Genomic DNA, 138363 nt, shown 5'->3' with positions numbered 1-138363 from the left:
GGTGGTCCCGGGGCAGTGGGAGGGACACCCAATGGTGGCTAAGTGACCAGCGCGCAGGGGACACCTGCAGTGCGGGGACACTGAGCCAGAGGCGGAGACCCTCGGGGACCGCACTGGACAGTGCGCGATGTCGGGCTGCCCAGCACGGTGCACGACGAAAACTGTTCCTTTCTGGAATTTTCCATCTAATGTGCTCAGGCTGAGGCTGACTGTGGGTAACTGAGAGGGGGGAAGCAAAAGCTGCAGATGGGGGGCGGGGGGCTAGTACCCATAAAGCTTTTCAGAAACATCCCTGCAAACAGCTTTAACGATGATTTAAAGTCATAACTGACATGAAGATTCCTCCAGCCGCAAAAACATAAGGAGAGCACCCAACATGCTCCCCGGACGGCGCTGTCACCATGTCTGGGTCCCTGAGGACACTCTCGCAACTGCATCACTGTCCCCGGGGCGGGGGTGGGGGCGGGGGTGCACCCACCACCCGGTGCTCTCCTGACACTGCAGACGTCGGGTGCATGCCTCGTGTCCGGGTGCCCTTAGCTACTCAGTCCTCCCTTTACCCAACCCTCACAAACCCTCACAGAAGAGTGGGCGAAGCACAGGGGGTTCCCAGCATTCCTGGGTGTGCCCCTGGGTGTGCCCCCGGGGACTTCCAGCAGCCTGATGCCTCCCGTTTGTCAACGACATTGCTATTCGGCTCTGACCACAGGCCAGGGTTCTAATTCTGGAGCCCAGTTTAAGAACTCCCCAGAGGAAGACACGGGTTAACTCGGAAAAAGCAAAGCACAGACACTTTTTGCCGAAATGCTCTATGCATGTCAAATTTTCCTCCTGTTAAAAATGAAATGTGTGATAACTTGCCAAGTTTAGGATGTCATACGGTCATGTAAAGTCGAAGTGACCTTTGAAGATTTCCTCTGGGGTTGCACAGGCTGTGTCCACTCCTTGCCCCTACTGTGTGTATCTACTGAGACCCAAAACCTTCTCACATCATCACCTCCGTGCAAAAGTGATAATAATACACTAACTTCACACGGGCGTCGTTCCTGGTTTCTAGCTGGCTCTGCGAAGATGGCAGACATTAGCCCACGCCTCCTCTCATCCAAGGGCTGCTGGGCCACACGAGGCTGCACTGACAGCCTCTCGGGCCCAGCGCGCCCAGCACACACCAGCCAGAATGCATGCGGACACAGCACGCCAGCTGCCGAGCTGCGGGCTGTCTCTCTGGGGTCTATAATTAAGAAACACCTTATAGTTAAAGCTGTCGGATAACAACACCTCCTGAGTATTTCAGTAACGACAGGTCTCTGTCGAACAGCTTCATCTGCCACTTTATAGATTTCCAACATAGTTCTGGAAAATTGCAGGGTGAAGGGGCGTCTTCCGCGGAAGGGTAGGTGAGTGAGTCCGAAACAGCCCTCTCAGGCAAAAGGACTCTGGTGTTGACTTTGAACTGTGTACGTCCCCTTAAAATAGATTGGGGTTTTCACAGTTCAAGTCTTTGTCCTGCTGACACAGACTTCTAAACCATATGGTTCCAAACTTGTATTTCCTGATGCTACACAGTTTAAAATAAACATTTGACACGAAGTAATAGAAAAGATCTCAAATCACCGTGCATACCAAAACTTATGAGTTTTGTGATTTTCTTTTATTTTTTTAAGGAAAAAAATAAACTAGGTGGAAAAGGGGGCTCCCCTCCCTTTAAAATATCTATCTTTCTAAAAACAACTTTTAATATCTTCTAGAGAAAGGAATATTAATGGAGTGCCTACTAGTACCAAGTTCCATAAACAATTTACCATCTCCATACATTTATAAAAGATTTTTCTCAAAAAGTAGTGAAGAAAAAGAAAGGTCTGTCCTTGGGCACTTATTTTTTTACACCATAGGAAAGAATACACATAGCCACCAGTGAGTTTAATTGGGGAACAAATTTAAATAAACCACTTCCATGGCTTATGAGCAGCAACCATGAGCCTGGTCAAATTGTCCAAACAGCCAGTTTTAAAATCCTCTAAAATGTAAAACAAAAATGTGTTTGTTTGTTTTTTTAGGCTACAATTAACTCCTACCAACAGTGAGTTAGTCTATTTGGAATTCTTATGACAATGGCAGATAAATCACATATTACTTTTGCAAAGTAAGTTGTGTGCATGTGTGTGTGGGTGTGTGTGTGATTTCTCTTTAACAGGAGGACCTCTGCCTAGACCATCATCATGGAACTTAAAAAAAAAAAAAAAAAAACAGGGGAAAAAGCTAACAAGTATCAACTTAGCCAAAAGTTCATTTCAATCCGAATGTTGTGTAAGATGACTACTCCTTTTAAATACTGAGAATTATTAGCAAAGCTTTTCTTTAGAAACCAGAACTAAAAGTGAATCAGAGCCTCATGACAAAGAACTTCCTAAGTTTACTGTTAAACATCCCTCAAAAAACAGCCTTGAAAATTCCTTAAAAAAAAAAAAAAAAGACCTGGGTTGGGTTTTTTTTCCCCCAGATAAAGCAACATTTGGCAAACCCTGCTGTGTGACACAGCGCCTTGCTCTGCGTTTTGCAAGCCTTAATCAGACTGCGCCGATAAAGAAAACTTGTAGCGGGACAACAAACGCTCCGACCGCGCGCGCGGGGCGCCGGCTCCGGGACCCTCCCTCCGGCACCTGCGCAGGTACTTCCTGTTCTGCCAGGACGCTTAAAACACTTGGGTAAACGTCCCGTGCGAGAAGGTTTCGGAGCTAAACATTAACTTTGTATGTGACTCCTACCACCCGGCCAGCGCCGGCCCAAAGCTTCTCAGGGACCCAGTCATCTGTGGTCTCCCCACGAGGGCCCCGGAGCCCGGCGGACCCCTCCGAGCGCCGCTGCTCCGGGCCGTGCCGGGGCGCCCGGCAGGCGCCCGCCTCCACCGCCCGCAGCGCCCCCGAGGGACTCGGTCCTCTCCCGCCACCCGCCGCGACCCCAGCAGCGCCACCGCCGCGACCCGGTCAGCGCGGCCCCCCGGGCCCGGCCAGAAGCGCGGGAGTGGGGGGCGCGCGGGGGCGCGGGGCTGCAGCCGGGGTGTCCCGGGCGGGCCCGCGGGCGGCGCAGGTCGCCGGGTCTCCATCCAGGGCGCAGTTCCGGAGACTTACCTGCGCTCGGCCCTGCCTGCCCCGCGGGGCTCCCTCCCGCCGGCCCGGCGCTGCTCCCTCCCGCCGACACCGGGCTGGCACGCCGACCGCCGCCAACACCGCCAACGCCGCCCCGGAGCGCGCGGGGCACTGGAGCTCGAGCAGCCGGACTCCGCCGCTCGGAGCGCGACCCCGCGCACGGAGCATGCGCACACGCCGACGCCCCCGGGCCTGTCCGGGCGCTGACACCTGCGATCCACAGGTCCCGCCAGCCCCGCCCCTCCGCGCCGCGCGCTCGCCCCGCCTCCCCGGCCTGGCCCCGCCCCCGCCCGCCCCTGCCGACCCCGCCCCGCCCCGAGTTCCTGGGTCTGGACCCAGGCCGGGCGGTATTCCCGCGGGGGTTGGATGGGCGCGAGATCCCGCGAGACCAGGGGCCGGAGCATCTCCCCGAGGGCGGGAGGGGCGGCCGGGTCTCGGGGCCGGGGCGGGGTGGCGGTAGGCAGGGCTCGCTGCGGGGCAGCCGCGGGCCGGGGCGCGCTCCTCCGCGCAGGTGGTCCTTCCGGGGCCCTCGGCCGTCCCCCGCCCCCCCTGGAATGGTCTAAGCTCCGGAAGGCGAGCCCGCCGAGCTCGGGCTGGAGGCTGGGCGGCGGCCCCTGGGGGCCCTGGGTCTCTGGCCGCAGACCCTTTAGTGTGGGCGGGTCCCGAGTACCTGCCCGCGGGGCCGTGTAGCCCCCAACCGGTGGCCCCGCGACTGTTAATAAAATGACAGCTCTCAGAAGCGTGCTGACCCGGTTCGCGGCTGCCTCCTTGCCGTGCGTCGGAGCAGGTTCCCAGCTGCACGCTGCCTGCCGCCTGGGAACTGGGCTGAACCTGGTTTCTTAGTAATAAACTGTTTCCCGGGAAGGGTACCAAGGAAAAACCCACGGTTGTCTGTAGTGTTCATGCTACCTCGGTAAGCAGTAATGAGGTTGCAGAACTCATTCCAAAGCGGGTCCAGGTAGGACCTACAGACTGTAACACTGATTGAAGTAATCTCATGGGTGACTGCGAGTCTGCTTGAAGAAACATCTTAGGCTGCTTTGAGCGAATAGTGCTTCCAACTGAATCAAGGACATTGTATGGAGCACTTACTATGTTCCTGTTACTGTCATTGGGCACTGAAGGAAATTCAGTGAAATTTGAGACATGGTTCCCGCCTTCAAGAGATTTAAAACTTTTGGAGGAGGAGGATAAAAAGGCTACACCTAAAAAATGGTAATAATGACACCGTGAACTCCCCTTAGTTTCCCCAGTGCCCCGTCTCCTGGTTCTCGGATGCCCTGCCTGCCCCATAGTACATGCTCCTCTCCCCGCTGTGCCCTGGGAGTCCCCACGGTCACCGGTTTAGTTGTTTAACATTCTCATGGTCTCCGTGAGCAGTCTCTTCCCCATCAGGGACCTGCCTTCCAGGTGCCCCATGCACCCCGGACTCCCAAATGCACAGTGCATCTTCAGGTTACGCCCTTCCAAGCAACTGCATCTGCGTTTGGACTTCCTGCGGTTACCTTCAACATAGCCTGCATGGACGCCATCCCCCCCCAACCTGGAACCCAGCCCATTTTCATCCCCTGTCTCTGAAACCCACAGGCACCCCGTATTTCATTTCCTTCCTTTCCTCGGTCCTGTTATCAACTCCTATCTGCTCTTACCTCTCCAAGTGTCTCACACCCACCGCTCTTAAATCTCCACTCTCACCCTTAGACCGTCAGGCCGTCATCCTCCCTCCTGACTCACGCCACCCGCCTGGAACTACTGCAACAGCCTCCGTTCGCTTCCCCTCCAGTGCAGCCTCCATTCTACGCCTGGTCTCTCCCTAACGTGAGAACAGGGCCGGGGGGTCCTGTGGACCCCAGGGTGTTGTCAGGGGCCCCCCTGCAGCGGGAGAGCCCCTTGGGTCCAGCCCCAGACGGCTAACCCTGTCTACGTTCTCGCCCACGTGCCCCGCACTAGCCGTGGGCGACTCCCAGCTGTCCTGAGACCCAGCGGGGTCCCCGCCAGACCCTGCAGGCCTCTCTGCCTGACACCCGTGTCCTCAGAGCGGCCTTTCATGACCGAGACGGACTTGCCCTTCCTTCGCCGTTTTTTGGCTTCTTTCTGTTATAACATTCACAGAGTCGCATAAGCATCCCCGTGCAGATACAAGGGACGGAGCAAGGCCCACCTCCACTCCTGAGAGAACGACTTGGACCCTTGGTCACGGACTCCCACTCGCCGCCTTCCTCATACGGAGGTTGCAGAAGAATGCCCACCGGCTCGCCCTGCTCGAGAGTTCGACTCGACCCCGGCTGTTCGCTTTTTAAACCGGACAGTTTCAGACTTCCTGCCAGTTTGTGGCACATCTAAGCACTGAGTTTTGAAATGCAGACGTGTCATAGGTCACAAGTGAGTGTCAGAAGGTCAGCCTGAGTCACGTACGGAGAGAAGGAAAGCCAGCACCGCCCTGCATGCTGGGACAGAAGGAGGCATTTGAAATACGTGTAAAACCCATGTCAGACATTCCTAACGGCGGGAGTCCCCAGGAAACTCTGTCGTGGGGACGGTCACGGCACAGGTTTTAAGCGCATCGCCTCCGAGAACCACTGTTTGTCCTTGAGGGGTGGGGTGGGGGGGGGCTCAGTAGTTCTGGATGGACCCGAACTCACGAAGAGGGGTCTCTGGCCCTCGGGGTGGCGTAGGGTCGTGCTCGAGGGTAGGTGTGGTGTGCACAGACCCCTCACCCTGATCAGCCGAGGCCCGGCCAGCACTGACACCACCCGTGCCCCACACTCACACACCGGCCACCATGATTCTGGAGTGGCCGTGACTCGGGCTTCGGGAAACATGCTGCCCTGTGGCCGGACCCACCCTGTCCCCCGTGAGGATCGGGGTGGCAGCCGGGACCTCACAGTGCCGGGAGGTGAGCACAGCTGGGTGCTCACAGGAGATGAGGCACGGGGCGCGGACTCCGAGCTGGGCGGGGGAGCCACCCGAGGCTGCAGCAGTGGCCTGACTCGGGGCTAGGCTGCAGGCACACGCCTGCTCTCCGGACTGCTCGGAGGAGATGGCGAGGCTGGGGGGTTTGCTTCCTCACTCACTGAGGGCCCCAGGAAGCAGGGACCCTGTCTGCGTTCCGTTGTATTTCCAGGGCGCAGCTCGGCGCCGGGGGCAGGGGCTTGCTAAGGGCGCGTTCCCTGGATGGAGTGAGGAGTGGGAAGTCCTATCCTTGTTTCTGGAGAACAGAGACGTCTGAGTGGACCGGAAGTGCGGGGGGGGGGAAGGTTCTGGGGGAGCACAGACAGCAGCCTCGCCTTTCAGGGCGCACGGCCGGGCCTGCTGGACAGTGTGGAGGAAGAGACGTGGTCACTCTGAGAGCAAATCTTTAGACACAGGAGTAAACAAGGCTGACGTGGGGCTCGAATGGGAAGCCTTTGCATGGCCCTGAACGAGGTGACTAATCGGGAATCATGCACAGAAGGGGTGTAGGGGGAACGGCAGCTGCAGAGGAAGAGGAGCCCAGCCAGGGCGGTTCCGGAGAAGTCTTCAGGCCGTGACTCGGCGACCAGGTCACCGGAACAACGTGGTCACCGCCCACCGCTCCCTCCTCCACACGCCCACGTGCCATGGTTGGGACGCCACCTCCCTGGCTCTGCCCCAACCTCCCTCTTCAGCCCCCTTTCCTGCTCGGGCGGCGCCGGACCCCAGCCCCGGGGCCCGCGATCCCGTCTGTCCTCCCGGGTTTGGGTCCTCTCCCGCACAGGAGCCCCGGGGGCCTGTTCCGAACAGAGACCCGCTATTCCCCAACTCTAAGTTGTTCGAAGAATCACCACTCGCGGAAAATCAAATCCCAGTTCCCGCCGAGGCCTGCAGGCCGCAGGCAGGCGATCCGTCCTGGCCCGCCGACGGCACCTCGCGCTGTCCGAAGCCCTGGTCCGCCACCCCCTCCGTCTGGCACAGCGGAGCTGTCCTCCGGGCCGTCTGGCAGAGGCCAGACACGCTGTCACACGGGGGGTGGAGCACGTCCCTACTGGTTTCCCGTGGGAGAGGCCAGGGCCGCCGCTCCCGGGCACAGGACCGTCCCCCACCACAGAAGTGACACAGGGCACAGTGCCGGTACTGCCGGGGTGGCCAACGATGCTCATCCCCTGCATTTCCAAGTGGCCGACCCCTTTTCAGCCTCCTCACCCCGGGTCGGACTTCACCGTCTCAGCCCCCGGGAGCCCCCGCTGCTCTCGGGCACAGGGAGTAGCTGACGCACCTCACGTGCACCACAGCCCCCGTGAGGGTCCTGCTTGTTCAGGTCCCTGCTTGCTCATCATCTTCCTCACGATCCACAAAGAACGTTCCATGAAGGCCACATCTCACCTGACTCTTGTTCTGTCCGTCCAGCTGACACGGTGGCACACAGTAGGGATCCACAGAGTCGTTCAACCCCGAATGAGTGTCTACAATAGGTCGCCGCGTGGACACGTAACAGGACGACCCTTTATTCTTTCCCTTTTTCCTGGAATGTTGAAACGTGCAGCTCCTCAGAGAGCAGAGTGAAGACACCCCGGGGAGAAGGGGCCATGACCAGCGGTGTCCCTGGAAGGCCTCGGCCTGCGGCCGGCGCTCAGACACGCTCCGTGCCCCACTGTCCTGAGCAGCTTCTCGCAGTCACAACTGGACGTGCAGTAATAACGTCACGGCCACGCTGACGGCTGCCCGTGGGTGATAAAACCCGGTCAGGAAGGAAAGATGGTAAAGGACCCCAGTGCCCGACAATGAGATAAAGCTGTAATATTTCTGATGATCTCTTACAAAGTGAGGAAACCTGATTTATGTGCATCCCTTTTAAAAAGCAGGTGAAAGTGTCCTGGGGAGTGTGGCTCATATATATTTCATTTCCTTCGGCTGAGAAGCTATCGATGGGGGCATGTTGTTCTCCGCTTTCAGGAGCAGATCCAGGCCACGCAGCCACGGCCTGGGCAAAACTGCCAGCGGGCTGCTCCCCCTTGTTCTGGCCTCAGTGACGGGTCCGAAGTGATGGGGCTAATTGGCACCCTCGCCCAGGAGTTTTCAAATTACACCTTGCAGGAAAGATCCCTGTTTCCTCCGATTGCAATGCTGTGAGGACATGTGCTCCGAGCAGGCTGTGGCGGTGTTCCTCCTCGCCGCTGGGCAGCTGGTCTGACAGAATAAGGTGGGTGTGGGGGTGGGGGGGCGAGAGAGAGGGGGGTCCCTGAGGGTCCTGTGTCCTCATATAAAACAGGGAGAGTTTGAGAGTCGTGTTCGCTGGGCTCCTCAAGGCTTGGCAGCACGGCATTCTGTGAAGCAGCAGAAGGTCAAGTTCAGTACCCGTGGCGTGTCACCAGTCACCACGCGTTAGGTAACCACAGTTGCCGGCCTCACCGGGGGACTGCCTGCTTCCCGCTGACGTGTGAGCGTGAGTGATTCCATCGCCCCTCATGTTATTTCGCTCTGGAACACTCTAATTTTCTTATCTGTAAAACTGGGACGAGAAACCATACTTATCCCGGGCGTCTTTGATTGGGCCCCAGATAAAAGGCACTGTAAAGGCCTGGGCTGTGTCATTATGGCCATTAGTGTTGTTGTTGTGGCCGCGGCCGGCTTCGGGGAGGACGCGAGGCCCCGCGAGCCTGTGCGTCGTCTTCCTCGCGTGGTACGTGTGCTACTGCGGCCTCAGCGATGCGGGAGGCTTGGGATGCCATCTGGTCCAGCCTCCCCTCCCCCGAAGAACTGTCCCCAACCTCTTTCAGTATGGTGACAGGAAGGATGGAAAACCTGGTGCTTGTGGGGTGGCCTTTAGCTATAAAAGGATTTTCTTGCTAGAAACCCTTAAGATTTCTTTAACTGTTAAGAAATTTTCATGACAATGTGTTAGATCTGCTTCCCAGTAATTGCCACACAGCAGTCCTACTTCTGTCCTTTGAACCCACGGAAATCTGCATTCTCTCTTCCATAAGACTATTTCACTTTGCAAACGTCTTGTGTTTGCCACCTAACAATACTCAGTTCTCTCAACAGTTTTTGAAGGCCTGGTAAATATTAGGCTAGCCAACCCAACTGCGCCTCATCCTACCAAGGATTATTTAAAGTACAGACCCCGAAAAGTAAAGGGACCGTGAAATCTCGCATATACCGTAAAGCGGTGGTCGGATATGGATGAGAGAGAGCCGCAGAGCTAGGGAGACCAAAGGACCGGCAGAACACTGAAAACGAGGTCAAAAGGACACACGTGTGCACACGCCCGTGGCCCGAGCCCCGCTGGGCTGCCATCGGAAACGCGGGGGCCCCCGTGAGGTCAGTGGTCGGCGACAGGAAGGCGTGTTTCTGTCAGCACCTGGACCGCGGTTTCCCCCGCGTGGGCCCTCATCCGAGGGCGCTGTCACCGGCTGTCACCTCCCAGCGGGCCCGTCCGCAGCGCCCCGAGTTCACGGTGCACTTCTGTTATCAGCTGCGGAAAAAACAACGTGGCTCCAAAAATAAAAACAGGCTTTCACACTCAGCCTGCTGCGTGGTCCGGGGCCATCATACCCTCTCCGGGTTCAGACGCTGCGTGGTGACCAGGACATGTGAGGTGGTTGTCGCTCACCTCGCGACCCCGTCACCCCGTGGGCCAGTGCAAGGTCACTCGGCCTGCACGTGGCCGGCCCACGGCCGCGGGGCGTCAGCAAGCAGGAATGGGCAGGAGGCACTCGCCTAAAACACCCAGACGTGAAGGCTGCGGGGGCCCGAACGGCTCCCTGGAGTATTTCACAGAGCACCGTCGGCAGCGGCGCGGCTCCCCGTGTCCGGTCCCGCGGAACCGCAGGGACGGAAAGGGCCTCCAAGGCTGGTCTGCGGCACACCCTCCCTGCTCAGAGCGGCGCCGCTCCGGGAGGCGAGGTCACTCGAGGCCACACCGGGCGGCTGAACCGGGCCCGTGGCCCCGTTCCAAGACACGCGCCACCGGCCTGCCGGGAAGCCCTGTCCCCGAAACACTCAGTCTTGTGTCTTAAAGTGCCGTGACACTTCTTCTGTACTCAAGTGCTGGCACCTCTGTGCCCTTCTGAAGGTCGAGGGACCATGGGGGGTTGGGGGGGACCTGAGGGACGGGGCGGGGGGTGACCTGAGGAGGACGTCCAGAGCGCTTCACAAGTGCAGGCTGGCCCCATCTGAGTCCTCCTGCCCGGGCTGGGCCTCAGACTCGATGGAACACCCCGAGGTGTTTGGGAATTCACCACCCTTGTCCTCCCACCCCTCGGGGACCTGGCAGACACAAGCCTCCTTGGCAGTACACCCATCCACACACACACACACACATACACACACACAACCTGACCTCTCTGACCGGCTTGTCTTTAAAGCAGCTCTTTGAGAACACAACAGGAAAATAACGCCGAGTCCTTTGCCCGAGGCGCGCTGGCTGCAGCCCAGAGCCCGGCCGGGGCAGTTGCCCTGGAGAGCCCACTGCTCCGTCAGAGCGCCCTGCCTTCCAGCCGACATTCCTTGTTGAAATGCACTCCGTGGTGGGAAGAGAGGAGGGAATCAGGCATTTTTTTGATAGCAATAAAGTTGTTGGAAAGTACTCAGTGAACTTGGGAGTTCACTCCCAAGAAAGAACTCCCAAGAAACACTCCCAAGAATGATTCCGATACATAAAGGCAGACGCTCCGAGTTTATTTCTCATTCTTAACAGCTTGTTTCTCCCCAGTCTTTCCCCCCTCTGTGAAGCAAGCGCTAAGCCTGGAAAGGTACTGGAAAAAAACACAATAACTCTTGGCAAACGATATCCCTGCAATGCCCGTGAAAGCCTGGTCGTGCATTTTAAAAATCAAAGCTTTCGGATTAGATTGTTTGGTCCGAGTTTTGTCCTCCTGTGTCAAATTCTTCAGCCTCCCAAGAACTCTCCTTACCGAATGCGTCAGTCGTTCTAATGCGACGGCAGCGGCTGCAAAGGAACCGAAGCGGACGGGTTCCTTGGAAACAGCGCCCCCCGCAGGCAGAACGGCGGCCGGCAGCCCGGAGGGAGCCGCGTGCCGACGAGGTCCCGCGCCCGAGGCGGCGGGCAGAGCCGATCAGCCGTCCGCGGACCAGCCCTGTCCCTGGGAGCCGCGGACTCGGGCGCTCCGTTCTGCCTCATTCTCTCTTGCGCGCGCGAGCAGGGGCGGAGCACGGCCACCCGAGCCGCTGCCTAGGCCCTTCCCAGGGAACACAGCTGCCGCGTGAGGCGGGGGCGCAGAGCGGGAGGCTTTTAGCCAACGAGGCAGTACAGTCCGGTGTTTAGTCCCTTCCCCTTGAGCAAGAGGGCCCCTTTCGGTTTGAGACAGTGTTTTACGGAGGAAGTAAAACTTCCAGCATCCCGGAAAAGGCCTTGGCCTTCTGGCTCCACATTTCCTGGCACCAGCCCTCTCCACTCAGCCTCGCTGCCCTGCGGTGAGTGAAGCCGGCCCACAGGTGACACACAGCCGTGTCCAGACGGGCGTCACCTACTGTGTGTCCCCGGAGGGGGTGTGGCCGTGCCCTGTGGCAGGCGGTGTGGGTGGGGGCAGGAGGCAGGAGGCAGGAGGAGCTAGTGCAGGGGAGGGTGGGACCAGAAGTGCATCGTGGGCCCGGGTTTTAGACGTGCGTGTGGGATCGGACTAGCGACTTCACTTTCCTGGGTTTCCGTTCTGTAAACGCGGGGGCTGGTCTAGGGTATTTTAAGAGAGTGTCTATTTCTAAAGTTCTTCCATTCTGAGCCCGGGGTGGTTTATTTCAGCCAAAGGAGGGTTTCACTGTTCTGCTAACATAGTATCAGCAGGTTGTATTTGGCAAAATAGTAACACGTTCTTCCCTTATTGTTACATCCAGAGCATTTACACCCTTTCGCTGTGCTAACCGGGGACACGGGCTCGACGGAGCCGCGCAGAGGGAAGTGAGGAGCGGTCTGACCATCGGGCACAGACATAACTGACTCACTTGCACACGCATGCATCTGACAGCGTGGGGAGCTCTCCGTGTGGTCTGCTCAGAGGCTGCCGCGAACAGCACACAGTTGCTCCTTCCAGCTACCTGAGCTGGGAGGTCCGAAACAACGGCCCCGGCAGAGTCGGCGTCTGCTGAGAGTTCGTGGCCAGGTCCCTAGAGGGCTGCCGCGTGGGGCCTCCTGTGGGGGAGGGGCGGGGGCTCTTCGGGGTCTCTCGTCCCGCTCCCCAGGACGGCACCCTCCTGACCTCTCACCTCGCATAGGCCCCACCCCTAATACCATCCTGTGGGAAGGTAGGGCCTCAGCATACCCATATTTGGGGAGCGCACCTTCAGCTCATGGCCTTGTAACTTTAACATGTTTTTGATGGATTTTGACGAGTTCGTGAGGGTGCTGGCTGTGACGAATCACATCCTGTGTTCACATCTCTCTCTGTGCGTCAGGAGAAAAGCAGGTGCCTCTTAGACGTGGTCCGCTTGACTCCACGGGGGTCCCTGAGCAGGTCCTGGGCCCGTCAGCCACACCGCGGGATCTTGGCCGGCCCCACGTGCTCAGAGGGAGAGAGGAAGCCAAGTGGGTGTTAGGAACCGAGCTTTCGAATTCAGCTTGAGCGTGGGAATCGGAGAGCAGTGCGGCCTGCTCCCTCCGGGTAAGGCGGGAAAGAAGAAACGGTTACTGTGCGCAGGTGAATTTTCCAGTGCTCTACGGAAGAACCCCCCACCTTCCTTGGACACGGCTTCCGGGTGCCGAATTCTGCAGGCAGGAAGGAAACCCCCAGAGAGCAAGGGGCTCGGGTGGCTGTTTTTGTCACTGCGCACTGGAGAGGGTCGCATCAGCGCGTCGCAACCCCAGTGCAATGGGTCCTTCACTGGAAGTGTTACCAACAGGTATTTAAATGGAAAAAAAAACCCCAGCTGTTTCAGTTTTAAAGAGTCAGTTCTGGGGAACTGTCTCCTGAGAGTGCGGTGTTTTCTGAAGAGGCAGGGCATTCCGACCGAGGAAAGTGTGCTGATTTTTTTTAACTCTCCAGTGACCTAGAAAATACACGAATGGCCACAAGAAATAACATTTCAGCAAGGTCCCGGGCAGGCTTTCTCCGTGGCAACCGGAGTCCGGAGAAGGGAGCCAAAGCTCAGGCGTACCCTAGATGGCAGTCAGGCCACCCTCGTTGTCCTGAGTTCATCTGCATTTAACGCTCTCACTGCTTCCATGCGGGTGCGTTGGAGGTCAGGGCCGAGCGTGTGCAGCCCAAAGCGACGCCAGTGTGACCTCTAACGTAGCTCCGAGTGCCTTTGCCTTCTTCCTGTGCGACGCCGATACTTTTTATTGTGTTAACAAGAGCGAGTAACTTTTATCAAGCCCTTACGGTGGACCGGGCAACGTGCTTTATTGTGCAGGGTGTTTAAGACAGATCCTAGTACTGTCCCCATCATTCAGATGCACCTGCTTATTTCACAGGTTTTTATCGTTCTTCGAGGGGCACGAGGCACAGGGGACGCAGCAGTCAAGGGCGAGGCCCAGGCTCTGCGCTCGGAGGGAGTGCACCTGGCGGGCGAGGCAGACAGTGAAGGAATAACCACGTGCTCGTGGGTCCTGAGCCGCAGCCACGACCCCCGCAGATCTTCAGCCACACGATCAGTGGGGGGGCGGGGGGGCCCAGCTCTGCGCTCCATGACTGCCAGCGGGACATTCTCGCCAAGGCCTGCATTCCCCGGCCTGCTTCCAGCCAGCGACTGACCAGGATGGCAGTGACATTAGGCCAGACCTGTTTCTGGAAAATGTAGGCCTCTCCTGCGGGTGACTTTAGCTCAAGGATCCTCCAACTGCCTTGACAAAATCTTCCCAGGACTGCACTTCCGCCTAGGACACGCCCACATGTAGGGCACACCCACATGTAGGACACGCCCAGGTCTGGGACACGCCCAGGTCTAGGAGAGGCCCACATCTGGGACACACTCACATGTACGACACGCCCATGTCTGGGACACGCCCAGGTCTAGGAAGCACCTGTGTCTAGGATGTGCTGTGTCTAGGACAGGCCCGTGTCCACACAAGCCTTTTCCTGGAAGGCATCTGTGTCTAGACCAGCCCACGTCTAGAACACGTCCGTGGACGGTCTCTTGACTCTCTCCCCACGTTCCTCTCACGTGCACAGTCTTCCCGACAACCCTTCTGCAGGTCGAGCCCCATCCCGGCGTCTGCTTCTCAGAGGACCCAGACCAGAAGGACACTAGGTCAGGGAGCCACAAGGGCTACAAAGGAAGATAAAATCGTGACGAGGGGTGAGCGGGATGGTCTCTGAAACCAGGGCGGTCAGAGAAGGTCCCGTGCAGAGTGGCCCCGGAGCCACAGAAGTGGAGCTGGAGGAAACTCTGACTGTGGGAGTGAAGGAAATTGCTTACGATTCCATCGCTGACCTTCGGCAGGTCAGCAGGTGGCTGGTCAGTGCGCTGCGTCCATGTGTGTTGCCGGGGGGTTGGGACGAGGTGCCATGGGGGTTCTCGGGGGACGGCTCGCGGCCCAGACGGCATCGGTGTGCGCAGGGCCCCTGCCTCGGGGCGCGAGCCCGGGGCCGCGGCGTCACACGGCCAGCTTGTGTTTCCCTCCAGCCGGCCTCTCCCGGCCTCCTCCCCCACCCTGTTCCTGTACGTCTGCTTTGCTGGTGTTGTAGCTTCTGTACCGACTCCCCGGTCAGCAGTCCGAAAACAGGGGCTGACACTGAGTTTATCTTTCTCTTCTGCCCTTCCCTGCCCTGCTCCCAGAAGTGTCTGTCTCCCACACCGAGCAGGCTGTCACTGAAATGTGCCTCCACGTGTCACCCAGGGCTGAACCACAAGCACGTCCAGTCTGGGTCTGAACTGGGATGTTTTAGAAACAACTTCTGCCCGCCTCTCTCTGCCCCTGTGCAGCAAATGCTCCTACGGGAACCACGTGACACGGAGAAGCCGGGAAAGTTCACGGCAGGGCTGAAATCCAGCTCTTCTGTTCAGGGAGTTGACCTGGGGACACACACCACTGGATCCACCTACACCATGGAAACGCTGAGACGATTTTATTCTCTTAGTTCTGAAAAGCGTCAACTTTCTCCAAGTCCTGGCCGATGCGTCTGCCAAGCGCTGGCACCCGTCAGCCTGGAACGGATCCCCCTTGTTCTTCTGGCCAAAGCCTGGCCCCGGCCACCTTCCACAGGAAGCGGGCGGCCGTCTTTCCGCAGCACGGACCGCGTGGGGGTTGCGAGCATTTTCCATACGGGAGAGTGTTCACGGCCCGAGTTCCCCGCACCTGGCAGAGCGCGGCTGTGGCGGAGACGGCGCCAACGTCACGGAAGGTGGATCTTGCCTCAGCGGCAGAGGGGAAATGCCAGAATTCACCAGTCTGCGGGCACGGCTGTGCCCGGGGTGGCAAGTTCGCCCCGTCCCCTTCACACTCGCCACTGGACGCTCTGCTCCGCGGGCGCCTCTGTGGCGGTGCTTGGCTCCCTCCCCGCCCGGGCTGCTAAAACGCTTATAAATGCATCCGTTTGGAAGAGGTGGAAGCCCCAAGGGGCGCAATAGCTGGTCATTTCGACTAAAAAGTATCACTCGTATTTGCACTTACTTTTGTGATAACCGGTAACTAGTGGTTTCTCATGACCAAGTCCTTGCAGGTAGATACTCGGGAATGGAGAATGCGGGCATTGACGGCCGTGGGCAAGGCACGAGGGGTCTGTTGGCAACCCTCGTTCCGGTCACCCGAGGGGCTCTAGTTGCGGAGGGGACAACCCGCCAGCCGGTCATCAAGAAATGGGCTCAATAAACCGGGACATTCGTTTCACGCCCCAGACGTCTGTCGGACGATCTGACGGACTCGGGAGAGGCCCCTCTGGAGCTCGGGAGCAGGCCATGCTTGCGTCTAGAGGACGTGTCCTCGGCGTGCTGTCCCTCCGCCCCGGGCCCCCGGCCCCCAGCGATCTCTGCGCAGAGGCCAGAGCGCGCGCCCAGAGCGCGCCCCCAGAGCGCGCCGCCGCGCCTCGGGAACTCCGTAAGGAAACGTGCGCGTGGCTGGCTCGGCCCGGGGCGCTCTGACCGCGGTCTGAGAGCTCAGCGCGCCGTGAGTGGGAGCGCCTGCGCCGCCTGGGAGGGTGGGTCTGAAATACGTCCGCTCAGGGCTGGCTTGGCCCCGTGAAGATAATGGAGGGGTCTGCTTGCTTGCTTGCTTGCTTGTGTGTCCAGATGTAATAAAATGGTTCAAGGCTGAATGTTGCTCTGAAAGGGAGGTCATGAACGCGAGTGCTCCTAGATGTGCGAGTCCGACTTGCCACGTTCTTCCCATTCTGAGCCCGAGTCAGGCAGACCACCTTAGTTGTCTGAGGCCCGGCTTTCTTATAAAGTGGAGGCTGTTTGTGTTTGTAATACCTTCCTCACAGAACAATTGTCAAAATAAAATAATATTAAAACACATGTCAATGGCAGGGAGCGGGGAGCGGGGGAAATGCCAGCCATCCTGCTGCCCTACACAGACGATTGCATTTCTCCAGACTCTGAAGGTGGGGCTGCTTTTCAGGTCAGTGGGAAACCCAGTCAAATCCGTTTTGAATTCTTAATTGCACAGCAACTGGAGTGTGAAACGTTGGCACTTCTGAAGGTGCCAGACAGCTGAGCTGGAATTACTAGACAGTTCCAGGACAGGAAGAAATACAATAGAGGGCTATGCCGTCATTTTCTACCCAATCCTAAAAAAAAAAATACTTAGCTTCTGCCTGTTGAAATCCCACTCTCTGGGCCTGAAGGTCCTCCCCTCCATGGCCGGCTCATCCACCTGCCACCCTGTCAGGGGCTGGCTCAACGGCAACCCCTTTGGAGGTAAAACCATGAAATAAAATGCCAGGTCAAAGAAAAAAGTAACTCGTTTCAAACTTCCAGTGAAAACTAAGCCATTTCAGTAAAACAGAATAGGTGTAACAGAATATGAGTAATTTTTATTTTTATAAGATGAAAATGAACAAAAAATGGCATGATGGGGGGGTCTCATATCTAGGGTTTATCAAAGGTGCCAACGTGATCATTGTAAAGCAGGTAAACACCATAACATAAATAAAGCAAGATAACGTAAAGGTCTATTTTAAATTATGCCAATTATCTTGTGATGATATGTATAGATACAAGACATCGATGTGATTACTTCTAGGGACTGCATTTTTTTAAAGATTTTATTTATGTATTTTTAGAGAGGGAAAGGAGGGAGAAAGAGAGAGAGAGAGAGAGAGAGAGAGAGAGAGAGAGAAACATCAATGTGCAGTTGCTGGGGGTCATGGCCTGCAACCCAGGCATGTGCCCTGACTGGGAATCGAACCTGGGACACTTTGATTCGCAGCCCGCGCTCAATCCGCTGAGCTACGCCAGCCAGGGGGATTGCATTTTTCACAAGAAAGTGGCTTAGTTTCTCTACGTCCAAGTCCAGGATGGTGAAACCGACCACGGACTCCAGCCCCGTGGGCAGATTCCCGAGAACCGGCAGCACCGCCCCATGGCACCTCCTGCCTCCACCGTCCACGCTCCGTCCCGCCCCCCGAACGCCGGTCTTTCTGCGGATGGGACACCCCTTCTCTGCTGAAACATCTGTCCCAGAACCCCGAAGTCAGAAGGGGAGACCTGACACTTACTGGGTGACCTGTTCCGTGTCACGTACTTCCTCAGTCACCTTTGTCTTTCCCGCCAGCACACGGACACCTGTCACGGGAGGTGTGTGAGACATCCCTCCCAGACGCCGTCCCTCCGTGGCTCCATTTGTGTGGCAGCACGTGCTCCCCGGCACGTCAGGGTTCGAGCAGACCTTAACGACCCAGCAAGGACGGCTGCCAGTTCACGTTTCCCTCCCCCTCTCTCATACACGTATGTTTGTGTATGTGCGTTCGTGTGTATCTTGTCTTTGCTCTTCTGGAAGTGTATGCAGAAAGTCGACCCTCAACAGCACACAGCGCTGGGGCGGGAGGAACTTGAACCTCCGTGACCTTGGCCTTTACAAGGAGGAGGCGGGGTGTCCGTTGAGTCATGGTCTCAGCCTCCCTGACCGAATGCTGAGTGAGGAGAGCCACGCAGCCGAGCCCTGGAGAGCGTCCGGGATGACTGCCCCGTGACTCACAGCGCGTGGAGGAGGGCGGAGCCCTCTGGAGCCTGTAAGGATGCCTAGTGAGAATTCCTGACCCAGCGTGCGGCTGCGTCCCGGCCGCCAGGAAGGGCCCGGCCCAACCAACCCTTCTCCACCGACAGACAGTGGCCGTGCGTCCTCGCCCGTAACTTTCATTCCTCAAGTAAAACGTGGGGTGCGTCTACGTCTCTCGGCTGTGTTTGGATCCCAGACTCCCTTTGAGAAGCTTATCTGGGACTGGGTGGGTGCAAGGGGAGGGGCCGGAACCCTCTGTCGCCCGCTCTCCTGGGCGTATCCCAGGTGAGAAGGCCGCGGCGCCAGGCCCGGTGACGGCCGAAGGGGCCGCCCCAAACGAGGGAGATCAACGCTCGCACAACAGAGTCACGGGCTGTTTATTAGTATTCGATCTGCGGTGGAAACAAAATGCTCCCAAAGGAAAACGGCTACACTCCTATCACATTGTCGCTGCTGATGAAGAGTGTGGGAAGCGGCACAAGGAAAGGGCACCGGCGGCACGCCGGGGGCGCAGGGGACGTCCCCCTGCTCACAGGTCGTCCGACTCCGGCACGGCGGCGGCGGCGGCGTCCTCCGCAGGCTCGGTGGTGATCACTATGGGGATGTTCTCTGACGCCCACCCCTTCGGAGTCCTGTTAAAGGACCGTCTGCCCAAAAGAGGGTTTCCAAAGGCCATGAACCTGGAATCTGTTAGAAGTAGCAGCTCGAAATCTGGAACCTTGAATTTAACCATTTTGGATGCTTTCTCAAAACCTCCAAACGGGGTGGCAACTCTGTGGGGAGTGGAAAGAAAAAGAATACGTTGATTTTCAGGTTTGTTTACTGGAAAACAGAAAACGGCCTAATGCATCCTCACTTGGTGGGCACTTAGGTGCTATGCTCCGTGGGACCTTCCGCTTTTGACCCCGAGACCAGCCTCTCCTCCATTCAAGGGCCGTGGCTTCACGACAGAAACTGGCAACTAACTGGTGTCAAGTCCCTTTGGGTGCACTCTTGGTCTGGAACGAAACCAGTCTGTCCCCTGTCCCTGGTGACCATCACAAACGTGTCCTGCCTTTGGGGCTTTGCTCGGGGAAGCTGCCCCTTCCCCGCCCGCCCTCCGCCCGCAGCCCCTAAGTTCCTGCCTCCCGCCCCTCTCCCAGCCCCCGCCCCTCCCTGCGCCAGATTCCTGCGGCCGCACCACTGTCCCCTGCCTCCCTCGGGACTCAGAGGGGGGCTTAGACCGTCATTCATCTGAGCAGTTAACCGCGCGCTGGGTTATCTATCACTCGGGTGCTCCGAGATCGTTGGGCTTCGGCGGGTGGGCGAAGAGAGGGAGGAGAGCGGACAGCCAGCCAAGGACTGGGTGCCAGGCACCACACGGTACTGGGACAGGAGGCACCCTGGGCCCAGGTGATGGTGCAGAGGCTGGCGGAGCCCAGGGCGTGTCGGGAAAGTCTGTGTCCCTGACCCGTTCCCGAGAGACACCCGAGCTGGTGTGTGGGGCCCGCAGGTTGAGTCCCAAGGCCCTACAGGGGCATCTCCCTAGATCCTCACGACCTCGAGAGTTGGTTCCTCTAACACCCCTACGTGACAGATGAAACCGAGGCGCCGAGCTGTTAAACGTCTTGCTGGAAATCACCCACCCGCTCAGCTGTAGAGCCAGGACTTGAACCCAGGCCCGCAAGCGCCCTGCAGGCCTGCTGTCCCGGGACGCCTGTGCCACAGCCTCGGGACACCCTTCCCCACGAGCGGTGGGCCTCCGAGGGCACTTCCTAATGCAGCGTGCTTAGGCCCGTCAGCTCCCAGGCCGAGTCTGAATGATGCCACACCACGCTGCTGTCACGTTCCCGAAGCCACTGCCTGATTCGCTGTCCCGCTCCTGCTCCTGTGATGTAATGAGTGTAAGAGTCTTTACGGCCTCAACCCGATTGCACAGACAAGTAGAACCCGGACTGACGCTCTACGTGTGGGCTGGCTCTGGTCCGTTCATTTCATGTCCGCGAGTTCCAGAAGTGAGTTTTACCCATCCGTGTCGTTTTGTTTTCCTGCCCTGAATCAAAGAAGAAATGTTCCTTAGCCACCGAAGTCCAGTGTTTGGGTTTGGAGTGAGGGCAGGGCTTTTTCCCTTTTTGTCCAGTTCTGTGGCGCTTCCCCTCCCCGGTGGTGGGTCGTTTTCTTCTCTGCAAATGAAAACATTCCCTTCCGGCCCGGCCGCGGCCTCCCGCCCGCCCGCCGCCCCCTCCGACCCGGCGAGAGCTCGCTCTCTGCTCTCTGAAAGGCCGGTGTTCTTTTCTTTGGCTCCGCGGGCGCTGTATCCTGTTTGTTTGGCTTTTTATTGCTGTCGGCACACAGGGCGAAGAAAGTCCGTTACCAGAGATGTTATTGAACGTTCAGAGTGAGCCTGCTTGTAGGGTGTTGACGGGCTCTGGAAACAGTGTCGAGTTTTGTTCAAAGATACCGAAGCAAAAACTTCCACGGAAAGACTTAGAACGGTCTACCAAAGGATAACGGAGTGTCCTTGTAACTCCCACAGAAATTCTTCAAACGTAGATCGGACTGAGCGTGATTTCACACTCGGTCGTCTGCGGAGTGGGCTAGAAGCCTATTTCACTGGGGTTCACCGTTAACAGATGCATCTTTTGTTTATGTAGATTGATCAGAAATGGGTTTGCCTCTGTACTAGTTAATGCTGCCGGACTTATGATACCCCCCCACCCAATAGTTACTGATTACTCTGTAAGGCACGGAATGCTGTAAATGATCATAGAAAATTAAAATAAGGTATTCAACTAAATACCTAAGGTATGCATATGTGTACAGGTGCTCAGTCACAAAATCATAGAATGCACTTGACCGGTGAGGAAATCGACACCGGGAGGGTTAAGTGGCAGCGTCACGCAGCTTTTTGAAACCGGAAACCGGGCCCCGGTTCACGGTTGCTCCCACGTTACCTGGGCTTCATGCGCTATTGTTTAAATATAGTATGATGTCTACACAGGGCATTCCAGATGGGCACAAGGCTACATAGTTGTATCAGCTCCGGGCTATTTTAAAAGCGTGATTAGACTTGGCAGTCATTTCTCCTCTGCTCGTCATCCCTGCCGAGGGCCGCCCCGCACCTCGCAGGCCTCGCCGGCAATATCTGATAACTATGTGTAGTCATGTGTGGCCACCAATAGTGATGTTTTACTCTTCGCAAAGGACTTTGGGAATATTTGGAAACTATTTATTTCTCTCTTTCTGTTGCTTTCATTTGTTTTTGCAAAAATGAAAAAAAACAAACCATGTACTAGAATAAAGTCCTAATATAATGATGTTGAATTATTGAAGAAAGACAAGGAAAAATTGTACTCCTTCTTACACTTTATTTTTAAAATGAATAATAGTTGGATAAAGAACTAAATTTCTGGTCAGATTACTTTCTCATAACCCTGAGTAGTTTGATAAAATAAAATCCTATTGAATAACCTATAGCAAGAAAGATATTAACCTACTTTGTCCCTGGGAATGATTTTAAACTTTTTAAATTATTGGAATGTGTTCTGAACTAATCCAAAGAATGACTTTTTATCACATCTAATTTATAAAGACCCAGATAACCATTGAAATTATGTTTCCTTTGTGAGTTTTTAAAATAAAAGCTTATTGAAGTGTAAGATGCATTTTAAAAAGTCTACGAATCATAAGGTAAACGTTGATGAACATTATTTATGCTCTAATTATTTGTTGCTGGTATGGGAACACACCATTGATTTTCGTTTTGACCTTGTACTCGATGACCTTGGGGCACCCACCACCCCCTGAACTTGTTGAGGACGTCACGTTGTTGGTGAACAAGGGCGGTGTGTTTTGCCTTCTCTGCACACACATACCTGTGTTCACTAAACAGCTTATTTGTCTGGAAACATGCGGCTGTGTTTTCCTTTCACCTTCCCCGCACACAATGTTTTCGCCGGTGGGAGACTCACAGGCCGGCGGTCATTTGTGTCCGGACTCCGAGAGCTGCCCCACGCGCTTCGGTGGTCAGTGGGTGGAGAGCCCTGCGCCTTGGCGTGGCTGACCCAGTCATGTGGCGCTCCTTGAATCCGAGGTTGGTGTCCTTTGTCAGTTTTGAAAAACTCTTGGCCATGCATTCCTGAGATATTGCTCCTGCCTTACTCGCGCTTAGGCCCTCCCGAGACGCGAACTGCCCCCACGCACTGGTGCTGTCATTGCTGGTCCTAGTGTGTCTTCCGTCCCCCCCACCCGTGAACCATTTATTCCCCCGTGGGGCAGTTGGAACAGCGTCTGCTCTTCATCTGTGTCACCTGCCATGAACTCCACTCACTTAGTTTTCAAAAGCGTCCCTACTATGGACTGTAACACAAGCACAGAAAACCTCCTGAGCATGTGTCATCGCTTATCCCGAAGCCAACAGTCCGAGCCCCCCTCCCCGCCCCGTGTGCTGGACCCCCGACCCCCGCCGCCCGGAGGCCCCCTGGCCCATCACCACCGGGTCCCACCAGGGCAGTGGTCCACATGTTGGTTCCTGAGGATATCCACTTACAAAATGTTTTTAAAAATCTTCTACCTATGTCAACGACCCAAGGGTGCATCGCTAAACACAACGGTTAGGTTTTGCCTGTCTTTCAAGACGATGTCTTTCAAACTTCTCACCCCTTCCTGCCTTCCTCGCGTTTGCTCACTGAAGACGCTGGACCTCTGGGCCCCGGGGTTGCCCCACAACTGACTGGTGCGGATTACATTCCCTTGGCGCATTTCAGCATTTCTCTGGTCTTGCGTTGCCGGTCAATGTTACAAGGACCCAGGGACTTCACACTTCAACGTCCTCATTTCAGCTGCTGTGTTTCTGCTGTGTGTAGAATCCCACTGGACTCTTTTGGAAACCCACCCCCAGTCTGCTGGAACTCTTCGTCCTGTCCCGTCTTCTCTCGAGCAGCCTTCTCACCGCCGATTTAAAGTCCGCACTTCCTATCCCAGTCGCTGGGTCCCCGCGTGCTGATTTCTTCTGCTTGTTACTGTTCTCTTCATCTCTAGTGGCTCGGCTCTGCCTCCTGGTGTGCCCGGTAATTGTGAATAAACGATCGACACGGTCGCGACGGCTCCGGTCTCTGAGCGTGCCATCTCTCCGGCAGAGAGGGTTTACTCCGGTGCTGCGGCTTCAAGGAGGGACCTGGGCCTGGCCTACAGCCGTGCTGACCGGCACAGGCATCCATTTTCACGACCCCTGACCTGTCACCTGTTTGCCTTGAATCCCGTGATAGAGCTGTAGAGCCCCCACCTAGCAGCTGGGGCTGATTGGACCCCACCCCCGCCCCAGCACACCCTTGGCTTTGGGGTTTCCTGTCGGGGGTTCCGCTCTCCGTACACCATGAGTTGAAAGCCGGGGCAGCCCCGGCAGCCCTGCCGCCCGGGATGCCCAAGTCACCTGTTGAAGCTCCGGTAATCGGGCAGCTCCGCCTTGCCTTCAGGCTTGAACAGTTTCGGGTACAAGGCCTCCAACAGCTCCGGGTCGCCGCCGATGGCCTGCTCCCAGGGCGACTGGTAGTACTTGGGGACGGCCGTGGTGTTGAACCTCTCCGGAGGGATTTCCTTCAGCGGCCCGGAATACCCTTCGGAAAAACACGGCAAGAATGAGTAAACACGGAGCAACCAAGCGTCACGGACCTCCGCCTGGCACTGCACCATGTTTAATTTTCACACAAAATAAAGTTACAAAGAATACATCCTTTTTCTGACTTCTCAGGAACGAGAAGTCTGAAAGTGTGAGACATGTTTAAGCCCCTTTAAGGGAATTTTCAGAAGAAACCTCTTATCTTAGTATGTATTTGCTCAGTGCAACCATTCATGTAATGTTAAATAGTCGGGCCCCTTACACTAATCGGCACAAGCATTCAGATGTCACAAGTAATGAACTAACTTGAACATCCACACTGAGGGTCTCCCGTGGGCTGGGCTCTCGGGGAACAGCAATGGAGACAAAGCCTCCCTCGTCTTGGAGCCGATTGTCAGCGGTGACATTCGGGCGTGTCCGGGAGCTGGCAAAGTGCGTGTCTCCACTTCCTGGGTCAGGCCCTGGCCTTCTCAGCGCCCGATGGCTGCGTCCCCTCTTTACTTAGTTCCCATTTCCCCCGGTCCCTTCTCTGCCCGGGAACCTCCACTCTGGGCAGCTCTTCGGGGCGGTGATTCCACTCCTCCCGAGTGCTGCCAGCGCACACCTTGGTCCCCCGTGCAAGGCCTGCCTCTGGGACACTGGTGTCACTCAGAGCTTTGTCAGACTGCAGCAATTCTGCCCAGAAAATTCCACTCCTGCTCCCGACTCCCATGGCGACCGGCCCATCGGTAGCTCCAGGTTCCGATTCCGGTCCCCGGGCCCTCGGACTCCAGCACCTGTGGTGACCCCATTGTCACTGTGACAGGGGATCGCCCACAAACGCAACGGGCCATCCGGAAGGACAGAGGGCCGCTGTGCGTGTTTGGCATGGCTGTTTGCGGTCTAAACATTAACATCGACTTCGTGTTTACCCACAAACACGGGGTGGGCAAAAATAGGTCTGCGGTTGTGCATAAGGAAATTGCAGTCATTAGTAAAGAACAATACAGAAATAAACCCTGTTTTCGTGTGCTCACCAGCATAAGCCTCCCCTTGCTCGCCCGCCTGGACACAGTGAGACAAACTGTGTCCCTTTGGTGCCAATGACGGAAGCACCCAGTGGCTTGAGTCCGACACCTAAAAACGACCGTACTGCTCTGTTTGTCAGGCGACGCATTACCTGGCGCGATGCTTTCTGGATTCGGGGGGCTCCTCGGGTCCGGGCTGTTGGGGGGCGTGAACGGCGCTGGCTGCGGGCCGCCATCCAGGGGGCCGCCGTCCACCTTCCCGTTCTGCACGGCCAGGCTGTACTGTGTTGGGTCAGAAGGGACTCTGCTGAGAACTCGGGGTGTCGGCCATGCCACCGGGGGACACGCGCGTGCCCCCACCCCCACGGTCAGGGTCTAATGAGCACGAGGTCACTTCCTCGTGTCCTGGGGCCTGGGCCATTTACGTGGCTGCTGGCTGAGCTGTTGAGTGAGACATCTCACTGAAAACCAACCTAAGACCCGATCTGTGCAGACAGCCCTCTGACCGTGTGCCGGGCGCCGTGGTGTCCCGGCTCTGTGCCGACCGTGTAATTCCCTGTTCACAACGTCCCTGCCAGGTGCACCTGTTCAGCTCGGAGGTCTTCACTGGCCTGACACAGAGCACGCCAGGCGGACTGCGGCTGAGCCACGGTCACATGGCTATTTTATTTACCGTTGGGATTTAATTAGATTCCCTAATAAGTCTTGTTTCAAAATTTAATCTGATGGAACATCAGTCATGTGTAATAAAAAATGTCCTTTAAACGGTACAAACTTCCTTATAAGGAAGGATTTGGGATTTCAAGAAAACAAAATGCTTGAAAGATTATTTGTCTTTCAGTTGTAGGTGAACTTGTTTATTATTATAACTTAGGATTTATTCTATGGCAATAATAAAGCAGTTTAAAAACAGCCCATTTGCATTTTAACAGAGAAAACAGACACTGTAATAGGTTATGTCCTCACAAGTATGACTACACTAAAGCACTGTTTTATTTATATATGGGAAATACATGTCTTTTTTTAAAAAAAGGCCAACCAACAATGTATAAAAAGTATATAAAGTCAAATTAGTTTTTAAATTTACTAAAGAGCATAGCAAATACAGACCAATTTTGACAATTTTCTGTGAGATAGGCAGAAAATATTTTAACACTTTTTATTTCTATATTTATATGGTGATATAGTGAACTGCAACTTTATATTTTAATATGTAGCTTTATAGAAATGTAAGAATAAAAGGCTGTTTTTGTCCTAAAACCCAAATGCTTGCCATAATTGAAGGCCTCAGATTCAGGGCCGCACCTGAGGAGTTCTGTAATTTGTGCCAAACATAGAGTAAAAGGTATTCCTAGGACACGCTGAGCACATATTCAGAATCCCAGCATATTGGTTTGGTCTTATTTCAGAATGACTTTTTATAGTACGCGTTCCCTCTTCCCAGGATTATGTCGGATTTCCAGGGGTTTCAGAAGGCCCCTCGTTCCGAAACACGCAGGTAATCCTCACTGTGCAATGGGGACGTTTCCCTGAATACCCTCCTGCAGTGGTTTACGGGAGAGAATCCCGACTGTTCTGAACCCCACTTCTGCTCTGTCTCCCCCAAGTAGAAGATTGCCCCCCCTCCTGTCTCCTGTTCTGCCTCTTCCCGAGCGCAGTGGGCTCACTCACGAGCCAGAGCGTCAAGGCTGCCCGCGCGGGGAGCCCGGGCCTCGCCTCCCCTCGGGAACGCTCGCTTCCTGTTCCCACTATTTCTGTCCCAGACGGCTGGGGCGGCTGGAACTGGCCGGCTTCTGAGCAGCAGCTCAGCCCACGGCTGCACCTACATGTTTGCTTGTCCGTTTGTTTGTTTTTAAAAAAAGACTTAATATTTGAGCAAGTGGCATGGGTCCCCTCACAGGAAGAGAGTTTGTTTGTTTGTTAATTGTGTTTCATATACGAGACATTCTGCCCAAAAAGTGTTGTCCTCCGGGGTCAGTTCTGTGGTTAACAGGCAGCAGACCTCCCCCCACAGCGCGGATAGGAGCTCCGGAGGCTCAGGGGGGCCCGCGGTGCCCAGGCCCCTTCAGAGCCCGGGGTTCTCGGACAGTGGCGCACCCCCGCGCGCCTGCGCAGTGCCCTGTGCTCTGGCGGGGTTTCCCTCCCAAACGGCCCACCGGCGGTGGTAAGACCGCAGCCCTTTCGGGACCCCGCCCTCCACTCCCTCCCCTGCTCCTAGCAGAGCGGAGGGGGCACTTCGAGTGCCGAGTGGGCCCGCCGGAGTGTCCCCATTGAACTAAAAAGGGACTCAGTCGTGCAGAATATTTCTCCCGTTTACCCCTGAGATGAGTCTCTCTCTCTCTCTCTCTCTCTCTCTCTCTCTCTCTCTCTCTCTCTCTCTCTCTCTCTCTCTCTCTCTCTCTCTCTCACACACACACACACACACACACACCCCGAAAAACCTCCAACAGGCCCGACGGAAAGAACGCAGGCAGCGCGCCGGTTCGGGACCCCGCCAGCGCGTGCGCGTTCGGCAGGGCCGCGCGCGACCCGGGTACCCACGTCGATCTGCGCTCTGGACTGGTACTGGACGTTCTCGAAGGTGTACTTGTCGGAGCGCCGCTGCCGCATCTTGAACAGCCGGGCCCCGCGGTTGCCGAGATGGGACAGCTCCTCCAGCATGATGTCCCTGGGGACGCTGACCTTCTTGCCCAGGTCCATGCCGTCCACGTCTGGAAAGCGACACGCACGCGCATGAGAATGCGAGGGAGCGTTTCCTCCGCTTCCCCGCGTCCCCCACCCGCCGCCGGCTCCGCGCGGGGTGTGGCCTGAGACGCCGCTCCGCGCTCAGACTGCCCTGGGCCGAATCCTGGCTCCCTGCGCCCCAGCCACGGGGTCCTGGACATCCTGCCTGCTTCCTCTAATCCTCAGCGTGCTCATCTCTGAAATGGGGCTCCCAGGGGGCAGACCTGCCCTGCAGGGTTGAAGTGAGGGTTAGACACAATGCCGCATAGGAAGCACTTCGCTGGGCACCGCGCGCACACAGTGAGTGACAGTCAGCTGCCGTCACCGGAGGTCGAGTTCAGTCTTTCCGGGGCAGTGAGCTTTCAGACGGCCCTGCGCAGAGTTCTCTTAATGAGCTCGGGCGGCACCCCACACTTTTACGCATCAGTCGGAGCTGTCCCGTTCCTGGGAGGCCCGCCTTTCCCTGCCTCTGCCACCCTCTTTCCCTGCCTCGGCCCAAACTCTAGGCATGCTGCCGGCGGCACCCAGGAGCCCCGCTGGCCCAGGGCGGGTGAGGGGTGTTGGAGAAACCGATCCTGCCGAATCCAGCGTGAGGGCCGCTTCCGGGGCTCCCTTCCCCCCTAAGCCTCTGTTCACAGCTGCTCCCCGGCTGTGCCCCCGCTGTGCCCCCACAGTGCGGAAGAACCCCGGCTCACTTTTTTCCCGTACCCTGCGGTTTGGACTTTTTTCTGTTTCCGTCTCTGTGTCTCCCTGCATTAAATGTAGCGGGATCACTCTAGAAGTCAGAAAGATTCCGGGAACATCTCCAAACCCTCCGAACCTAAACGACCCCACTGCTAAATAATGGGTCAATGAGGGAGCCTTCAGGGAACCAAAAAGTTCCGAGAGCTGAGTGAAAAGGCAAATAGAGCTAACCAAAACGCTCAGGACGCTGCTCCCCCAGCGTGGGAGGAGCATTTATGGTGCTGAACGAACGCCTTACAGAAGGGGAGGAGTCTCTAGCCAGTGACCTGAGGTCTCCCTGAACACTGGACAAGGAAGCGCAGGCCCACCCAGAGCAAGTGGCAGTAAGGAGTGGGGGAGCGGGGAGCGGGAGTGAAAGACGGAAAAGCAATCGAGAAAACCCGTTAAACGCGGAGCCGGTTTTTGAAGAGATCAATAAAACAGATGATTTTCTAGTTACACTAACAGAGAAAAACTATAGAAGACACAAATTAGCCATATGCGGAACCAAACAGGCTCTCAGTAGAGGCGGTGCAGAGAGCAAATGGGCGATAAGGCACCGCCGCAAACCACTCTACACGTAAATCCACGTACATTTGAAACCTCGGAAAAACTGACCGATCCCTTGCAAAGCACAGAGAACCGCACTTGGCCCATCTGAAGTAGTTGATCCAATCACTTCTGTGTCCACGGGGCCAGTGGGTTTACACCTTTAAAATGTCTCAGGAAAGGAATCTTCAGAGCTGCACGGGTTCACTGGAGAACTCTGCCACTCGAGGAAGAGCTCGCACCCATGCTACTCGGTCTCTGCCGGAGGGCGGGAGAAGAGGGAAGAGGTCCCGGTCCCTCATGAAGCTAGTGCAACCCTGACCCCGAACCCAAGCAAGGACACTTTCGGACGAAAAGCCACCGAAGGACACCCCCCGGGACTAGAGAAGTGGAGTATCAGCAAATAGGGCTCAAAAGTGATCCCACGCCAGGAGCAAGGGGGCCCTCGTAGGGGCATGGGGCTGGCATGATGTTATGAAACGAACCGGTCAGCCCACCAGCCGTTTCCCGGGCTAAAGGGGACAGGCCACGTGCTCCTGCCTCGGGATCTGGGGCTGGGCGTGGCGCTGTTCCAGGCCACACCAAGGGCAGCATCCACCGGAGAATAAACGGACCGGTGGGACTTTATCAGCATCAGCCGCTTGTATCCTGAGAAAGGATCTGCTCAGAGGATGAAAGACGAGCTACGAAGCAGGAAAGAACGTTCACAAAGCACGCGCTGGACAAGAGGCTGGGGTGCACGAGGAACTCCCCAGACTCGCCGGGGGGGAGGGGAAGCAGACCGTCCCACAGAGCACGGACAGGGGGCGGGAAGAGCCTTCCCACCGGCGAAGTCACGCGAGGACCGGGAAGCGCATGAGGAGACAGTCAAGGCCGTTACTCAAATCAGAATTTAAACGGCAGCGAGCTACCACCCCGCTCGTGGGTGGCAGGGTGGCTCGGGGAGACGCGGCGGCGGGCCTGGCACCTGGGGAGCGTGCGGACAAACTGGGGTGCTGCTGCAGCAGAAAAGTGGGGCGGCCGCTCTGGAAAAGAACTGAGGAGGCTGGGTGCAAAGCTGGACGTGGAGCCACCAGCGTCACCGGGCGTCCGTCCACCCCCGTGAAGTCAAACGTGCGTTCACACAAAAGCTGTCCACGAACATTCTCAGCAGCTTTAGCCTTAGTAACAATAAAAACCAGAAGAATAAAATATCTGCTTGGTGGGAACTACAGAGGGTCCTAAAGTGTCACATGTCTTCCGAGTCCGCACGCAGTGGCCCCTCCACGGCAGCTGGAACCTGGCCCCGGTGAGAGTCAATCTGCACCCCAGAAATGAGCAGACCCGGCGAGCCGAGGCACGCCACACCCCCAAGAGCCAGTAGCTGAAGGTTTACTAGCGTCCTGCTAGACACGGGCACACGCTAAGTCGGCACATTCTGCACAGACAAACAACAAAAGACATAAAGTACATTCTGCAAGGTCCTCTTCCCCCTCCCTTGCAACGGTTGAATCTGGGATGTCACCGGAGCGGGAGTCGGGCCACCTGCGAGGGCAGACTCCAGTGGACGGGCACCCTTATCCCTGAAACTGTCTGAGTGAAGGAGGCTGCCAGCTGGGCCCGGGGAGTCCAAGGTCAGCTGTTCTGGGCCCCTCCCGGCAGCCCCGGGGCAGGGTCTTAGCCGTGCGCCTGCGCGGGATGCCTGATAAATGATACAACTCACTCGGGACACGCGCCCGTGACCTCATGCGCTCGAAGGCCGCCTCGGTGGCATGAGCTCATCTATTGAAAATGATATGGCTGGGCGTCCTTTCCTGCTGAGGTCATGGGTCCCGATCCAGACCTTCCCGTGGATTCTTGCGTTGTTTCACAGAACTTCGCCTGTGGTATGTTGCCACTCGTTCAAGGAAATCAGTGATTAACCTTGAGTAAATATGTAATTGTCAAAGGACATCAACATAAAACTTGAGGGTCTCGACCCTAATCAAGTTAATTCATTCCCACCAAAAAACACACAGCTTTTAATCTACTAGAAACATTGAATAATTCTTACCAATATTCTTCTTCCATACACTGTACTGCACAGTACAACCGTACACTGTTTTTGTAGTTGAACTGAGATTTAAAACCTCACACTAAGAAGCTCACATAGTTCAGTCTCTGGGGACACGTGCCTTCCACTTATCACACCACGGAGCCAGGCTGCTGTGAGGACCAGACGCCAATGGAAGAGCCTGTTCTCCCGGGAGAAGGGCAGCCACAGCTGGCAGACACCGGGGCCAGCTGCCTCTCCGGCCCCCACCTCAGTGGGTCTGTCTCCGTAGGAGCGCCCACGGCTTAGATCCCTCCACGGACACTGTCTGGGTTTTCACGATACTTTCGGAGACGGACAGCCTGAAACTGAGTGGGCAGAGATGTCTGTGTGCCCAGGCAGTTCCGTATTTTCGATCGGAAGTTTGGGTCCTGCCAAAGGCACAGGTTTGGGTAGATCGGCGGACTCACGTCACACTGTGTGAAGACGCCCACCTACAAGTATCTGCGGGAAGACGAGACAGCTTTTCCAGCGGTTTCCCACGATGCCCTGGCAGCTGCAGTTCCAGCGGAACCAGGCAGACCCCTGGGGGGAGCCCCTGAAACCGACTGGCTGCGGGGGCCCGGTGGGCTCCCTCAGCAGCCTGCCTGAGGCCTTGGGGTTTTCCCGGGGCCCACGGAGGATGCCCACGGAGGACAGTGCACGGACAGTCGGCCCCTGGGGGCTGAATGCTAACCCGTGAAACGTGCGTTGTTGCAAAATACAACGTAAACGATGACAGTAGTACAGGCTGTGACTGGGAATAGTGTCTGAGAAGACTGGAGTCAGTTGAAAATATATTAGTGACTTCCTCTACATTAAAAAGTTGATACTGGTCATTAATAATTATTATATTTAAATAATCAAACTACCAGAGTTTATGACTGTGTGGATCTGCAGACACTTAAGACATGAGGTCCCCGTGCGCTGAGTTACGCGAACCGGGTCGTCCAGCCCTGTCACGCGGTGCACACCCAGAGCACGTGGGAGTGAAGAGGACCTCTCCGGGAGGGTGCAGCACATGGCCGCCCGATCACCGCGACTTCAGCTCTGGCGGAACTAGAACTCGGCCCGGTTCTCCACCTACTTCCCAGAGGCCTCGTGGGAGGCCAGAGGTCTGCAGCGCGCTCGGAACACCTGTGGGCTCAGCAGGGGCTGCTGCACACCGCTGTTCCAGGTAAACCGTCTTTGTTGTAGGGGTACGAGACATGTTAAACAAACGACGACAAAAACCCCTGACAAACGTGCACACTAAAGCATTGGGTTATTTTTCCGCCCCCAGATTTTTCTCTGTGGCACTTAGAGCCCTCCTGGCGCCCCCATTTCGACATCTGTGACTTGATTAATTCAGATGTGCTTATTATACAGGACAAAGAAAGGGTCCTCATGCAACCTTCCACCTGAAATTCAACCTTTTACACCCCGTCCTTCTCAAAGAGCTCACGCAGCTTCCGTCAGTGTCACCGCTGCCCCTTGTGGTTACACTGACATTCGTCGTGGGCCCGGAGCTCGCGAAAGCTGCAGCGCGGAGGCCGAGCGTGAGCTGCGCCTGCGCCCCCAGCCGCCCCCCCCTCCCCAGCTCTCCGACCAGAAGCCCGCCACGTGGCCTGCGCCCCCCACCGCAGCGAGGGCCCCGCCACCTGTGTGCGCCCAGTGAGCCCCGTGCTGCAGCAGCAGAAACAGCCGGCTTGGTCCTCCTCCTCTGCGCGGGGGGAGAAGCCGGTCACTGGTCACCAGTCACGAGGGAAAAAACAAAAACGTACCAAAGAAGAAAAGCAAGCCCTGCAGGGCCGAGGGAGGACACCGAGGGGGGCGGGGCAGCCTCCGAGGCTCTCCTCCTGCACCGCCAGCCTGTCTGTGCCTGCGCCCGGGGCCTCAGGCGGCCGCTTCTCCCAGGCACCGCGTCCCCAGGCCCGGCCCCCTGCTGCGGGACCAGCGCCAGGAGGTCTTGCGCCTCTTGTGTTCCCGCCAGAGTCTTCTCTGTCATCGTCCCGCTGTTCTTCCCCTCTCTCCCTGACCAGTCAAGTCTCCGCGGCGTAGTGGAGGGAGAGGAAGCGGGTTAGCCGGCAGAAAGGTCCGGATTCCAGAGGAGAGCCGCCTGCCCAGCCCCGCAGCGGGCTCGCGCGCAGACGAGGGCGCGCACCGCTGCGGGTCCGCTGGTCCTGCAACACAGCGCCGAGATGGGGTGGACGCAGCCCTGGTACTTCCGTGCAAACCGCAGAGATTTTGTGTCACCACAGTGAGGCAGGACGGTGACCCCATCAGCTCCGCTGCTCCGAACACTGACAATGACCACAACCTAGTAACGAGGGCGACCCCGCCGAAGCGCGCGACCCTAGGGTCACAGACGCCTCTCGGTGGTTACAGGTCGGGGGTGTGGTGTGTGCGCTCCTGGGGCACGAGTTGACTTGAACATAACGGGTCCAGAAGGAGTGACAGTTTGGGGGTAGGAAGTAGAGGCTGGGAGTTTACGTTTTTACTGCTTGTATCTAGTTTTACGTGTTTTCGTCTACACGGGTAGGGCTTCTAGTAACTCCTTGAGGCTATTTCCCCTGCAGATGGGATGAGCACTCTGATGTAAAACTCTTGTTTTTTGATTTTTGTCTTTTTCTACTGACTGATCCCAAAGGCTCACCAGCTGCCGTCTCCCCCTCCCGCCCACCCTGGGCAAGGACGGGACTGAAATTCTGCCTCGTGTTTAGCAGATGACCGGCTCTCTGTCACATTCCACTCTCCTCCAGGCTACATGTTTTGTTTTGTTTTGTTTTTCTCCTGAAATTGGGTGTAAACAATAAATTACTTATAATACTACAAAAACATCCTGAAACGGAGAGACTCCCCGCCAAGATGGAGGCATAGGTGGATACACTGTGCCTCCTCGCACAACCAAAGGAAGGACAACAACAAATTTAAAAACAAAAAACAATCAGAACTGCCAGAAAATTGAACTGTATTAAAATCCGACAACCAAGGAGTTAAAGAAACATTCTCCCAGACTAGTAGGAGGGGCGGAGATGGGAAGCTGGGTGGAGAGGACTCAGGGCAAAGCAGCAGCTGGAGGACCGGGTGGTCCCACATTTGCGTGCAGATAAACCAAGAGGAACAACTGGGGAGCATGACAGACCACACAACTCATGGTTCAGTGCGGGTAAATAAAGCCTCAAACCTCTGAGTGAAAACACCTGTGGGGGCTGTGGCGGCGGGAGAAACTCCCAGCCTCACAGGAGAGTTCGTTGGAGAGACCCACAGGGTCCTGGAAGGTACACAAATCTGCCCACTTGGAAATCGGCACCAGAAGGGCCCAATTTTCTTGTGGGGAGTGGGGGAAGTAACTGAAAGCTGGCAGAGAGCCAAGCAAGAAACAGTGTTCCCTCTGGGACCCCTCCCCCACAGACAACACCATAACACAGTCAGGTGGGTTGCCCCGCCCTGGTGAGCACCTAAGGCTCCGCCCTTACACGTAACAGGTGCGCCAGGAAACAAGAAAAATGGCCCAAATGAAAGAACAGACCAAGGCTCCAGAAAAAACACAACTAAGTGACAAAGAGATAGCCAACCTATCAGATGCACAGTTCAAAACACTAGTAATCAGGATGCTCACAGAAATGGCGGACTATGGTTGCAAAATAGAGAAAAAAGTGAAGGCTATGAAAAGTGAAACCAAGGAAAATGTACAGGGAACCAACAGTGATAGGAAGGAAACCGGGACTCAAATTAAAAGTTTGGAGCAGAAGGAAGAAATAAACAGTTAACAGAACAGAATGAAGAAACAAGAATTCAAAAAATGAGGAGAGGCTTAGGAACCTCCAGGACAACTTTAAACATTCCAATACCCGAATCATAGGGGTGCCAGAAGGAGAAGAGGAAGAAAAAGAAATTGAAAACTTGTTTGAACAAATAATGAAGGAGAACTTCCCCAATCTGGCAAAGGAAAGAGACTTCCAGGAAGTCCAGGAAGCTCAGAGAGTCCCAAAGAAGTTGGACCCAAGGAGGAACACACCAAGGCACATCATAATTACATTAGCCAAGGTAAAAATGAAGGAGAAAATTCTAGAAGCAGCAAGAGATAAGGAGACAGTAACCTATAAAGGAGTTCCCATCAGACTGTCAGCTGATTTCCCAAAAGAGTCCTTGCAGGCAAGAAGGGGCTGGAAAGAAGTATTCCAAGTCATGAAAGGCAAGGACCTACATCCAAGATGACTCTATTCAGCAAAGCTGTCATTTAGAATGGAAGGGCAGATAAAGTGCTTCCCAGATAAGGTCAAGTTAAAGGAGTTCATCACCACCAAGCTCTTATTTTATGAAATGTTAAAGGGACTTACCTAAGAAAAAGATAAAAAACTTGTACAGTAAAATGACAGCAAACTCACAATAATTAACAACCATGCCTATAACAAAAACAAAAACAAACTAAGCAGACAACTGGAACAGGAACAGAATCAGAGAAATGGAGATCACATGGAGGGTGATCAGCGGGGAGGGGGAGGTGGGTAGAATGGGGGGAAATTGTACAGGCAACAGGTAGCATGAATGGTAGGTAGGAAATAGACAGGGGGAGGGTAAGAATAGTATGGGAAATGTGGAAGCTGAAGAACTTACATATACGACCCATGGACATGAACTAACAGGGGGAGGGGGCAGGGGGGTGTGCAGGGTGGAGGGGAATAAAGGGGGAAATGGGACAACTGTAATAGCATAATCAATAAAATATATTTTAAAAATTCCCGATGCACAAGGGAAGAAGGACCTTGAAAACCCTCCTCTCTGTTCACTTTCACGCAGGCCCGGCTAAGCTGGAACACCGCCCCCTGTCTGCAGTGGCCCGGGGGGCCGCCCAGTGGGTGCGTGGAGGGCCGGGGGGCTGTGCCAGGACGGTGTCTCTGCCCCCGGGTCTCGTTTCCACGCCCTTGGAAACGCGGTGCAGCCCCCAGCTCCAGGTCCCCACGCGCTGGGCCGGGAGCAGACGGAGCAGGCCCCAGGAGGGGCCGGGGGGCGTGGGGGAGGGGCTGAGTTACCCGACGCTCTAGGACGCCCTGCAGCTAGGTGACGGGAGGTGAGCTGGCCAGCGTCTGCGATGGCCCCGTGTTATCTGGGCCCTCGCGCTGCAGACAGAGGCAGGGCACATGACTCCACTCGCAGGCCCGGCCTCTCCCCAGGAAGAGGGGGTGGGGAGGGGGGGCGGGGGCTTCCGGGGACTTGGCGAGGCTGGACCTGCTGGGGCCGAGGCTCTAGGGTTGAGGGGCCCTCCCCCTTCGACATAAGATCGCAGTTTTTACTCCATACACACAAGAGCTACGCTGCATGGGAAAGGCAAAGGCGTTCTCACCCTTACAGCTCTGTGTCTGAAGTCCCAACACGGGATTTGCACGGGGCATTCACTGGATGGGTCCACGGATTCATGATCTCGATGCCGTGAGAACATGACAACTGGTCCCAGGTCTGGTTTGAAGGCAAAGAATTCAGCCTCAAACCCGAGCGATCACCTGAGTTTTGCCATGTGGACCGAGAAAACTGCAGGAATAACCTCCAGTACACTGCCCCGAGCTGCGAATACCGAGACACACGTGCCCATTTTAAAGAAGCGCGCGTTCTGAGGCTCTGGATTCTGGGAAATCGGTTCTGAGCTCCCGATGGGAACGATTCGCACGTGGGGCCGAGCTGGCCGGACCCCGTAAAACACGGGAGCGGGAGCGGGGTGGGGCCCGACGTGCGGAGTCCGTCTCCGGGAAGAGGAAAACCGTCGCCGCAAGCCCCTCCGGTAACGGCGGCACCGGGGACCGTCCGCTCCGCCTCTTCTAGGGGCGGGGCTGGCGGCTCCGCGCTGCCGGTCCCCGCCGCTGCTGCTCCCGCTCTCACGCTTCTGGGTCTCAGCACCGCTCGCGGGGAAGGTTACCTTCCTTGTCCACGGAGCGGGGACGGGGCACCGCGGGAGCTGCACGGGTATCTCCGGGATGGCCCAAACCCGCCCTTGACAGGACATTCTCCTCACCCTCATGGAACAGCGGCGCCGCCCGTGGCCCGTGAACACCGCTGGGTTTCCTTTACAACAGTCAGAATGCACCTATCTGGGGCATTGCTTTCTGAGTGTTTTTGCTGGAACTGAAATCGGCTGCCCCTTTGCATCCGATTTATGCTGGGAATCTTTCGAATCATAGGCTTCGGGACTACAAGAACTTTATGGTGTCCTAGGAGTCACAACTAAAAGCGGATTCCCGCACAAAATATCCTCGTCAATAAGTTACTGCATGTGATGACTGGTTTCAGGGTGAAAGGCGTTGGCAATGAATATGAATTCCAACTTAACGTGTTTTGTAAAACAAACAACAAAAAAAGGGATGATGGACCTATTTTGAGTGGTGTAGGTGCTGGGAGGGGGCACAGACCCAGACTTGCGGGTAGGGTGGACACGGAGGAGAGGGGTGGGGTCCGCCCGGAGCGGAGGGAGCTGTGCGCTCGGGGGGCGGGGGCGAGCCGGCCCGGCCCCGGGCACATCAGCTGTCGGGCGGCTCCGTCCCTGCAGGCAGTTGTCCCTCTGAAAATAGCTTCCAGATGAGAGAGCAGGACTACAAAAGGATTAGCTGCCGCGGCCTCTCCACCCCCCGGAGCTCGGGCCGCAGGGACAGCAGAGGGAGCGAGCGTTTAGAGGACGTCAGCCGTGCAGGCCGGCGTCGGGGAGGGCGCGCGGTAGGGCGTGCGCGCCGCGCGGGGTGTTACCGGTACCGTGTCCGCGCGCCTCCCTGGCGATGGCGGACGCTTGCTGCTTCCTCTGCCTCACCATGGCACTGTGGGACAGCATGGCTCTCGGCCCCTGTGGGGGGACACCAGGTTGAGGCAGTGCGAGGACCCCGGCCTTTGAAGGAGAGCATCTTTGTTCTGTACAGAGAACCAGCCATTGCTTTCCACCGAAGGAAGGACTTCCGAGTGTGCTCTGGTCTGAGACAGAGCCTGCGACCCACGGACGGGCAGCGTCCCCGTGACCAGGGCTCAGGCGTGCCTGCGTCCCAGCACACTGGCCACTGGGCCCAAAGGGCTGGCCACCCCACCCCCACCCTCTTCTCCAGCGTATTCCCCCTGCCGCTGAGTCCCCACGGGCCCCCAGGGTCACCAGCATCCCAGCACATCAGCACGCCCGCCCCAGCAAACCAGGAGGATGGGGAAATGACACCAGCCCACCCCAGAACGCTTGGGTGCTGACACTTTAAAATCGGCCTCAACAGCTGTCCTTTGAAGCAAAGAATGCCCGTTTATGAGTCACGGCTCGGAACGCCCGTGGACCACTGAGCGGTAACACATCTGAGGGAACAGGACACCCACCTTGCTCCGAGCCCACGCTTCCCGGCAGGACGAGCCCCGGCGTGGGGAGGAGAGACAGGCGGCCGCGGAGAACCAACCGGTGGCTGGGGCCGAGGGGCTTTATCCCTGCGCCCTGGACGGCATGGTCCCTCGCTCTGCTCCAGCCGGGGACTGCGCCTTTCCCGGGAGACTGGCATCCGGCTGACATCAACCAGCTATATATAGCACCCAGCGCTCCAGCGACTCATATCTTCCTGGCGGGACAGAGGAGCAGAGGGAGATTAGGTCCTCTCCATTGTGTCGCCACTGGGCGAGGTGGCCGCAGGGGCACCCGGCAGCAGGCTTTTGCGGGGCACCGTCTCCGCTGGGCGGGATGGTGGCCGAGAGGGACTTGAAGAACTTTTCAAGATGCAGCTCTGACGCTAGATGTTAACTGAGACGGCGTGGCAGGTGACTAACAATGCAAACGGACCCATGGACCATTGCATTTGTGGGGTCTCAGGAAGAAAGCAGGCGATGCAGGGGGGACCGGCACAGCCAACAGCCACCCCTTGGCCGGGCGGAGAAAATGGGTGACGTTTGTCCAGCAAAGAGGGGAGCATTGTGAGGTGGACGCTAGGTGCTGAGCCACGGGGCTGTCGAGTAAAACCTCAGACGCCGGCCGGGGCCACGCTGTTTGAAGAGAGCCGGGCACACGCAGTGGCCGTCTCCTCCGGCTGGGCAGCCGAGGGTCCCTGCCCGGGAGCAGGGCGGCCGTGCCGTCTCCTCGCTGGTCGGGGACGCGGAGGCACTGCTCCCGTCTCTGGGTGTCTCCCCACCCTCGTGGCTCCGTCACGCCTGCACCACCCATGGGTCTCAGGGGTCCTCCTCATGCGACCTGTCTGAACACCACAGGGCCCCCCTCTCCAGCCCCTCACTCCGAGTCATGTTTCTTCCTATTCTCATGCTTCCTGTCGGCTTTGGCAAAACGGTTTCTCCTTGGAACCGAGTGAATACCTTCCACACAAACGTGGGCCTAGAGGTGACTGCAGGAGGTTAGCGTAACCCTCCCCCTGGCCACCTGGGACGCTCGGCCCTCCGACCCGACACCGAAGGCCATCACCCACCTCGGTCTCAGAGCAAACAATTCTCTCCCGAGTGGCCACATAATGGATTTAAGTCAAATGGGGATGAGAGAAAATGCCCCCAAACACAGTGGAGGCCAGTTTCCTGCCCCAGCTTAGTCTGGGGACACCACGTGGTGTTGGTGTGACGGGCACACCAGCAGGGGCTAGGTCACCTGCTGGCATTTGCTCCACGGTCCCTGCAACGACGCAGACCCCTCGGCTGCAGCCCTGGTCAGCGTTTGGTGTCTCAGCCGGCAGGAGGCAGAACGCCATGAGCCAGGCTCGCCACCGCTGCGCCGGAGCACGGCCGGCCGCTGCCCGAGCCCCTCCCCCTCCCTCCCCTCTGGCCAGACCCTCGTCAGAGCGCCACGTGGGGCTCAAGACGGGTCGGCGACTCGGCCGGTGCTGTGTGGCCATGGGCCTGGCTGAAATGCAGAGGTCAGCTTGCCGACAAAGTGGGTGGATGACCACTGGGAATCAAGGCTCAGTTTTTGCCACAAGGACACAGATCATTTCACCTATTGTCTGTCTCTCCAGCCAGCCACCCACCCGCCTGCTGCGGTATCTGTTTTCCTGCCAAACCGTGACCTCCGTAAGGGCCTGGGCCTTGTCCACACCTGCAGCAGCAAGGACCGTGTCCAGCCCGTGCGGGCGCTCGGTTCTCACCTGACCGCAGGAGTGGGGTGGAGATCGACTGGCGGGACGCACCGGCGGTGTGGCCTGGGCTGGCGTCCTCTCTCCGTTGTGGCGAACCCCGGGGCGGAAATGGGGTTGTGACGCTGTGAACGGTCCCTGGACATGAGACGACAGTGCCGCTCGGGACAGAATTGTTTGCTCCAAGACGGGGGTGGCTTGTGCGCTGCGGCGTCGGGTCGGAGGGCCCGGGCATCCCAGTGGCTGGGGGGAGGGTCACGCTAACCTTCCTGCAGTCGCCGCTGAGCCAGTGTTCGCTCGGGCGGCACCAGCTGGCTTCCGAAGAGAAGCCATTCTGCCAAAGACCCCAAAGTTGAATTCCGCCTTAAGACCCTTCTGTGGTCTTTATATTCCAGGGTTTAGCAGTTTGCTGTACTCTGCTCTTAGGCTAGTCTCTTACAGTCTCAGTTTTTTTCATCCATAAAGTGGAGGTTACAGTTTCTGCCACATAGTATCACGGACATTTACATGGAATAATTTTAGAAATTTCTGATAGCTAATAAAAGTTTAATACTATTTATTATCATGAGTAGTAGTAGTATTCCTGAAATATGCAAGGATTTAGAACCCCAACATAATGAACTGAATTATTCAGGAAAAAATAAGAGCATCTTCAGAAAGCCCGGTTTTCCTGTCTGGTCCCCTCCAGAAGGTTCTGGCTTCGTGCTCTGTTCAGCTGGGCAGGTTGCAATGCTCTCGTTAATGTTGGTTTCCAAAATAAAAGAAGATATTTTAAGTGTCTTAAAAAACATATCCGCTTACTTGTATTTATTTTTCAGTCGCACCTGAAACTACTTTGCCCTGTGTTTTAAGCTCCTCTCTGCGGGTCTCTGGCAGCTTCCTGGTGTCCGGCTGCCATTTGCTCTGGAAAAAGCAGGAACACACCCTGCACCGTGGTTTCCGGGCGGTGTCTGTGCTCCCCGGGCTCCGTGGGACCGGGGACGGCTGCAGTCCGTTCCGAAAGCCAGAGCATTTCCATCGCCAATCGAGTCACACTTTGTCTCGATGCTCACCCCGTCCCTCCGTCCCCAGCCCCCGCCCCTACCCCCGATCCCAGGACCCAGCACTGCCCCCTGCACGCTGCGTGTGCCGGTTGGGGGGCCTCTCTGACCCCCGACCTCAGCGCCCACACCTGTCCTGTCCTACTGACTGTTCTTGTCCCGGAAGCGTCCCCCTAGCCTGCTCCGAGCAGAGGATACTTTGTGTCCCCCTCAGGGCCCCAAGAATGTTAAATTAATTCACTGCTCAGGGTACGAGGTGAGGAGGGCTTCTCCCGCAGATGCAAACAGGGGTGCTCAGGGGGACCACGGCGCCCCGGGAGGCTGCTGAGCAGGACAGTGTTGGGTGGAGAGCTGGGCCACCCCTGCAAGCAACCTCTCCCCATGGCTGGGGCGGCCGAGGCCTCGAGGGCAGCTCCCACACCGCTGGTGAGAAGAGGGAGAGTTGAAATGAGGTGGATTTTACCACCGGACAGAACACCACTCTGGGGGACCCATGATGAAAGGCAGCCTTGTTCAGCCGGGGCTACCCAGGGCCCCCGCCCCTCCGGCTGGCACTTGTGTTCCTCGTCCCTGTTCCGTCTGTGCTCTGTGGCTGCGGGCAGTTCGAGATCGGAGCCAGACCGGGGTGCGGGGGCGGGGTGGGGAGAGGGGCGGATGTGGGGACTAGCTGTCCGAGAGGTTGGCAGAGGGCACGCTAGCACTGCCCAGCTCGGTCCTGGGCCGACGCACACCTCGCCCAGACTGGGGCCACCGGCCGGCTGCAGGCAGGGCCTGACCGTGGGGGGAGGTGTTTGTGGGACGGCCTGCGGAGCTGCCTGTGGTGCGTGGGGTCTGGGCTGTGTCACCCCCCTGGGCAGCCGGGCGGCCTGCCCTGTCGCCGTGGGGGCTGTCTCCTCTGTGGATGAGGGTCTGCTTACAACTGGTCTCCCCAGCGGGCCCTGGAGAGCAGGCCCATCATAGCAGGGCTGCAGCGACCGCACCACCTGCCCTGGTGAGACAGTGGATGAGTCTGCAGCTGGCTCACTGCAGGGAAGGGCCGGGGGCACACGGGGGTGGGGGAAGGAGCTGCAAAGCCCCCGTCAGTTCAGGAGGTGGGCATGGGCGTCACCCTGGTGTGGCTTGAGGAAACCGAGGTTCTGAGAGGGTGGGTCCCCTCTTCTCATGCATGAAAGACACCGGGATGGAGCGAAGCCCGGTTCTGCCCGGTCCGAAGGCCGCCGTGTGCACCCCACTGTGCAGAAGCCTCGATCCCCCTGAAGCCTCAGCCCCCCCGAGCGCTGACTGCTGGGGTGTGGGCACCGTCCCAGCCGTGCTGGAGGAGGGGAGTCCAGCGTGTCCGAGCTGATTGCCACGCTGCCCTCCCCGCTCCCCCCGGGAGTCCAGCGCCCCGACACCGGGTTTGCTTTGGCCGCAGTGCTTGTTCAGTCCTTACAGCACTGCAGGCCCTCTGCCAGCTCCTGCCCCTCCGGTGTGCAAACTTCTGGGGCTCCTCCCGGTGGCCTGCTCTCAGGGTGCCTTCCTTCCCCTCAGCTGTGCAAACACCGAGGTCAGCAACACGCGGAACACACTCGGATGGAGGCCTGCCGCATGCTGTGAGGCCCCGCCGCGTCCCCCCCCCAAACCCGCCCCCTCCCTGGAGGTTGGAGGCGAGACTCGCCTCCGACTGCACCAGAATGGCCCCTCTATAGGCAAGCCCGGTGTCTGCGCGCCACATGTGTGTCTCCTGCCCGGGCACCTCCTGTGGGCTCCTGACTGCAGCCCGGGGGTGAACGGGGGCGAGGACGGGAGGCGAACAGAGCGCCGGGCCAGCCTGTCGCGGACAGACGCTGGCGGAGGGGGCTGGGAGCTTGGAAGGAAGCGACCTTCCGCACACAGGGATATTAAGGACCACGTTGCCAAAGAAAACCTGCAGACGGTTTTTTCCCCTTGGCTTGCACAGCCCGGCCTCTATCCACGACTCGGCCCGTTTCCTCTCCCCGGTTCCAGCCAGCCTGTGTTTTTCCTCTGGTCCCCCGAGCAGCTTCTCCGACGGTGTCCTCGACGGCGAGGAGAGGCATCCTGCTCCTGCGTACAGAGCAGCATGGCCGCGTTACACGGAAGTTCGCTGCAGAAAACATGAAGTGTTTTTACAGAATGCGGAGTCCCGGAGTCCCTGGGACAGGAACCCCGATTCTCGGCCACGTCTCCAGGCCCGAGTCTGTGTTCCGGGGCGTGGCTGTAAACTAGGGACAAGCACGGTGTCACCGCTGTGTCACAGGGTGGGACACGGGGGACGTGTGCCAAAGTGACCGTCGGCCACTGCCACCTTCACCTCCCGGCATGAGGCTGTGAAAGGGCAGCGATGAAAGCGTGGGAAGTCGCCTGCAGTGAGGATGGCTGGGTCCCCGCTGCAGGCGAGACACAGAGAGGCTGCCCCACCCACGCCGGGGGTTGGACAGAGAAGGCGGGGTGCTCCGTTAGGGGGGAGCAGGGCTGTGGGGTCCCTGTGCAGAAGCACAGCTCCTGCGTCCCGGAACCCGAGCGTCGGAGCGAGGGGCCTGCATCCAGGATAAACTCGCATCCCACCCGGGAGAGTTCTCGGAGCGTCAGAACCCAGAACTGGGTGCCCGTGAGCACATCTGGACTGCATGGCTGACCCTCCTGCTCCGGTCTCCGCGCACTGCCCACTTTTCCACTTGGGCCGCTGCTTTCCCGTGCGGTCAGCCGGAACCCAAACCCACCGCCGTTTCTCGCTGAACGGCAGCCCGTGGTGCGGGTGAAACGCTCAGCCCTGGGCAAACGCGTGCTGGGTGGGTGAGGGGTGAGCGAGGGATGGTCACAGAAACCGGGGAGCAGCCAGCGAGGCAGGGATCCAGAGGAAAGAGGCTTCCGAGGCACGGCCAGGTCCGGCACAGGCTGCGGAGGTGGCGCGGGAGGAACGGCCACGGGAGCTGGCGAGGAGGAGGCCTCTGGCTGGAGCCCGGAAAGCGATTCCACGCGGAGGAGACGGAGCCACACGGAGCAGGGTCGGGGCGAGAGGCAGTGGCCAGCAGGGCCGGCTGCAAATGGAAACTGTTCGTTCACAAGGACGGGCCGTGCCCTGGACGGGGGGCTCAGCAGTTAGCAGAGGTGCAGCCAGGGGAGCGTGGGCGCGTGCCCCCCTCTGCGTGTGCGGCGTCCTTTCTCACGCGTGCACAATGTTTCTTCTACTGTGAACGCTCATCCACAGGCACACGCAGTCGCTGGGCTTTTCCGATCGCCCCCCCAGGGAGGGCTGTGTTCTCTCCCCACTGCAGGGGCCAGGCCCTCCCGCCCTGGCTCCGCCGTCAGCGGCCCGGCCGTGGGAGTGTCGGCTCACGGCGTCCTCGCCAGGCGAACGGGGTGCGTGTCGGCTCCAAACCCGTGTGAACCTTGCGGGGGCAGCACGTGCTCAGTCGAGCCTCCGTGCCCCAGGGCCAAGCCCCTTCCCCACAGTGGGTGTTCTTGGCAGCTCGCCTCCGTGGGGGGTCTGTCAGACACTGGTTTCCTGCAGCCCTGCCCCGGGTGGGGGGCTCTTCCTGGGCTCGGCAGGGATGGAAGGCGGGGGGCCCTGGGCACCCTGGTGTCCACGCTCCCCTCCCCGGACTCCTGCTTGATTCCTCGTAGCCTCTCTGTTCATCTTCCAAGTGGGGTTCACGCTTTCAGTTTTACCTAACAACTCTCAGTGAGGTGAGAGAAGCATGAACGCATTCAGCATGTAAATACAGTTGAAAATGGTGCAGGCATTTGTGGGAAAGATTGGGTTTTTTTAAGTCTAGCGCCCATGCTGGGGGCCTTGGCAGACGGGGGTGGGGGTCCCTGGACAGGACAGCACCAGTGGTCTGAAATGATGGATTCTGGGGGGCACTTGGGTTGGGACCACTGTCCTGGGGAGGCCTGGGAAGGCACTGTCCCGGGTAAGTGACTCAGTTCACGGCTCTGGTGTCCAGACAGCCTGAGGGCCTTGTCCTTTCTCTGTCGAAGACACGCTGCTTGATCTGGGGCATCGGCCCCAGCAGACGGGGTACAGAGGACCGGGGTCCTGTGCCGCTAGTCGCCCTCTGTCCCCAGCTGTCTGGTCCCTCCCAGAGGCCACACAGACCTCGCTTTCTGTGCGCTCTGGGCTGGGCCCAGGGTGAGGGAGGGGGCGGGGCCTGGAGGCTCAAAGGTCCTTCTCTATGAACTCCCGGCTCTGGGGATTAACTGCTCACATCGCTTTCCCTCCCCAGCTGGGCCGGTGAATGAGGCTCTGTGTCCCAGGGAGAGGGGGCGGGTTTCACTGAGAGCGGCTCTGCACCAAGACCTTCAGAGGAGCTGCGCAGCCCCGTGAAGGACGAAACTCCCAGGAACCTTGTGCTAAGTGACCTGGTTAGCGCCGGTAATGCCATCCGGGGAAAATGGTTCTGAGGATTTGAAGGCGCAGCTCACGTCCCCAATCCAGCTGCCCGGAGTGACAACGGTCTTCTTGTCCTGCCCAGTGGGTGTCCCAAGCCGAGGCCAGCTCTGAGTTTCAACAGATTCCAACCAGAGTTCTGACGAGCCGAGCTGTGCGGAGGCGGGAGCGAGATTCAGACGAATTCTCTTCCTGCAGTTTCCACGCTGCACCGGCCACGCCCCACCCCCTTCCCCGATCCCGGCCCCAGGGCCTTCCGCCACCAGCGCACCGAGTCGCTCGTGCACGGACAGGTAGGCCGTGCCAGGTGCCAGCTTCTGGCCGTCTCTCTCGGCTCCGTGATTCACGCTACCAGATGCTTCCAGACGGGGGTCTCCGGAGAGGAAAGTGAGACACCGGGTGGACTCGGGCTCAGCCGCTGGGGCTGGAGTCGGGTCGGGCAGGCCGTGCGTGTTTAGAGCGCGCCGGCTGGCTTTGCCCGCAGGTCTCAGGCCCCGCGCACGCGCGTGCGCCCCCCTTTGCAGCGCCAAAGCCCGAGAAGGAGAGGCGTGACGGACTCTTCTCCAGGACGGGATTCAAAGGTCTCCGGGACGAGGGACTGTTGGAACCGCAGCCAGCTCGCTGGGTTGGACGACATCCTTCGCCTGGTCGTGTTCAGCAGACTGAGGCGGCTCGCGCTTCCTGAATGGCCGGAAGGAGCTCGTGGTGCCGCTGAGCGCGCACGTCTCCCTGGAGCTGCACGTCCCCACGTCTCCGCGCGTCCCGCTCCAGCCTCCGCCCCCGTCCGTCTGGAGGAGGATCTCGGCCATTTTTATGCCACAGAATCTTGGACCCAGAATCTTGATTCTCAAAGTGCATTACCTACACGTTAATTTATGCTGAAAAGTATTTGTGCATCTAGACACACATGGTGATGTGTGTGTGATTAATACAGGCTTTCAGTAAGTTGCAAGGTTTTTTGCGCAGAAACACGACCCTGAATCGCGTGACCTTTTCCAAGCCCGCCGTTCTGACTGTATTCTGCACAGTAACTCTCTGTGGTTAGGTTCGTCTCATCTCTGTTCAACCGAGAGGCGGAGAACTTCATTGCCAAGGGCCACGGGATGCACGCTGCCGCCCCGCATTAGCCTTCCGCGCCTCCGTCCGCCGTTCACGACAAGACAACGTCTCTGCTCAGTCCTTCTCCGCACTCGGGTGAGGCCGTTTCACCGAGCTCGCGGGCAAAGCGGCGATAGCGACAACAGGAACCCGCTCGGTGGGACTATTCCCGGAGGGGTGTTGGAGAGCGAAGCAGCCTGAGATGCCCCATCCGGCGAAGCCAGGGATTTTACACGGCCGGGGTAGATTTCGTCCCTGGTCTGTCAGCGCGGAGGGGGCGGGGGCCTCCCCCTGGCCCTGCTCACAGCCCCCGAGGCCTCCAGTGGAGGCGCAAAGGCCAACGCGCGGAAGGGCAGTGGCCCCTTGCCTGCGCTCCTGAACAGTCCCGGGTCGTGGGCTGTCCACGGGTCTGCGTGCTATTTAGGTCTCTCCGCCAATCACCTGCCTGCCGGAGTCCTGGCTCCGGGGGGCGTGGCTTTGGCCGCCGGAGAACTGGGTTTGCCAAAAACGCCCTTTGTTTTATTTTTACTGTACGAAGCACGAAGCACCACGTAATTACCAGGCTCACCTATTTATACTCCGAGGCCAAAGAAGGTAAGGGCCGGGCCCTCTGCTCTGGCACTCCTATTTTCCCCACGGCGTTCCTGCGCTGCTGAGCCCTTAGGTGGCAAGCTGTTCTTTGCCGGAGCAGTGGCCTGCACGTTGATGTGTGATGTGCCAGTGACCTCCTCAGAATCCCTGAGCATGCTCAGAGTTTGGGGTCTGAGATGATGCACACAGGTGCTCCAGGGCTGGCTGCAGGGTTCACATCTGTCCCCCAAGAGAAGCGGACCCTGAATGACACCTGCTGTGCATTTGGCGGGTGACTGCGGAGAATTCGAGAGGCCACTTCTTCCTGAAGAAGAGCTCTGAGTTGCTGAAAAGCCTGACGGAGAAAATGCAGCTGCGACCTTGGTCCCACCTTCCCCGCACGTGCAAACACCGAGCTGAGTGGCACCCAGACACGGCACAGATTGCTACAGTGTATTCCACGTGTGGTTTGTAAACACGGGTTTTCCCCGTCTAACCTCCGCGGCGATCCACTCAGGTCAGGCCTCCCCACCCCTGGGGGCAAACGAGCTGCCGGAGGCTCCGAACCACTGGGCGGCCCGCCCTGCCCCTGCCGCCGGTGAGCAAAACCAGGACGGGACGCCAGGCCAGCGGGTTCCAGGACCTGCATCCCTCCCCCCCCCCACATCATACCCCTTCCCCTTCGGGTCTGTTATAAAAGTCACAAAACAAATTTGGAAATCCGTCCTTGGGACAGAGGCCCGCGGGGAGACCTCACCCCCTGGTCCCAAGAGCCGAACTCAGGGAGGACAGGCTCCCGAACCGAAGCTACGGAGTTGTCACGTCGGGCGAGGGTTCCGAGGTGACGCCGGCGGGTCAGGACACAGCGTCTCAGACGACACGCAGGACAAGGACCCGGGAGAGACGCGGGCACGCTGACCCTCGCCCAGACACAACGGGGCCCTCTCCCTTGAACTGCCACTTCTGGTGCCCACGCCGGGTCAGCTGGCAAAGACCGTGTCCAGGGGAAATGCCGGCCTCTCGGTGGGAGCGGCCCCACGGCAAAGACGGATATTAGTGTGGTTTGGTGTGTCTCCCCCTGTTCCTTCGTCACCACGACTGTCAGCAGCTGCTCATCACAGCGAGGAAATCGCCTGGTGTTTTCAGGATTCCTCAGGCTGAGGTCATTGTTACTAGATGGAAGGAAGTCCGGTGCTTGGGACGCTGGTGACTCACTTGGCATTACGCCCATGAGTCCCGCAGCCAGAGAGTGAGCCAGGGGCTTCCCGGCCACAGTGCTGTCACCGGAGGCTCAGCCGGCCCCGGTTCCACCGCCGGCCCTGGGACCCTCGGGCGTGTTCCTCGGTGTGACTGCCACGGCCGCTCCCCACGAAGCCGCCAGCTCGGAGGAGGATTTGTCCTTTATCAGCTGCTGATTTCTTGGGGCAGACTTTGCCTTAAAGGTGTACCGCTCCGGGCGGGGAACAGAGGTTCCAGGGTTCAGCCGCTGGCGCTGGGCCGTGAGCAGGCCCAGGGAGTGACGGCCTGACCCAGTGCCCCCGGTTTCGGGCCAGGCCCCGCCCACCGGGTTTCCACCTGTGCGACGTCATCGTGCGGGAGAGGCCCTGTCACCCTGACTCACACGGGGATCTCTGTCGTCTGGACGAGCATGATTGCTGTTGTTTGCTCCCCATAAAACGAGATTGTACGTGCTGTTCTGTGGAGCTTAGACACGGGTGCCACCTCTGTAGGGGCCACTCCCAGCTCTCGAGTTCATTTTTCTGTCCGCCCCCAACCCTGCCCTCGGCGCCGCGTCACTTCCCGTGCAGCAGCGGCTGCCCCCTGGTTACCCTGAGCTTCGCCGACAAGGCGTGGCCTCTCTGCTGGCTTACGCTCTCGGTAGACGGGCGGGGGTGACTCCAGGGGCGGGGCCTCGAGTTCAGCAGACACTAATGGAGGGTTTCACTGCCCTCCAACCTCACCTCCCACTTCTGCTTCGCAGGCCTCCGCAGGGCCCCGTGGGTAGGCAGTGCCGCCGATTGCATTTAAACTTGGATGACGTTTTCCAGGTTCCTCTGACGGCTCTCTGCCCCCTCCTGGAGGGATGACAGCAGCGGCCCCCCACGGGAAGGCGAGCCCCCGGGCGGGAGAGCCGCGGTGTCCTCCTCTGCCCGGCTCGCGCGCTGTGCCATCCGCCCGTCAGCCGGTCCCAGGGGCGCCCCAGCTCCTCCCCGGCTCCGTCGCTCGCCTGCTCTGAGACGCCAGTTCGGCCCCCCTCTGCAGGCTTCTGCTCTGCCCCCCCCCCCCACCCCGTCCCGCCCGAGTCTGGCGTCTGCAGAGAGTCTAGAAACCGGACCAGAGACGAGGGTGAGCGTGGCTGGTGCGGCCCCTGTCACCCCTCTGCACTGGCGGCCAGAGGGGGCGCCCCTCCCCTCCTCCCAGCGGCGTCCCAGCGGCGTCCCAGCGGCCGGCGCAGGAGTTTCTGACACGTGGCTTCATGCCCCGCTACTCACTCGGTCGGGGCGCCGCCCTCTCTTCCCCGAGATGGTCAGACAAAACAATGGCAGCAGCCCCTGCGGCCTCAGCCGCCCCGCGTGAAGGCCCCGCCCCGCGTGAAGGCCCCGCCCCGAACCACAAACACTCAGGCCCCACGACAGGGCCGCATCTTATTGGCCACGTCGCACAACGAGGCTGCGTCTGTTTGGTTATTTCTTGCTGTCAGAAAGCCTTAGGTCCTAGGATAGGCACCTGATTTTTTAAAAAGCCACTTTGGAACAAAAAGGGTAAATGATTACTACTTTTAGTAAACTGATCAAAATTGAACCTGATTTATTTTTGGATCGGTAAAAATATATGTTTTGGCGTGCTGCAGAACTTTAGTAATTCGTTTCTGTGTGCCCAGAGATGGAGAAGGTTGAGAGCACTGGGACCCTGCCACCTTGCCCGCCTCCTTCCTGGGGTGGGGGACTCAGTGGCCCCTGCGGCCCGGGCCCGCCCTCTGTGACATGCTCGGCCTCGTGCGGGAGGGGAACCCCAGCTGCCCCGCCACCGCCCGCTGTGCCCTCCGCCTCCGCCTCCACCTCCACCTGGAGGAACGTGGGTGCCCCCGACCACCTCCAGGTTCCAGATGGAGACTCTGCTCCCGGCATTTTGCCACTGCCCAAGGCGATGAGACCTTCCCTGGTCCCCTTCCACGCCGCAATCGGGCCGGCAGACGGTGCTGGGGCGCCAGGCCAGGCCCCCCTCCGGCTCCAGCACCGTGGGACGGGGCACAGCTGTGGGCACACGCTTGTCGGCTGGGGCAGCTTGGGCACCGCCGGCAGGCGGAGTCTGCAGTCATGGTAGAGACCGTGTGGACGCAACGCCTGAACTGCTCGTCGGCCCTTCACTGAACCCGGGGCCACCCCTGCGCCGGAGCAGACGCCCACAGAGCAGAGAGCCTTGTCTCGTCTCCGCCTGGGCCCCGGGGCCTGGAGGGATCCGGGCGCTTCCCAAGTCTCAGCGAGAGTTTGCTGGAGGCACCCAGGGAGGAAGGGTGGGCGGCCCCCAACCTGCGCGCCGTCCTCTCCTTCACCTGGCCTGCCCGCCTCCGCCTCCTGTCCCCGCCGTGACCCTCCCCCCTGTGCCCCACAGACCCTGTCCTCTGGCTCCATTCTTCCCCAGGGCGCCTCCTCAGGTTCCCCAAACTTCCAGGTGGAGGAAGACCCCGAGATCAGCTAACCCCTTGTTGAAAACAGGAAGGTTAAAGATGTGTCTGTTTTTTCTTTGCTGGCCTACCCCATTGTGTGCCTTTGGGAGCAACACCTCCGGCAGGAAGAAATGATATTTCTCTCCATAGTCACTCTTCCCAGCTGCTCACCTGGCACACCCCTGGGTGCCTTTGGTTGTGTTTGCTAAAACACATGGGGCTCAATGTTTGTGGGGTAATTCCCTTTCTGCGTGGCTGGCTACGCACGCACGATTATTACTAACACGCTCAGCTCACTCTCCCCGTCGGCCTGTGCTCACGCGGCTTCACCCAGAAGGCCGCTCTCCTGCCACGCACGCGCCTCTGCACCCACGCAGGAGGCCGTTTCCACAGCACCCGTGGGCCCTCGTGGGCGTGGAACAGAACCAGCGCGTGTTACTGGAGCTTCCTGCGTCCGCACTCACAGCAAAAGAAGACTGACAGAGGTCCCCGCTGGGGCTGACGGCCCCCCGTGACAAAAAGTTCCGGGAACCCTGCGGCGTCTGGAATGTTCTGGCAGCGAAGCCTGGTTATCGCCTGGAAACGCAGGGGAGGACTTTGAAATCGGAGGCCCACGCTCCGCCGTGCCCAGAAGTAGCCTGGGGTGTGAGTGGTTAGTGTTCCCTTCGGGGGAACCTCACGACGGAGCGGATCCGACCAGGGTGAAGCCCGGGGGCTCTGACACCCGGCCATCCAGGGCGGTCCCGACACGGTCACTTCTGTGACTCGGCTCTGATGCCGAGGGGCTGGCCGTCCCGCCGTCCCGCCGTCCCTCCGTCCTGCCGTCCCTCCATCCCTCCGTCCTGCTGCCGCCTTCGCCGGTGATACCGAGAACACTCCGCCCTGCTCCCGCCCTCCCACTCCGGCCCGGTGTGCACACTGGGGTCCCCGGGCTCAGTCCCCACGGACCTCCGGCCCCACTCAGCCCCTGACACGGCCCCGCAGCACCTCACACACCGCCCGTCTGGGCCTCACAGGTAGAGATGGTGGCGGGGAACCCTGATGCAATAGTCGTTACTAAATATCTAAGTACCTTTCTGAGTCTCTTTCAACCTGTAAGACACGTGAATAATACAGGTTTTTTTAAAAGATTTATTATTTATTTATTTATTTATTTAGAGAAGGAAGGGAGGGAGATAGAGAGAGAGAGAAACATCAATGTGTGGTTGCTGGGGTTCATGGCCTGCAACCCAGGCATGTGCCCTGACTGGGAATCAAACCTGTGACGCTTTGGTTCGCAGCCCGTGCTCAGTCCACTGAGCTACGCCAGCCAGGAATAATACAGGTTTGATCATCCATCCACAAGTTTCCCAAGTAACGCCGATGTCACCCCGTGCTCCGATTAGCAAGCTGGCGAAGGCAGCGAAGGTGGTGGGGAATAAGAAGATGGATCTACACCATGTGATGGCAAGGTTTTTTTAAACTGTTGTTTTTTGAGTTCTAATCGATGGATGTTGCTTATTTCTCATGAATCTCTGTCACTGTGTACTCAAAAGAAGCTACATTTACAAAATGTGCCGGGTTTATTAAATGTTTATCCTTCTGGGAGGAAATGAGCCTGCTCGTGACGTGGTGGCGTGCTGCGGCTGAAGGGACCGGGGAGGGCCAGGCCCGGCCCCGCCTGGACCGTGCGTGGGGCTGGACCGGCCCCGGGCCCGCGTCTCCTCCCAGACCTGGCTTCTCCTCCGGGACAAAGACGCTGGACCAGGGGCTCCGTGCCCCCCGCAGGTGAACAGTCCCCCGCCCCACTGCGGGGCCTCTGGGTGCGTGCTGTGGAAACACACTCGCAGGCTGGAATCCGGGAACTACGCCCACTTCCAGCTTCGTCTCACTTCCAAAACTCCCTTCAGGAGGAGGGTGAACACGGAGTGTATTTGGTTTATTCGTCTTTTGTTATTCCAAAGGCACACCCAGCCACGGGGTCAGGAGAAAACGTTCAAACATTTGTAAACAATCAGCGCGGTTCCTAGTGGGAAGGCCAGCTCAGCAGAATCCTGAGCGGGGCCGGGCAGGGGGAGCAGCCCCAGCCCTGGCGGGGCCCCCCCAAGCGCCCAAATCAGGGCCCTTCGCTGCCTGGGCCTTCCGGCCTCTCCGCCTCCTGCAGCGGCGCTTCACGGCCCACGGCGGAAGGAGAGGACGCTGGAGATGCAGCCGACGCCCTGGGGCACACGTCTCCGAGTCACGATTTCAGTGCCCGGGTCTGTGGGAGGCCGGTCACCACGCAGGGTGACGGGTGACGAGGCGACTGGACTCGGCAGCACAGTTGTGAAGGGCCACCCGGCGGACCGGGGCCCAGGCTGAGCCTGTGGCTCAGGGCGGCTCACGGTGTTGGCAGCAGCAGCAACAACAGCAACAACAACAACAACACACACCTGGTTTGCCCCCGGCAGCCGGCAGGGCCCGGCAGCGAGGGAGGGGAGAAGGGGTGCAGGCCGGGAAGCACCCCTGGAGGGGATCTCCTGACCCGGACGCGGTCGCCTCTTTGCGGTTTCACGGGGACGAAGGACGGAGCCCCGGGCTTGTGGGCGCGGGAAGCAGCTCACTGGGTGACACGCGCCCTCCGTGACACTGGGATGCGGGAGGCCTGTGGTGTCATTGTCCCGCCCAGCCAGGACCCGGCCCTGCCAAGGGGCGGTCCCCATGCTCATGGCTGGGCGGCGCCCAGGCCCGTGGCAGACGCGAGTGGGAGCCCTTCCATGGGAGCCCCAGCCCCAGGCCTGGAAGATCCACAGGGGAACGAGCAGCTTATGGGCGTGTGGGTGCCGCACAGGCCAGGAGACAGGAGACGGGGGGCGGGGAGGGGGAGCAGCGAGAGACAGGAGACAGAGAACTCAGCCCCTCCTCCCGCCGCTCCGGAGCTCGGGGTCCCGGCGGTGGGATGGGCACGCGGGTTTGCTGTCGTGCCCCCTTCCGCAGTCCCCCCCTGAGGTCAGGAGTTCTGAGATGGTGGGGTCACAGGTCTCACGCTCCCGCCGGTGCCCGGCTCGCCACAGACGTCACCGAATAGTGCCGGAGTGACAACTGTGGACTGACGTGGGTGACACTGACTGGCCGTCCCCTCTGTCCCCGGCACGAGCCCCTGGTGCCCGGATGCGCCGTGGTTTCTACCCGTGGCGGCCGTGGTCAGGGAGGCTCCCCTGCTCCAGCCGCAGGGGTCCCCCCTCTCGAAGGCCGGTGTCCGGTTGGTCTGGCCTGTGAGCCTCGAGGCCCCCGTGGCCCCACTGGGGCGGAAGCAGGAGGTCATTTCTTCCCGGCACCAGGCTGAGCGTCCACCGTGCAGGGGCCAGAGGGGCCCTGGAGTCTGTGGGTTCGAGCCCCGAATTCGCCAGGTACCAGCGCAACATCTTGGGGATGCAACCTGCCCATTCTGTCCCTCCCTTTTGCATCACCTGTGGAAGGAGGTGACCCTGGTGACGTCCTCACGGGGCAGCTGGGCAGTGTGCAGCTTGTCCTGCAGGCAAGGCTGGACGCCGGCGGGCAGCCCACTGGCGGTCAGCGGCCCTTCCCGTCACCCGGGGGCTCTGCCCTCGGCCCAGACGTGGGACACGGAGCTTCCACCGCCCCCCGCCGCACCCCCACCCCACCCCCATGTGTGTTTCTCATTTCAGCCTCCTTGGCCGGTGCCCTCCATCCAAAGGGGCGACCCCAGGAAACTAAACAGCTAAACGTGACCTGCGGCCCCACACCCAGCCCCTCCCCAGCCCGGCGAGCCCACCCCTGCCTCCACTCCCGTCCCGACGAGCCCACTCTAGTGGGGCTGCCGGTCCCCGCAGCGCTTGGTGACGGTCCTCTTGCCTCTCCCCTTGACCTTGGCCAGCCCTGGCACAGCGCACGCGACACCTAAAAACCCTGAACATCGAATCCGTGTCCGGTGAGCAGCTGAGGTCGGCAAAGGAGGGTAACGACCGAGGCCAGTTATGCCCAGTAAACCCCTACGCGCTTTTCCCGTGGGTATTTGAGTAAGATGTTTACTGACGCTGTGAGGGGGGAGAGGCTGCACCTCCGCTTCCTGTGGGGGACGGGGGGACGGCGGGGGGGCAGTCAGGGGAGGGCAGGGGACCTGGGCAGACTCGCCTCGCCTGGTTGTTGTGGCACTCTCTCCAAATGTCCTGTTTTTGAAAATCCACTATGAATGTAGGGAATTTCTGTTTTAGTTATTTTTCTAATTTCTGTTAGCACTGCTGCCACAAATCCTTCTGAAAAATCTCCACGTCATTCCCAGGTTCGCATTCCTGTGGCAGCACAGGCTGGAACCCTGCAGCCCCCCCCTCCCACCGCGTCCCTCCCTCCCCCCATCGTGGGGGTCCTGTTCCTGCTGCAGCCCCACCCCCACCCGCCTGGGCCGCCTCCCGCTTCCAGACTCTCGTTGGTTAGTGCAGGTCCCCCACTGCGGCCTGCCCTCCCTCGCCCCCTCTGCCCTGGGAGGGTTTTGGTGGGGGTGATGGCACCGGGCCCACGCCCTCCCCTCTGCCGCACACCGGGAAGGGCGGGGGTGTCGGGGAGGGGGGAGCGTGCCAGGACACCAGCTCCCGGCTACACACAGCCGCGGGAGCCGGGGGAGCAGAGGGTGGAGTCCCTGCCCCAGAGACCCCGGCATCTGACCCGGCTGGGGCTCGGGGCGGCGCGCGGTGCACTTCAGAAGCTCTGCGATGGGTTCCTGGAGGAAGAGCAGGACGTGGCCGGGAAGGGGGCCGGGCGCCTTCTGGCTGTGCATGCATTCCCACCCGCAGCTCCTTGCGTGGTCTCAGGGCCCTTCGGACTGTAATAGCCTGTGAGTTCTTAAGCCCTGCCCAAAATATTCCGACTGTAGTTCTTCATCTTTTAGAAATAATTTTGGGCACTGAAGCGTTCCTGTGGCATGCTTAATTTTAGGGACTTGGAGACCAAGGTGACTTAGCAAAGGAGCAGAGCCTCGATCACACAGGGGTGTTCCGAGACAGCCTCGCGTCCCCGGCCAAGTTCAAGTTAAAACAAAAAACAGCAAGGGCTGTTATTCCGGTCAACCGGAAAAGAAGGGTCCCGAAGACGGTGACCTCATCTGACAGGTGTGGGCGGCTTGGCACCAGGTCGGGCCGCCCTGGGCCCACGCAGCCCCCACCGCCTTCCCAGAAGCCGGGGCAGCGGCCACAGGGCCCGTCAGCACCGCCCCCGCCCCAGCCTGGGCCCGGCTCGGAGGAAAGGCCTGGAGGAGGAAGCCAGCTGGCGGCCCTGGTGTGCCTGGGAGGGTGGGGTGAGGGGAGGGAGAGGGCGAGGGGGAGGAGGAGGAGGAGGAGGAGGAGGAGGAAGCGGAGGCCCAGTGAGGGGGGCAGTGCAGGGCAGACAGGGCCCCGGGGACCTTCCGGGCCGACTGCCCCCCCCCCAGAGTATTCTGGGAGGCAGGGGGGCCTGCCTGTCCGCAGGGAGACGCTGGCAGCTCCGTCTGTCCATGGTCCTTCTGTCCTGCTCCCCGGGGCCCCCTCTCCCGGCACCGCCAGAACACACTTCCTTCCGAGCCCTTGGCGGCTCAGGCCCGCGCCTGCTGAGTCCAGCCCGGCTCCTGTGGCTGCGGACAGCAGGGGCAGGCCCCCCAGGGCCACCGGCCGTGCTCGACCCGACCCCTGTTCTTGTGCAGTGAGTTGCAAACAGTACCAACATTTTTAAGTGCTTAAGGAATAGGTTAAAGAGTACTACACTTTGTGACTTGTGAAAAACACTCGACACTCCGACTGCAGGGTCCGTAAGGAGCATCTCCTGATGCCTCACGCATGGGGTTCCGTGTCAGGGCGGCGTCCGGGCCGGTGCTGGCTCTCCTGGCTGGCCCTCCACGGAGGGGGTTGCCCTCCCCCTCAAGAGCAGCCCCTGCTCCCTGGCCCCACCTTGTCACCCAGCAGCAACCCCACGGCATGCTGTGAGGCTGGACTGGCGCCCACCATCTGCAGGGGCCTTGCTCTGGGCTGCTGTCCCCTCCGCCAGGGACCCCTGCTCAGCCCCCAGGACCCAGCCCTGCCACCCGCTCTCCCAGAGAGCCTTCTGCGGGGCCCGAGCCCCCCTGCCCCATCCCCCCACGCTGCAGGGTGGGGTTCCTGCTGTGCTGGGACCATTTGTGTGTGGGGTTCCCCCCCACCCGGTCCCCATGCCCGTCCCTCGCACCCTCCTCAGGACGGCCAGCTCCCCGGGCGCCAGGGCCACATTTTGGTCCCCGGTGGGTCCCGGCACTGAGCTCCTCTATGGGACGGGGGGCGGGGGACAGTAGAGATCGCTGACGACTGATGCATATCGGACGTGACCCCGTGCCCCTGGCGCTGCCACCGATCACCACCGATCAGCGCTCCCTTCCCTCCCCCCGGCCCTCGGGGAGACACGGCTCCAGGAATCGACAGGCGTTCTGTGCTGCCCACGGTCAGAGTGGTGGCCGCTGCAGCGAGAGACCAGAGAGGAGGCCTCTGAACCCCAAAGCGCAGGGGGACTCCGCCGGCAGGAGGGGCCGGGCGACACCACGTGGGAGGGCGGCAGGAGCCTCCCCCCTCCCTCTGCGGTGTCCTTCTCTGAGCCGGCCCGGAGCGGAGCTGTGGTATGAGTGGCATGCGGGGCAACAGGAAAAGCCGCCAGGGACCTGGGCCTGCTGACGGGGGGGCCCTCCGGGCAGGGCAGGGCTCAGCCTGGCTGCAGGCTCCCACCTCCCGTCCCGGGGTTCTGTGCTCTGCACAAATGGCCACTCCATCCACGGCCATGGCCACGTGGGAGTGAGCAGGGACGGTGCCCTCCCCGGGTGCAGGCCAGCCGGCCAGGGACCCAGGGGCTGCTCCCACAGGTCTGGGGGGAGGCCCTGGTGCCCAGTGAGACTGGGGACCCGCACTCCGCCCGCCTGGGCCCTGTGGGCTCCTCGTGGGGACAGCAGCACAGTCCTCTCCCCTCCGCTCTGGGCGTCCAGACTCGCTTCGCCACCAAGCACCCAGGGTTCCTCGGAGACTCGGGGCTGTCGCGGTGGCGCTTGGGTCTTAAGACGGAGCCCGTTTGTCATTCAATCTTCAGAGCAGCCCTCGTCTGGGAAGTGTGTTTCCCAGGGCTGCCTGGCTCTCTAAGAAATATTTTTATGAGAATGTCAGAAACAGCCATTTTACTCAGCATTTGTCCCCCAAAGTGTCAAACCACCGCACTGCACAGCGCCAGTGGGCCGGGCAGCTCACGGTGCAGCTGGTGGTGTGAGGTCGTGTGAGAAGAGCCCAAGTCGTTTTCCAGAAGCCGGACTCAAACACGCCTCATGCAGAGGAGGTCTTCGTGGGGCAGCTCGGTCGGGGACTGACCCTGGACTTGACCCCCACCCGCAGGGGACAGGCCGCTGGGAGGTTCTCCGCGCCCAGAGTGGCTTTGGAAACACAGCCACTGGTGTCAGGGAGTCACAGCGCCACTGGTCTGGCTGTCCTTAGGACCGATTTTTCCCTGTCCTGTGAAGGAAGCAATTTAAAAAGACTGGCATGAAAATGTGTTTGGATCTCAAACGTCTCAGCTGCCATTTGAAATGCACCATATTCTCCGTGAGGTCAGTCTACGTTTGTGGATGTTACGGCGACAAGGTTGCCAACGAGCGTGAAGTTCTTCCGGGGCGTCTGGAGGCTGACGTTGCACACGCTCGCATTCAAAACCGAGTCGTACGCAGGAGGTAAGAGTGCGTGCTCTCTGGGGCAAAGACTGCTCCAAAGCAATTTATTTTTTATAAGGAAAAATAAATAGCCGCCTGAAGCTGATTTTCAAGTTACCTTTTATTACATAATTCTGAGTTTCAGAGTGCATCTCTGCAGTACAGGATTTGGGGTGAACACGGGTGGAAAGGTCGATACAAGGAGCAGGAAAACAGTCTTTTTCTAGTGAAAAAGTGCGGTCAGTGTGGACACTTCTACTGTGACTAGAAATTCAATGTGAAAATCTACTTCCTCTTACAAAAAGAAACATTTCTACCACTCCTCTCTAACTGCAATAACTGAGCCTACTTGGTACACCGAGTTTTGCCCGGAGTTTCAATGCATTGGTACATGCGCACCTGCCTGAGACCCCACGGGGCGTGGCCCTCTCCAGCGGGAGTTATGGGCCACACGTGAACCAGGCCTCCTCACAGAGAAGGAGCTACCGTCGTGCACTCGGAAAACTCAGAATACATGACAGCATTTAAATCGTCCTAACAGCGAACACTTCACACGCGTGCACAGACGGGGCGTTAACATGCAGGAGGGAGGAGCGTCCCGTGGCCGCGCTCTCTGAGGGCTCTCTGACCCGCGGTGACACAGGGCCCCGGCCACCTGTGGGGCTGGGGCGGTGAGGGGGTCGCAGCAAGTGTGGTCCTCAGTGACAGGCAACAGGCAACAGGAGGGCTGTTCTGGTGGGACGGGCAGGTGGGCCGTGTTCTCGCGCACAGGTGCGCCACCTCGGGGGCGGGGCGGCTGTCCTGTCTCAGGCGGCGGTTTGAACGGACCGACTGGAGTCCGACTGGCCTCCTTTTCCAGTGAGCCGGCGGGACAGGCCCACGATGCCCGGCGCGACGGTTGGACGATGACGTCCTGCTCTTCAGCGTTGTGTCGGCAAAGGGAGACTTGAAACACGGTGCTGACCAACGCCCGAGACAGCCATCCCTCATGCGTGTGGCTTGTGACCGTGCGTGCATGGGAGGGGGCGGCGGCTGGCTTGGGATAGCCCGGCTGGTCGGTCGAAGACGGGCTGCTCCCGTGCGCCCCGAGTCCGGCGGCAGCGGCGGGGAATACGGTAATGCACGCTGGCGGCTGGAACTGGGGTGAGCCGAATCCCGGGAGCGAGGGAGGACGCCCCTGCTGACACCCACACAGTGTGCGCGTGGCATCACACCGTCACACACGGCACAGTCGCGTCCTGTCTGGCAAAGCCGCTCTGCTCAGTCGGCCACAGCCGAAAACACCCGCATCAGGAACACGTGAGGGGCCACGACGGCATGAGGCCCGGATGAAGTTCCCCAGGGCGGGGGGGGGGGGTCCCGAGAACCCGCTGACAGACGCACCCACACATCAGACGTCACTCCTTGGTATTCCCCAGAAACTCACGGTGATCGCCACCACTCGTCCTTGGAGAGCGGGAGCACTGCACGGGTGTGCAGCGATTTAACGCCACACCCTGCAACGCATCCCCTTCTCCAGGACCACACACACCGGCGTCTGGTGGGGTCCCTCGTCCTGGGGCTCGTGTGGTCACTTCCCATCTGTGTCCTTGCACTTCCGAGCTGAGCTCTGGGGGAAAACGCTTCAACGTGTTTTTCAGTGAAAGACGCCATCATAATGATCAAGTTCAAGAGTTCAAAAGTAAAACAAAGCAAAAATAATCCCTTTTAAAGCCCTAAGAGGGTTTCTGGTCCTCCAAACATCTCGTATTTTAAAGCGCTCTCAGTGCTTGCTTCTTTGGTGGAGCACCTGGGCTGTGCCAGGGGCTGGAGCTTGGCGGGCGCACAGGCCAGGGTGGGCGCCGGACGGCCGGCCTCTCAGCGGCGGTCACCAGCCCGGTGCCCCGGGCAGCCGAGCAGCTGTGTGACCTCCTTGGGCAACCCAGCGATGGCTTCCCGCAGAAACACCCCTCGTTGCACAGGCTGCTGTGGCATGTTTTCTGTAACTAAATACACGGCCTTGACCTTCAATTGCACAATGACAGACACATCCATCTACCACTTCCTTAAACCTACTGACAAGTTGTTCACGCCAACCCCCGTTCCACGGGGCGTGCAGCATAACACCCGCCGCCTGCCCACCCCTCTTGGACCTTCAGCGATCCGCGTGGCCTCAGTGGCGGCCTGGTGCCCTCCTCACGTGGTCCTGTGCCCCAGCGCTGAGCCATGAAGACAGGTGATGCACCCAAGGTCATCCTGCTCACGTCTGGGGTGCCTTGGAACCTCGGAGCAGGCGAGCATGGCAGCGATCGGGTGACCCGACCTCCCCTCTGACCAGTGAGGGCCCCTGAACTCCGAGTCCACCCGCCCTGTCTCAGGCTGCCAGCTTTAACGAGGTTGAATTAAACCCCACACCTACACCCTCCTGTCCCCCACACGCTCCACCATCCACCTCGAAAGGCCTTCTGAAATGCACGATCGTCTTACGCTCAGATGTTGCTTTCTGAGGATGCCTGTATCTCAACTCTACAAAAAAGTCTGAATTTTATTAGGGTTTTGAAATGTCTGAGAAATGCTTAAAAGGACAGCATGGAAATCCTTTTTCACATGGAACTATCATTCGCTGGCACACCCCATTGATGGGGTGCCCACCCCCCGACACGACTTGCTAACGGCCATCGGCGTGTCACATTTCCCTAATTCCCTCCTGGCCCAAGACGCACGGGAGGAAGCACCGCGTCTCACTTTCACGGGGCGGGCTTGTTGCCCAGGCTGCCCCACGGCTGTGGCACACGGGGAATTAGGGCTGTGAATGAGATGCAGGGGCCGACCCACCAGCACAGAGAACGCATTCTTGCCTTCCAGAGGTGCTCTCTCTGTGCCTCCGCAGGCCGGGAAGTGACCCGCACTCGTGTGTGTGTGTGTGTGTGTGTGTGGACTAACAGACACTCGGGAAAGTGACTTCTGAGAGTGAGCAAGACCCGCGTGAACCTAAAACTACCGCAGACGCGAACAGCCCAGCGGAGGAACACGGCTGACACCCACCGCTCTGGGGGGTGGGGCTCGCGGCGGGTTCTGCCGCCTCTCACGTCTGGCGCCGCCACCCCCTGGGCCGCGGGTTGTGGTCGCCGCCGGCCACTGAGAGACCGTAATCGGACCTGGTCTCCAGGGACAGCGTCTCGGACTCGGTTCTGGAGAGCTGCCTGGAGCACCCATAGGACCACTGGGGGCCGGGGGGCACGTGGCTGCCGGGTGGGGGTGCGGCGTCGCAGCCCCGCCTTCCCAGCGAGCCCGGGCCGGCCCTCGGGGCTCCAGGGACGCAGGGCAGCTGGTCGGTCCAGTCCTCCGGGGGCCCCGGGAGCCCCTTCCTCCGCGCCGCCGAGACCACGTTCTCCGCGATGGACTCCCGGACGGTTCTGGGGTTGAAGGCATCGTCGGTGAGGCCAAGGGGAGCCTGGAACGCTGCTTCCCAAGGAGCCAGCAGCCCCTCGCTTGCTCCGGCGAGCCCCCCGCCGGGCTGGGGAGGGCGGCTGCAGGCAGGCCGGTGGGCCCAAGGGGGCGCTGCGGACACGGCGGGCGGGGCCGGTCGTCCGGGAAGAGACAGGGAGTGCCCACTCTCCTAGAGGCAAGGAAGACGTCAGGACACCTTATCCACACGGGTCCCCAGCCGCTCCCTGCCTGCAAAGGGCTCGGGGGGCCTGTAACATCCAGCCCCCCGGGGTGCTCGGTCACGTGGTACTCGCTCTCTGCCTCTGCACCCACGGCTCCGAGGCTGCCACATCCCCTCCGCCTCGACCGCCTGTCCTTCCTGGGTCCCCGGGAGTCTGTCTGCCCTGCCCCCCACCACTCCCGTCCGCACGCACAGCCCACCCTCTCCCGCGTCCCGTGTTCCCGCACAAAACTAACAGGACACATTCACAACCCAGAAACGCACCCTGGCCCGCTGGGCTCCTGACCTTTCTCGGGGGGTGTTTCACCCGCTGTCTTCCTGCCGCCCACCGAACCCAGCAAACACACACACACACACACACACACACACACACGGGCTGAACCAGGCATCGGCTGCATTCGTCCACCTAACAAGCATTTTCCTGACACCCTCTGCTCCCAGGCACCCGTCCCACCATGGGCCTGGGAGCACCCAGGTGGTTCTGCGAAGCCCTGTCCTCGGGGAGCACGGAAGGCCACACGGCTCTCAGCCCCACAGCGGCGGCCACTGGCCACACCCAGGTCCGCGTGGGGAAGGCGGCCTCGCCCACCCCGACGGGACCGGTGGGGGTTCTCTGAACTGTGAGCAGGGCTCCCAGTCGGCATGACAAAGGGAAGCTCAGCCCTTGTCCTCCGCAGCACGGTTAGGTCTCCCCGTGGCCCCTGCCTGTGGGGGAGTGCCCCAGCGGCCTGGGGCGAGCTCCACACCCCGGGTCACCTGCCAGCAGAGAGAGAGCCCTGAGGGGCCTGGGTGGGCAGGACTGCACGACCAGAGCGGCTTGTAGGGGAGACAGTGAAGGGACCCAAGACTCCCCAGAAACACGGAGAGGCTCCCGGTGCTACACACAGGGGGCCGATCCCCCCTGGCTGAAGACTGGAACGAGAACGGCTCCCCAGTGCATCCGAGAGTGGGAAGCACCGCGCCAGTGCGCGCACTCCAGCAACGGAACACCTGAGGCACCGGGCGGAGGAGGAATCTGGCGCTTCTGGTCCCCCCACCCCCACCCCGCCCACTCAGTTTCCAGTCACCGGAGGCACGGAACCTGGGGAGGCGGACAGCTCGAAGCCCTGCCGAGTGACACCCGGACCACGCGGGGCCCAGAGACGTGCTTCTCGACCGCGGAAGGGACGTGCGTCCGTGGGACGCGCCGCGGGGCGAGGGGAACTTCAGGCTGTGATATTGAAAGGGGAAGTCAGCAGCCCGAGGTTTTAAGAACGTGTTTCCTACGGAATACAATTTGCCCGCGGCGGCGCAGCTCTGGGGGAGGCGAAGGGTCAGCAGGAGCAGAATCCGAGCACCACCCAGGCCCAGAGCGCCCCCTGCTCCCTGCAGCCACGGTGCCCGCCCTCTCGCTCCGCCCCCGCCCCTGCCCCCGGCTCCGCCCCCGGCCCCGGCCCCACCCCCAGCCTTCACCTCGGGAGCACAGACCCCCAGGGGTCTCAGTGCGGCTGGACCTGCTCCGCGGAGCGAACAAACAGGCCTCTCAGGGGCGTGGCTGTTCGCACCCGGAATGTCCCAGGCCACCCCCGCTTGCAGGCGCCCAAGCCCGCGTGTTAACAGTGCATTTCCCCCCACGCGTGTCCTCGTCTCAGCCTTGGGTGCCCTTCCTTCCCTCGGTCTCGGTCCCCCAGCGCACGCTGTTCCCCGCCCAGCCGGCTGAATGCCGCCAGGTGATAGGCGGAGCCAGAGGTGATGGGCGGGACCTGGGCATCACTCGATGTCTCTCGGTTTTGCTGTCTGCGTGTCTGTTGCTGGGACCCTAGGAGGACGGGGCCGGGGCCTGGTGGCAGTTCCCGGTGTGGCTGAGTTTTCATCGAGGGAATCGACACGTGCTCACGTGAGCCCCCACTCAAGCCAGCGTGAGAAAGGGGCCTCACGCACAAGAGAGGGTGGGGGCGCCAGACGGCCTCTTTCTCTTCGTCTCCCCCTGCCCTCTAACCTCTGGTGGTGGAAGGCGTTTCTCCAGGGCCACCGGGGGGTGGGGGGAGCCTGGCGGGTACGGGGACAGACTCAGGACGCCCTCCTGTTTGGCACCAGTCCTGCGGTCGCCGCATGGCGCCAGCTCATTCCCAAGCAGGACCTCCCGTCCCTCGCAGTAACAGACTCCGCGGGGCCGGCCCGTGGCTCAGCCGCCAGGACCGGGGAAGCCCGGGGCCCTCCTTGGGCTCCCACGAGCCGTGTCCCCGTGCCCACGAAACTCGGGGCTATCCGCTCGGCCGGCGCACCAGGCAGCTGAGTCAGCTTCCTTGTCCCCCTGCCGGGGACTGACCGCTGACCCTGCAGGGGCGGCCCGACGCGGGAGAAGGCAGTGCAGCCCGAGACGTGGACGTGTCCAGTGTGGGGCAGAGACGCGAACGGCCCCGGGAGCTGATGCGTTCAATGGGACGCGGGTTTTGGAGTTCGAACTGTTGTGTCCCATGAACCTGCCTGAGAGCTGACGCAGTCTCTGGGCCGGGATCCTGCCCGCAGGCGCGCAGTAGGCAGGGCGTCTCCGAGGACACGGGTTACTCCGGCCCCGCCTCCCCTCCCGCTCCTCCGCCCTGGTCCGCATGCACGCGGCACCCCACGGCCTGCGTCCCGAGCCGACCCCAGTGGAAGCCGACGGAGCGGACGGCATCACATCTGCCTTTGTGACCGTGACCTCCTCGAAGGAGACCCTGGGGAGCGGCACGTGACGGGCGACGGCACAGGCGGGTCACACCTCCGGAGGCACCGGGACCGTCCCCACCTCGCTCTGCGTCTGAGCTGCCCGCGTGCAGACTCAGGGACGTCCCGCCTCCAGCCACCACCGCCACCGCCGCAGCCACCTGCGCGGGCGCCACCCTCCGAACCATCGTGGGCCGGGCCCGGATGACTGTCCCTGGATGACTCGGTGTCCCTGGTTCCCGCCCCTCCTCTGGTCTGTCCTCAGCCCGGCAGCTGAGATGACCCGGTGACGACCGAAGGCAGACCGCATCTCTCCGTCCTCGGTGGGAGGCCCTCCCGTGGCTCAGTTCAGAAAACGAAAACCCACACCCCTCCCGTGACCCACCAGGCCCTCGGGAATCAGCTGCACACGCCCCCACCCCCCGCCCCCCAGCACCTCTGGCTTTGCTTCCGGCCCCCGTCCCTCGGTGCAGCGCCCCCCGGCCCCTCCCTGTGCTGTGGGCACACTGGGCTCGCTGGCACCTGGGGCACCCGCACCCGCTGACCCTTCTGTGTCCGATGGACGACTCACCCCTGGCACCGACCCCCTTCCCTCCGGGCCTCACTCAGACCCCAGAGGGTCGCGGTGCGGCCAGTCTCTCTCCCCCCGAGTTCCCTGTGCCCCTCTCGGCTTCATTCCCCGCCCCCAGGCTCATGCCCCCCTGGCCTAAAGTTCCACTTCATCGTTTTCCCCCCTTCTCCCTCCCACTGGGATGCCGCTCCGTCCGAGGGTCAGGGTGTCATCGCCGGGCCCACTAGGACGTTCTTAGGCCCAGACCGGTGCTGGCCGGCAGCTGCGTGGCGCATCTGGAAGAACGAGCGACCATCTGTGTCCGACGGGCACAGCCAGGGGCCGGGTCTTGTCAGGAACCTCGGCAGGATCTGGCTGCGTCCTGGGGTCTCGGCTCTTGTCACCCGTCTGCCACACACGATGGGGCCTCACTCAGTGGGTGCGCCCCCATGTGTGCCCGCCGACGCTCGTGCCAGGCCACGTTCCGTGAGACGAGTGGGATTGATCAGGACGCACAAGGGCAGCAATTTCCTCAGTGGGTAGAAGAGCTTCGCTGAGGCCCATGGAAGTGCGAGGCACGTAACCGGCTTTGATTCCCCCGACGAGAAAAGCCCCAGAAAAAACTCTGCGCCGAGAGAGGGGACTCCTTTACCTAAATAATTCACACACAGGACAGACGTCCCTGGGGGTGATTAGATGACGCAGTCAAGCTGGAAGTGGGGGGACCAGGAGAGCTGCAGCCTCACCCCTGTCCCAGTCCCGGAATAACACACAGCCTCCGTCTCATGGTCCCGGGAGCTGCCGTCTTACCACGACTCTCAGATGCTCTCTGGCCAGCGGGGCTCGGGAGTTCTGTGGTGGCCGGCTTGTCTGAGTGGAAGAGGCCGTCCCGTCCCGCCCGCCAAGAATAGAGCAGAGGCAGGACCCCCGGGTGGCGTCCTGGTGCCAGGAGGAGGGGGAGCATCTCAAGGCAGCAGCCTCGCCCCTCGTCTCCGCCAACAGCTCTTCGTCTCCCGTCCTCCCAGGCCAGCTCTCGGAGGGAGCTGTCGGGGAGCAGCTTCGTTCTGCGTGTGAAGGGACCCCTGTGGGAAGAGGGGCCCGGGCGGCACGGGTGGCAGCCGGCAGGACGCCTTGTGCTGAAGGCGAACTTGGACGTCACCCCCGGCCCGGGGGTCCTGCCGCAGGCCCCTCGCTGAGTGACAATGAGAATCCACCTGCAGGCCTTGCTCTCCGTGGCCGTGAAACGACAGACCCGCTGGCCACCCGTTCTAGGAGACGGGGCGAGGACAGGCAGTGTTCCACGTCGGACGCCACGGAACCCGGCAGCACGGGTCACCCTTGTCGCCTGTGAGAAGGGTCTGTGGGGCCTCGGGAGGTGCCGGGCCCCGGCAGGACCTTCTGTTCAAGAGTCCGGCGCGCACAGGCAGGCCGCCGGCCGGATACAAATAGGAGGGGCCTTGCCTCTGAGGCGGCGGGGGCAGCCACACGGCAGACGCGGCGGTATCTCCGCCAGCACCGGAGGCCGCTGGCCAGCGGCAGGGCACTGACCTCCCCCGCCTGCCGGCTCCGCACCGGCCAGAGCACAGCCTCCTGCGTGTCCTTGAACCCTCTGCTACAACAGAACAAAAACTGCCACGTTCCCCGACGGACAGGAGGACGGAGGTGACGGGCACTCGGCACGCGGACCTCGGCGGTCTCTGTCGTCTCGGAAGCGGGGAGAGCGAGAAAACGCACGGCACGTCCACTGCACGCCGCCCCCACTCCCTGCTAACCCTTCCGAGGACCCTACAGTCCCCCCCCCCCATCTGGCAAACGAGGAAACCGAGGCACGGAAATCAGGTCCTCTGCCCCGGGGTCCCACAGCGAGAAGGCGTCTGTTCAGGGGAGTGGGAGGGTCGAAGCCAAGGTCACAGACTTTCATCGGGCGGTGTACTTAGGTGAAGAGTTCACGACGGCAGCTCCCCCGGACCCCCTTCGCCCCGGAGGAAGCGTGAAGCCTGCAGGCTGCAGCGGACCCCGGCTGCGATGAACGAGTTCTCACGGAGCCGCCGGGGCGGCCCTGACGGTCTTCCGTCGTTCCTGGGGAAAAGCCTCACTTCGGTGTTCTTTCGTAAAAGCCTACTTCGATCGGTCTGGACATTAAAACAAACGCTTTCGAACACATTTCAAGATACTTTCTGAGACGTTTCCTCTCCCTGAAAGAGTTGCCCAGACTCGGTTGCTCAGCTCCCCAACACGGGACCAAGTGATAAACCATGGAGGTCAGAAGGTTAAAGTCCACCCGTTTCTACAGAGAAAAAAGCAGTTTTCACAATGAACACAGGATGCTGATCCTGTGTGAAATCAGTGGATGCTTTCCCTTGTGGGAGAGTTTTGCAGAGAAAAATCTCAGTGGTTGGCACATATGAGCACTTCAAAAAGGAGAGTCATCATTATTAGCATAAAGTTAATATTCATGCTATGGGCCTTATCAGAGCTGGAATTATAATAAATCATTAAGCCACTTAAAATGCCTTCAACTGCATGACTGCAGCGCCAGCCGCCCACAACATCCCAAATCTCTCCCCCAGAGCAAACCCGGGCAGCCTTCTCCCCCTCCCTCCCTCCCTCCCTCCCCCCTCCCATTCACAAAAAGAAAAGTCCCCCGTGGGTGCACACGTCTCCCTAGAAGAAAGTGGGGGTGGGAGAGAGGATTTTTTATAGAGCGTGTGCCTACTATGTGTGGATGAGAGGGGTGATGCGGTAATAAATCATGAATCCCTGGCTGGGAGGGTCAGGGTGGGTAGTCCCGCCCGTGGCCTAGACCTCCTTTCCTGAAAGGTTTCAAGCCGACCCTGTCCACTGTTCCTGTGTGTGGCGGGCACACTCCTGCGGAATGCCAGGAGTGGGCCCCCGCTCGGGGTAGGAACCCTCAAGAAGGCGCCTGATCTTCCTGACCGTCCTGCCATCCATTCCTGCCTTGCTTTCTCCCCCTCACGGAATCCTCCTGCTCTCCTCCTCAAGGTCAAGTGCAGAAGAGGAAACGCACACCTGTTACTCTCGCAAACGCTCCCGGCACGTGCTGCCAGCCGGGCTCAGACGCGCCCGCATACAAACCCTCTACAGGTCCTGGCGTTCCCCACGGGAGTGGGCCTCACCTCCCCACCCGGAGCCCACCCACAGCCCCTCGGGGACGGTCCAGCTTCCTCCAGGGAGATTCGGTCAGCCAAGACTTGAGGAGCAAGAAGGGTGCTTACAGGATGTCGGTGTGCCGCCCGACAGCCGAGACCGGGTCCCTCGCACACTGCCGCTCTCGGATTTCCCACCAGTGTTTCGGAGCGAGCCCCTGGCACAACTCCTGAAGATGTCACAAAGCTGCCGAACCAAAGCGGGTGAGCCACAGTGACAGACACGCCCACCACGGTCCCCGCGCAGAAACCCCACTTCCGTGCGGCGACCCCGTCTCCTCTCTGTCCCTCTACTCCCTCCTCCACCGCGAAGTCCTGAGGACGTCCTCAGATTCTGGTCAGCATCAAGCTGTCACTAAGAACACAGCCTCGGATCTGCTGACCACAGAAACAGAGTTTCCTGTCAAACTGAAGATGACCTGTGACCTGGGCGGTGCTTCGGCCCCAGGCCAGGAAAGCAGACGACCCTGAGGACCACACCCTCGGGCAGAGCATCCGCACAGGCTGCCATCAGGACCCCTCCCCTAGTCCCAACCAATCAGGAGAGCCCGAGACCCCCACTCCTTCAGCTGCCGCCAGGTCCGTGAATTGCTACAGAGGCGACCCACCCCCTGGCAGCCACCATGGAGCCGGGTCTTCCAGAGCCTCAGCTCACCTGGGACTCTGGGCGTGGCGCCATTCTCTCCACTGATAAACCCTCCCTTCCTCCTGTTTGCGTCTGGCTGGGCTTTGGTGAGCACTGGCATGAAGGGACCCCTTTGGTTTAGCGGTGCAAACACACAGCACGTGATGCCACTGTTGCCCGAGGGAGAGAGGAGACGCCACACCAGGGACAGGGCTGATTCAGTCTTCGTGGCTGTTCCCTGTCCCTGACATTTCTAAGCAAACTAAATAGGTCCTTCGATTCGTATCTCGGGCCCTGGGGAAAGTCTTCAACCTACCGTTCTTGGGAAATGTGTAGGATTTATTGCCAAGTGTTTCCTTTGCCAAAAACTCGGCCCCAGAGTGATATTTAAAATTAGGGATAGAAAATATCACTTGTCATCCGGGAACTCACCGCAAACTTGTTTTCTTGAGCACAGCGCGGGGAAAATTGTGCTTAGTTGCCTCATCACACTTCTGGTCCAACTGGTAAGTTTTTATACTAATGCCCTCTCTCTTGTTGGGGGGGATGTACAGAAAACTCACGTACGTCACTTCATTTTAGAGGCCCAGGAGCACCCTGAAGTAAGTGGGCTTGAGTGACCCTTGCTGGGGAACAGGCAGAGGAAGGACCGCTGGTGGGGAGGGGGGGGAGCGAGAGCAGAACATCCACCGAGGCTACGACGGTCGTGGGGGTGAGCTCTCCCAGGGACACGGGGAGGGGACGCGTCTTCACCACAGGACACAGGGGTTCGCGTGGAGACCCTCGGCCCTGATCGTAGCCTGCGTGAATGTGCATCCCCCGAGCTGCACGCCTCAGACCGACGCAACACGGTCTGCCCCCGTGGTAGTGGGGGAGACACAGGTATCGGACCAGGTGGGCCCGGGTGCCCTGCTGCGTCTGCCTGCCACCGTCCCAGCTGGGTGACGCAGGCAGGTTTCCGTAACCTCTGGGAGCTGCCGCCTCCTTCCCCGTTGGTGCTGCCGTGAGAATGTAACCCAGCACACGCAGGAAAGCCCGTGACACGCTCGTTGTGCCCAGGGTCCACGGCTCGTCCTTCCCTCTCTTTCCCACAAGACGTTTTCATAAGTTGAAGCGGAATTCACAGACTTGTCATCCCACTCACTAGCCCTGTCATCTTTCCCCAGCGGAGACCTCCGCTGTCTCATCCGCACGCAGCCCGCTCCCGGTCCCCTGGCCCTCCTGTCACCTCCCACGGGGAAGGGTACGACCCTGAGTGTGCAGGTGCGGGGCCACCCCTCTGTCTGGGAAATAATCGTGAGTGGGTGGGCGGTCTGAAAACAGCCCTCTGGCCGGGTCCCCCCTGCCCCGCAGCCCCTACCCCCCTCCAGTCCCCCGGCCCCCTACTGCCCTCCCAGGGGAGCAGAAGCTCGGGGCTCCTGCCCTGTGCTCCGCAGCTCCTTTCCAGCTCTGCAACTTTTACGAACCGGCTTGTTTCCTTTTTTAAAGGCTAATGAGCATTCAAAGGGTTTCAACATTCTCCTTCGGCCTACATCCCCGAATGAGAATGTTTTGATTGGTGCCAGAGGTTGATACGGTCGGTTATGAGGAAGGACTTTTTCGATGGGAGATAACAGGCCCGCTGCGCTCTGGCTCGGGGAGCGACCCGCCCCGGAGCTCAGGGACTGGGCGCAGCGCCCCTCCCCCGCACGGCGGACCCTGGGGCTGTGTCCCAGACAGGGTCCCTAACCCTCCCCGGGGCGGGAAGCGGGGGCGCAGTCACTTCGGAAGGCCTCCGCTCTCCATTCTTCCGTTCGAGAAACAAGTGAGAACAAATGAGAAAGCACGTCCCACTGGAATCCTGAGTCACCAGGCCGCGGGCTGCGGAAGTCCCCGAGTCCGGCGGCGCGGGCTGCCCCCTGCTGGGCGCTGCGAGCCGCGTCCCCGCGCGCCCTCCGCGCGCCCTCCGCGCGCCCTCCGCGCCCTCCGCGCCGAGACCCTGAACGCGGCGCCTGTCCCCCAGCCCGGTCCCAATGCAGTCCGGTCCGGTCCCGGCCCCGGCGGGCGGGGGGCCGACGCTGTGAGCTGGGAAGCTGCCTTCGGCGCTCTGCGTGCCGGGAACGCACTTTTCCAACCGTGGCTCACCGCCCATCAGCAGCAGAATCACCGGGGTCAGTGTGGCGGAAACGAATCCTGGGCTCCGCCCGGACTTACTAGATGCAGGTTCCCGGCGGCGGGGCCGCAGGACACCCCCACCCCACCCGGGAACAGGCGGCGGGCGCGCGCGCAGGCCCGGGTCTGTGCGGAGGGGAGCCGGCGGCCCAGGGAGCCCCGGGGCCGGAGTGCAAAGGCCAAGCTGCGGCGAAGGTTCTGCGGGTCGCCCCGCACTTGGCTCTTGCGGCGGGGACGCCACCCGAAGCGGGCTTCGACCCCGTGCGGGCTAGTGCACCCCGGAGTGGAAGTCGAACTGCACGTAGCCCCCGCTGGGGTCTGTGCAAACCGCCCGGCTCTGCCCTAACTGGGCCCGACCGGAACCGCTCTGCGTGACCCAGGACCAGCCCTCACTGTGGAAGGACCCGTGTTGGAAGGACCCCTGTGACACTTTGAATTAGCGCTTTATATTACTAATCCACCTATTTCCTGATTGGTAGCTTTAGAGGGAGGTTTTGTGACATTAAAAAAAAAAAAAAAAAAAATCCGGGCCCTGGCTGGCATAGCTCAGCAGGATTGAGCCCGGGCTGCGAACCAAAGTGCTGCAGGTTCGATTCCCAGTCAGGGTACATTCCTGGGTTGCAGGCCTATGACCCCCAGCAACCTGCACATTGATGTTTCTCTCTCTTTCTCCCTCCCTCCCCTCTCTAAAATAAATAAATAAAATCTTTAAAAAAACTTAAAAAGATCCATCTGAGGTATGCTGGGAGGAAAGAGAACTAAGGGGTATGCCATGCAAGGAAGGGACCTTGTTTCTTCACTTCTAAAGAAAAAAAATGTAATTACATGTCAGACAAGGAACCCTGAACTAAATCAACTTAATTGTATTGGAAATAAAAGTGATCTTGGAGTCAGATAAGTTTGCCAGAATCTCAGCTTGTTTTGACTTTCCCTCCTCCGGGCCAGCCCCCGCTTCTGATCCTGACTCAGAGGGATTCTGGAAGTTCCAGAGAACCCACAAAAATTCCCTGGGGTGGACAGGCGGCTGGAATGTCGGGTCCCTCCCTCCGTGGGCCTCTCGGCTGCGGGGGCTGGGGTTGCTCCGGGCAGACCCCGGTGTCTTGTCTCTGCCTCCGAAACCGATCCTGCTCCCGGGGCGGGGGACCCGTGGCTCTGGGGAGGCCGGCGCTGACCGTCTGTCCCGGTGCGGCGGTGGGAAGAGGGACGGGAACAGCTGCCCTCTGTGGCCTGGGACACCCCGCGGCCCGCCCCACTTCCTGCGGGCGGGCCGCGCCCCGTGAAGCTCCCGGCCCGCTCTGAGAAAATACCTGATTTCACAACAGGCGCTTCCCTGGAAGAGCGCCCTTCCCATCGCCAAGGGCGGCTCGCTGGTTCCAGTTTGGAGTTCACACAGCTGACCTTAATTTCTTTTTTAAAAAAATACCGCACCAGGGTTTTGAAACCCGGGGCTCATGTTCGCACACCACTCGTGTCCCCGCAGGCCTGGGACAACAGGTGAGGGCTGAGCAGAGAGGAATGCCTGGGTGAGAGCCTGGGTGAGGACCAGGCTGGAGGGCAGGGGCAGGGGTCTCGGGGCGCAGGCCCCTCACGCCAGCACAAGGCCACCACAGACGCCCCTTGTTCTCTGAGCTGCTGGGCCCCCCACCACGGGGCTCTGGCACAGGGGACGCAGAGCCTGTCTGTGTGTCCACAATTTTCCGGGGAGTCTTTGGGACAGTGGTGGCAGTGGCTGCTGAGTGCCCTCACGGCAGCACCCACCGCCTGTGCTTTCTGTGCCCCGGGCGCCCCTGGAACAGGACGCCCGGGAGCTCACTGTGTCCCCAGGACTGCTGAGCACGCCTGCCCCGTCCCCGCTCCCCAGCCCAGGGGGTCTGGCGCACAGCGGGGCGGGCGTGCCCTCAGCTCAGGCAGTCTGGCCCGTCCACACTGCCCCGGCACAAACAGGCCCCTCAGCACCCCTGTGCCACCTGCCTGCAAGGTGTCACCTCGTCACATGGGAATTTCCTTTAAGAAAGGGTTAACGTTCGCTTCCCCGGAATGCAATCACTGGCTTCCTGTCCTAATTTAAGAATCCAGGGGGACATTGTTGGCGTCATCATTACTGAACGTGAGGACTCCTCCTCACCTGGTGTGACCTCACGCAGCCAAGTGAGGCGGTGCAGGTGGGCTGGCGCTGGCCCAAGGCACCCCCGGGGCCAGGTGCGTCCCCGTGTCCGGTACACGGCGACCAGCCAGGCGCCCCCCGCCCCTGACCCAACTCCAAGCAGAGAGGCTGCCGGAGACGGGGGCTGCAGCACCCCGGCCGCTCCCACCTGGTTGGGAAGGGGGTCTCGCTCGGGGCCACCCAGCGCCAGGACGTCCTGGCACCGTGACCCACTTGGAGGTCGGAGTCTCAGCCACCGTTTCCGACGCAGGTGCAGCACGCGGCCTCGGGCGGAGGCAGGCCCTCTCCCCGTCATGACCTTCGCTCCCCTGGGCTGAGGGGTCACGCGGCCTGTGCCTGGAGAGCATCCCCCAGGAGCCCAACTCCAGACAAACCCCTGAACTTGTCCTCACCTCCATTTCCTCCTCACCTGTCCAGTGGGCGGCAGCGGTCCCTACGCGCTGCTCGGGTCACTCTGTGGTGGCCGAGAAAGCCGCCGCCATTGAGGACGTGCAGTGACCCACGAGGCGCAGAAACCCCTCCCCCCCCACCCCCACTGGCGGGTCTGACAGTGAGCGAGCGAGGGCAGCGGTGCGCTCAGGCCCTGCGACTTGGCCGCTCCCGTCTTCCCTCCGTGAAGGGACAGGCCGAACCTTCAGAGCCAAGGCGCAGGCCCGTCACGCTGGCCCCTCGGGAGACGTGATCCCGACGGCACCAGGGCACAGGCGGGGACGAGAGACTGGGCAGGGCGGCAGCTGTGAAGCTGTCCCCCCGGAGACCTCGTCCCCCCAGGACCCTGGGCCGGAAGGGCGCTGGCTCAGCCGGGGACACCTGGGAGCCCGCCAGGGACCACCGCCACCGGGGGGGGGGGGGTTTGGGGCCCCGTGGCTCCCGCTGTTCATTCTACTTAGAATTTCCCGGTGGTCACCCGCTCGCTCGGCAGCAACAGAGCCTCGGCCGGTTCCCCGAGTTACACCCCCTCAGGGAGGCGTGGAGTGGGGGTGGGGGCGCCTTCCTTCCACTTGGGACTGCACTCGGCTTTGCTTTTGCAGGTGGCGTTTCTCCGCACGCCCGGCCCACCGAGCACCACCTGTTTGCTCTGCCATAGAACTGGGGCGGGGGGGGGGGGCCGGAAATGCACCCCAAGTCACTGTCTGGCCCCTCTTTCTGATGAAGCAGATGTGCCAGCCTTTGTGGGAGGTCGTGGGACAGTGGGGGTCCCTCCCGATGCCACTCAGCCCGGCCAAAGCCATCGGGAGAGCATGCAGGAGCGGACTCGTGAAGATCCGGGGGTGCACGGGGAGGTCTTGGGGAGCCAGGCCCAGTGGGGCCGGGGAGACCCAGGGTGGGTGCTGTACAGAGACAGGGGTGCCCCATGTGTAGGACCCCCCCCCCGCCCCTGCTGATGCGCCCAGTGACATCGGAGGAGGAGCCTTGTCTACAGACTGGGGACAGTCGGCTTCCCGTCCAGGGTGAGGCTGAGGAGAGGGCCCTCAGGCAATGGGTCTGGACGCCAGCCCAGGCTGACTGTGGGGGCCCCTGCTGGACTCTGCGCGACCCTGGGCCAGCTGTCACCTCTCTGTGCCACCTGTGGCCTACACACGGGGGCGTGGCCCCTGCCCCGCCAGGACGCCCAGTGGACAGAGACCAACTGTCGATGCTGGCAGCCGGAGCTGGCGGGTCGGGGTGGGAGGTGGCCGCAGGGGCCACGGGCAACGTCCAGTTACGAGGTCAGTGAGCCCGGGGACGTGACGGGCAGTGTGGCAGCCGCGGTTAGCAGGGCCGTGTGCTGGGCGTGAGCTGGGCGTGTGCAGGTCGCTGGGGGCAGGCGTGCGTCCTTGTCACAAGCTGCACCCGTGACCTGTGCGGGGATGCCCGCCCGCTGGGCTCGCCCCGGGGCCCCCTCCACAGCGGACCCAGCGCGGAGGAGCCGCTGTGGTGCGCACCTGCGGCAACGTCGCCGAGCGTCAACCGCGTGTTGGGTGAAGGAGAGAGAATCCCTGCGGGGCGCGAGGCACGATCCCCGGCCCCACCTGTGTCCGGCCAGCATCAGCCGGCGTCACGGCCTGTGCACGGCCGTTACCGCTGCACCTGGCAGGTGGCACAGACTCGGCGCCCCGCTCCCGCCCCACGACCTCAGCGCTGGACTCGGGGTCTCCGGGGGCCTCGGGGACACACGGTTCCACCCAACAAAGATGCCACAGACGCCCAGACTTCCACCAGGCCCCCTGAAGGAAGAAAGCAAACACGACACTTGCTCTTTGCTCTTTACTTGCTCAGCGTTTTCCTAGGCTGTGCACGTCTTTTCTGCTCGGAAGCAATTGCAAGCCATCATTTTTTTTTCTTTTTTTCCCCGGGAGCAAACCCTGGGTGGTTACCCCACGGGCGCAGGCAGGGGGCGCTGTGCGAGCGGGTGTCTCTGCGGCCCACCTGCAGGTCCTCACTCTGGGGGTGGGAAGGCAGGCAGGCAGGCAGGCAGGCGGGCTGGGGGCCGGTCCCCCTGACTACTTGCTAGGGCCCCGAACGCCGAGTTACAGCACACAGCACTCACGTGGGCATGTCAGGAATGAGGGAAACACTCAGACCCGAGGGGTGCAAACCTGAGAAAGCCCTTCCACAGACAGGCTTGTTTACACTGGGGCCCCAGGAAGGCCGACCCCCCTCCCCCCCTTTGTACCGGAGATGGTTAGTGAGCCTCTGCATCAGGAGCCCGAGAAACGTCGGACAGGACGCGGGGTCGGCGTTTTAAGCTCGTTTCTCTGCACGCGGCGCCTCTGAGTGTGAGTTCTGTCACCCCCACGTGCCCAGGGGCACGTGGGAGTGCAAGCACACGCACCGCGGAAGCACTCATTCTCTCAAAATTTCACAAGGGGGGACAGGCCCGGCCTCTCGGCCCTTCTGCCTGGCGGTCAGGGCCTGTGGGGGCTGACCGGCCGGCCCGCTGGCCCCCGGCCACGCTGGTGGGGAGCCAGACAACGCAGCTCTGTGCCGGCTTTCCCAGCGTGCCCGGCGCCGGCTTCCACAGTGTCACTGCGGCCTCAGTCAGCCCGTGTCCCCCAGGGTCCCGGGACCAGGGGACGGGGAGCAGCCCGGGTCAGGGTTTCTGGGAACACAGTGTGGGCCTGAGAGTTCACACAGTTTTCTCACGAACTTTCAACAACATCTCAAACAAACTCCACGACTCCGATGCCGAGGGGGGGTGGGTGCACAGCACGGGGGGGCCCCCTGGAAGCCCCTGAGCGTCCGTCCAGCTCTGCCGGAAACACGGCGGCTTCTCCGTGACAAGCACTGGCCCCTCCCGGCTGGCTCAGGGCTGCACGGCAGCCCCTGGGTGTCCCCAGGGGAGCCGGCAGGTTCCGAGGGCGGAGCCTTCGGTCAGGAAGAGGACCCTCGGGTGGCAGCCAGGTGTCCCGTGTGCTCACGGGTTGTCCCTGCTCACCCGAGGGGCCCGGTCCGTCCTCCCCCAAGGCCAGGACAGCGCGGTGCGGCTCGCCGTGGCCGACAGGAGGGGGTCCGAGCCGGCGAAGGGCCCGCAGTCCGCCTGCACACCTGGCGCTGGGCACCTGCGCATGGCTGGTGTCGACGAGGAAGCCCTGACCCCCCAGGTGCACCGCCCAGACCTCCCGCTCACAGCCCGTGGGAGGAGGCGAGGCGCTGAACGCTCAGCCAGAACCGCCCCCTCGAGCCCCGTGACCAGCCGGCACAGCCCACCCCACCCCACCCCGGCCGCCGCAGCAAAGCACCCGGGCTGCAAAGGGTGCCCCGGGGGAGGAGGGTCCCCAGCCCCCCGTCCCCACCCTGCCCCGCTGACGTCCCCGCCCCCTTGAAAGGTGGCGCCAGCAGCGCACTCTGCAGGTGGGCTCCCAGGGGCCCTGCTCGGGGAGAAAAGGCAAAGGAACGTCTCTCTCCAGGGCGCGGGCTCGGCCCCCTCCCCACCACCGCCCGCCCCTCAGGACCAGGTTACACCCCATCCAAACCTGGGGCTGTGTGGTTGGGGATGAGACCCACGCCCCCCAGACCCCGCTGAGCCGGGGCCGCGCTGCCCGGCGTGTCTCAGACACCTCCGGGGAGCCCATGGCGCCCCCGCCACGGTTGCCGTGTCCTTAGTCACGAACCCCAAACGTGGCTCTGCTGGGACCACCACCTGCCCAACAGGAAGTGGGCCGCAAATACGTGTCCTGCCTGCCACCCACAGGCCACCAGACAGCTGGGGACACTCCTGGGGCGTCACCACCCCGGGCTACTTCGGACCGATGATCTCAGGCTGCTGCCTCGTGCTCCGTGGTGTGATCCTTCCTCCGATTCGTGCCATTCTTCAGATGCTCTGTGGGGAACGCAAGGGGCGGGGAGCGCCGCCCTGCATGCCTGACCTCCGGAGGCCTTTCCCGGCCGCTCCCTCGGAAGAGAGTGCGGAATGCAGAGCACTCAACAGCCCCCTCGGCGGGGCCCGGGCGACAGAGGCCTGAGGGCCACAGGGCGGGCAGACACTCCCCCTGCACCCTGCGCTCACCTGCTCACTGACTTCCCAAAAAGACCCACGAGAGAGAGACGGCTGCGCCCTGGGCGGGCGGCCTCCAGGCACATGGCTGCCACAGGCGGCAGGAAACTTCCCGGGAAAAGGCCCCGGGGGAACCAGCCCCGCGGCGGTGTAGCCGCCGACTTCTGCTCTCTGTGTGTGACTTCTGCTCTCTGCGCCCCAGAGACCTGCATGCTCACAAACAGGACGTGCGGGCGCTCGGGGAGCAAGTGAGAGAGGCAGGGGTCAGGACAGCTCGCAGACAGAAGGTGTTTAAATGAAACGCACAGGGAGAGAAGAAAGTACCATTTAATAGGAGAGTGGAAAACGCAGCCGACTGACAGGGCAGAAACAGAGGAGGGGGAGGGGGAGGAGGAGGAGGAAGGGGGGAGGGCAGGCACCCCTGAGGACCGGGAGGGGCGTCTCCCCGGAGCGGCCCGCAGCGCCTCGCGGTTCTCCGCACGACCTCACAGTGGGTGTAGTCCACGGCCGGCCGGCTTGGGCCCCGGACTTAAAACAGACACGGGCAAGGCCTCTGGGTCCCTGTCAGTGACACGGCCAGCTTCGCAGCCGGCGGGGTGGCAGGCGCTGCACGGGGCTCCAAACCCACAGGGTAACCTTGCCTGGGTCCTCCCGGCCCGGCGGAGGCGAGCGGTGAGGCGGTGAAGCAGAGCACGCAGTGAGAGCCGCAAGGAGTACCGGGCGAAGCCGTTGTCCAGGAGCAGATATATAGGAGAGAGTCGGCGGTGAGGCCCGTGGGCGGGAGGCCAGCCCCGGTGCGCATGCTCGCCCGCCACACAGCGTTCCTCCAGCTTCACCCTCAGCCCGGGGTCCGGAACCCTGCCCTCGCCTGACCATTGGGTCTCGCCGGTGCCCCTGTACCTACAGCTCACCCACCACACCTTCACACCTTCCTCCCCTGCCCCGCACTCTGCCGCCCCCCTCAGTCCAGGGAGCAGAGCGGCACCTCCCGGGAAACCCAGATGGGCTCCCTCAGCCCCAAAGTCACGGTAGGGGGGTGGGGAGGCGATGGGGACCCCGTCTCAGGACACTCAGCCTCCCCACCCCACCCCGCTGGCTGTGACGACGTCTCCTGAACTGAGCTCCCCTACGTGGGGCATCTGGCCGGGAACGGGATATGCACCCCGGCCGCTCGCTAAGAATCAACGCCCCCTCTCTCACCCCACCCCTCTCTCTCCCCCACTAAACCCGGACATGCACGAGTCCCCGGGCACCTGCCGTCCCCCAGGAGCCCGAGGCTGACCGGCCACAGCCGACCCCGTCCTCGACAGACTTCCCACCCCGAACACTAGCAATGACGCACTCCTCAAAGCAGAAACCGTCCCCGCGTGTGGCACGCTCGCGGCTTGGAACCTGTCACCGGAGCACAGCTGCCCTGGGGCGGGAGGGCTGTGCCCGGAGGTTTGGCGGCGCGGGTCCCAGCCTGTCTCAGGGCCGCCGCGTGGACCCCCAGGTGCCCGCCCACTCGGTGCCCCGGCGCACGTCTGTCTGGGTGCCCCCGACTGTTGAAGTGCACGAGGGGGAGACGCGTGGCCGAAGCCCAGCTGCGTTAGGCTTCGGAGCACGGATGCCACGCCCTTCGGACCCACGCGGGGGGCGGGGGGGGGACATCTGAAGCGAAGGAAGCGGGGGGCTTGCTGGGCGGCTGCGGGGGCTCGAGTGACATCGCAAACTACTGGCTTCGAGCAAAGCGGACCCCGGCTCCCGCCGCGCGGTCACCCCTCCGCGATGGACGGCTTCCACACCTGCACCGCCACGCCGCTCTTCTTGGCCGAGAACTTGGGCCTCGGCGCCAGACACGCCGCCGCCGTGGAGGCCGGCTCTTGCTTTGGGGAGCTGGGGGCGCCCCCCGGCACTGGGGACGCGCTGACCGGGGAGGCGGCCTCCGGGAAGAAGGCGGGCTGGGGGCCGCGGGCTGGCAGGGAGCACACGGACGCGGCCTTCCTGTGGGCGGGCGAGCTGGCACTCGCCGCCGGGGACGGGGGCGCCTGCCTCGCGGGGGGCACCGAGTTGACCTTGGCGGGTGACCTCTGGGGGAGGCCAGCCTTGGCATCGGGAGGCTGGAAAGTGAACAGGGAGGCGCTGAGCTGGTACGGTTGGTGCTTCATGACATCCAGCGCGTTGAGGGGCTTCTTGCCCTTCTTCCTGCCGGGCCTGGGGGCCTGCGGGGCCGGCGGCTGGGACCTGGCGGCGGCGGCCGGCGGGTAGGAGGGCGAGTGGATGGGGTTGTAGCCCACCGGCGGCGGGGCTCGGATGTTGGAGGAGTACTTCCAGCCGGCCGGGAGGGACGGGGTCGGGGACTGGGCGCGGGCGGCGTGGGCCTGCACGGTGTCCGAGTCCACCACGTACTTCTCCATCCTGGACTGCCTCTTGGCGAAGAGCTGGGCCCCTCTGCCCTGCATCCCGGGGAGCTCGCCGGGCGGCCCCACGGCGGCCGCGGGCTCGGGGGCCGCTGGCTTGGCTGTGCTGGCGGTGTAGTTCACGCTGGCCACTGCGGCCGGGGGTCCCCTGAAGGGGCCGGCCGGGCTGAGGGCACTGGCGGGCCGGGCAGGAGGGTAGGACGGCGGGGCTATTTTGACCGATGATGCAACGGCGCCCTGCGGCTGGGTGGCCGCGGGGAAGGCCGGAGGGTGGGCGGGAGCCAAGCCTGGCGACCAGACGGGAGATACCGGAGTCGCTGGCGTCCCCGGCTGGGAGGAGGGGGAGGAGGGCTTGGCTGCGGGCTTCGGGGCCACCGGCGGGGGTGTCTTCTGCTTGGCCGAGGGGCCCTGCATGAAGTTGCAGGCCTCCGCGCCCAGGCTGAGGTAGTCCTCTTCCGGGCCCGAGTCGCCGCCCGCCCCCCCGGGGCCGCGCCTGCCCTCGGAGTTCTGCAGCAGCGACAGCAGCTCGGGGTTGGGGCTGACCTTGGGCTCCTTGAAGGTGAACATGGGCTTGGCGGCGCCCCTGCGCTTGGCCTCCTGCAGGATGCCGGTCCTCTTGGCCGGCACGGCGATCCTCTCGTCGCGGGAGGCGATGATGCACTCGGGGGCCCAGGGCGCGGGCTGCGGCCAGGGCGGGGGCTGCACGGGGCCCGCCGTGGGGCTGCCCGCCGGGTGGGCCAGGGCCCCCGGGGGCGGCGTGACCGCCGAGTAGGGCGGGGGTGCCGGGAAGTCGGCCGTGGGGCTCGTCCAGCCGCGGGGCGGGGGGAAGGCGGCGGCGGGCCCCGGGAAGGGCCTGGCCGTCCTGTTCGTGGGGGCCGTCCTCAGGGCCTCCTCGGCGTAGGGCGCCGCCCCGAGGCCGTTGTGCTGGGGCGCGGCGTGGCCGGGGCCGGGGCTCACCTCGATGTAGCTCCGGCTCACGCAGCTCTGCCGGGTCACCGCGGCCTCCTCCGCGCGGCGGTAGGACGTCCCGGCGCTCGGGCCGTCCGCCTGCGCCCCCGCCGCGCCCGCCGCGTCCTCCCTCTGGGCCGCGATCTGGTCCATCCGCTCCCTCCTCTTGGCGAACATGAGGGCCCCCTTGCCCGAGGTGTCCGGCAGCATCTCCATCCTGGCCTCGCGGGTGGGTCTCTCCTCCGCGCCCCCGGGTGCGGGGTCCCAGCCGAACGTCAGCACGTGGGCGCTGCTGTCGCCGTCCGAGGGCAGCTCCTCCTCCTCGTCCCCGTCCGACTCGCTGGCGCCCAGCAGAGCCTCCTCGAAGGGGCTGTCGCTGTGCCCGTCCTCCTCCGGGTCCCCCGCCGCCGCCTGCCGCTGCTGGAGCTCCCCGGTCCCGTAGCTGACGAGCGTGAACTTCCTGGCCCGCTGCCGCAGCTTCTTAAACATCAGCACGCCCCTGGCGTGGGGGCTGGGCGGGGCCGTGAGCAGCAGCGCGATGCTCCGGCATCGGGACTTGGCCTCCTTCGCCTGCTTCTCCGAGAGGCTCTCGCTCCTCCGGAGCCCTGGGGGGGGGGGGGGGGGGTCAGACACACCCTGAGCTGCGGGCAAGGCCGGCTCCGGGGACCCCACTGCCACTGGGGGAGGCCCCGGGGCTTCCCGCCGGGACCCCCGCTGTGCCCCACCCCAAGCTGGCCGGGAGCTGGTGTGAAAAGCCAGGTTCGTGAGTGCTGGGGAGCACACCTGTCTCCTGGTCTGCCTGGGGCGGGACCCTGCCTCCACAGGGGGTGCCTGGCAGGCTCGGCTACTGGGGCGCAGGCAGGACTGCGCCCATGGGAGACCATGTAAGGACCGCGTTCTCCGGAAACAAGTCAGGGCATGCCTTCATGCTTCCCCGCTTACGAACCGCGCGTCAATACAACGCTATTTCCAAGGACGTTTAAAACGCTGGGGGGGGGGGAGGGGGCAAAAACGTTAAAGTCGTTTATGCTTTAACATAATGACTTTAAGTATTCAAGTTTTCTTCTGTCCCCCCCGCCCCGGCTTTGTCTCCCCTCCAAAGCCTTCCCATTTACAGAGAGGGAATTAGTAGAGGCTGGAGAAACTAAAGGGACAGTGACCGCAGGCCTGAGTCACGATTAATAATAATCCAGGACGTCAGGCCCCGCGAATGCGCGAGCCGGGCGGCAGCGTGGCCGGGCGGCTCCAGAATGCGCTGCTATTTCAGAAGCCTGACGCCACGGCGGCGGCAGCGGGGGTGACTGTAAATCTCGGCGACAGACACATCACACGGTTAGCGGCCCTTTGAGCTGCGGGTGAGAGCTGACACCACGATGGAAACACTTCAAGCGCGAGTTTGGCAGTTTTGACATGAACATTTACATTTAAAACGTTGCCGCCGTTGTCATGAGAAGACACGGACAGCGAGGTAGTGTGCGGTGTGAGCTGACCCTGGTCGTGCTCACCGGGAGGGAGCATGGTTCACAAACGGGTGCTGAACTCGAAGCAGTTTGGGGGAAATTTCAGAAGCAGCTCTGACGTGTTTTACGGTCCAAAATCTGCTCTTCGTGCTCTACAAAATCCGACTCAATGAGTCATTTCTTAAGAGTGGAACCGCAGTCACTAGCTTCACAACAAAGTCACTGACACTCACCGGCCGTGACGTCTCACTAGAGAAAGGGACAAAGTGTGTGGCCACCCCGCACACGCCCTCCTCCTGACGTGCGACACACTCACTGCCGAAGTGACCGTCACCAACGTGCCAGGCACGTGCACCTGCCCTCGCACACCTGTGAGGTCCGCACACGCCAGGCTGTGGGCAGACACTCGGCGTGGATGGGGTGGCAGCCAGCACGGGCCAGTATGGCCGAGAGCGGCCGGGCTAAAACCACGTGCGGCAGGAGTGGCCGCAGGTAGGAAGCCTCGGTTTCCTGCCCCGAGTAACCACGTTCATTACCGCTAAGTGTCACTCAGACGCCCGAGCGCCTTGGCCCACCACCAGCCTCTGCCTCCTCCAAAGACGTCCCAAAATGTGTGGGGGAAAAGGAAGAAAATAACAAACACTGTGAAACCTCGCTGCCACTCTTGTCCCCATTCTTCTTCCCCTGTCCCTCCCCGGTGAGACAGACCACCAGGAAGAGCCCCGGACGCAGGCGTGTCCTCTGCGTGGGGACATTTAAATGCCTCCGTGGGGCCCTGGAGGCGGCTCAGGTGTCCAGAGGCAGATGAAACCCTCGGCAGTGCGGCAAGGGCTTGCAACACGGGCAGGATCATGTAGCTGCCGGTGCGCCACATGCCCTTGTCCGTCAACTCGGTTCTGCAGGCATCATCACGCCGCACGGCGGCCAGGCTCAGGACGAGGGTCTGCTCTGGGGGCCGGTGGGAGCCCCCACTGCACAGGCAGACTCCTCCGGGCGGCGCCTGGCGCTGGAACCCAGAGCCCACATTCCTTCCCTCACAGGCTCCCTGCGCTGCTTCAACACAAAGTGACAGCCCTCCGAGACTAATCAGAGAGGCAACAGTAGCCGTGCCGCTGGCTGTATCGCTGCCCGAGCCCTGGGGGTGGAAGGCTCGGAACTCTACCACGAACTCGCCGCTTCCAGCTCAGAAAGTGTTTGTTATTTTGTGCGCTAAGTGTCTTTTAAAGAGCCGATGAAAGACACGAGAGAGAGTCTGCTGCACAGAGAGAGCCGTGCGGGAGCAGCGGGAGCAGCGGGAGCAGCGGGAGCAGCGGGAGCAGCGGGAGCAGCGGGAGCAGCAGCAGCAGCGGCAGCAGCAGCGGGACGCCCGGACCCCAGCCCCTCGCGCCCCCGCGCCCCCGCAGGACTCACGTGCGTGGCGCGCTCTGTGCTTGTGAGGTCTGCTGTGGTCCCGGCCGCTGCGCGGCTCGTCCCCCGGCTCCGTGCCTTCTGACGAGGCGGCGAAGGCTGCCAGAGGAGGAGGTGCCTCCGGCCGCCCTCCTCCCCCCGGGGAGTCCACACCCCCCGCTGCGGCCGGCAGCCCGCACCCTTCCCTCCGCTGCCTGTCAGCGCAGTCGAAGATCACTTCCACCCGGGGCGGCCCCGCGCCCCCCGCCTCCCCCGCCCGGGCCACGCGCAGCTCCCGGCCGCCGCGGAGCTGGACGACCTTGCTGGACCTCAGAGGGGGGGCCGCCTGCTGGCGGGAGGGGGCTGGGTTTCCGAGGGCCACCCCGCTGCAGTCTGAGTCGGGGTGTGGGTCAGGACCCGGAGATGTCTCAGCGCCCAGGAGAGCCGCCACAGGGGGGCCCGCGCCCGAGGGCACCACCCGTGACAGGCACAGCTGCAGCTCCACCACGGTGCCTGGCCGGGCCGGCCCCTCCGTGGAGAGCCCCCTCAGGGCGGTGGGCGTGCGCGGGCTCTCAGGGCGGCTCAGGCCGGTCTCCTCCTTGCTGCTCCCAGGGAGAGCGGGGCCTCGGCCCGGGTCCTCCTCGAGGGGGGCTCCACTCTCCACGTGGACCACGCAGGGATCCCCGTCCCGGCTCGGCAGGGCCGGCTGGATCTGCAGGGTGCTGCTTCCCACGTGCCCACCCTGGGGGGGCTGCTGCTGGGTCCCGGGTTCCGTTTCAGGGGCCAGAGTCTCGTTGATCCCGCCGGAAGCTCTGCACACAGAAAAACCATTCCAGACGGTCACCACGGGGACTGCACCTGCCCCAGGCCTCCCTGACACCCCCCCCCAAGCAGCAGTGGGTGCAAGGGTGGTCCCCGGGCCACCCCCCGAGTGTGGCCGCAGCTCATCCGGAATCACACGGGGCACCAGGTCTCTGTGGTTGTCTGAAGATCTTCCGGGTAATTGTTCCCTTGAAGCCAAGCGAGAACGCTCACAAGAGGTGATGAAACCTACATGCACCCTAGATCCCGCTTTTACGTGTTTAAAAGGGCAGGTGATGGCCACACGGGTGCTCTTTGCAACCACCCGGCTGTTTCCCAAAAACCGTGTCTGTTAAAACATGAGGAAGCGTTTCCCCGTCTCGCCGGCCGGGTTCGGGTCTGGACGCTGTGAAGTCACCCGGGCGCGCCCCGCAGCCCCAGAGCAGCGCTGGGACACAGGCAGTTCCAGGGACCCCGCTGCAGGCTGGGCTTCCCGGAGAGGGAGGAGGCGCGGGCTGCCCTGGGAGCCCCCGTGGGTGCACTTCCTACCGCGCAGCGCCCAGCCCGGCGGCCCGGTGTCAGGGAGCCCCTCCCGAGTGCCGTGCGGCACCGAGTCGTGCGGTGTTTGTGCCTCGACCTGTGTCCCTGTCCGCCCGGGGACCCGCCCCTCGGAGCACCGTCCTGGGAGGAGGACCGCTGAGGTCCAACCGCCCTCTGCCCCGCAGCCCAGGAGCCCGGACTCCCCGCCCCAGCACCTTGATTTGACCTCAGCGTCCCTGTTGGGGTTGGCAAAGCCGGGTCTGCGGGGAGCGGGGTCGATTCCAGGGCCGAACACCTCTGTGCTAAGACTCCAAATCAGACTCCCCCGCCCCCCGCCCTGCTTTCGGAAGGGGCTCGTCCTCACCCCACAGCTGCAGCTGAGGCCCTCGGGCCTCACTTCCGTGAGGTTTTATTTTCTTATTTGTTTTTTTCCCTTAAGGAGCAGCACTGTCTGTCTGTGCCTGCCTCTTCCCCCCTCACAAGGCAGCCGGGCTGATGCAGGGTCATCCCTGGGCGGGACTGCGTCCTCCTTCTTGCCAGCTCAAGGGGGTTTGCCCGAGAATTTCCGTGGTCATGCAATCTCAGACTCACAACTTGGCTTTTGACAAAACTAAAACCATCCAATGAGATGCAGCTTTCTCCAAGCACATAATCTATAAAGCTCCCTGGTGATACAAAAAAAAAGTATAATACAGTGCTTTAAAACCACCAGGACAGCACATTAGCTCTTCCTCAGGTCAGATATGAGGGCACCGGGAGGGCCTTGCGGGGAACCAGACGGAGCCACCCCGCACCCTGCCGGCCACCACCACAGACACGGAGCCGAGGGCGGGAACCCACGCCAGCCTCAGAGACCGCACACGGGCGGCGACCGGGCCGGATGAGTGCTCGTGCTTCCTGGTGGCCGACGCACAGTGGATTCACGTGGACAAAACCACGAACGCCCTGGCGTGAAAGCCTCACACCTTACAACACTCACTTCCGTCCAGTCTACACAGGTGCCCAGTTCCACAACTCACGAGTCAGGTGTAGGGAGGCAAGACCTGGCCGCCAACCTGTGTCTCTCTGGCGGGAGGAAGGGTTATTTTGTTTTTGAGAAACAAACGACTGAGGAAGAACCTCGGGCCTCCGGCCAACGGCCTGGAAGGACTGAGACAGAACGCCGTTCCGGAACCGAGCCATTGGCAGAGACGGTTCCATGGGGCACAGCGTGGGGCGATGGGGTGGGCAGTGGGGTGGGGGGGGGGGCGCTGCAGAGCCCGGACCCTGGAGCCCGGGCTCCTCCCTGGGTCCCCATGTCCTCCCTCCGGCCCAGCACACGCTCCTTTGCCAAACACTCGCTCCCTCCTCCCCCCTGAAGTCCCGTCTCCACCGCCCGAGGCGGCGTACAGCCCGCCCTGCCCTGGGGGTGCGCCACGGTCCTGACGACCCTTGTGCACACAAACATCCCTAAACTCGGTCATTTTTCCTGTTCACCGGCCTCATGTCAGTATCACTCTTAGATCAGCCCGAAGAATCTAGAAGAGCAGAGAAAAATCTCCTTCTCCCCAACACATAATTGTGTAATTTAAAAACACCTTGCTTGCTTTAACTCCACTGAGGATAACAGAGACCTCACGATACAGGGGTGTTTTAGGGGGGCCTGACCTGGCCATCTGCAGGCAGCCGGCCAGGAGAAGCAGGCCGCTGGGCCCCGAGCCGGGGAGGGCGGTTCTGGGCGTGGGGGAGGGGGGAGGGGTTTAACTCCAGGAAACCACCCTCGGGTACCAGGGTGCGGGTGACCATGGTGAGGGAGATGAGGTGCCGGCTGCCTTCTGGCAGCTGTGAATTTGAGGCTCTGTTTTCACTATCGTCAGTCATTTGTTAGGTAAGGCCAAACTCTGAAGAGGAAATAGCAGCGATCACAACTGCGTTGGCTGAAGCAGCAGAGAACTAGCTGCCCTGTTCCTGACGGTGAGCAAGGGCCTCCGACGCAGCCGTGGCCGCCCGCCCCGCCCCGCCTGGTGTCCCCAGGGACGGCCGGCCCCGGCATCCCCACCAGAGCGAGGAGGGGTGTCCCCACCGCGCTGTGCTCCCAGAACCGGCCTCGCAGCTCTCGAGACCCTGCAGGGGAGCGGGTCAGGGAAGGGATGCCCCGTCTGGCCTGGCTGCCGTTAGCCCTTTCTGAAGACGGGGTGCTCCCACCGCTCAGGGCTGCTTGCCCCGGCTCGCTGCGGCTGCAGCCGCACACGGCGCCCTTCCCGGTGGCGAGTGGCAGCCGCACACACAAGCAGGGTCCTGAGGGCGCCGACGCCGGGCCTGGTGGGTAAACGTCCGGACGGGAGACGCTAAGAGTGCAGCTGATTTCGTTTATTTCCACGGGATTCTGGCCACGGGGAGGCCGTGTTTGCAGAGAAACAGGGTTGTACTGAGGGACCACGGGGGCCGTGCTGTGGGCGGGGTCCCTGCAGAGCTGGGCGAACAGCCCTGGAGGGCGTGCGGTTCTTCTGTGAGAGGACCCCCCCGGCCCCCCACCCTGCACACCGCCATGCCGGCCTGAGCCTTCCTGCTGGGCGGCCGCGCTGCTGGGACCGGACTGTGCTTTGCACGCAGCGGGGACACGGATGCGGCAGGGCTCTTCCCCTGACATTACCGTCTTTTGTTCTTACGTTTAAACCTCTGCGCTTTGCAGCGGTGAGTGCGAGGGTGGGCTTGAGGGGAGCAGCCTGACAAGTGATTGGCAAGGATGGCCGAGAAACTGGACTTGGACCGCCCTTGTCCAGACCCAAGTGCTGGCTTTCCCAGGGCCTGGCCAGCAGGAATCTGGCTGCTGTTAAGGGGTTTTGTTGTTGTTCTTTTCCTTCTCCTGGGCATGTTCTTTCTATCAAAAAGCTAGTGTACAGTGGAACGGTTTAACATTACATGTTTCAAATGCATGTGTGAACCTGGGAATTGAAAGTTCCTGATCCTGCCCCACCACAAGCCTGGGCCTGGAAGGATTCAATGGTGTTCAACAGTCTGGGCTTTCTAAGGAACTAGCTGTAAATAACTTAAGATTCTCAATGACCTTCTTGAAACGAAGGTTTCCAAGTTGAGTTCCCATCAACCAGGAAATGCAGTGGGTTAAGATGGTTCCTTGTCCAATGACACGGAGGTTTTTCTGTGCCGCTACACCGACCTTCCACAGAGCGCCAGGCTGCACCCGGCTGCACCCGGTGGCACCTGACTTCCCCACGCCTCCCCCCTCCCCCACGCCTGCCCCCGCGGCCTCCAGAGGCGGCAGAGGCCCCGCCCCGCCCGCACCCCGTACCGTTTGACGAGCAGGTGCAGCGAGTCCGCGACGCTCTCCATGAGCTCCACGACCTGGGGGTGGGACAGGCCCGCGCAGGGGCAGCCGTTGATGGAGACCACTTCATCGCCCTCGCGCAGCCCGGACCCCGACGCTTTGCTCTGGCTTCGGATCTGCGGGGGCGAGAGGGAGGCGACGGTCAGCATCCCGGCCCCTGTGCACCCCGCGCCGCCATCCCCCACCCCTAGAAGCCTGCCTTTGGGAGAGGCAGGTTTTGGGAGATTCTGTGTGCGTCTGTGCACCCGTGAGACACGCCCCCCCACCCAGTGCGGCGTCTACACCGCCCACTCCGAATCCTCCCACTCGCACACAGACAGGAAAGGAGAGCAAGTCCCTTCCGGGGGGCGATCGCACGAGAGAGAAAGACTCGAGGGGGTGGGAGGCCGTGTTCGAAGCGAATGCGCCCTGAAGACGCTGTGCAAACACTGCGGTCTCGCTGCGCGGTCTGGCCCCGGCGGAGAGTGGGGTCCCCCGTGAAACACTCTGTGCGAGCCGCGCACAGCGGACGCGGGTGGGCGCGCGCCGGCAGAAGGCGGCGCGGGGGCGGGCGGCCCGCCTAAGGCAGTCGTCCCCGCGCAGCGCGCGGAGCAGCTTCCTGGGTCCGCAGAGCGAGACGAGGACGCGGTCTCCGGGAGCTCGGGGGCCCCAGGCGCACGGAGCTGTCACCGCAGCCTGTGCCGGGGGCGGGAAGGGGTGGCGCGTCGCTCTGCCAGGCAGCCGGAGCCGGAGCCCGCACGGCGTCCGTGTTGGCGGGAGGCCACCGTGGGAATGGTCAGCCGCCCCCGCGCATGCGCGCCGAGGTCCGTGGCGCGTCCAGCGCCCCTTCCGGCCCGTCTGCGCCGCAGGGAGTGTTTTCTCTCCAGAGCCGGCCGCCCGACCGCGGCGGCGGAGGGTCTCCCCTCCACAGAGCTCGCCGGAGGGTCTCGCCTCTCTCCGCCTTTAGCGGGACTGCTGACCCCACAGAGACCACAGGCCAGGGCCCCCCGCGCACAAACACGGCCCTCGCAACCCCCGGCTGCACCGCCGCGGTTCTGCTCGCGGGTGCGCCAGGGAGAGTAAACATTTGCTAGTGCGCAGAGGTCTTGCCTACCTACTGTGTGTTGTTATCATGTGTTGTTGTGATTGCGTAATTAGGCACTGGGCACGTAAGTGAAAACTCATAACTCCTGAAAATATCCTTTTTAAGAAACTTTATTCACTGGTTTTAGGAGAGAGAGTGGAAAGGAGGAAGAGGCAAGGAGGGGAACGCCGGCTGGTGATTCTGCTCACGGATGCGTCGCTGGCTGACGGCTGCCCGAGCCTGACCCGGGGTCGAACCTGCAGCCGCGACACGTCACCCGCGCTCCCAGCGTGCCGGTGCACATCTCGGGGACATCCACTCTGGATGCAGCAGGGCCACTGGCAGCGTGCTGACCCCTGGTCACGGCTAAGGGGCACCCGAGATTCGGCACTGGGCGGGGGCATACTGACGGTGGTCCCCCCGGGCAGCCAGGGGCGTGTGTTGTCCGAGGTCCCCACCGAGACCCCGCCTCTCCGCAGGGAGAAGCTGGGGAGAGCGGACAGAAAGGACATGGAAAGGCCCTTTCTGACCAAGGTACTGCAGGGGTTTCTGCGTCCTGCCGACACGCCCTGCCCGGGGCTGAGTGACGGGACCACGGGCGGACGCCTGAGGTGCGCAAGGAGGCAGCTGCGTCACAGACGCAGACCAGAGGGGCAGGCGATGCGGGTCCTTTGAGCCGGACGGGGCGGCAGAGCGGGAGCCACGCCGGGTCGGGGTGCGGGGGCGGGGGGCGGGGTCACCATCGGCCTGGATGAAGGCAGGGCCCAGGGAGGCGACAGGTGAGGGCGGTGAAGGAAGTTCAGGAACGTGACCGCAGACAACGAGCTAGGAAACCGATGCCTGAGAAATGAAAGCTCGTGAGGAAGTCACGGGGGGTGGGCGATGACCGCCCTGGTGCCCCGCTGTCCGCACGGAGAGCAGGTGACTGCAGGAGGGAAGCCAGGCTGTTCTCAGGAGAGCACCACTAAGTGCGGAGGGAAGGAAGGGACGGGGGTGCCATTTCACAGACGGCCCGGAGGGGGGACTGGCTTCCACGGCACCTCCCAACCGGGCTGCGGGCCGTGCAGGCCGACGTGGGGTCTCCGGGCGCTCCACCCTCAGAACCTGCACCGGAGCTCAGGGGGCGGCGGCCACCCCGAGTCTGGGTCCAAGACGGCACGTCTCTGCTCTGGCCGCGAGGACACACCCAGACCCCGGGCGGGGGTGACTGTCTGCATCCTTAGGGACCCGGCCTGCATCCTCAGGGACCTGGTCTCCATAAAAGTAGAAAGCATTCCCGGTAGCAACCCCTGGCCGCTCCCTGAGGGGGTGGCGGGGGGAGAACGGACTCAGACGGGGCTGGCCCGCCCCACGCCCGCGTCCTCAGGAATGCGCCTGCCGGCGTCCCGCGGGCAGAAATGTGCCGGACGCAGCTGCCTGCCACGGGCTGTTACAGAAAGCAGGCCCCGTGAGGCCGGGCGAGCAAGTTCAAATATGGAATGGTATTCTCCGCGCGCTGTCCTTCCCGGGAACGCGAGCGCCCGGCCCCTGCACGAGGGCCCGGCGGCCAGAGCCCGGGCAGCATGCTCTGCCCGCCTGCGGCAGTTTGCTGGGGGGGCTGCTCGAGGCTTCTGGACGACAGGCAGGCTTCTGTAAACATTTAGACAGCACATGAGAAAAGAGAACTTTTAAAAGAACTCATTAAAAACACATGCACAGTCGCAAAGATGACACAGAGAACTATTACCGCTCCGGAAAGGAGGGTGCCCCAGAGCCAAGACTTCCCGCCGGGCAGTGGCGGACACGCTGGCCCCGCCCGCTGACCACCAGCTCCGCAAGGACGTCTGTGCAGCTCGCAGCCACCCCAGGGGCTCCGAGTGCCGTGAGACGACACCTGGGCCACAGGCAGGGTGCACACCCGCCAGCAGGTGCGGCCTCTGGTTCCCCTCGCCCATGACCTTCACCCTCCGGCGGGCCCCACACGGAGCATGCTGAAGACGGGGTGTTTCCATCAATCCTTGACTCTCATGGGAAACCAAACACGGTGACCTTTCAACTTCCTCCCTGTCATTGCATGACCCTGAAGCCAAGCCACGGAGCCAATGACCAAGGGCTCGTTTCGTGCGGAAACTGCTGTCCGCGTTAATCAAATCGGCCGGGCAGAACGCGGCGTCTTCTGGTACCCGGAGGAAATGGAGAAGTCACGTGAAGGATAAGGGTATTAGAGCGCCGTGACGGGTCAAAGCTAGTGCACAGGCGTCTGATATCACTCGAGCAAACCACACAGTGACCTACGGGAACTGTGCTTTCAAAGGACAAACCCACACTGATTTCCTGGGACGAGGACCTCCCTGCCGCACAGAGTTTGTGCAGGACAGCTCAGGCAGCACCGAGCCCACTCTTCCTTTGGAGGACCTGGGCCCTCGCTACGGGGAACGCGGCTCACCTAACGGGGCGCCTTCCACCAGACGTGCCCGCTGTAAAAATGAAGCATTGCAGCACCATAAAGAAAACAAACAAGAGCCCGGCTGGCGTAGCTCAGTGGATGGAGCGCGGGCTGTGAACCAAAGTGTCACAGGTTCGATTCCCAGTCAGGGTACATGCCTGGATTGCAGGCCACGGCCCCCAGCAACCACACATTGATGTTTCTCTCTCTCTCTCTCCCCCCCCCTTCCCTTCCCTCTCTAAAAATAGATAAATAAAATCTTAAAAAAAAGAAAAGAAAACAAGAAACACCCAGCATGCCCCTTCGGGGGTTCTCGGAACTCCAGCCCCTGCCCCCCACACGCCGCTGCCGGGGCTGCCGGCTGCTCCGCACGCACGGGCTTCCCCCTTGACCTTGACGGTCTGACCGGGTGAGGCCCTGGAAATCCTGTTGGAGGATCCTGGGGGCCGGGTGCACGGCAAAGGGCAGCCACCTGCCTGACTCGTGGGCCAGCAGGGGCGTGCCCGGGGAAGGAGTGCCCGAAGGTGCTGTCCCTACCCCCCACCATGGCCGTGCCCGTGCCGTGCGGGCAGCCGGCGTGGAAACACACGGGTGTGCGAGTGCTCCATGTACAGGGCTGTGTCCTCCCCCAGTTTGCAGGGGAGGGTGCACTCTGCTTTCTCTCGTCCTGGGCTCCTTCCCGGCCAGCTGACCCATCCTCCCCTTGACTGTAAGGGGGGGGGGGGAGGGCACGGGCCAGGACGCTGCAAACGCCCAGGGCCTCCCTCACGACACAGGTTAACGACCCCCCTCAGGGCCACGGGGTCAAGGTGGAAGTGAAGGACAGCCACGCAACGGTAGTGACTTCTGGCCTCTTGGCCAGGGCGCATGAGGACGAGAGCCAGTGGGGACTCAGACTCGCCAGTGGGCAGCGCGGTGACAGGCCCTGGCCCACCCCTGGGTGGGAACGCGGGGCCCCACCAACTGACTGGGGTCCCGGTGGGGGGGGGGGATGTGGGGGTGCTGTGCTCAGAGCCCTGCTGGACGGAAGTCTCAGCAGCAGTGGGGGGAGGGGCGGGGAGGCGCAGGGAGCGGGGAGGCGGCGGAGGCACTGACCCTCCGGCTCCAGCTCTGAGGAGTGCACGCCTGTGTCCACTTGTCCAGCCTGCTGCTCCGTGCTTCCCCTCCCCCCGCCCCTCCACCGCTGTCCCCTTTGCCCTGGAGCCCAGCCCTGGCAGCACCGGCGGCGATGAGGTCACCGGCCCCAGAATACGGCCCTGTTGCGGAGGCAGCCGCTTCGCCGTTCAGCCGGCGTTTCTGCCCCACCCCGCAGCGCCCGGGGGGAGCCGGGCCAGCGGAGCAGCTGCCAGTCTGGCTGCTTGGCTGAGCAGGGTGGCGACCCCGGGCCGCACACCGTGTGTGTCTCCGCCATGTCCTGTCCCACACGCAGCCCGGCAAGTGCCCTCTGCTCCCACGGGCCACCAGGGCTGGGGGGAGCGGCGTGGCCCCCACTCCGGGGTGCTCGCCCAAGGGCCGCGGCCCGGACGTGACAAGCAGAGAGAGGTTGAAACAGAAATGACCTTCCCTGACGCCCCTCTTCTCGGCTCTGTGGGCATTGGCCTCTCGCTCCCTGTCCCCTCAGGGAGTCGCCAAACCTTGCCGCCTGGACGGAGCGGTGGGAGGGGCTCCCCCAGCTCTCGTCACACTGCGGGCTCCTGGCCGGTCCCCAGGTGACTGCACTACGAAGCCCCCCGCCGGCTCCCCCAGAGGAAGGGACCTTCCGGGGCCAGAACTCGGCCGTGCGGAACCCGGGGCTTCCAGCCCTCCGGAACGTCCCGGGCCCCGGCCTGAGCCGGGCGCCGGTCACCGGCTGGAGGACGCTCCTTCTCTGTTGGGAGCCCACCCTGTGTCCCGAGGGTCCCCCTGTCTGCGGACACGGCTCTGCCCCCAGAACCCAGGGCAGACGGGCTCCCCTGAGGCCTGCCCCCCACCCCCCACCCCCCACTCCGCACCACACGGAGATGGGCAGGCTGTGCAGTCATTGCATGCCCGGCGCTTTGTAACTCACGCTTCAGTGATCAGACCCCACGCCCTCTCCGCTCCTGACCTGTGTCTTCCCGGAGACCAGAACCTGTTCCAACCCCTTGTCACCGATGTGGTGACTCGGTCGTGACAACAGCCCCGGGGCACCACTGGGTGCGCGCGCACACACACACACACACACACACACACGCCTTCCGACCCTCACAGCAACCAGGAGGGGCAAGGCACCTGCACCCATTCCTCGGAGGAAGGAACTGAGTCTCTGAGACAGGGCTGGGCGCCCCCGAGGTCACGCTCTCAGGGAGCAATTGACTGGCATCTCTCTGAGCCCACCATTGCAGCCAGAACCCGTCTTCTTACAGAACTCTGCTCCACGGGGGTGGGGGTGGGGGTGGGGGAGGGGAGAAAAGTGGAAGGTCTCGGGCTCCGACCCACGTGTTGGAGGAGGACTCGCAGCCCGCTGGGGCTGCAGAGCTGAGAGGGACAGAGAGAACTGGGCACGTGCCGCCCTCAGCTCCCTGTGTGTGCGGGGGCAGAGGAGGGGGGCAGCTGGGACCCCGGCAGGGCCGCAGGCCAGGGGTCGGGCTCCAGGACCCTGACCCCCGCGGGGCGCGCCCCCTCTGCAGAATGTGCATCTCAAAGGGGACGCCGACCCCCAGGCGTGGGAGCTTGTCTGCCCGTCTAAACGTCTGTCTCCTCAAGTCCCCTGGGGGCCACGGAGCAAGAGTCACAGTTTCTACAAGTTTTCCCGAGCAACGGTCTCATCTCCAAACACAGAGGCTAGTATCTAAATCACGCAAGGTAGCGCGGTCGGTTGCCTCCTTGTTGGGCCACCAAAAAAGGGAAGGAACATCTCGCCTTCCAAAGGGACTTCCCAGCCGGCGGCCACGGGGGCCTGCCAAGCTCATACCTCGGAGCGGCACGGGGGTGGCCGAGTTCACCGAGTTCAGAGCGCCGCCAGCCCCCGGGGGTGGGTGCTGGGACGCTCGTGTGTGCTCAGGGCCACGCTCGAGCCTCGCGATTCTCCCTGATTAACTGACATCCGCTTTCTCGGAGAAGAATGTGTTTAGCGAGCACGGCCGGTCAGCCCCGGCCTGGAGGACCCCCAGATCCGCAAGGCAGAGCCGGGGCAGGCCCTCCCCCTCCGCTCCCCCACCCCCACCCCCACCCGGCCTTGGCAGGCCCTGGAGGCCGGGACAGGCCGGGGCCCAGCGCCACCCCTGCGCGCAGCTGCAGGAGCTCCGGGCTGACTTGAGATGGGCGGACTGAGCCGGCCCCAGCAGCCTGCTGGGCGGCACCGCCGCTCTGAGGAACAATGTATCTGTCCGAGGGCTTGTCCAGAAAAGGAAACCAGGAGAGCCCGCGGGACGGGGTGCCCGTAAAAGTCCTGCCCGGAGGGGCAGGGGGAGGGGCAGGGGCCCAGACCGAGCGCTCAGCCCGCAGGGGACAGGCGCCCCCCCCCCAGTGCGCAGGTGAGCGGCGGCGGCCCCCCCCCCCCCCCCCCACTCCGCAGCCGAATGCCCGCTCACACACACGCTGTTCTGGACCCGGCTTCCCGCAGCCATCGGGGTTCTCGGGGGTCGGCACGGGTCACAGGGCGCTCTGCGCCCTCGCTGGTGGGCTTCCGCCTCTCTCTGACGGGAGAACCCCGACTTCCATCCCCCCGCCCCCGCAGAGCCCCCCGGTCTGCGGCGGCCGCGCCTCGGGTGCCAGGCGCAGGCTCTCTGCAGAGCGGAGCCGCGTGTCGGGGGCGCCCTGCGGCGCGGGCAGCGGCTGCCCCCAGCAGCGGCCTCCCAGGAGAGCCAGGCCCGTCCGAATACCAGGGCACACGGGCCAGCCTCGGGTCCCAGGTCTGCAGTGGGGCTCCCCACCGTGGCCCCACGCAGCCCGCCCTCCGCCGCCTCTCCTCTGGTCCCCCCACACCTTCGCTCGGGAGCGGGGGGCTTCATGGGGCAGGGCTTGCCGACCGACAGAACTGACCCTACACGCCCCCACCCCCCTCCCTCCCTCGCTCGCTGGCTCCGCCCTCAGCCCTGCGCAGCCCACCACACCCGGCACACCCCGCTCACTCCGGGAGAGCCCCGCACCTTTCCCAAGGGCTGTCACTAAATGCCGGCGTCTCCTCTGCACCCCACCCTTCTCTCCCTCCCTCGGCCAGGCCGCCCCCCACTGCCGGGCCCCCGCACGTGCCGCCTCTGCCTAGAATGTTCTCCCTTCGCCTCTCCGCATGGCTCCCTCCTCCTCATCCCTGGTTCTTTCTCGGCTCACGTGGGGGGGGGGGCGGAGAATCAGACTTCCCCGCAAAGGCCAAGAAGGCCACGTGCTCCCTCAGGCCCAGCGCCCACTCTCTGTCCCCCTTCCTCTGTCCAGTCGTGTCAGCCCTGGGGGCCTCTCAACTGTGACAGGAGGGTCGGCCTCGAGGGGCACGTGTCCGGAGGAACTACCAGCTGGTGAGCCGAGGGCCTTGTGGTTCCTGTCCTCCATTTACGAAGAAGGACAAGGTGGTCACACAAAATAAGGGCCACTGACCAGGGCCAGCAGCACACTGGTCACTGGAGCCCACCGGGAGCCCTGGGGCCAGCAGGGGGACCGGGGCGGGCTCGTGTTCACACCCAAGGTGGGCGGGTGGCTGGGAGGGCGGAGCGAGGCCCGGGCTGGGTGCAGGCTTCGTGGGCCGGGTGCACCCCAGACGGCGCGGAACTGGTGGAAAGCACCTGGCCCCAGGTCTTGACCATGCCTGGGCGCCCCTGTGCCCACAGCTGGAGGGGGGACCGCCGGCTGTGGGCCGTGCACAGCATGCGCGGAGACTCCACGGGGCAGCTGGACCCCAAAGAAGCCATAGCGGGGCCCAGAGCCAGGCCTCCCTGTGACTCAGGTGGGCGTGGGGCCCCACCCTGGTGCGTGCCACCCTCCGGGTGTCCTGTCTGCGGTCCCGGCACCTCGCAAGCCCGGAAGCATCTGAAGACCGAGCACTCGCTATTTTTGATCTCCCAGCAGGACCCACGGGAGTCACGGGCTCCTTTGGGGACCGACCACGGGCCCTGGCAGCTGTGACTTCAGCTGCAAATAAAAGAGAGCAGGTCACGCTCCACGTGACAATGAGTGTCGTGTGGCCGCCCCCCTGCAGTGTCTCACTGACCACAAAGAGGACCATGCCCTATGAGTCAGGCCGAGGCCCAGTGTGCGAGGCATGGAGACCCCCGTGGCAGGGGTGGGAGGAGCGAGGGCTGGCTGCGGGTCTGGGAGGCAGTGCAGGGGCCCCGGCCGCCGCCTCCAGGAAGCCCGGGAGCAAGCCCCGAGACCTTGAGGCCATGGAGCCCCCCCTCAACCCCCCGTGAGGTGCTCTTCCAGGCAGAGGCGAAGGTGGGATGGCAGGCGGCGCAGTCCCTGCTGCAAACAAAACGACAGAAGTGCGGCGTCCACCTCCGAGGGCGACGCAGACCTGCGAGTGGGAACCTCGGCGTCAGACTGCATGAACTCAACGCAGGGGGGGCGGGGGCGGGGGCGGGGGGACTGCATCGCACGGCCTGCGGAAGGGGACACGGGCTGGCTGTGCACCAAGGCCCAGCCTCCCCCCACCCGACTGTGGGTCCTAGACACCAAGTGCCACTGTGACCTCAGGGGAGGCGGGGGCCTGGTGGAGGTGCTCGGGGTGGGGGGACAGCCGCCTGCAACGGGTGGGGGGTGGGCTCCTGCTGGGAAGCACCTTCTTTGCTTGATCTTGGAGAGTAAGAAGTCCCTTCCTTGAGCATTTGGGCAGCACACAGGGTCAGTGTGAGTGCCGGACGGATGCTGGGGTCGCGGCGGCGAGCGGGCAGGCGAGACCCTGGCCCCTACCTGCAGGCAGGCAGAGGGGAACCGAAAGGAGGGAGACGGCATGGGCGGGCGGGGCCTGGGGTGCCCTTCCGAAGGCTGGTGCCGGCCCGGGTCAGTGCTGGCCCCAGTGCCGAGTGACCACCATCATCGTCTCCTGACCAGGGAGAGGAGCCGCTGGCGCTCAGCGTCAACACCAGCTCCTCTGGGGAAGGGCCCCTCAGGGCCGAATGGCGACTCCGGGGCCCCCGGGCCCCCTGGGAGGTGCCCTAGTTCTAGCACCTGCACTTGTGGGGGGCCAACCACCCACCTCCCTTGCCCCCAGACGGAGGCCCTGCTCATGTATGGGTCCGCACACGAAGCCCCGGCTCCCACTGACCCTCCTCAGAACGGCCTCCAGACCGCCCTGGGCCCCGGGGCACCTCCCACACTTCGGTTAGAAACAGACCAGAGCCCAGGCCCCCCTCCTCACCCGGGCGAGTCCTGTTTTCAGAAAGAGCTGTCACTCCCCCCGCTGCTGGGACCTCCGCTTTCAGGGACGTCCCCTCGGCCCCGGGAGCAGGGCTGCCCCCCGCCATGCGTGCCCCCCCACGAACACGCCTCCCCGTCCTCGGTCTGCAGGTTCTCTGACACACGCAAGCGTGTGCAGCGTGAGCACCGCACGCCGAGGCCCCGACGGGCACGGGACACCGAGAGGCACACGGGTGCACACGGGCTGGCGCCAGGGCTGCTGACGGACTCCTGTCGGCCGCACGCCGGCCACTCCCCCGTTCGGATGAACGGGGTCGGAACCACCTCCCGCCCACGACCTCGCGTCCGAAACCCGACGCAGCACACACACAGCCGCGGGAGCCTTCTGCTGCCTGAACTGGAGCTTGAACTGGAGCGCTCCCCCTGAGCGGCCCGTGGGGCCTTGGGGGAAAGGACCACCCCAGCGACTGTTCATCGGGAAAGTGCCACGTGTCGGACACCAAGCTCATCGCCTCACACGCCTGACTTTCCTGAGTCACATCCCGGCTTTGTGACGTCGTGGTGATGACAGCACACGCTTTACATGTTGTTGTGAAGAAGACAGAAAAAGCATCGTAACAACCACACGTGCACGAAGCGAACAGAAACACGAACGTTAAAACTAACAGAGGGACGGAGAAATCACGTGCTGGTGTGTTTAAAGGGGGATTTTCTTCTGGCTCCGCTCTCAGACGAACCGTGCACACGACTCACTGAAGGGAAGCGTCTAGAAGCCGTGGTTCCGGCGCACACTAGACACTGCAGCAAGGGAAGAGAGTAAAACATAGCTGAGTGCCACCGTCTCTACATCCGAGTGAAACCCTAGAGAATGAGCAGCGGGATATTCCGTCCCTCCTGGCTGCTCCTTGGCTGGCACGTTCTACGTTCCAAAGAAAGTGAGTTTTTTTACAGCCCTGGCAGACAATTCTTGGACCTTAGTTTTTGGTTTATTCCACCTTTGCCGACATGCTCCGCGAACGTGACCCAGTCAATGAACCTTTGCCGCGTCCACCTGCTTGTCCGCAATGAGCTCGGCGTCTCTGTCCGCGCTTTCGCCTGCCGCAAGGGGGCGCTCACGAGCCCCTCGGAGAGGCGTCCCTCCTCGCGTTGCCCAGGGAGACCGCGGCAGCTTCACGCGCGGGACGCAGGGCGCCTGCGGCCACGCGCACGAGCAGCAGCAGCCCGAGGGCACTCTCGGGCCCGTTCAGGGCTGCCGACCACCGAGCAGTTGCCGGAAGCTTTCGGGGCGGTGTCAGCAGCACGCCCAGCAGCATTCTGTTTCCAGGTGGCCGAGACACCCAGCGGGGCGTCGGTGAGAAGCAGATGGGAGGGGCCGAGCAGCCCCGCCTGGAAGCAGCGTGGGGACCACGTGGAGGTGGGGGTGCTGGCCCAAGGGCTCTCGGAACGGACCCCTCCCTGCCGCCTGTGGTTCCCCCCCCCCCCCCCGCCGTGGGCTGGGGAGGGCGGAGGTGGCCACGCGTGCCCATCACCACCGCTCAGGCCAGGGGGTCGGTGCTGCGGCCCACCAAGGCCACTGAGGTCAGGGTCAAGTTTTCCAGCTACTTTCCAACTCACAGGAGACCCGAGAAAGAAGGAAGGCCGGGTTTCCCGGATGCTACCCGGGTGGCTTCGTTCAGACGCTGGTGCCCTGTGGGGCAGACGCTGGAATTCTGTTTTCCAGACCCTGACGGACCTGGCAGAGCGTGGGGCAACCTACGGGATGCCGGTGGCCCAGGAACCCCAGGCTGGGTGGGCGTCTGTGCGCACCTCGGACCTGCTTTGTCGGCTGTGGCTCACAGAGGGGGGGCCGGCAGGGGAGAGGACGCCGGCCCTGCGTTCACAGGGCCCCACCGGGGCCACCGCAGAGTGGAGGGAGACAAGTCAGCAAACGCGGCCACACCGGGCCCTGCCGCCTGCTGGCCCATCCGTCTGCAGAGGGCGGTGGGGTCTGGGCCGAGACTGGGTGCCCACGGGGTCGTGGCCCCAGGGAGGGGGTCTCCTGCTGTGCGGACCCTGGGGGCTGAGTGTGCTCGGGGGCAGGGGAGGCACAGGCGTGTCGGCACGTTTCCCGTTTGAGTCCCACGGACACCGAGGGGGATGAGACAGAGGCCGGGGTTGAGCTCAGATTCCCCAGCAGCTGGTCAGCGCCAAGTGGCCCGGCCCTGCCCGGCTTAGCTGTCCGAGGGCTGCGGGATTACGTAAACGGTTGGAGTCCCTGTGGAACGCAGCTCGGGCAGCTGGCAGGGCCGCAGGGGCGGCCGCAGCGGACAGCGCGGCACAGAATTAGATCCCAGGTCAGAGATGAGGTCAGGTTGCAGCACCGGGTTCTGATGTGCCCAGCCTGGCCGGCACTTGTTGAGTAAGTTGCTTGTGGGCACCTCAGCAGCACCCAGTGAACGCTTGTTGATTGGCTGAGTGACGTACTGACAGACAAAATGCACCCTGGGCACGACACTCGGGGCGGGGGAGTCGGTAGGGGGCTCTGCCTGAACTCTGTTCCCGAGCCAGAGGCTTCGGCGGGCTCAGCTGTTCCTGCCGCAGGAGCCCCTCCAGTGTGCAGCACAGACGCCCCTCCGTCCCGGCCCCCGCCCCTGCCTGCACAGTCACGGTCACGGTCACGGTCACGGCCACGGTCACAGGGAGGGAGGGGAGGATGAGAAAAAATGACAGGGGTGGCTGCCGACGTCGGGGGCCCTGCTCCACGTGGGAGCTGCCAACAGCAGCCTCTGCGGGGACTCAGAGGCCGATGGCTCAGCTGTCACCTCCTGAAAGGGGACACAGAGGGCAGGCCAGGTCCAGGAGCAGGAGGCGCCGCCAGGCGCAGGGCGGAAGGGCGGAAGGGGGGGCAGCAGCCGAGGAGCGCGAAGCGCACAGCAGAACCAACAGAGGAACCCCAGGGTCCCCTGCCCTGATGCACCCAATCCCGCTCCATCCCAGAGAGCCAGGGTCCCATGCCTCAGTGGGTGCAGGGTCCCTGGGGTGCTGGCCCTTGCCACAGACGGCCCAGCCCACGCCTGGGGCCAAGAGGCAGCGGGTCTCGGCTAGAGCCCGTGAGCCTGTGTTTCCGGAGGCGCTCAGTGCTCCCCCCGCAGGTGATATGGGGTCACTGCGGGAGGTGCCCTGACCGCTCAGGGCCCTGTCCAGCTTTGAACTTGTCCACAGCTGTGACAACCCCGGTGATGATGCCAAGAGGCCACCCACGGGGCTTTCCAGGGCCTGCAGGACCCTTCGACACCACTCTCTGAGACCCCACGACAGGAGAGGCACTGGCCTAGGGGTGCAGGACGTGTGGAGAGGAGAGGAGCCCCGCGCAGGCACCTGAGGACTGGGCTGCCCACGGCCCCCTCGCCGGGTGTGGGGGCCAGAGAGCTGCAGGAGAGGAGGGCGGGGTCCCATGGGTGGGTGGGTGGGGCAGCACTGAGGGCAGCTGGGGGAGGCGGGGGCGGGAGGGCAGGAGGGGGCCGAGAGGAGGGGCCCCCCGGCCTGGAGTGACATTGCCGGTGGGGGCGGCAGTGGGAACAGTGAGCCGGGGCTGGGGCTGGGGGTGGGGGTGGGGGCGGGGGCGCTGCGCCCACAGCCCAGGGCTCCCGAGTGGTGCTGTGGGGCATCTTGTTCGATCTGAAGGCATGTATGCCGGGGTTTGAGCCGAGTGACCGAAAACGGTGTTTCTTTTTTCCACGCGTGACAGGTGCCACGCCCACACTCTCCCCAGCAGCCGCTGTCCCCCCAGGGCTCAGGGGCCCAGGCTCAGGGAGGCACCTACTGCGCGCTTCCCTCCCTGCAGCCCAGCTCCAGCCGCCTGTGCTGGAGGCCGCTCAGGGCACCGGTGTCTTCGCCTGGGGGTGGGGAGTGGGGGCTGTTTGGGGAAGAGCTGAGGGCCAAACCCTGGGTGGGTGGGTGGGCTGGAGTGGGGGAGGGGCCGGGCCACGGCAGGGGCGCGGCTGGTGGCCCTTCAGAGTTCCAGGGATGTAGTGGAGGCGGTTCAGAGTGCGCTGTCATCGCCCGGATTTGGAGATGCTGCCTGAGGCCCTGTCTCCGGAGTGACGGTGAGGCTGAGGACCCCACCTGGCGCGGCGCCGCTGCTCCCGAGGCTCTGCTGCCCCCCGGTGGCCCCCCGTGGAATCACACAGCGGATGGCCGCAGCCGCAGTCCAAGCCCCTGGCTGTTCCACGCCCAAGTGCACACGTTTCCCCGACTTGCTGCTTGCACACGGGAGTGTGTGTGTGTGGGGGGGGGGGGGCTGACAGGGGCAGCAGCCAGCTCACACAGTGAGTATTTGTGATCCCATGACACCCGAGTCACCTCTGACCTTCCCAGGAGGGGCACGAAGGTTACTCAGACCTTCCTCTCTGGTGAGAAACAGACTCGGCCTCAGCGGGATTCCAGTGGCTTGCCCAAGGTCACAGCGCCGGTCCCTGGGAGGTCACAGAGCTGCCCCCCCCCCGACCCCGCCCGAGGTCACAGGGCGGCCGGTGGACGGCCAGGACTCTCTCCAGAGACCTGCGACCGAGAACACCGCACCCAGGGCGCTGGGAGGTGCCGGCGGCCCCCGGGGAAGAGAGCTGGAGGGGGAGGAGGTGGGAGCCAGCGTCTGAGGGAGGGACAGGCCTGCTGGGCCGCTCCTCCCTTCCAGCAGGTCAGCACCCCCCACCCCCCCACCCCCACCCCCGAGCTGTGGGAGGGGCGGATGTTTCATTGTCACCAACAAGGGCCCAAGGGGCTCAGGCCTGGCTTCCTTCACTCAGGGTCTCTGGGCCCCTGTGGCACAGCCCTGCCCCCTCCTCTGCCCCCCACGCTGGGACGAGGGCCGTCAGGGGGGATTCGATAGGGTTCTCCCCGCCCCCGACTGTGGTTCGGGGCGCTGCAGGCCAAGGAAGGCCTCAGGTTGGTGGGGCTCCCCCGAGGCCCTGCCCTGCAGGACCACTCAGGGCGGGAGGCCTCTCTTCCCTCCCCCAGGCTCTCTCCCGAAGAGGATGTTGGGGGCTGGAGAACACTCCCGGGTGGCAGACCCCCCTCCTGTGGGGAGGCACCAACGAGATCGGTGGATCGAGCCCTGATGTCCCCCAAGGACCACGGCACTGAACTGAAAGGCAGGTGCTGGCCCATCGTCCCTCCCACAGTCTTGGGCCAGCCGTGCTCGGGGGGGCGCCCTGGAGCAGCTTCGGGATCCCAGACACCAGTGAACCCGCCCGGTGGGGGCCAGCCAGGCTCCCCCAAACCAGAGGCTGTTCGTTTTGTTTTAATAAACATTGATTCCCAGAAGGCAAGGCAGTGCCATTAGCCTCGGGTCCACTTTAAAGTGATTGCAACTAGTAACCCGAGGAGGAAACCTCGGGGGGGGGGGGGGGGCCTTCTCTCAGCCTCGACTCCGGGGGCCCGGGGGAGGGCCTGCCCTTCTCCTGCCCTGAAAATGCCCCCGAGCAGCCTCGGCAGACAGGCCGGCTCCCTGCCTGGAGAGTCCCGGGCCGGCTTGGCATTTTTCTCTGCTTTCTGTTTGAGAGGCACGTGGTACATGCGTGCTGACTGGTGACAGTCCGTGGGCAAGCAGCAGCCGGTGGCTAAGTCAGCCCTACCTGAGCCGGGACAGCTGGCCTGAGGTGCTGAGCCAACCCCAGGGGGCAGGCCTCTCGGCCGGAGGGCGGCCTGTGCTGTGTGAAGACCAGGGGGTGGGAGGAGGTCCCCCGCCCCATGGCACCAGGAAGGGCTCGGTCCCTGGGCCAGTCCTGCTCGGTGCCACCCCTGGAGGGCCCCGCTCGCAGCCGGCAGGCCCACGGAGGAAAGGGGCCACCAGGGGTCCCGACGGAGCCGGCAGGCCCACGGTTTCCGAGTTCATGGGGGGGCTCTCCCTGGGGAGAGGCGCCCCCTGCAGGCAGGTGCTCCGGGCGGGAAGGGGGCCGCGGACAGCCTGCTGTGGCCAGCGTCGCCGGTCACCATGCCGATCTTTAAAAACTGTAGCTCCCTCTGTGTGTGACTCTGTCCATGTCTTCCTCAACTCGGACATTAAGGGAGGGAACTGAGGACGACTAAGTATCGCCCCTGAATTTCACAACATTCTCACTGCATTATTTTACGGAACATTTTCTTGAAGTGGTCCTGAGTGCCAATGGCCTGAGTGGTCGGTGTCGTTGGCCAGGTGCCCACTCCCTGACCAGCTGCTGCAGCGCGCCCGGCCGGGCAGCGCCCTGACCGCAGGGCGGAGGGCCACGCCGTGTCCACCTGCAGGTGCCCGTGGAGACCAGTGGGCTCGGCTAAGACCCCCAGAAGCCATGGGGGGTTCCCATCCAGGGCTCCCCCATGTGGACAGGCGGCCGGGGAGGGGAGGGGAGGGGAGGGGAGGGACGGGCCCCATCACGAGAGGCCGTGCCATGGGTCCTGATTGGACGTGACCGGAACCCGGCCTTCGGGACGTCCTCAGTAGAGCACCCGGTCACCTGCGTCGGCTCCCACTGGCCCGTAAGCCCCTCGGGCGCACGGACGGTCTGCACGAGTGAGTCTGTGGCCGACACGGGGCCGGCGCTGGGCGCCCACCTGGCGAGTGGACAGAGCCTGCTGGCGGTTTGTGGTTCGGGAGCAAACGGGCTTCTGGTGACGCACGTGCCAGGCCGGCAACAGCGGACACACACGCCGTGCCCGTGCCGTCTCCGGAGTCCGCTGGGGGCCGGCCAGTGACCGCCCCTGCTGCCCCGCTGAACAGGGAGCCCCTGGAGAGGGCGTGGGCCGGAGGGGCCCTGGGCGTCCCCTCAAAGGCGGGGAAGACACGGTGGAGACTGGGGCGGCCCCCGACCTCCTCCCCGCACCAGGTGCCCCGGCTCCCGTGCGAACCACAGAGCACCCGTCCCCCCGCTCTGTCCACTCCTACAGAAGCCGGGGCCTCGCCGAGAGCAGTGTTGTCGCCATCTCGGCTCCTTGTCCGTGTTTCAAAGAGTAACTTTTTACCAAAAAACCCCTGTAATCAACTGCTACATCCGTAGCCATGTCCGCGGATGAGCGACCTTGCAGGAAGAACACCCCAGAAGGCCGTCACCCCCCGAAGACCCGTCCATCTGACTCAGAGAACAGGATGCCCGCTTGGCGCCCGGCCTGGCGACCTCCCGGCTGGGGAATTCCGAGTCCCGGGGCACTGCAGCGTCTGCCTGTGGGAACCGCAGTGACCGCGGTGCAAACCCCGCCTCCCCCAGCCGGAGGCGGGGCCCGCCCCCGGGTGTGTCCCCGCAAGGCCAGCAGGGGGCAGCACACCCTGCCGGCCGATCCCAGAAATCTCTCCTTCGGGTCCGGAGAGGGGAGGCCTGTCTCCTTCCCGCCGCTGCACTCCCCCTTGTAAACACCACGCAGGCCAGAGGTTGGAGGCAGCCCACTTCTAGTCTCAGGTGCATTCTGGGAGCCACGTGAAATGTTTGCAAAGTGCAGTGGCGTGTCCACACGCCATTTCGGGGACTGGTGGATGAACTGCGTGGAACGGGAATTGTTTGAGAGGAGCACAGACACCACGCAGTGACCCTGGTCCCCAGCACGCCTGTGGGGCGTCGCAGACCCTCCGACGGTGGGGACGCCACCAGAGACCGCGCCGTGTGCCTACGGGGCGGGATTCGGGGGGGGGGGGGGGGGGGGCCCCGGGGCCCTGGGCGGCCCCCACGGAGGCCCAGGAGCGGCTGGACCCCTGGTGCACTCACACCTCTCGCCCCCGAGTCCCTCGCGCCACAGCACCCGCCCCCCCCCCCCGCGGCACCCGGAGCCCCTGGGAAACGCAGCAGCCGGGGTCCGCACAAGCCCGGCCCGGCCCCCCAGGAGTGCATTTCTGCCTTTGGGAGGAAAGGCCCCCACGGGCGGGTGGGCGAGGAGGAGATGAACCCGGTCACCCTGAACACTGGAACCTCGGCTGTTAGCGAAGTCACGCGTGTCTCATGCTCTTCCGGAGGCAGACGATGTCACCCCCTGACCCAACCCCAACCCCAGGGGAGGGAGGCAGCCCTGGTCTCTTTCCGGCTGGGCGGGGCCACCCAAGGCGGTTCCCACCCCCTTGAGGAAACGTCCCCCCAGTGAGGGCCCGGCTCGGGCGCAGCCTGCCTCGGACATCCGCCCCTGCTCCCAGGGACCTGCTCCGGGGACGGAGGGAGCCCCTGAGTGGTCAGTGTGTCTCGGGGATGCGGGAACCGCCGACCAGGGCGTCACCGCACCGTCACACACCACAAGGCAGGTCGGGCGCTCCCATGGCGCTCCAGGTCCTGACTCGGACAGGCGAGGGGCGGGGTCCCGACCCACCTGGTCCCCAAGCGCTCAGGCCAGGGGGGTGCTGCGGGCGTGGCCCCGGGGCGGGGTGGGGGTGCTGGCGCCCAGCGGCCTCCGCACTGGTTCTCGGAGCAGGTCCAGCCGGGGAAGGGCCGCTCTGCACGTGGGGCCCACTGCGCACGGCCTCCCGGGTCTGAGAGCCCCGAAGTGCCCCCGGGAGCTCCCCGCGCCCCCACAGGGCTCCACGATCGTCTGGGAGGTTCCCGCTGAGGGTTCCTGGGTCGCACTCCCAAAGTTCCCGTCTGCCTCTGGTCTGCTGTCAGTCACAGCTGCCCTGTCCCCGCCCCACTCTCCCCTGCCCCGCCCGCCCCCCACCTCCCACATCCACCCCTCCTCCCGCCTGCCGTCTCTGTCCCTGGGTCCCTGGGTTTCCTCCTCATTTAGCCCGTCCTGGGGAGCTGCAGGCCACCTGCCTGAAACGGGAACCCCGCCTGAGTGGCCGTGGCCGTGTCCTCTTCCTGGGCCCCCCACACGCCCTGCCCATTGTGGCCAGACTGACACCCCCCCCCCGCTCTCTCTCCCTCCCCCACTCCTGACCCTGACCTCACAAGGCAGCTCCGCTCTCTCCGCACAGTGGGGTCCGACCTCTCTGTCTGACGGCCACGCCCTGGTGACGTCTGAGTGGAAGCAGCCCCCCCAGTTGTGTGCCCCCCGCTTCTCCGAGCCTCAACCTCGCCCCCTCAACCGCCCCCCACCCCCGCCCCGGGCGAGCCAGCCCCTCCCGGCCCCCACCCCGGGGCTGTGCAGACTGAGCCACGAACACCGGCCCCGGCTCTCCCTCCTGCCACGCAGCCTTCCGGTCTCTGCTCCCGCCGCACCCGGTCCCCAGACCCGTGCTGGCCCGGCTCAGCCCTGCGCTTGCTCAGGAGCTTCAGCTCGGCCCACGGAGAAGCAGGTGCCCCGGCGGCCACGACCGGCTCGGAGCCACACGCCCGGAGTGCACACTACAGCGGGGCGCTGCCCAGTGTGGGGCCGTCACCGAGGGTCGCGCTCAGTGACCTTGGGCATGGCCACTCAGACTGACCTCCCGCTGCTCCCGCTGCCCCCACTCGAGGGCAGAGGCGGCGTGGCGAGGCGGAGACGGCAGCGGTCCAGGCCGCACCGTCTGGGTGCACGCAGCTCCACCACACTGTGCCAGGCGGCTCACGGCCTTCACTGTGGCCTGTCCGCGCCCCGTCCCGGGACCCGGAACACGCACCGTGGTCCTGCAGCTACACACCAGGAGCGTGCAACACGACAGCACCGGACACTGCGTGCCGTGTGTGGTGCTGGGAGCCCCGTGCCGGGCGCCGCCCTGGGCCACGTCTCACCTTCTGAAGGAGCACCTGCCTTCAAGGTGGGGGGGGGGCTGGTCCTGCGACCCCCCATCCCTGCCCGACAGCCCCGTGCCTTCACCCCCACGCCAGTGCACACGTGGGGTCAGGGAGCATGTGAGGCGCACCCGTCCTGCCCGGGGTGCCGGTCCCTGGAGACACAGGGAAGGGAGAGCCTGGGAACCGGGGTGGCCCGTCACAAGCTGCACGACAGAACATGCCTCCTAGCTCCCCGAACTCCCAGCGCTGTTTGGACGCACCAACCGGACGGGTGTAGTTTAAACTCCCGTGCGAGGGCTCCAGGGGGCTGCCCTCTCACCCCCCTTGGGCCTCCAAGAAGGGAAGTTCAAGGTCACGTCTGTTCCTCGTGCTCACGGAACTGCAGCCTCCCTGTCTGTCTTTCTGTCTGTCTTTCCCTGGGCGACCCAGGGGGACTTGTGGACAGGAAAGCCTGTGGGGTTGCAGGGTTCTGGGTTCGAGTCCTGACCGTGCTCCTTCAAGTCTGTGGAACTTTGGGAAAATCACTCAACCCCACTGAGCTTCCGTTCGCTCCCATTATGATCCCTGAAACCGTGACAATAACAACCCCCCCCCCCAGGGCTGTCGTGTCACCAGAAACAAAGCTCTCCAGAGCCCCCGGCCCGGCACCGGGCCTGCGACGTGCCTGGCAAGTGGGGCATTTCGGTGCCACCGCCGAAAGAGACCAAATTCGCACTTGCTGATGTGCACAGGAGCTGCTGGAGACGCGCTCACTGGGGAGGTGAGTTAAATGCCGGACTCCTGTGCGGCCGACCAGCCAGGGGCAACGGCGGGGCAGTGAGGCTGCTGCCCGGGGCTGCAGACCGCCGCCCCTGGGAGACCCCTGCGTCCATCCACGGCCGCGCTGCAGGGGACCTGCAGGACCATGTGCACCCTCAGTCAGAGTCCGTGCAGGACACACGACCACAGCAGCCTGGGTCCAGGCGGGGCGTCCCTTTCTCGCAAGGTGTATGGCCCAGTCTCGGATGTCACGTAGGAAGGGGTTAAAGTCAGAGGGGAGCCCCTCGGCCGAGTTCCGGCACCGGGAGGAGAACCCGTCCACTCCCTGCTCCCGGCCCGGCCCCGTTCCTGGGAGATGGACTGCACCCACCCGGCAGGGAGCGCAGCAGATCTTGCAGAGACCCCCGAGTTCCAGGTGGCTTTCATCAGACTCCAGAGCCTGGGCAGGGGGGCGCCCCCCCCCCACTTCAAGAGGACACACTGCGTTCAGCCAGGCTCGGGCTGCCGACAGGGGCGTGCCCAGAAAAAATGACATCGTGTGGGAACCCGGGCCCCGCGGTGAGGCGGGCGCCCCCTCAGCGCCAGGGCTGGGGGCTGGGCGCTGGGGGCTGGGGGCTGGGCGCTGGGGCTGGGGGCTGGCGCTGGGGGCTGGGGGCTGGGGGCAGGCGGCCGCACACTCAGGCCCCACTGCCCATAAAAGGAGACGCCGTCGGCTCTGGCCCTGGCGCGCAAACACCCCTCGCCTGATGTAAGCCATCGCTGCGTCTGGCCCGGGGGAGACAAGACAGGGTGACGGGGACATTTATCTCCGGGCTCCAGCGCTCTCCTCCGGAGTCCGCCCGGGGGCCTGTGGGCCAGCCACGCAGACGGGAAGCCGAGGGGGAACGGGCCCCCGCCACCCCCGGAACTCCAGCACCCGGCTCAGCCCATGGAGCAGAGGGGCTCGGAAGGCGTCTGTCCAGGCGGCAACTGCAGCTGCGGCTTCCCAACAGCGAGGCCGCTGGTGGTTCCCGTGGAAGAACCAGCCGCTCCCGGCGCTGAGCCCGAGGGTCCCGCCTGAGCGCCGTGCGGGCCCCCCCCCCCCCCCCCGTGCCCACTGTCACCGGCAGAGAGGGGCTTCGCGGACTCCCTGCTGAGGACGCAGCCTCTCCTGCGCACCGTTCAGGAGACAGACGCGAGAACGGGCGGAAAACCTCTCACGGTTGGAGATGCTCGAGACCCACTGTGAAGAGACTTATGTCACTGCAACGCTCCAGGGCCACACCCCGCAGCACCAGTGCCCACGCAGGGCTGCACGGGTCCCAGGGACGTCGGGAGACCACAGCAGGGAGGACCACGCCCTCCGGGTTCACAGTCTGAACACAGCAGAGCGCCACCTGGTGGCCTGCTGGGTTCCCCGGGTGTGACTGCCAAGGGTGGGGCCCTGGGGGCGAGGGGCTCCCCTCTCGGGGTGGCAGATTCTGAACCAGGGTCGCAGGAAGAACCGGGAGGCCAGTGACCTCTCCTCACGCCCTGCCCGCTGCGTTCACAGCAGCCCGGAGCTCCCCGAAATGCGCATCCGAGTCCTCGCTGGACAAGAAAGGGCTGTTTCTGCCTGACGCTCTCCTTGCTCTCTAACCCCCAGCCCCGGGGCCAGGCCTCGGGCAGCGAACAGAGCCGGGTGTGTGCCCAGCGGTGCAGCATCTGGGGGCCTCCCTGGATGGCCGTCGCTGGGTGTGCCCCACCCCACGGCTTCCAGTCTGCCCCAGTTACCTTTATCGACAACCCCCGACAACAGACACCCACGCTTCCCCCAGGTAGCTTTCTGTTTTTAAAGAGGGTTACACTCTGCCCCCAAGAGCTGCTTTCAAACCAGCTCTCAGAGTGCCTCTGGAGGGTCACAAGGCTGACGATTTCAATCCCGAGTCATACCCACCCTGGTTTGCGTGCAGGCGTCCAGAAACGCCCAGCCTGGCTCCAGGAGGACGTGGGTGGGGGGCGTGGTGCACCCCGGGGCGACGACGGGTTGCACCCCTGCACCGTGTGTCTGAGCGTCCCTGGGGGGGGGGAGATCTGCAAACCCTCCCACGAGGGAGAGCGGTGGCCGTATCTCATCACCGGTGTCCACAAAGCTCGCTGGGCCGCTCCTTCCACACACACACGCGTGCACACACACACACACACACACACGGCAAACCGCCGTGCTGTGCACCTGAAGGAGTCCAGCGCCTCGTGCCCGCTGCGTCCCAGTAACACGGGGGGAGGGAGAGCAGTGCCTTCCTCGGAGGGCAGCCCGGGGGTCCTGCCGTGAGGTCCCCTCACAGACATGGCATGGGGGTCTCCGGGGAGCTGCTCCCTTCCCCCGCAGACTCAGGAGGGTGGGCTCCTCACAGCTCTGCCAAGCGGCCGCCCCCTGGCCCCGATGCACCCGAGCTGCTGTGGGGACGTCCGGGAGTCCCCTCCTGCCCCCCAACCCAGGGAGTGGGTCTGTCACCATCCACAGTCAGCCTGAGCTTCCGGGCCACCAGCCTGGGCCTGGGCCTGGGCCCTGGGCCCCTTGGGTCCAGCCCACTCAGGGAGTCCAGCCAGGAAAGGCCGGGCAAAGGGGAGAAGGGGCCCTTCTTCTCCAGAAGCCGAGGTCCCTGAAACCCACATCTTTGTCAAGAGGCCCGACTGGTCCGTGTGTGTGTGTGTGTGTGTGTGTGTGAGAGAGAGAGAGAGAAACCCCATCCACACATGTGCAAAATGGCATCATCAACCTCGGGGGAGAAACTGGAAAGTCAGCGTTGGGTTATTCTTAAAGCATCTAAAAATAGGCACAAATTTATATCACACAAATTTTTAAAAAACTCAACAGATGTCAAGGCTTCTGAGGCAGAGATTAAGTGGTGTCAGCATGGCTAAATTTAAACACGTGCCGACAGAAACACGCACACGCACACGCAGGGAGACTCACACTCGATCAGCCGCAAACACGGTGCGCAGTGCTGCCCCCCCGCCCCCTCCCCCGCAGCAGCTCTCCCGGGGGCTCTCATCTGGAGCTGGGGAGACGCCCGCCCCGTTCCCCAGCGCCGCGGCTCACACCGGGACACCTGTGAGCTGGGGACCCTCGCAGGCTGCTGGCCGGCACCACCCGGACGGAAGGCCGGTCTCCTGCCGGCACAGCACCACCCTGGGGGGTTGTGGCTGGACCCCCCAAATGGCCCTGTAACACAGGTGTGTCGGCACCCCCACTGCACAGGCGGAGGCACGGGGGCTGCTCACGCGAGGCCTGTAGCTGCCCAGGGGGGCATGCGGCCCAGCCCAGCAGTGGGCCCCGGAGGCCCACTGCGGGTGCTGCTCGGCTCCCCAGGCCCGTGGCACCGCGCTGGGCTGAAGTGTCCGCGTGCTCCCTGCACATGCAAACAAGCGACTCCCCACCCTGACCTCACCCCCACACGCGTGCACGGTCACCCGTTCCCGGGACCGAGTGGAGGCCCAGCTGCCCCTGCACCGAAGTGTCCCCCGGCAACCGAGAGAGAGACTTCCCCGACGCTGACCCCGAGCCCTCCCGACCCCGTCTAGGTGCAAGTCCTCTCGGAACAGACCTCGAGAGCCAACGACTCAGCCGAGAATTCACGGGGACCTAAAGGGACCTAAAAGGGACCTAAAGCAGTTTCCCAGGAGACTCTCCCCGCGCACTTCAGCCCGGCCCTCTTCCTCCTCCCGGGGATGAGAGACCAGCTGCGGCCAGAAGGGACCCCCCAGCAGGGTGGGGCGGGGCGGGGCGGCAGAGCCGGGCGCGGGGAGCCGGCTCCGACGTACTGGCCAGCGTCGCCCCGCCCATTCAGCAGAAAACAGACAACCTGGAAGCCCCATGAGGCGTCCCGTTTACCCGCCGGTGCAGTTACAGGACGGGACAGCGCTGTCACAGCTCAGCTGACGCAAGGGGGCAGACGCCGACGCCCTTCCTGGTGATGACCGCTGGCCGACGGGAGTGCTCGCCGGAGCCCAGCTCAGCCCCGTGAGCACCGGCCTGCGTCTCCGCCGCGGGCAGGCGCTTCGTCACAGTCCCACGAAGGTGACACACCCAGACACTTCTGCTCGTGGGTCCGAAAACGCCCACCGTGTCCCCACCCGAGGGCTGGTGGCGGGTGAGGCCCTCGGCTATGGACAGGGACCCACCACCCGCCCTGACCTCCCCCGGTGAGTCTGGGCATGGGAGAGGCGGGGCCGCAGATGATCCTCGGACCCAGTGCACCCGCCACCACGGAAACACAGGGCTCGTCGAGCAGCAGGCGGCTGGAGCGGTGGGCAGATGGCGACCCGGACGCCGGAGGGCAGAGCCTTGCAGCCCCTCAAGCCTGAGCTCTTGCCGTTGGCGTGAATTTATAGCTCTACGCGATTCGGTCACTCGAGCAAACCAAGAAACGCCCCCCCCCCCAACATCTGTAGATGTTCCAGACTGGCCGGTTTACTATTTTTATGGCAAATATAAAATACGTTCAACCGGCTTTCCTTTCTGTGTGCATCCACCTATTCTTCTGTTGAGACAGAACTGACATAGAGCAAACACCGTATCCGTCTTAGGTGAACAAAATGAGGGGTCCACCTTAATCATGTGCATCATGCAAAATGGTCTCCACGGCAAGGTAACACCCGCCACCTCCCATACTGGCAGTTCCTCCCGGCGGTGAGAACTCTTAAGAGCTGCTCTCCCGGCAACCCTGAGACATTCAACCCAGTGCTGTTAGCTGCAGTCACCACCGTGTTGCACAACTGTCCCCAGAACCCACTCAGCTGGCTGTATTTTTGGCTTTCTCTCCATTCCCTCTTCCTGCCTTTGTTCTCTCTTCCCCATCCTCCCCTCCTTCCCTCTCCTTTCCTCCCTCCCTCCCTCCCTCTTTCTTTCCCTTCCTTCCTTCCTTCCTTCCTTCCTTCCTTCCTTCCTTCCTCCCTTCCTTCCTTCCTTTCTTCTTTCCATGGCCAGGGACCAGGAACTTAAGTCCTAAGTGCTGGCAAAGGAACAATGAATAAAATAGACAGGGCTCCTTGCCCCCAGAGCTTTTCGCCTTCTATAGAAAACTGTGCACTAAACTGGAGTGTCTGTTGCAACACTGTAGGTACTACAATCGGGGGAGGCCGCACTGCTGAGGAAGGCGGCTCAGCTCAGAACCAGAACCGCTCGCCACCCAGGGTTTCCGAAGCTGCTTTACGTCTCACTACGTATGTATCCATAATGTATCCATACGTAAGGATGCAACTATAAAAACTATAACACAGCCAAAGAGCGGCCTCCCAGGGTAAGTGGGCTTACCCGTTTGGGGCCACTGGAACACACAGGCCAGGCCTCTTCACCAGACATTTATAAAACCAGACATGAGTAAATAAAAAGTCCCTTTCTGTATCTGTGTGGGAATGACCTGGGTTTTTTTAAGCAACGCCTAATCTTTCCAAGGAAATGTCACTGCAGACATTTGGGCGTCCTTGGAACTGGTCTGGACTTTGAAGTCTCCGAGTATCAGTTTTGACCGAACGAGACCCAGGCCGTCTGGATTTTCTTGCTCGCAGAAGTGTTTTCCCGTTTCCTGGAGAAGGGCAGACTTCAGATCTGTTTCTTCCCACGCAGGCTTACATGCAGGCTGGCAGGCCTTCCCGGAGAGCAACACTCCTGACTGCATCGGAGGGTTTTCTCCTGCACGGCACTCACAGATGGCTGCTTCCCGAACGCTGTTTATAAGTCTTGATCCTGACCGATTAGCCAATCAACCCCTACATGGACTGATCAGTTCTGGGCAAATAAACCTCCTGCCACAAAACGTCAACACTTCTCGCGGGGAATCGCGCCAGCCACCATGGTCCGCCCTAACTGACTGCCCCCCTCACCTCCGAGGATGGCGGCAGGCCAGGTGAGAACACCTCCGCTCCTTTGAAAGCTCCTCTGAAAGCTCCTCTGGTTGCCTAGCAACCCGCCAGTCCCCGGAGCCAGGCACCGGGCCTCCACGGCGCCCCGGCACCCAGCCTGCCACTCGGGGTGCAAGGCGTTCCCACAAACGCTCTCGAAGTGAGGGAGCCCTCTACTCGTTTGTGTAACCAGCCCCTCACACGTTTAACACAGCCCCTTAGGAAGGGGAGAGGGTGAATGTTTCCTGATCAGCACTGTTACCTGGCCACTTTCTGGGTGACACCAGCCGGCCCACACGAGCAGGATGCTTTTTCCCAGGACTGGCGGCACAGGTGCCTTTCCCCAAATTCAAGCTGTGTCTAGAATAAACCCAGCTAGGCGTGACTGCGGATGTATCAGCAGCAGCAGCGGCCTTTGCGGACCTGCAGCCACCCCTCAGGGCAGGAGATGCCCACGGCTCTCCGAGGCTCTGTGACGGCTGTGACTTCGTCCATTGTGTTCAGGGAAGCACAAGCCCCGGGTCGGCGTCACGAGGGGCAGCCGGGGTCAGCGTGGCGCCCAGGACGCGCCACGGAGCAGGTGCGGCCTCTGTGTGTGGGGCCCGCCGCCGCTCCATCAGCAGGACATGTGGTTACGAACCTGGTTCTGACCGCTCTTCTCTCCCAGCAGAGAGCGTGAACATGTTCAACGCCCCCCCCCCCACACACACACACTCCTCTCGCTCTCTCTCGAGCGGGATTTCGGGGGAGCTCGGGGAGGCAGCGCGGTCGTGGGGGACGCCCTGTCGGACTCCACTCCCACACTCCCTGGTCACGGAGCTTTGAACCATTCACATCACTTTTGGGGGCCCCGGTGTCCTCGCCTGTGAAGGGACAGGGTCAGAGAAGGTGAATTTAGGGTCCTCTCCACGTGTGACAGCTCATGGCTTGCCAGTCAAAGAGGGCCAGGCCGCTGCCACGGGTTCAAGACCGGGGGTAAAGACATCGGGGCTTCTACAACCACGCGGCAGGGGGCTCTTCTCGCCCCTCGGCCCACCGCCTGCGAGGGGCGGTCGGGGCCCAGCCGGGCTGCGGGGCAGACGGGTGAGGCGGCCGCAGAGAGGCCGCCGGTACCGCGGTTCGGGTGTTGCTGAGAAGGCAGAGACGGCTCTGGAGAGAGCGGCACGGTGCAGGCTCCGTGCTGGCTGCGGCCTCGGCCTGTGCAGCGGGGTCAGAGCAGCTACGGCGTCTCTGCAACCCGGCGGACGCCAGGCTCCGAGGTGGCCCGCAAACCATGTCTGAGAGACCCGAGGAGTGACGAGGATGAGAGCCCCGCGTGCACCACCCGGCAGGTGGATGACGCCTGTCCTGTCTTTGGCATGGAGTCACAAATGACACCTCATTTCAGTGTTTGGATTGTCTTTTTTTTTTAAGGAACAACTTATTTTTCTCTGCAAGTTGGTTTCAGAAAACACCATCCCCAAAATGTCCTCTTAAAAAGGACCCTCTTGCCCTGGCTGGCGTAGCCCAGTGGATTGAGCGCGGGCTGCGAACCAAAGTGTCGCAGGTTCGATTCCCAGTCAGGACACATGCCTGGGTTGTGGGCCACAGCCCCCAGCAACTGCACATTGATGTTTCTCCCTCTTTCTCTTTCTCCTTCCCTGCCCTCTCTAAAAATAAATAAATAAAATCTTAAAAAATATATTAAAAAAAAAGGACCCTCTTGTCCCTCAAGGTCTAATTGGGAGCCGTCTCACGACAACTTTATCTGCAGGCGTGGGCCGGCGAGGCTCTGCCAGTGAGTCAGAGCCCAGCTATTCCCGGTCGGCGCGATTCCCCGGAGAGGCCGAGGGGAAAGAAACAATTGCCTTTTAAGGACATCAGACCTGTTTCTGGCCACAAGCCCCTCTCTGCTCCCGTCCCAGCTCTCGAGGAAGGAGACCCTGCCACCGAGTACCTGCCCCGCCGGAGGGCGCCCGGCCCACCCCTCCCACGGGCCCCTGCGGTGGTTCAGGGTCTCTCCCGCACCGTCACCGGTGGCGTGTCCCCTGGGGCGCCGGGCGCACGGGGGCGGTGGGACAAAGAACACTTCTTTCTTCTGCGAACAGGAAGCCACCTGGTCTCCGTTTGCAGTGACGGTGTGGCTGCCTTGTCAAAGAAGTGTGTTGTTGGAAGTAAAAAAAAAATAAAAATAAGGGGAACTCACAGTTTTTGGAAACTGATAAAATGTGGACTTTGTGTGGCAAAGAATGTGCACACAAGGCCCAGTGGGGAAGTCCGCAGGAGTGGGGTGTTGCGGGGTACATGTCCCCCCCCCACACCACCGCCCCAGTCGCTGACAGCCTCCCCCCGGGTTGTCCGGCTCCCCCAAGGCCTCCCCATTCGCTGAACTTGAACGTGACAGAGTGCAGACTGCGGCATGTGGTGGCTGCATGGATAGACGGCTATTTTTCTGAATTTTTCCATTTGCTGTGATTTTAATCACTGATCTTCTTTTGTCAGTGCCTTAGAATGAGCTAGAAAAATGACCCCTGGCGTAACGGAATTCTTCCTGTGCAGGCCCCGCTGCCTGACGTGCCTCGGGAACACAGGCTCACCCCCTGCAGATGGGAACGGGGGCGCCGCGGCCCGGAGCCCCTCCCCCCACGCTCGGATGCCGGGGGCTGCGCGCGGGGAGAGCCACGCGTGGGCGGGACCTTGGTCTTTCCCACTCCCCTGACCCGAGCGACAACGCTGACACTGAAGAACCAGGTGCTTAAAACACTCAGCTCCCCACACCCGAATCTGAGAGCGTTTTTGTTTCGTTTTAACCAAACTCCTTTAAGCCTTTAAGATGATTAAATACGTTTTCGGAAAGCATTATACGTTCTCTGGAATGTAAGAGCATCATTATGTAAGAATAGTAGAAAGTTCACCGTAAAAAACGCACGTAGTAAAACATCTTAGGAAAAACAGCAGCGACTTAGAAATCCAAGATCTTACAGAAAATGTGTCTCTTTATTAGGCCTTGGCGTAAGTAAAGATTGCTCTGAGAAGACCCCGAAACACCAACTGCGAAAGGAAAAGACAAGACGTGTGGCTGCATTTGGGCGGCCCCGAAGGCAGGCGTGGAATCGGGAGGCCGTCCGCCGCGCACACGAGTGACGACTGAGCGCTGGCCGCACTGGTCGGTGCGTGGGGCGCGGCCCAGCGGGAGCCGGTTCCGGGGCCCCGGGCAGTGAGCGCACGGAGGAGGGAGCGCCCGTGCAGGGCCGGGGGTGAGCGGCAGGGAGGACGCCGCTAGGGGCGCTGTTCCGGAGCCGCCGCCGGCCGTCGGAGAGCGGGGCGCACGGAGGGCTGGAGAGGGCGCGGACCCCAGGTGCCAACGCACTGCCCTGCCGGTGGGGCCGTCACGCCGGGCGTGGCTTTGCGAAGGGGCTGCGTTTCCCCCTGAACTGGCCGCCCGCCCACCACGCAGGGCTGAGGGAGCCCCGTCCCGGGAGCAGCACCAGGAGCTGTACAAACTGATAGCGTCCCGGACCCTTCCGTGTCGGCGAGGGGGCACCTCCCCCTCGCAGCCCCCCTCACGCAGAGGGGCCTGCCCGCGGGCTGGGGGAACGGGAGCGGCGCCCAAGGCCACTGCGGAGGCGGGCAGACGGGCTTCCGTGCGCACAGACGGACAGGCACGGGCCCGGAGCGGGGGACGCTCCGAGCCGTCGTCGGGGGTGGAGCTCCGTCCGGCAGGGACTCACGGACGCCCGCCGGTCCCAGGGAAGAGGTTACCCTAGCACCGGAGCGGAGTGCGCTCTCGGCGGACCCCGTTTCTGCCGGCCAGCAGCCGTCGGGGACACTCCATGCTCTCCGGGGCTCCGGGCCTGGGATGCCTCGTCTGGTTCAGGGTCAGCGGCGCTGCCCGGAGGCGGCCGGGCGGGATCAGCTGCCTCCTGAGGTGGCCTGAGAACAGCGTCTGCTCCGCTGGGTGGGGCCCTGTCACCGTGGGCGACAGCTGCCCCGCCGCCCTGCCCGGAACACTGGTCTCCCTGCGGGGAGGACAAGGCCTGCTCACGCCGGACCCCAGGGAGCTCGTGACAGGAACCCAGACGTCAACCTGCTCTTTGCCTCTGGCGGCGGCACTGAGCTCCCGACCCCCAGGAACCTCCAGAGGAACAGGGGGGTCTTTCGTTCCTCATAAGGAGCCTTGCGGGCACCCTTGGGCTCATGCCGACGGGGTGGCTCAGGGTGGGAGCCCTGGGCAGCCCCAGGACAGGACTGGTCACGGGAAGACCCAGTGATGGGAGGGAGGGACTTCCGGCCGATCCACGGACCTCTGGGTGGGCGGAGGGGGGCGCAGACCAAGCGAGGAAAAGCTCCTGAGCCCTGAGATTAATGTGCTCCCAGGCTGGTGGAGACATCCCTGGCCGGAGGGTGCCTCTCGCTGCCACGGGGACAGGGGGGACACAGGGGACAGAAGCTCCTCCCTTGCCCCGCCCCCGAGCTCTCCACCCGGCTGGCCATCTGTCCGTCACCAGGTCCTTCACAGTCAAGTGGCAAAGGTTTCTCCGAGGCCCGTCAGCCGCTCTCACGCAACAGTGGAGCCCCACGAGGGGCCTTCCACTCACGGCCGGCCGGTCGGAAGCACGGGCAGCCGCGGGCGCGTGGTGGTGTCGGAAGAGGGGCGGTCTGGTGGGACTGGGCCTTTGCCTGCGGGGCCCGACGCTGCCCCGGGTGGACAGGGTCGGAACTGAGCTGGATCTGTGAGACGCCCAGACCCTGCCGCTGGGGTCTGGGGAAGGGCGTGGTGGTGTCAGAAAACACCTGTTGGAATGGTGCTTTGCACAGAGCAGGTGGTGACTCTGCCCACCTAACTGAAATGCGTATCAGAAGCTGATGCTGAGAATGAGCGTCCACAAATGTGGGACTCCGCACCCCTGGGACCGGTGGTTTATTTCACCCTGGAATCGCCGCGCGAACGGCTGTAGAGCCAGGTCGGGAAATCACGTGGAGAAAGAATCCTGACAATGACGTTGCAGCATAAACATCGAGCTAAACCTTGTCCTTGTTCAGGACGCCCGAGGTTACTCTGTACCTGCTGCAGCTCAGCGTGGCTTAACACTGAGCCTGGCCCACTTAAAACCCTAAAGCCTTGTCTTTCCGAACTGCTATCTAGCTAGCATCGCTCAACTTATAAAACCGATATTTTAATTAAATGCAGAACTCGGCATTTGCTGGTGGAGGGAGAGCTTCGGGGTAGGGGCAACCTGCAGGGGAAGCACGTTCGGAATTCCCGCAGCTACTCGTTTGAACAGCCGTCATGAGGGGGAGGGGGATTGCTCAATATTTCGTGGGAGGCAGGGTTCGAATCGATGCGTAGAAGTTGCGAGAAGAGGATGTCTTCTGAACATCAGGAAAACGTGTCTGTGGGTGACCGTGACAACGACGAACTGTTTAGATCTCGCTGGGCCCCGAGGCCAGCACTCTTCCCTAGAAGGCCGGCTGTGTGTGTTAGTGCGGCTGCAAATAGAAGTCCTCCGTCCGGGGGCGAGCTGCCTCCGATGAGACGCCTCCTTCCAGTCTAGGGTTTTACGCTCCGGCTACTCCTTCCCCTGTCTTTCAGGGGTCGCCGGTCTGCGACCGGTCTTACTTTTTCCCCCTGCAGACTGGGGTGCCCTGTGCGTCCATGCCCGAGCCTCTGGGGACCCCTCCCTGTCTCAGGTCAGTCTGTGTTCCCGCTGCAGACACACCTCTCCTGCAGAGCGAAAGACGGATCTCCGGATGGACACGGGATGTGGGACAGAATGACTTCAGTTCACACCTTGTCTCGGCTCCTGGAGCTAGTGATGTGAAGAGCTTCTGACCGTGTCTCAACACTTTCCACGGCGGTGAGACAAGGGCAAGACTTTCGCGGAAAAGAGTTTTCCTCTGACTGTGACCCAGAAATTTCGTGCAGACTGTGGAGAAAGAATGTGACGTGTTTAATGGTAGGGGGCCACGCCAGAAGATGCTCACAGGTGCACGAAGCAAGGGGGGAAAAAGGGGCAGATTGAAGGTGAAGGACCGGGCAAGAGAACATGTTGATATTTCCACTCCGGCTGCTTGAAAGGTGGCCAGACTGGACAGAAGGGCCAGCGTGGTGGGGGACACAGAGACCGAACCGCCTCCAACGCGCACCTGGAGTCTGTGGGCGGGGCGCGCGGGAGCGCTACGCGGCGCGGCCGTGTTAACGGATGGCCGAGAAAGCTCCGCACGCCGGGGCCCCACGGACAGCTCCCCGCCGCCCGCGGCCACGGAAGCAGGGCTAGCGTGGGAAGACGGGAAACCTCCGATACGTCAGAACTCCACCCCCGTGCCCCGCAGGTTTCCTCCACCCGGAACGTCTGTGCCCTTCCCCCGCCCACGTCCGGTCCCGGGGGCACCGAGCAGCGCGGCGGCCGGAGGACGCCAACCCGCAGGAAACCCAGAGAGAGCCCTCGGGTGTTGACCGGGGGTCTGTCCTGGGCAAGAAACCGTCCGATAAATGTAACATACTCGCTTAGTGTTTTCTTGGGAAAACCCCCACACGACTGTGAAAATCAGATACAGGAACAGAAGACGAGCGAGCACCCCCGCAGGCACCCCCGGGCACCCCCGGCAGGGCCCTGACAATCAGCCGCACGCGTGGGTCGGACGGGAAGCACTCGCAGTCCGTGTGCGGAGGGACTCGTGGGACAACAGCTGGACCCACGACAACTCGGAGGCTCACTGGGGCCGCTGACCGGGGGCGCGCGATGGGAGGGATTTGCCGGCCTGGGCTCCCTCCACCCGGCCGAAAACCCGCTCGCGGTCGAGGCCCCGCCCCCACTCCCCCGCCCACGCAGTGAGCGTGTTGTGAACTGCTTGGCTTTTCTAGGAAAAGCAGTAAAAATCCCCTAAAGCCACTGCCCCCGCGAGCACGCCTCTTTTTCCTTTTTTCAGAGATCCGCACGCCAGCCTTCCCTGTGTCCCCTCGCAACTAGCAGGAGCTGGCGATTCCTAAACACACGTTCGTCTCCCAGCCCTGGCGGGGTGGCTCAGCGGGCTGGAGCGCCGTCCCGACGCGCCAAGGTTGCGGGTTCGATCCCCAGCCGGGGCGCACACGCGGGTCAACCAGGGGTGCATCTGTCGCTGGGACAGCACACCGGGGTTTCTCCGTCTCTGAAATCAGTGAGGGAAGAAGACAAAGTGCTTTCAGGTGCACGAAGTCAAGCAGCTGCAGCCGCTGTGAAAATGAAGTCCCCAGAGCAACTCTCCTCGTCGAGATAAAAGCAAATATTAGGGGACGGAGTGGAAAACGAAGTCCCGGCACGGAGAAGGAGCAGCCGCGCGCAGAGTGGCCCGGCGGTGTCCCCCACTGCCACCCTGGCTCTAGACCTCCCGCCACCCCGGCCCGCGGAGGGAGTGGGGGCAGGAGGCCCTGAGCCTGCAAGTCAGAGCCCAGGTTCTGGGACTGGAAAGGGAGCGGCGGGGCGGGGCCTCGGCCACGGGGGCGGGGCCTCGACCACCGGGGGGCGGGGCCAGGAGCACAGGGAGCCTCCGGGAGCAGCGGCCACTGTGCAGCTGCGCTGTCGCCTCACTCGTGATTATTTCAAGCTTTTTTAAAACTCGGAATCGAACGTTCCGTGCGACTGCAAGTTGGCATGTGCGCGGAGAGAGGGGTCTCCTGGCTGTTCACTGGCATGTTAACCACGTGCCACTTCTGGGGGGTGTGGGTTTTGCCTTAGTTTACCCTCCTCGCTCCTGTTCAGTTGTTTTTTACGGTGACAATGTGTTATTCTCTATGAGCCAAAAAATAAGACCCACTTTCAATTCTAGCTATTTTACGGTCTTTACAGAAATAAAGACCTTAGACAATCCATGTGTGGGGCAGAGCTGAAATCTCGAATGATTTCTGCATTTTGAGACGCGAAACTGTGAGGGGCCTCCGGCCTCCCGGCGTCTCCGGGCTGCACTGGAGGAAGAAGAGTTGTCTCGGCCACACGTTCAACACACAAACACTATCGACAGCTGATGAGCAAAAGAAAGGTTTTAAGTAAACCCAGGACTTTGTGCAGCCGCCCTGGGCCGCACGCGCCCACGGGCCCCACGGGCGGGACGCCCCTCACAACCAAGCCCAGCAGGGACTCCGGTTCTCCCTGACACGGCGCTCCCAAGGAGAGGGCTCTGCGGAACAGGCCGTGAATAGGAAAGCCATTCCGTCTTCCCCAACCGCCTGGGAAGCTTCCTGGGGGTGGCAAGGTGGGGGGGGGTCGTTTTCCCCTGGGGACAGTCTCCGCCCCCGGTCTCTGTGGGGTCTCGGGTGGGGCAGGCAGAACAAGACCAAAAAGCTATAAATCATGTGGGGTCCAGAGCCTGAGTAAAGAAGTTACATTCATAAGGACATACCCACTGCTTTATACCACAAAGTCTTCAGGGCACTTTAGGAAGCGTGTTGATTACACGTGCAAACGGGGACTGACATCGACCTTTGCTCTGGCCCCAGGATGCAGTCCTGCTCGGGGGCCGGGGCCGGCAGGGGTGCGTAGGGGCAGCAAGGACGTCCCCCTCGCACTGCCCCAGGGCCACCCTGCATCCGACCACTCTCCTGCCGCCCACCCCCCCTCTTCCCGGCCCCGGAATCCAGCCCCCGACCCCTCGCTGGCCTTGACGCAGGCGGTGGGCTGGACTCTGGCCTTCATCCCCAAAGGCGTGGAGGAAGTTCATGAACGTCCCCAAACGACGGGTGCTTGTCCCTGACGGAATGCAGCTTCTTCACTCATGAGCGAAGGACAGGCACCGCTTACTAAACAAGCCTTTAAGAAATAACCGTCTCACTGCTCATCCACCGGACGCCTGGGGGAAACACAGAGCTGGGCGTTCTGTTTCAGGAGAGGCCACGGGGCCTGAGGGGACCCGCACGTTCTCAGGGAGAAGGAGTCACCTGCGGGAGGAGGCCGGCTGCACCTGCCGGCCCGCGGGAGGAGGAAAGGGCCTTAGAGCCCTGGCTGGCGTAGCTCAGTGGATTGAGCACAGGCTGCGAATCAAAATGTCGCAGGTTCGATTCCCAGTCAGGGCACATGCCTGGGTTGCAGGCCACGGCCCCCAGCAACCGCACATGGATGTTTCTCTCGCTCTCTCTTTCTCCCTCCCTTCCCCCTCTAAAAATAAATAAATAAAATCTTAAAAAAAGAAAAAAGAAAGAGCCTTAGAACCCCACGGTGGAGTTCCCACCACGAGCAGAGTGCCGGCCGGCTGGAGCCCACTCCCGGAAAAGTCTCAGAGGGGCAAAGTAACTCCCGTGCAAGTTCGCCCCAGCCCGGAATCTGTGCTTCTCTCCCTCTGCACACGTGCGTGCACACACACACACACACACACACAGCACCACTCCCGCTCCTCCCGCAGACGAGGCCACGGCGGGTCTGGGGAGGAGGCGCACACACACCAGGAGGCCCAGGAGGAGTGAGAGTAGGGGGAGGGGGCGGTCAGACGGGGGAGGGGCTTCCTTCTCCAGGGAGAGCAGCAGCGCGTCGGGGCCCTCGAGAGTGATGAGAACAGAGAGAAGGGAATGTCACCAGGGGACTCTTCGCCGAGCATGTGTCTGTGCCCAGCCCCAGGCCTGGCCCAGGATCCCACGGTCACTTGGTCCCCAGGACGCTGCGCGGCCATCTGGCCCCCGGGAGGCAGGGAGGGACACCTGCAGCTGATGGCAGCTGTGCCCCGAGAGCCTTTCCCGGGGGGGGGGGGGGGGGGACAGGCACCCCTCGGCTGAGGGCCCCGCACGCCACAGCAGCGGGACTCCCCACGGCAGCCGGGAGCTGTGCACAGCGCTCACACAGCTCCTTCGGGCACCGGCCGTGCTGAGCGCCGGCCGATGGGCCCCGTCACGTTTCCCGTCACAGAAGTAAGGGTGAAGGTGACCCCTGTGGTGGCGTCTGACTCCCGAGGCCTCTCACACGTCTCGTGTTCCACTAAGCTTGACCTTGATGGGTGAAAATAACTCACCACGGCCCAGAGAGAGGGAAACGCCAGGAGTTCAGAGCATTCTCACTCGCTCCGAGAAGGCAGCCTTATATAGTCACGGCGTCCAATTTTGGAAGGCAGGCGTGTGGGGGAGGGGCGGCAGGGACGGAAGCTCATCAGCCCCCCTTCCCGGAAGGCCTGGCACCCCACTCCCCTCCCTGCCCCTCTCCCCACCCCCCTTCCCTGCCCGGGGGTCAGCGTCCTGCTGTCGCTGACCAGGGGCAGTTTATTGCCTTTTACATTTTCAAAGCGCTCTGAACGATTCCTTCTCTTTGTGATGATTCCCACATGTCGCTGTTCTCCCCGAGAGCAGGGCCCACTCTGGAACCGTGACGTGCTGCTGGGCGGTGGGACGGTGGGGCGGGGGGCGGGGGGCGGGGGGCCGCAGGAGCCCTCTCCCTGCCCTCAGAGCTGGCCTTGGCAGGCACCTCATGGATGGGGGGACAGCCCTTCCGCTCCCACCCGTGGCTCAGATACAGTGACAAGAACCACAAAGGTGACAGCAGTTGGTTTTAAACCCCGGGACTGTCCAGGGTGCGGTGAGTCACGTACGTGTGCCACCGGGCACCGTACAGACACTGGCATGAGGAACACACCGACGGTGACCGGGGGGGGGGGGGGGGGGGGGAGGGGGGGAGAGGGGGAAGGGGTTTCAGGAGCATGTGTAAACCACCCACGGACAAAACCAAGGGGGGGTGGGATCCAGGGTGGGAGGTGGGGATGCGGGGCGTGGGGGCATGGTGGAGACGACTGTACTTGGACAATTTTAAAAAAGAAAAAAATTAAATTCTTCTTTTCTCTGATATCAGGGTCAAAATAAACAGGATCCAGGTATCAAATTCTCCTGGACGCTCCTTAAATTCTCCCTCTCCCGCTGGGAGAGCCAGTTGCAGGGGAAGGAGGAGGATTCACTAACCCGAGTTCCACAGGCGAGGCGGTGGTGAATAGCTGCTTACATACAGCATCTGCAGGCCGGCCGGGAGGCCGTGTGCCTGGAGAGCCGGAGTGGGTGGAGAGAGGGAGGGGGCAGCTCCGGGCAGCTCCCGGGGAGCCCTCTGTCCACGGCGTCCTGGCCAGGGCCCCCCACCCCCAGGGAGAGTGGGTCACTGTGCGGGGCAGGGCTTCCCACGGCAGCTCCTCACGGACACGCGTGCCCACCGCCCCGGCTCCTGGCGGCTGCTCGGCCATGCCCGCACGCCCCTGTCCCAGCACACCTGGAGGGCCCCCCATCCCTCGAGCCCCCCTCATCCCTCAGGCTCCCCCACCAAGCCACCCCGGGCGCCCGCAGGCATGCAGGTTCGGCGACCGAACAAGGAGGAACTGAGTGCAAACCGGTGACACGTGAACTGCACTGACGTGTGCACCGGCACGGGGCCCAGGTGCACCGTCGTGAAACCGCACGCGTGAGCGAGCCCGCCCTGCAGGGGCCCTCCCGGCACGGGGCGGCACTTAGGTTTTCCGGGGCTGGACTAAGTGAACTTCTGTGCTGTTGCCTAGTTTCCACTCCCACTGAACGACGGGAGCTTTCAAACATCCCTGAAACAAACCGCTCTCTCCGGGACAGGTGACACGCCGCACGCTCGCTCGTGGGGAGACCCCGGCCCGCCGGACGCTTCCCCAGGTCCCTGCAGATGCTCACTGCCGGCCAGGCTGCAAGAGGAAGGCCCGGGCTGTGGCCTCACGGGGGACAGGCAGGCCGAGCGCACGAAGCCCGGGAAGGCGCTCTGGAACGTGGGCGCACACACTCAGAGGGGCCTGGCCTCCCGGCCTCCGGGACGTCAGCCCTCGTGGGTGGGACGGTGTCAGGGCCAGGGAGACACTTAGTAACTCGGCATCGGAACCCGAGAACCTTCTGGGTGTGTTGTTCAAAACAGGCTGGAGTCAGGCAACAGGCGATTTAAAACTTCACGGAATTTAAACCAAACGACAATGTTTAGAAAGCTCTTCCTAGATGCAATTCAAAGTGGCTAAAATAACACAATGGGGCGACAAACCCAAGATGTGTGAGGTCTGTCCAGAAATTTCCAGCCATTGTGAACAGGACAGTCTGTGCAACATTGGTGTCACCTGGCAGCCGAGGAGGGTGGACTGGAATGCACATGTGTGAACAATGATGATGTCACTGCACTAGTCAGGGGTGGTGGTAGAAGCCGCTGAGTGAGCATGTGTACTGTGTGGCCGTCACACCCAAAACGACTGAGCTAGCAGGGCAGCAAACCTGCACCAAATTTTGGGTCAGGCTTGTGGAAACAGTTCTGATTCAGGAGGGTTTCAGGGACGGTGCAATGGGTGAGGCACAAGTAAAAGTGTGGCACGAACGCACCGAAGGTGGTCGAGTGTCTGTGGAAAGCGGTCCTGTTCCGGAAGGCCTGCGGCAAGCAGAGCACCTGGGACTGTTGCACGTGCAGGGGCTGCAGTCGGCAAAGCCGGGCACCCCGGTGACTCAGCCCCCTGGTACAGCCCAGGTTTGGCGCCCTGCACTTCCGGGTCTTCCCAAACTAAAGCCACCTTTGACAGGGGAGAGATCCCAGACCATCGGTGAGATTCAGGAAAATACGAGAGGGCAGCCGATGGCGATTCCGACAAAGGATCGTGCAGAGTGTGTTGAACGGAGGGGGAGATGCTGGGAGAACAGAGTGAGGTCCCGAGGTGCCTGCTTTGAAGGGACGGAGGCGTCCTTGTCCCATGTACAGTGTCTCTTGTGTCTTCAATAGACGTCTCTCTTTTTCATATTACATGACTGGATGCTCTATAGAGAGACTTTGTTGTGTGTGTGTGTGTGTGTGTTTATGCGTGAGCAAATATTTTGGAAGATGCAAACCAGAAGGAAGCAGGACATGGGGGCAAGGCGATCAGAATGCACTGGTAGTGCCGGAGGACGTTTTCCGTGAGGTTAGATAGAAGAACGTGTGTGTCTGGCAGGCCCCACTGATGGTGTGTGCTTGTAACAGGGTGCAGCCGAGAGGGGGGGCCCAATTAGGGATTTGGAATGGGGTTCAGAACTCAAGGTGCCCAGGAAACATTAAGATGTCCACACCCCCCCCCCAGGTGTGAGTTGGGGGAAGGGACACAGGGAGCAGGGCCATTGAGAGCTGTTTTGCATAGCAACAGCTTTGCAGCTACCCTCTGGTGTGGTCATTTAACATATCTATAGCCCTTAACTGGTTTCATAGATATGTTAAATAGCTGTGGCCCTGCTCTGAGACAGGAGGAAGGGAGTAACTTCCCCCGCAAGAGTAACTGGGGGGCAGGTCCCCCGAGTTACAGTGCCTGTTTGGGAGCTTGGAGAAGATTGGCTCCATGACATGGGGTCACACCTGCCCAGACCCACGATGGCAGCCCAGTAAAGCTGGAAGGATACGGGAGTGCTGGCAGGTGTAGTTGATTATGGGAGGAGTCGGAAATGGGGCTGCAGAGGAGGATTGGCGCGGGGATTTAAACCCAGATGCGGCAGCCATTGAGAAGCAAGAACCATGAGGCTGTGGCAGTGCAGGGGAGAACCACTCGGTCTTAGCAGAGTGGGGACTCCCGCAGCCCTGTGGGAGAGAATCACCACGCGGCTTTAGCAGAGAACCGCCACTCAGCTTTGGCAGAGTGGCGACCCCCCACCCGCAGCTCTAGAAGGCGGAACCACCACCCGGTTCCCCCGGTGAGGGAGAGCCATGTGATTTTGTCGGAGTGGATACTCCTGAAGCCATTGTGCAGAGAGGACTATGCGGCTGGGGCAGTGGAGAGAGGACCACGTGCCTGTGCCAGAGTGGGGACCCCCGCAGCTTTAGAAGGGGGAACCCCCACCCGGCTTTAGCAGAGATACCGGTGACACAGCTGATGGTGCCGGGAACCCAGGGAGGCCTACCAGCTGAGACGGATTACTGGGAAGAACCAGGGGCTGCCTGAGCCATGGACTTCCATTTCTTTCCCTGAGATACGGTACCCCAGACTGGGCAAAAGGGGAACGAAGGACTGTGTGTGTTTGTGGGTGTCTTAAGGGACTTTGGGGTTTTGATGAAGACATTAGGTCACTCCTTTAAGTTTGTACAGCATTAAATAAACGTTTCCTTTCCTTTTCACGAATCTCTGGCATTGAGAGACGTCTTTCCTCTGGCGACAGACATAACGGACCTGGGGGTTCCTTTGGGGTCACAGTACATTGCCCTTGCCCCCCCCCACCTTGGCCCTTTGTTGTTGGGTAACATGCTGGACGCCACTTCGCCACGGAAGCGATGAAGAGACTGCAGACAAGCGCTCAGAAACAAACGGGTTCTTTACCCTGAAAAGAGGCAACGTCTCACAAGGTGCACAGGCGCGAGGTCACTGGTGAGGCGGCTGCTGTAAGTCGGGGCGAGGTCACGAAGGGCTCCCCGGAAATTCACCCCGAGCCCAGCCGCAGGCAAGTGCGCCCGGCAAAGGGAACTGCGGCTGCGCAGGCCACAGCGCCGCGGGTGCTGTCCGCGCGGTGAGTCCCACGGAAACCCGCACGGAAGACAGGCTGGCGTCTCCCGCACACGGCGTGGCGGAGGCACAGGGAGAGGCCCGGGAAGCTCCCCGGAGCGGGTGCGGGCACCGGCAAGGCCGGCGGCCCCCCCTGCCGCAAAGCCCTACAGAGCTGGGGGGCGGTTCCCAGTCCGCTGACGGCCGCTGAGCGGCGCCGACCCGCGGGCCTGTGCGGGAGGGTGGCGGCGTGCTCTCGGGCGCAGGTCACCCTGCACGCGTCCCAGAGTCACCAGCACAGTGTGCCCCGCCCCGACCCCGCTGCCCCGTTACCTGCTTGGAAGCAACTTAGAAAAGAAAGACAAGACGAATGAAACGAGGCCTGGAAGGGTTGCTGAAAAGGCTTCTGCCGTGATGTGATTTCTCCACTTGACAATTATTTGTGCGCTAGTCTGTAAAATGTCATGTCTGCGCGTGTAACTGGAAAAGAATCTCTAACCCCTTTCCACGCCTTCCAAACAGAAAGCGTCGGTGGGGTTTCCACACTAAAGCACAGACACGTGGCCCACCCAACCCGCTTGTCGGCAGCAGCGAGCGCGGACTGTGGGGGGATGGAACTCGGCCCCTGGAACCCCGAACCCCGGCAGGAGCCGGCCTTCCCCGTTCCCCGTTCCCGCGCATCCGCCGGTCTGTGGTCGCGGTGCCCTCAGTCGGCACAGGCCCACCTACGGGGACAGGCGGTCTTTTCCGCTGCGACAGCCTCCGGAGTCGAGGGCTGAGATGAACTAGAACCTCACCGGACCCCCGAATCGCCGTGCCGCCTGGGGTCACACCTGGATGGTCAGGGTCACAGACTCTGTCAATCACTCTGTTCTCACTGAAGTTAGAAAACTGAAAACCAAACACTTCTGGTCAATGAGAGTAAAAAGACTTTGTGCTGTCCAAGCAGAATAAAAATTTGCCTTAAAAATATAACCCATCTCATCTTTATCTTGTTCTTTTGCAGTTTTTTGTATGTGGCAGAGGAGACATACACTGCCGGCACAGCACGTCACTGGTTCACATATTATTTTTGTGCAGATCAGTTGTGAAGGATCCGTGTTTCTAATCTGTAAGCTGAGAGTAATAAAACTTGGTTCACCCAGCTGGTACCAGACGGGACGACACGTGTTAACACGCTCGGGCGGCTGAAGGTGCATGCACATGAAGCATTTTTAGCGAAATATATACATTTGCTTGCATTCTGGATCGCTTATTTTGGAAGCTAATCCTCTTATTTTTTTTAAGATTTTTTATTTATTTATTTTTAGGGAGGGAAGGGAGGGAGGGAGAGAGAGAGAGAGAGAGAAACATCAATGTGCGGTTGCTGGGGGTCATGGCCTGCAACCCAGGCATGTACCCTGACTGGGAATCGAACCTGCGACACTTTGGTTCTCACCCCGAGCTCAATCCACTGAGCTACGCCAGCCAGGGTTAATCCTCCTTTTAAAACTGCTGCCATGAAAGCACGTACATGTTACCCCGCCAGGATCGATGTGCAGCTCGCAGCGGTGCCGCACACCCTCATTCAGAATCTGCAGCATGACATTCTCAGGAACCACAGTCCCCTCATCGGAGCACCCCCCCTCACGCGAGCGCCCGGCCAGCCGGAAGCAAACATCCTCACCACAGCTGGTTCACGTCCGAGGAAGAAAAGGAAGGGAGAGTTTACATTTCCCGGGAAGCCCCAAGCTGGACCGTGGCTCCCCCTGGAACCCCAGCCATCGGGGTCAACGACGGGGGTCACGTGGGCGGGCGGCAGATTTTCAGAGCCGACCCAGAGCACATCCAGCCCACGTGGCCAGTCACGGGAACCTGGCGATGGAGCCGGCTTTCCCGAGAATGAGTGTCAGACTCGTTCAACGGTGAGCACAGAACCATTTTATTTCTTCCAGGAACCGCTCCAACCACGATCAAGTCAGCCCCGCCCTAGTCACACCCTGGCCGGGGCCCACGGGTTTCTGGTGGCTTTCGGTTATGACAGCAGTCAAGTCCAGTGCCCTCTGTGGGACTCCACGCTCTTCCTCAGCTCGAGGCCAGGCTCCTGGCTGTGGGGGGTGGGGCCACGGGGCCAAGGGTGTGACCTGCTTCCTGCCACCTCCAGCGCCCCGCCCCAGGTGCAGGCCGGAAGGAAGCCTGGGGCGGGGGGGGGGGGGGGGGGGGGGGGGGGGGAATCTGGTGTGTTGATTCACGACCGACTGAGGTGGCACTTCTCCGTGGCTGACACTGAGTGGCCATCGCTGTCCTCTCGGTGGCTGGTTTCCAGATGTGGGGGGCCCTCGTGGGGTTCCTCGTGGGGTTTCTCCTGGGAGCCCTGGAGGGCAGGCCACCCACAGCTCCCTCCCTCGGGGAACAGGGCTCCTCCCCACACCGCCCCTCCCCTCCAGGCCCCAGCAGCCCCTCGAGATGCCCGCTCACTCCTGCCGGCCCCTGGCCGAGAGGGTGGCCGCGGGGAAAGGCCGGCCGAGTGGGGGCTGAGTCCAGCCCCTCCCTGGGACCGCCCCGCATCCAGGGGAAGCTAGGAGCCTCACCCTGCCTGTGGGTGGGCACGGGGCTGTCCAGCCCCCGGGTCTGCCTCCGCCTCTCTCCTGGCCTCCCCGTGTCCCCCTCCAGCTCACCCCGCCCCTCTCCTCCCCCTGTTCCAGTGCGCACCGGGCAGGCCGGCAGCTGCCCTGACCGAGAGGGCACCCCCTGCAGCACCCCAGGCTTCACGAGGACCACTCCTGAGCGTCCCAGCACCCACCCCCCTCCCCCCCACCCGGCTCAGCGTCAGAGAGGGCGAGTCCTACCGGCACTCGTACGGCCCGTTCACACGCGGGGACTGGGCCCGGCTCACCCCTCTGAGTCCTCCCCTTGCCTCCCCCGGGCGGGGGGGTGGTGCGGCAGGGACCGGCACCGTCGGACGCACGCCCTGGGGGCGTGTCTGACCTCCGCTTTCTGCAGTGGGGGCCCCAGCTCCGACTACACACACATCAGCGACCCTTCGGAGTCCCAGGCCCCCCGCCCCCGCCCCGGCTGATGAAATCCGGGTGGAGGCCGAGGTGCTTTTCCTGAATGCCCTTCCCGGGACCGCCTTCACCTGCCCGGCCCTCTGGGCCCTGCCTCCCCGTTCGGGGGGGGGGGGGGGGGGGCGGGTGTCAGCTCTGTGGCCAACCCACCACCGTGTGGCCTTCAGCGGGCAGCTGCACTTCGGTGCCTGGACTTCCTCACCCCTCAAGTGGGCACGTCTTTCGTCACGCTGCTCGGGCCTGGGGACCCTCCGCAGGGGCCACGCCTGCGGAGAACTGGGCGCACGGGCCTGGCCCCGCACAGGGCCCGACAAAGGCGGCTGCGCCTGTGCTGCTCCGTCCAGGCACCGGCCCAGTGCACGCAGCCGCCGGGTCCTCCCGCTGCCTCTCACCAGAGAGCTGTCCGAAAACGTGCTCCCCAAAAGAAAGGCCGTGCCCCCCGTCTGCTCGGTGGACTGAGCTACTGTGCGCACTGACCCCGGGAGCACCTGTGCTGAGGGTTTCTAGAAAGTTCGTGCTCGGGCAGCGGTGGAAAAACTAAGTGACCTGTAACATTGTCTAGCGAAGAGGCTGCCACTTTGCATCTGCAGCGAGGAACGTTCACCCTCCAACACACACCATCAAACACACTGAGAACCTTCCCCCCCTGGGAGCCGTCCCTGGAGTTTGTCACGTGAAACATTTTAGAAACCACGCTGATGACACTAAGGGGTGGGGATTATGCTCTCTGCATGGGCTTTGCCTAAATAACACATTTTTTTTTTAAGATTTTATTTATTTATTTTTAGGGAGGGAGGGGAGGGGGGGAGAGAGAGAGAGAGAGAGAGAGAGAGAGAGAGGGAGAAACATCAATGTGCGGTTGCTGGGGGTCATGGCCTGCAACCCAGGAATGTACCCTGACTGGGAATCGAACCTGGGACACTTTGGTTCCCAGCCCGCGCTCAATCCACTGAGCTATGCCAGCTAGGTAAATAACACATTTTTATTCAAAGTTTTAAAGGAAGAACACGCAGCCACGGGGAGGAGTCGCTAAACCCACCTCCGCCTCTCCCCGTGGGTGGCTGCAGTTTGTCGTCTCAGTAGTGAGGGACGATGACCCGAAACTCCGGGTGACCGTGCAGTGGAAGAACAGGAACCAGAGGGCTGCGTAACTGTGGCCGACAGCCCGCCTTTCTAAACGGCAAAGCATGTCAAGGATCAACAGTCCCAATGTTTCTTTATTCATTATTTTCAAAACACGAGTTACTTCTAAATTGCCCGGAAGATTTGTGTGTGAAACAGACATTCTCCCGGCTTCTTTCTGTAAAGATTTTCCAGGGAGACTCGCCAAGAGCACGTCCGGAGACAGAGCCGTGTCGGCACACGTCCCCGAAGAGCATGTGTGAGGGAGAGATGCTGGCACACGTCTGTGAGGACGCACACACACACACACACACACACACACACACGGGGCCGCTGGGCGGCACCGGCTCTGCGGCCCGGCCCCGGGAGATGCGGTCCGCATGGTGCCGTCCCATTGCTCCTCCGGGGACACATGTGCCCCCCATCGTGTCCATTTAGGGCACAGATTACACAGCAAACGAACATTTGAAAACCAGGGTAAGATTCCTGATTGGCTGGGCCTTTTTAACGTTCAGTTTATGCTTGGGGGGAAAAAAACACCAGAATTTTATGGCCTGGAGTCTCAATGTCAGTGTCAGGTTGTTGCTGCTAAGGTTTCCGATTGTGATCTTTGAAAGCCGGGGTTTGCCTGCGGGCTCGTCCGCCAGCCCAACAGTAAAAACGTCCGAACACCTCTCAATAGCAGCCAGGCGTGTCACCAGAAAGATATTTATTGGACATTTACAGCCATTCAATTTCTAATCATTTCCAATAACATTCGAGTAGTTTTTCTCTGGCTATCTCAGCTTGTCAGATTCCCATTCTATACAGAGTCATGGAAATCCAAACACTGGATATTTCACAAGCCAAGTTGGTGTCTGCAGGACTCGGGGGCATTCGCTGCTGAAGGAGCAGATCCGAGTGCCGTCTGAAACTTGCTTTTCTTGGGAAAATCATTTTCTTCCATTCCCATGTTAATTGTTTGCAGGTTCTTCAGAACGATGAGCACTTCGTTTGCCAGTACCCCTCCCCTCCCCAGCCCTCCCGTCTCTCCCCCACTCCCCGCGGAGATGACCTGGCCTGGCCAGTCCCCGCCAGTCCCAGGGAGGGCGGCAAGCCCGTGCCTGGGCAGCCTTGACCTCAGCAGGAAACCGTCAACGGAACCAAGTGGACTCCATGTTTTCAGTGAAAGCCAGCGACCCGGGAGGCTGCACCCTGATGACACACAAACTGACAAGCACTTCACCCCAAGGGTTTCTACCATGAGGTTATGCTAGTGTAAAGAATGAAATGTCCCAGGTGTGAAATAGGGAAAGAATAGACGGAACAGGCTCACAGCACTGGTTATCATGGGGCTCACAGCACTGGGTGAGGACCTCGGCAGCATGAATGAGGCGTGCACACACTGACTGAAATAAAGAACAGTTTGCGGGGAAGCAGCAGGAGCATGGACGAGGCCGAGAATCAAATCAGGCAACCTGGAGCACAAGGAGCCAAAACAAGCACTCAGAGCAAGAAGAAGAAAGAAGAATCCAAAAATCCGAGGACGGTGTCAGCAGCCTGTGGGACCACCTCAAGGGCTCCGATGTTCTCATCACAGGGCTGCCGGAAGGAGGAGAGAAGAGCAAGAAACTGGAGATCCTAGCTGAAAAAATAGTGAAAGAAAACCTCCCTAGGTCTGGTGAAGGGAACGGACATGCAAGTCCGGGAAGCACAGAGAGACCCAAACGAGATGGACGCAGAGAGGCCCGCTCCAAGACACATCATAATCAAAGTGTCAGAGTTTAAAGATAAGGAGAGAACCTTAAAAGCAGCAGGAGAAAAGAAGTTAGCTACCCTCCAGGGGAGTTCCCATAAGACTGTCAGCTGATTTCTCAAAAGAAACTTGCCAGGCTGGAAGGGACTGGCAAGAAACATGCAAAGCCATGAAAAGCAGGGACCTACAGCCAAGGTTGCTCTACCTGAGAAAGATATCACTTAGAATTCAGTGACAAGAAAAAAACTAAAGGAGTTCATCATCACCAAACCATTATTATATGAAATGATAAAGGAACTTGTTTAAGAAAAATAAGAAGATCGAAACCATGAACAATAAAATGGCAACAAATACGTGTCTATCAACAACTGAATCTAAAAAAGCAAACTAAGCCAACAAGAACAGAGACAGAGTCGTGGATATGGAGAGAGTTTTGGTGGTTGCCAGGTGGGAGGGGTGGGGGGGACGGGTGAAGAGGTGAGGGGACTTGGATGCACATACAGGCGGTCACGGAGTAGCCCTGGGGACGTGAAGGGCAGCACAGGGCACGGAGCAGCCAGACCACCTACACGTGACCCGTGGACGTGACCGGTGGCGGAGGGATTGCTTGAGGGAGTGGGGCGCTGGGTGGAGGGGGGAAATTGGGACACCGGTCATAGCATGGTCATGAAATATAATTTTAAAAAAGAAGCGGGGTTGCCATGGGACTTCAGAAACTATCTTTTTTAGAAGGCTCTCCGGACATGGTTTACATCTGCTGAAAAGCGGACTACAGTATCTCTCTCTCTCTCTCTCTCTCTCTCTCTCTCACACACACACACACACACACACACACACACGAGTCAGGAAGGGGAGCGATGTGTCCCAGGCCCTCGTAAGCTACATCAGAGCTGGGATGAGACCCCAAATCTCAGGCCCTGGAGCGCCACCCAACTGCTATTCCAGACCCAGAGCAAGCCCAGGCTCACGACCGCTCGGTCGCTGGGCTGGCTGTGACTGCCGGGCGGAGGCCGCCCGCCCCTGTCCCCAGAGGAGGATGGAGACACTGGCTTCCTGCACCCTGGGGGTCCTGCCAGTGCCGGCCGGAGCCCCGCAGCAAGCCGCCTGACCTCTCCTGCTCCTTCCCCACCTAGAACGAGCATGGGCTGGACATCTCTGAGAAACGTTCAGTCCTAACAGTCCTGCCTTTCATCTCCTGCTGTGTGCCTCCTCCGTCTTGGAGTCTGAGTTTTCTCTAGGTGGCAGGGTTCTGCCGTCCCGGTGAGAGGGGACAGTCTGAGGGAAGCCTGGCAGCAGGACACGGCAAAGACACCCCCTTTTCCCCCACAGTGACCAGGCTTGAAAAAACCAAGGGTGAAGAACAACCACAAAGCCCAGGGGTCACCTATTTCATGGCGACCCAGGTCCAGTTAAGGTCAGCAGAAAGCCAGACATGGATCAAACGCGTTCCTGCACACAGCGCCACGATTTCGTGCTGACACCCCACAGAAGTCTGCTCACCCTCACTGTGCTTTAAGATTTACTCCAGCTGGGGTCCCCGCTGGGCGGTGAGCAGACCCCCTGGAGCACGCCGGCCGCGTATGTAGCTAAGAAGGAAGCAACGCAACGGCCGCAGAGACGCCGGCGCGCGGAGAAGCTGGTTAGGTGCGTTTCCAAGCCCCCTCCGGGCTACTTCCAGCAGGTGTTTCAGTGTCTCCGGGTTTTTTCCCGAGCACTTGCGCAGAGGAGCGCGCACTGAATGCAACGGAGCGCTTGGATTTTTGCCTTTATTTGTCAGTCCCTAAACCAACGTCCTTTCCAACAGATTTTATGGCTTCCCCGCGCTTTAAAAGTCACCGCCCCAAGTCAGCCTCCCCCCTCCCAACGCCGCGCCGCGTTGTGAACGCCAGTCCCAGCACCTCCCGGGACTCCATGGAGCGGCCCGGCCAGTGGGCTCTGCCCCGCGGAGCGCCCTCCTGCGGCAGGGCCCCGGGCGCAACGATCGCCCCGCTGGGATTTCTCATGTCGCCTGCAAGACGCTCCCAAGGGCTCTGCAGGTCGCCCGAGAAGCTGATGAACTAGGCTTCTCGTCAGCTGATAAGCGCGACACATTTCCCCCTATCAATTGTTAGTTAAATACGGAGACACTCATTTTTTTTTCTCCAAAGTTTCCTTCAAGCAAGCAAACATGCCCAACTTCTTCCTAAGCAAAATTCAAGGGCAGCACCAAAACCGAGCTAATCCACAGACTCGGGATCAAGGCCATTGACAGACAGGTTGCCTCACTCAGGCGCGCCCCCCAGCCCACCCCACCCCACCGCACAGCAGCCACAGCGCCGCGGCGGGAGCCTCGGGGGACCCTACCTTGGCCACCCGCAGGGGCTGCTTCTGCTCCGCGCCGCCTTGCAGTCTGAAGCCCCAGGGCGCCCCTCCGGTCATGGAAACGCAGATGAACTCCCCGGTGCCCATCCTCTCGGCGCAGCCGGGCGGCGCGCAGCGCTGGAAGGGAGCGAAGCCGAAACCCGCGGCAAGCGGCGGCGGCGGAGGATGCCCGCTCGCTGGCTCCCCGGCTCCGAGAGCCGGCAGGTCGGAGGGGACGCGGAGGAGCCTGCGCTGCGCGGCGCGGCTAATGGGCCCCACCGAGGGCGTGCGCGGGGGACCCAGCCCACTCCTGCGTCACGCGCCCTCGCTCGGCCCCCCTGCGGCGAGGGGCGGGCGGCGGGCTGGCGCTGGAGACAGGCCCGTGCGGGGTAAGATCCGGCGGGGAGCCAGCTGTTGTCTGTAACCCCCACGGGAGCAATCCCGGCACTTTGCAGAAGCAGCGACTGCAGAACCGGCGTTTAATGACTCCAGGAGTAGCAGAGGCCACGGGGAGGCGGTAGCCGCCAGGCGGCGAGCGACGTCCTGCTCTGGGAGCTCCGCGCACCCCCCCCCCCCCCCCCCCCCGCCTTAGCGTCTCTCCGGTACGAGGTACGCGCCGCGCGGGGATCACCACACCGACGCTAGAGACGCGCCAAAGGGGCCGACGTGGGTTTAACCATTCCTCTTCTGAGCTTTGCTGTCCGCAGCCTGGGCGGCCGAGCCCTGAAGAAGAGGAAATAAAAGAAGGCAGGGCATTTATTGTCTTTAAGGAACCGCGCCGGACTCTGAAAGGCAGTCCTTCTGAGCTGCATTATATACACATCACATGCATCACAGGTAGCACGCGGTGTACGTGCCTCCGGCTGGAGGAGAGAGGGTTTGTTTCCTCCCGGAGACCAGGTCCTTGTAACTACACCTTGTGCGTGGTTCGGGTGTTTTACGTTTAAATAAGCAGCTCACTGAGGACGCTTCTTGAACCTGAATGGGATAGTCAGGCAGCCT

The 138363-nt window shown here is 61.9% G+C and overlaps 3 protein-coding genes across 3 annotated transcripts in view; all 3 read right to left on the bottom strand.

The window, feature by feature from the left end:
- The window catches only part of LOC118502270 (collagen alpha-1(I) chain-like), an 8719-nt gene extending 4041 nt beyond the window's left edge, over nucleotides 1-4678 (bottom strand). Inside the window, exons 1-2 of the mRNA XM_036034299.1 lie at nucleotides 4652-4678; nucleotides 3129-3705 (exon numbers count right to left, since the gene is read on the bottom strand). Of these exons, the coding sequence (XP_035890192.1) occupies nucleotides 3129-3705; nucleotides 4652-4678 (604 nt within the window). The remainder of the gene's footprint in view (nucleotides 1-3128; nucleotides 3706-4651) is intronic.
- Nucleotides 4679-18573: 13895 nt separating this feature from the next.
- MYOZ2 (myozenin 2) lies at nucleotides 18574-38431 on the bottom strand. The gene is made up of 6 exons (XM_028521912.2): nucleotides 38177-38431; nucleotides 37583-37670; nucleotides 27358-27527; nucleotides 24969-25098; nucleotides 23624-23807; nucleotides 18574-18986 (listed from the first exon to the last, which is right to left on the bottom strand). Exons 2-6 carry the CDS (start codon nucleotides 37656-37658, stop codon nucleotides 18743-18745), a joined length of 804 nt encoding a protein of 267 aa, XP_028377713.1. The 5' UTR covers nucleotides 37659-37670; nucleotides 38177-38431; the 3' UTR covers nucleotides 18574-18742.
- A 22927-nt stretch (nucleotides 38432-61358) lies between these two features.
- SYNPO2 (synaptopodin 2) lies at nucleotides 61359-137836 on the bottom strand. The gene is made up of 5 exons (XM_028521716.2): nucleotides 137365-137836; nucleotides 88629-88780; nucleotides 84023-84810; nucleotides 79590-81757; nucleotides 61359-61935 (listed from the first exon to the last, which is right to left on the bottom strand). Exons 1-5 carry the CDS (start codon nucleotides 137467-137469, stop codon nucleotides 61402-61404), a joined length of 3747 nt encoding a protein of 1248 aa, XP_028377517.1. The 5' UTR covers nucleotides 137470-137836; the 3' UTR covers nucleotides 61359-61401.
- Nucleotides 137837-138363: the final 527 nt, after the last annotated feature.

The sequence above is a fragment of the Phyllostomus discolor genome, chromosome 8, assembly GCF_004126475.2.
Source record: "Phyllostomus discolor isolate MPI-MPIP mPhyDis1 chromosome 8, mPhyDis1.pri.v3, whole genome shotgun sequence".
Taxonomy (NCBI): Eukaryota; Metazoa; Chordata; class Mammalia; order Chiroptera; family Phyllostomidae; genus Phyllostomus; species Phyllostomus discolor.
This window is presented reverse-complemented; position numbering and strand designations above follow the sequence as displayed.

Excerpts from the sequence above, each read along its gene's own strand:
- MYOZ2 (XM_028521912.2), bottom strand. The coding sequence starts at position 37,658 with ATGCTGTCCCACAGTGCCATGGTGAGGCAGAGGAAGCAGCAAGCGTCC. Across the intron at positions 27,528-37,582 it reads CAGGGAGGCGCGCGGACACG|ACGTGGACGGCATGGACCTG; the intron begins GTACCGGTAACA and ends GTCGCTTTCCAG. Across the intron at positions 25,099-27,357 it reads AGTCCAGAGCGCAGATCGAC|TACAGCCTGGCCGTGCAGAA; the intron begins GTGGGTACCCGG and ends GACCCAACACAG.
- SYNPO2 (XM_028521716.2), bottom strand. The coding sequence starts at position 137,469 with ATGGGCACCGGGGAGTTCATCTGCGTTTCCATGACCGGAGGGGCGCCC. Across the intron at positions 84,811-88,628 it reads CTGCACCTGCTCGTCAAACG|AGCTTCCGGCGGGATCAACG; the intron begins GTACGGGGTGCG and ends TTCTGTGTGCAG. Across the intron at positions 61,936-79,589 it reads AGAGCGGCGTGGCGGTGCAG|GAGAGTGGGCACTCCCTGTC; the intron begins GTGTGGAAGCCG and ends CCTTGCCTCTAG.